Source organism: Trachurus japonicus, chromosome 7, assembly GCF_045865225.1.
Source record: "Trachurus japonicus isolate A0001 chromosome 7, Traja_1.0".
Taxonomy (NCBI): Eukaryota; Metazoa; Chordata; class Actinopteri; order Carangiformes; family Carangidae; genus Trachurus; species Trachurus japonicus.
The window spans coordinates 17,943,763-18,087,941 of NC_140913.1; the positions used below are offsets into that span (position 1 = coordinate 17,943,763).

At 41.0% G+C, this 144,179-nt stretch overlaps 5 protein-coding genes and 1 long non-coding RNA gene across 9 annotated transcripts; 2 read left to right on the forward strand and 4 right to left on the reverse strand.

Annotated features, from left to right (window-relative positions):
• Window positions 1-16,859: 16,859 nt before the first annotated feature.
• ctnnbip1 (catenin, beta interacting protein 1) lies at window positions 16,860-39,558 on the reverse strand. The gene is made up of 4 exons (XM_085781753.1): window positions 39,446-39,558; window positions 31,051-31,165; window positions 29,037-29,127; window positions 16,860-20,156 (listed from the first exon to the last, which is right to left on the reverse strand). Exons 2-4 carry the CDS (start codon window positions 31,144-31,146, stop codon window positions 20,098-20,100), a joined length of 246 nt encoding a protein of 81 aa, XP_085637879.1. The 5' UTR covers window positions 31,147-31,165; window positions 39,446-39,558; the 3' UTR covers window positions 16,860-20,097.
• Window positions 39,559-41,316: 1,758 nt separating this feature from the next.
• Window positions 41,317-60,512, reverse strand: pik3cd (phosphatidylinositol-4,5-bisphosphate 3-kinase, catalytic subunit delta). Of its 2 annotated transcripts, none has more exons than XM_085781754.1 (23): window positions 60,186-60,512; window positions 59,103-59,277; window positions 58,057-58,285; window positions 57,022-57,248; window positions 56,479-56,655; window positions 55,185-55,340; window positions 54,516-54,605; window positions 53,184-53,405; window positions 51,147-51,243; window positions 50,629-50,759; window positions 50,487-50,540; window positions 50,212-50,379; window positions 49,308-49,429; window positions 49,069-49,212; window positions 48,877-48,976; window positions 48,634-48,800; window positions 48,009-48,118; window positions 47,763-47,841; window positions 47,502-47,669; window positions 45,185-45,308; window positions 43,975-44,120; window positions 43,740-43,872; window positions 41,317-43,650 (listed from the first exon to the last, which is right to left on the reverse strand). In XM_085781754.1, exons 2-23 carry the CDS (start codon window positions 59,241-59,243, stop codon window positions 43,513-43,515), a joined length of 3,123 nt encoding a protein of 1,040 aa, XP_085637880.1. In that variant the 5' UTR covers window positions 59,244-59,277; window positions 60,186-60,512; the 3' UTR covers window positions 41,317-43,512. The 2 variants fall into 2 exon arrangements, with proteins under 2 accessions (XP_085637880.1, XP_085637881.1); XM_085781755.1 differs by having other exon boundaries at window positions 60,121-60,342.
• Window positions 60,513-69,213: 8,701 nt separating this feature from the next.
• On the reverse strand, window positions 69,214-80,755 carry tmem201 (transmembrane protein 201). Of its 2 annotated transcripts, none has more exons than XM_085781757.1 (11): window positions 80,521-80,755; window positions 79,270-79,390; window positions 78,965-79,159; window positions 78,485-78,664; window positions 77,487-77,851; window positions 77,186-77,386; window positions 71,962-72,182; window positions 70,951-71,013; window positions 70,554-70,841; window positions 70,222-70,353; window positions 69,214-69,518 (listed from the first exon to the last, which is right to left on the reverse strand). In XM_085781757.1, exons 1-11 carry the CDS (start codon window positions 80,628-80,630, stop codon window positions 69,421-69,423), a joined length of 1,974 nt encoding a protein of 657 aa, XP_085637883.1. In that variant the 5' UTR covers window positions 80,631-80,755; the 3' UTR covers window positions 69,214-69,420. The 2 variants fall into 2 exon arrangements, with proteins under 2 accessions (XP_085637883.1, XP_085637882.1); XM_085781756.1 differs by having other exon boundaries at window positions 70,951-71,022.
• A 1,716-nt stretch (window positions 80,756-82,471) lies between these two features.
• Window positions 82,472-83,823, reverse strand: foxl2l (forkhead box L2-like). Its single transcript, XM_085783110.1, has one exon. It carries the CDS (start codon window positions 83,784-83,786, stop codon window positions 82,965-82,967), a length of 822 nt encoding a protein of 273 aa, XP_085639236.1. The 5' UTR covers window positions 83,787-83,823; the 3' UTR covers window positions 82,472-82,964.
• A 32,625-nt stretch (window positions 83,824-116,448) lies between these two features.
• Window positions 116,449-118,317, forward strand: LOC146984519 (uncharacterized). The gene is made up of 4 exons (XR_015036212.1): window positions 116,449-116,524; window positions 117,179-117,304; window positions 117,545-117,637; window positions 117,837-118,317. It is a non-coding gene; the product is annotated as an uncharacterized LOC146984519 (long non-coding RNA).
• A 3,118-nt stretch (window positions 118,318-121,435) lies between these two features.
• hes4 (hes family bHLH transcription factor 4) lies at window positions 121,436-123,429 on the forward strand. 2 transcript variants are annotated; one of them, XM_085781758.1, is made up of 4 exons: window positions 121,436-121,771; window positions 121,945-122,040; window positions 122,160-122,247; window positions 122,371-123,429. In XM_085781758.1, the coding sequence occupies exons 1-4, from the start codon at window positions 121,664-121,666 to the stop codon at window positions 122,952-122,954; spliced, it is 876 nt and encodes a 291-aa protein (XP_085637884.1). In that variant the 5' UTR covers window positions 121,436-121,663; the 3' UTR covers window positions 122,955-123,429. The 2 variants fall into 2 exon arrangements, with proteins under 2 accessions (XP_085637884.1, XP_085637885.1); XM_085781759.1 differs by having other exon boundaries at window positions 122,374-123,429.
• The last annotated feature ends 20,750 nt before the right edge of the window (window positions 123,430-144,179 follow it).

Genomic DNA, 144,179 nt, shown 5'->3' on the forward strand with positions numbered 1-144,179 from the left:
TGGAACAAATGTTTTCATATCTCACACCTCCTGTATGCACCTTTTATCACAAACTCCTCATCAAAGCTCTCAAGAAGAAAAAAAACAAAAGCTTCATTATTATGTTGTGTTAGTCTCATTCTGTGGTCCTCTTGGTTGTCCATAGCCAGCAATTTCAGCTGCCTCTCAAACCCCATTGTTACCAATGTAAGACACGAAAACACATGGCATGAGTGGGAATCTGACAGATGGAGGCTTGATCACCTCACAGAATACTTGAGTCCTCTCTATAGGACTCAAGAGCCCTGCAGATTAGGCTTTCAGTCAACACCTTCATCCCCATCCATATTCATGACCGTCATATTTTAATTTTATCACCAGTATCTGATGTCAGACATGTTTGATTTCATTCGCATTTGTTATGTACACCTGAAACAGAATATAAAGTCAGAACTGATGAATGAAGACGTCTTTATTTGTCAGACATGTGTGTTGGATTCCTCCAGATGGACATCAGGTTGCTCAAAGAAGTGTGGGTGCCATGTTTTTGATGTTCATGTTTTAAGACTTAGACCCCTGACCCCCACAGAAGGTCACCTCTGACACGCCATTCGGGGGTTCATACTGTGGGTCAAGCTGGTGTCAAACTCTCACCTCCTCAGAGGGCTTATAGGGAGGGGACACTGACACGGCTGTCACTACCAGTCCAATCATTCATCTTTGATAGGCAGGGTCTTTCGGCTCCTTGGACATTTTTAACACTGAAAGTTAGGGCCCTGGGAATGGCAGCTGATTATATAGACATGCTGCATTCAAATCTAAATGAAAAAGTAACACGAAAACAAAACAAACAGTACTGTAGATCTGTGATTCCCAACTATCAGTAGGTATACATTACTCCAGAATAGCTGCACATTTTGATATTGTTGAACTAGCACAAAGTATGAAGGAGTAGTTAGATGCTGGAAAAGGGAAGAAGAAGTAAGAAAAATATATAGGCTAGTATAAAGATTTGAATAACAATAGTGTGAATGCCTTTAGCAGTCTCACTAATAAAAATAAAAAGAAAGAGAGCGTTAGCCCAATGGCACCAATTAAAAGCCATGGATAAATGGTTGAAAGTAGTGTCAATAGATAAATGTTTTGTTGGCAAAAAAAAACACATGAATGTCAGTTTACAGTAAGTAGTGGATAAATGATTCGTCAGAAATGTGCTGGATAAAGCTGGTTATGTAAAAGTGATTCATAAGTGGTTAGTTTGTACAAAGTAATGAATGTTAGTAATGAGTCATGGATAAATGTTGGTTTGCTCAAAATAATGAATAGATGTTTTTGCAAAATAATGGTGTTGGCTAACAGTAATTAATATGGTTAGTTCAATGAGCTGAGTAAATGTTCATTGGCTGAAAGTAACCAGTAGATAATAGTTCCAAATGGCTAAATGGGTGAGGTAATATTATACCATAATAACTATGATATCATATCCAGTTTCTTCCACTACATGTCACACATACAATTTAAACTTTGATAAACTGACCTACTGTGAATTCAGTTGTATGAAGAAAGTTACATGCTAGTTTAAAATCAACATGTGGTGTCACGGCTGCCAGGTCAGGAGCCATTGCCCAAATCTCTCTGATAATCTCTGCCTTGTCATCATTGAACAAACTTGACACATGGGGGAAAAAAAGTGCACCCACACACCGGATGAAGCAAGTAACACAGACATAGACCCGAGACACACTGCCCACCCATAGTACTAACAACCCCCAAGTTGATGTCTGTGATTAAGATCGTGTTTGTGTATGGGAAAACCTGCTGTCCAGACAGGGGAAGTGAGCAGTCTGCTCCCCCATTACCCTTGAAGGAGGCTCATATGGCGAGTGGGTGACGTTAAAGTGAAGGAGGTTAAAAATGGCTTGGAGCCAGTGTGTGGCTTGGTCATCTCTGACTCAGTATGAAGTGCATCTGAGAGTACGCCGACCCAGATGCTGAACTGGTTTAAACAACCAAAATCTGGTAAATTATATGTTAGAAAATCACAGCTGAACAAAATCTAACACAGGTCAAACCATTTCAAAAAGCTCCTCTTATTGTCTTTCAAATGTTTATGTAAGAGTTAAATCCGGTTTTGCACAGATGCCTTATTTGCCCAAATGAACTCACAATCGCAGAGGGGTCTGATGACGGCTATTTGCTCTCTCCCTCCTCTGATCCTGTGATATTAAGATGGGGGTTAGTGCAAACTGACCTCTGGCCTGTTAGAGAACTCAACCTCATAAACACACTTGAATCCGGTGCTGAGACATAAAGAGAGTAAATCATGCAGACATATCAGGGTCTCTGCAGTCAGCTTATTGTGGCCCTGGTCCCATTATAGCATCTGTGCCCTGCTCCCTCGCTGCTCATAATTACGTTGTTAGCCTGCTATTAACCAAGATCGGTGATTATTACCCGACTAGGTCAGTGCTGCAGACGGGGGAACAATTGAAATACCCCTGGTCACACTCAGCGTCTGTTTATGAATCTCCCTCGCCAAAAAAACCTAGAGGAACCGGAAATTATTTTGATCTCTGATAAAACACAGCACATGATCTTCTGGCTTGTCTGGGATTATTTTAGGCCCTTTTTAGTATCAGGCTCAGTTTATCAGAATCAACACAACACAGTACTGTGTGATGCTTAGGAAAGTGAAAAGCTGCTCCTAATGCATCCATTTGAGTAATTATATTCATTCATTACAGATTTTGTTGAGCTGTGTTTTCTTTACAGGAGTCTGACTCTTATCCAATTTAGGTGATGCACTTACTGATTGCACTGGGAGATTCAATGCACTATGGGATATTTGAGTCACTTTATCTGTTGTATCCGATTAAAAATCAATGTACATACAACAAACAATGGGGATTGTAACATTATACAAAGACATAGATCCAAGTTCTTCTTAAAAAGCTCATCTTAAAGATGTGATGTAATCGTCAGAGGGCTGATGAAGACAAAAACTGTTCCAACTCATTATCCACTTGCTCACTTTCAAACCACATCATAAGGTATTCAAGCACAGTAGCTATTTGGATTTCATCCATAGCACCTTTATGACTACTATAGCCTGATATCTATTATTTACATAAAGAAAACATCCACAAATTAGCTTTTTTATATTCTTGTGGAGCTCATATGATTGGACTTTAAAAACAAGCTGGATGTTCTTTTATATTTTTCTCTCTCTGTCAACAACTCTTCTATAAAGGCCAATATATAAACCTTGTTAATGTTCCTGATGCATATTAAGTTGAGTCAGAGAAGAGTATCAACACACTATTTATTCTTGCTGCAGTAATTATTACACAAAACAACAACTAACAAACAAACAAACAAAAACCCAAACACAAATCCCCACTGTATCAGGAAATTACTGAGGTCACAAGTATATATTTGTGACCTGTTTTAAGATTCAATGTTAGTGTTCATCCTTTATCCTGAATACCCTTTTTAATCAGTTCAAAAATAAAATAAAATAAAAGTTTCGGAAATACACTGGTAGACGTGATCAGATTTAACATGGATGAAACATGTTGAATGAAACAAATCCTGTTGTAGGGACACAGGAATAAATGTCTATTGTGTGTTTTTAAATAAAACAAAACAACAACTGACAAGAGGCACACTAGTATGTATTATTCAGCAGTTACAATACATTATTGGTGCATGTCAACTCAATAGACTTCATGGGCAAGGAGAGAAGTTTTACACAAATAAATCCCATGGTGCATTAGTGCCTGCATCTCCCCTGACCTCACGTGATGAGGAAGCAGGAGATTCTGGCTGCTGCATGTTAATGGAGGATTAAGGTATTATTTAGTTGAACCCCCCCCCCTCTCTCTCTCTCTCACTCTCTCTGTATTTCCACATGACCTTTTAATTATTGATTTTCAAATCGCTTAGCCTCGTCTCCCCTCCTATCTCGCTCCTCCTTCCCCTTCGTCACAATTATCTTTTTCCTCTAACACAAAATCCCTCACAACAGCGACAAGCACGCACTCACACACACACACACACACACACACACACACACACACACACACACAAACAAACACATTCATGATCACACACAAACACACACACATGGTCTCATCTTTTCTCTCCCACTTGCTTCTCCCTCCTCTGTTTCTCCCTGAAGTGTCTCCGTATTAAAATGCGTGGTCGCTGGCCGCTGGCTGCAGTGTCAGCAGGAGGGAATGGGGAAGGTAATTCATACCCGGCTGTCACCCAGTCTTGGAGGTGAGTGAGCACACCTCTTCCCCAAGGAGACAGCTAGAAATGAGCCCAGCAGTGGAGCTCAGAGGCATCAATAATCCAGCACCTCTCCCTGCTCTAACGACAGCCTCATGCAGTCTCATTAAACACCGCGTGGTCCTCGTGCTGCTATATTTGTACAGTTGGAGCTCAGATTGAGATGAATGAGATATCTCTCTTCTCCCTAAGAGCACGCCCCTGCAGTTAGAGGTGTGAATTCATTATATAATTTGGTTAAAAACACACATTTCACCTTGGAGACAAAACAACAGCCCTCCTTTATGAGATACAATCCCTGCTCAGGGATGTGAGCATGTGGAAAGCCCTCTGTGTGTTTTCACCAACGACAGGTTTGGGTATATTTTCCATGAAGCACGAGTCCAGCCCTGAGGGACACTGCTATTGTAAATAGGCTGCCACAGCTCTCATCGGGGTTGCAGGACCCACACACACACACACACACACACACACACACACACACACACACACACACACAGAATAATACAGCTGCATACAGCTGCATATGTAACGCAGACAAAAATCCACTGAAAGATATCCTCAGGGACAAAGAAAAACAGACTTTATTTTATGTTGCTGGTTGAGGCTTTTTAAGTTCCTTAAATTGGCTTCAAAAATATGAAAATATGAAAATATAAAAATACTGACAGCAAATCTGTAATTGGTTTTCAGACCCCAGGAGAGCATTTAATTTGACAACTGTAATTAAAAACATCAATATCTGAATAAAAAGTTTTTCATTACAAACTGTACAAATGTTGACACACCAAAGGGAAACATCTAACCCTGCAGTAAATCAACAACATGTCCCAACCTTTCACCTCTGACTTAGATGTAACCCTGATTCTAACCTAAGTCCCTAAAAACAAGTGCTGAGAGGTGAGGTTGAGTACACTGCCCTTAGTGCCCTCACTTTAGTAGATTCATATAGGAAACACAAGCTAACAAGTGTTGATGCCTGCCAGTCCACTGCCAGGATACTAGTTCAAAATAGGCATTTACAAACACCCACCCCCAAAAATGGCTCCCAGCTCCAGTCCCCCTGTCTGTATCACCCTCAGGATAATTCTGTCCTGGGTATTCTAGGAATCTGTCTCAGGATAAGATAATCCAGGGACAGCTGCTCTCTAATTTTAAGTGGAGGGCCCGAGGATACGGTTGTCACAGAGTGAGCGGAGGGCCTGTGGATGTGAAAAAACTGCACGGTGCACAGGACAGGCAGAGCAGAATCTCATTTCACTGACTTCTCTCTCCGACACATTATTCTCAAGGATCTCTCGTGGAGGTCAGGACCCGATCTCTGGGTGGAGTGAGAGTGAGCTGACAGTCAACTCACGAATTCACTTGTTTGGCTCGCAATCCCATCTATCGTTGCCATGGCAACAGCACCTGCAGACAGATGAATGCATGCACAGCGACACCTCAGACCCACCTCTGTGCCGTGCCCGTGAGTGAAGGGTGTGCGTGTCTTCAAATGTGAAAATACATTGTTGATAATAGTAGGCTACCTTGAAGAAACACTGTGTTTCTGTGTGTTTACATTTGCATGTGTGGCTTCATCATGTATATGCCGGCCCTGCAGATAATCGGCCAGTAAAGTATTCATCAGTCACTTATATCTGCATCATCGCCTGATGGTCGCAGGTGCTCCTGGTTGGAGCTGCTGCTGTGTCAGTCATCAATTACTCTCTTGCATAAGATCCAGTTGGTTCATTATAGTGCATCAGCGTCAGCCTATTGATGCACTGAAATGCTTTGGCAGTGTCGGATCTCTTCCATTCATGCCAATAAAGCTTTCGGGAATTAGTATTGGCATATGCATTTGCAAATTGTTACGTGGAGGTCATACAGTCGTTGTGAGCAGATTGAGAGGCCGTCCTGCAACCAGGGGGCTCGTGTGTGCAGGCTTGTGTGTCTGCAGGCAGCCATCGTGCTTCAAGGTCTTCAAATAAAAACTGTAAGGTGCTGCCCTGCACATGACCCTGACCTTGCCTGAGGAGGAGGGCTGGCAGAAAAAATAGGAATAAAGGGATTTGGGAATATCTGGTATCTGAGGCTGTGTTTTTTTTAATGTTTTATCTTGTCATGTTTATTATTGTTTTACATATGTTTCTGTTACTTTTGTCCATCATCAGTATGTGTAGTTGCATGAAAGGAGAGCAGGAGCTACAGTCGGTGTCAGAGTTGGTACTGCTTTTCATTAAAAGCTACTGTCAGTGGAGTGTAAAACAGTGAAATGTGAAAAGCTTGTTTGTGGTTATAAGCAACTGAACAAACAACTGACAACAAAGGTTGGTGATAACCTGAGTATTTGCACATTTACTTGGTTTCAAGAGCTACAAAAGCACAACAGAAATGACCAAAAGGTTTATATTTTCAGTTTTCAGTTTAGATTATGGTGAACAGAGTTGAGAGTCCTTGTCTGAAATACTCTGCTCTTTCTGTTTCCACCCTATTCCCTTGTGAGCACACGAAGAAGAGATTTGGTAGAGAAAGAGCAAGACGTCTGCTTGATTTGTCTAACTGCGTGTGCTGAAGACTCATATTAGCTTTAGCTGAACTTTAGAGGTCATTTGCACAGAGAAAGCTCTGAGGATTTCCACACACATCTCAGGGAGCCTGCATCTCCACAGGCAGGAGAAACAATTACAGTGACCCCTTCAGTGTACATGGGCCTGATGATGGGAAGGATTTGAAAAAACAAAACAAAAAAGCAAATCTCCTTTAATACCCGTTTTATTTTAGGCAGCATTGTGCTTACAGTACATTGTGCATGTTTCTAAATATATCTCAGATACCCTCAATGCTGCAGGGGCAGGGTGGCATTCAAGGACAGGTGAAGTGGTCAGCTATTTTTCAGTGTGAAAGTTGTTGTGGGAGAATTTTTCCAGTTGAAATGTTTAAGGACAGAGGAACATGTGTACAGATTGTGAGTTAACACACAGATGAAAATGTATTGCAGCTCCTTTTTTGTTGTTGGTAGCAGGTGAAGTGAGTCCTGGTCCTGAGGCTGGAAGTGCCACTGATTATCTCTGCCTTCTCACTTCACCTCAGATTGGTTTGACCTGTGGGTAGAAAAGGGTCAGTGATATTCCCTCAGCAGTCAGCAGGGTCTGCTCTGCCTGCACAGCCAGCCAACAGTTAACACCGTGTGAGCAGGCGTCCTATAGGCTACCAACAGACTGTAGTGGTGTGATGGATGTCCGCTGTGCCAGCTCCTGCTGAGAACGCTGAGTCATTCTACGCATTCCCAGCATTCAGCGGGACGCTGCAGCAGCTCCATCGTTCCAATTATTCATCTGGGGTCAAAGTCCACAAATAGCTCAGTCACTCAGTGGGTCATAATATGCTTTATTCTGCTTTATAATGGTTTCATTCCTTTTTATAAGCAGAGTTGCATTCTGGGAAATAAGTCACATAAATGCTTAGATTTATCTGTTACTGAAAATATATTGAAGAGTTGATGTTTTCAGTTTGCAAATGGGAGAATAGTAATAAATAGAGCTCAGAGTCTGTTTCATTAATCATTGACAGAGCTGCTGCTGCTTGCTGTGCATCTTTCCTTTCCCACCCCAACCCCCCTGGGAGGAGGTCTATCACTTTAAGGTTCAGCTTTTTTGAATTCCTCCAGTTTGGGGTGTATGTGGAAGTTTTGAGTTGGCTTTTATTTTTTAATCTCAACTCACCAAGGTGGGGGACTTTCGGGCTGGATTGCACCAAGAAGGTTTGATTTATTCTTAGTTTAGCCCTGATCAGATTAACTAGGTTCAAAATGAGTTAATCCAGGTTCAAAATGAGGCTAAATTTATTACCACCTGTGTGAATGTGTTATGAATAAATTAAGTTTATTTTTTAACTGAATTTAAACTGAGTTACTTCAATGGGGAATTAAGTCGATAAATACATACATTTTGACAAAAATGTATTGTTTTGACCCTAACCTTTGTTGGGACACAACTGTCCACCAATGACCCCAAATAAGAAAAAAAAAAAAGAGTGGACACCAGGGCACAGGACACCAATAACAAACAAACCCAGGCTGAAAAGGTAGCAGCCCCTGTCTTAACAGCCTCTCTCCTCTGGCGCTGGCACCAGGGTTTTAATCACTCCCAGGCCTGGTGAATCTTGTCGACCAGTCAGGACCTGGGTGGAGCAACAGGGAAGAGAGAGGGAATGACAAGGCAGAATACTTTCAACTGTAGTATCATCAGTTTGGGTCATTTAATCTCAAAGACACTGTTATAGTTAGACCTCATCAACTGTTGGTTTTAAATTAACACCGGATCACGTTTTTAATTGGAGTTTAACCTTTTTGTGCAACAGAATAACATTTAATCAATGTTTAGAGCAAAAACTAACTCAACCAATCATGTGTAAACTGAGGTTTAGAATTCAGTCTTTCTTAATTCTACTAGTTTGGGGCAACATAATTAGGGTCCGGGCAGCTAAGCTGCCGGGACACTATTGTATTCCTAGGAATTCTTCTTCTTCTTCTTCTTCTTCTTCTTCTTCTTCTTCTTCTTCTTCTTCTTCTTCTTCTTCTTCTTCTTTCTTTCTTTCTTTCTTTCTTCTTCCAAGGAAGTCATACTTCCCATGGGCGAAAACTCACCAAACTTTGCACAAAGGTTCAGTCCCATGCCAGATTCACTCAACACCAAGGACATGTGCCCCCCCCTCCTAGGGGGGGCACAATAAGCGTTTAAATTTAAAAACTTTAAAAATTCCTACCAAACCAACGGTAGATGCTACAGTGTTGAAACTTCACCACAATGTAGCCTCAATACTGCTGAAACTTTTGTCCACTTAAACTCATTACAAATTATGAAGTCCATCACTCTGTTTTTTTCAATAACTGTAAAACTTTTAAAATGTATCTCCTCCCACAATTTTTGCTCAATTGACACCAAACTTGCTACAGAGCATCTCCAGACCGTCCTCCACAAAACTTGTTTCTCGGATTTTTGATTAAGCAAAAATTGAGCCTACAGTGCATGAAAACGTTTGACTGTAAACGGTACTGTAAACATATACCATCAAATTCTTGATAAATACATTTTCAATCTTCCTGAAAAAAAATGAGAATATTCTGGAGTCATGGTTGATGAAGTTTGGCAAATATCAGAATTTTATCTCAAAAACTGAATTTTTGAGAACATTTTGAATTCTGCTCTCATGGGAACAACTGCAGCCAATGTGAGAGTGGAATTTATAAACATCATATTTTCTCTTATGAAGCAAAACACTTATCATTAAAAACAAATCACCAACATTTCCATGCTGTCAAGATGCAATTTATGTATTATCAGATTTTTGATTAGATGACTGAATTTCTGAAATTTTGACAATTTCATCACAACAGCTGCCCGGGCACTGGCTCACCTGAGTGGATAAATGAAGCTACACAGCAGGTCTCACTACCAGCTAATTAGCTCAGCGAGTTAGGAGCTGGTTCTTGGTGTTAGAGGCTGTGGGTTCGAGACCCAGCAAGGGTGATGATGATGATGATGACAGATCAAAATGTCACATGTCCTCAAGCTGTTTTGCTGTCTAGATGCAATTTATGTATTAACAGATTTTTGTTTAGATAATAGAATTTCTGACTTTTTGACCATTTTTGAAATCTGCGTTCACAACAGCTGCCCGGGCACTGACCCCCTGAGTGGATAAATGAAGCTACACAGCAGGTCTCTCTACCAGCTAATTAGCTCAGCGGGTTAAGAGCTGGTTCTTGGTGTCAGAGGTTGTGAGTTCGAGACCCAGCAAGGGTGATGATGATGATGATGACAGATTGATATGTCAGATATCCTCAACATGAAATACAAGACAATTGTCCTAATTGTCGCGTCACAGAAAGCCTCTAAGTTTAAAAATCCAAATAGCTTGGACTGGACCATGTGCAAAGGCTCCTAACATCTTAGATTCATAGATGTTTGACAAATACATATCATTATTTTACCTCAAAAACTGATTTTTCTTTTTACTGTGGTTTCAAATCTGCCTACACGACAGTGAATGGCTTACTCAATTTGTGAAGCCACTGTTGTATGCCGTCAATTAGCTCAGTGCGAAAGACAACAGTCTTTGGTTCTAGAGGTTGTGGGTTCAATCCTCAACTGATGCAAATTGAACATTATAAGGTCAACTGTCTTGTCTTCCTATTCTCCTGTTTGTTGCTCAGAATTGCCTAAATTTGCCCAAAAGTAGCCCGGACCCGACCCATCGCTGCGCAGCAGCTATAATTTCAATTTAAACTGTGATGTAATCTGGTTAAAAGTTCAATCTTGTTGTCAAAAAGCACAAGACTTTATCACACTTTAGGCATGTATCATGAATTTCTTTGACAATGAACTCCTGCTCCCTGGCAGTTGGCTGCAGCACTGTGTTATGGCTCTGGATCAGTGTCTAACTACAGTATATGCTGTTCTTGCAGCAACAGCAGTCACTCATGCTTATTTCAGTCAATGTGATGCACACTTCAGGCCTGATGGCACAGCCAGAGTCTGTTTATTATGACAGCCAGCAACAGGCCTGGCTTGATATTTTGAGCATAGAGCGGAAATGTGTGCAAATGATTCATGAATGGTAATTACATCTCCAACATTTGGTCTGTTTACATTTGCACACAGCATAGGTTTGTGACATTTCCAGAGTCCCTGGATTTTTTTTTCTCCAGCACCTGTCACATTTTTACTGAACCACAAAAAAATATTACACATGGAAAACATCATGACTATTAATTTTATTCCATTCCAAATAAGTAATTAGTTTTCTGAATGTGTATTATTATCATAGATATTGGACTATTTTTCAAATGTCCCTGTGTGTTAAATTTACTTTGCAGCGTAAGTTAAAAGTTGGACACATACTGTATAATGATACACAGTGGAGTGTACGATATACAGTATGATCTCCTCCAAGAGACTGACTGTTTCTTCCCACAAAATTTCTCAATATGTGTTGTTTGAAAAACCAGAGATGACATCTCCATACAATTTGCCTACACACCGTATAATATAAGAAATAAATCTCCCTCAGTGGGAGCATTGGAGTGGGAATCCTGGAGGTGGAAAGGTATGTTGATCCTGAGAGTGTATTGTGGAAATAAGCTTCTGTCAAAGTGATATTGCAGCTTAGAAGAGCCGGAGCAGATGGCTAGAGTCAGTTCGCCTTCAGAGGAGCAGTGTGTTATAATACTCAGGTGGGAAACAGGGTGGAAGCTGCAGATCTCTCACGGCCTGATTTAAAACGGGATGTGTGTTTTTTTAATCACAAAAATGAGATGAGAGTAACGCAGGTGGTCCGCGGGAACAAACTCACAACCCCACAGCAGCTAAACCAACATATGGCCCCGATTTGGAGCCACCAGGTGCAACAGGAATCTGGTGCAGCATTGGAAAAGTGTTTGTCATAACTAAGAGGGTTTCACCTCACTGCAATGTGGACCAAAACCTGGGTGGTTAAATAAAAATACTCTACTGAGGGCAGAGGCAAAAGGATCCTCAAAATATTCTACCTTGTTGTATCGGTTTAGGTTCTCAGTCATCCAGATTATGATAGTCATGAAGTACCAGTGGACTTCTTTTCAGGTCTTGAAGATGTTTCACCTCTCATCCTAAAAGCTCCTTCAGTCCTAAAATCCAAGTCCCACTTGGGGTTGTCATCTTGGGGTACTCATCTTGACCTACTCATCATGTGGGTTGTTTAGAGTCACATGAACCAAGGTGTGACTCATCATTAGGGAGTCAAGGCAGTTGCTAGTAATTCTGGACACCCTGAAAAAATACTGAAGTGGGCCCCTGCCCCCTGACTTTTCATTGCCACTTTCTTGTATTATACAGGATGATCCAGTATTATTATTGATTCATCGATCAGATTATTGAACAGTTGATCTGGTCTGGCTTGTGTATGCTAGTTAGGGTGTGTGTGTGTGTCTTTCTCTTTTTAACATTTGTTTTGTATTTTTAACATCCTAGCGTTTGTATTTATCTACCGGTATATATTTATCTTGTTAATTTATCCTGTTTAAATATGCAATGATGCTCTTCATGATTGAAGTTCCTAACGGAAAAATAAAGTTCTTTGAAGTTGAAGTTATTATCAGTTTATTCATCATGTGAAATCATGTTTTAAGAAATTCCTGTGTTATGTCTGTGTAATAACAAATGTGCGTGGACGAGCCCAAGGCCACGTGGCCTCAGTTCTCTTCGAGGGAGGCTGGGGCCGGTGTGAGGCCCATGCCCAAGGCCAAAGATGACCTCTTTAAATCCTCACTCAAACAACTTTCTAAGTCCAAATTGTGGCCATCAGCATCTTTAAAAGAGTTTCCCGCCTCCCTCAGATTGCAGATATACAGCTCTTCTTCGGTCTTGTCCTGCTGAGGTGGCTCTTCTGTGTTGTCCCGTGCACTTGATGAGGGGTTGTTTGTTCTCTCCTATGTACAGGACCAAGCAATGCATAGCATACACAGCATATCGTAGGTGTCTTGCCATTGGGATGAACCAGTGTTTGTCTCTGGGTGCTACTGGGTCTGAAATGTGCAGGGATATTAAGTTTGTCTGACAAACCTGCCGCATAGAAGACAAAAGAAGTCCAGTCGCCTCTAACTCTAGTACTTAATGACTTGTCAAAAAAGACAGTCTGTTAGATAAATCCAATTATACCATTAAATAAATAGAAAAAAAAAGAAATCCAACAGGTGAGTGTGTTTAAGGCAAATATAAACATAAGCTACTGTCACTGTTGAGCTGAGTGGTCACCTGCACTCACACCCTCTAAAAATACAGTGGGAATGTTGTGTCTTCTTGTTGACCTCTTACACTTGACCACGACCTCAAACTCAAACACTCTTCACAATCATAGAACCTTATTTTCAACCCCAAAGTCTCTAACGACACATGAGAAAATCAGCATAACAAACAACAGCCTCAGGAACAAAAGGGAATTAATAAAGTCCTATTAGTTAAGTTAAAATCTGATCTAAACCATGAGATACATTATGGAGGCTCCAGAACAAACAGGTTAATGGATCTTGAGTGATGTTGCTGATATGAATAATTTCTCTAGATGCCCAAGCAAGTTGTGAGTTGAACAAAAGTTTGAACTTTCCTGTTTAATAACTGAACAAACGAGACATGTTGTATGTTCAAAAGCCCCAGTGTGTTTTTTGAACAGAATTATTATTTTGCTGAGTTGAAATTCACACTCATTTTGCTGGTGCAAGAAGAAAAGCTTCATCTGCTGGGGAATGTAAAAGTCTACATAATATTTCATTGCAGTTCATTTAATGGTTGTTAAGCTAATTTACTTTGGACCAAATTAGGGGACCAGTGGACTGACTGTCTATCCCTTGGGCCACCCTGTTAGTTTGGCAAAACATGACACAGTTTGGGACTTGTCAGGCTCCACAGCCAAGGCTGACTCTGCAGCTGTACTGTATATTCATGTTTGAAGAGCAAACAGCCAGTCTCCATCCTTAATTTATATTATTTAATTATGAAAACTGCTGCTATGAGGAGGTCTGAGACATTATCACTCATCAGTTAGTTGAGTTTTCTTTATAAAGATATAAAATCCTGTTCATGGGAGTCAGGAGCACTGGAGCAAACACTGATCAAAGTCTTTTCAGTAGACTCCAGATTCTTTCAGTGAAGTGCTGTGTGAGTTGAAGGAACTCAGAGCAAATCTCATCTATTAGTAACAAGGTTTAGGGTGGACCAGAGTGTATCTGCAGAGCTTTGTGTGGGGCTCTGAGTGACTGTGCAACTGCTGCATTACTCCACAGCATGCCCTCTCTCTGCCTGCGTGCCTGTGCCTCTCCCTCCTCTTTCCTGGCTTCCCCGTGGCTTCGCTTACAGTAATAATGTTGAGTTATAAGGTGGGAGGGAGAGACACCTCCCTCTCTCCTGGAGCTGCGCTCGTTTTTTTTTTTTTGTGCTTTGAAGATGAAAGGTGGAGCTGATCACATTCGCTTGGGCTGTAAAGTTACATCCTTCCTCTCAAATGTATAGGGAGGAGTTATTTTAGTGCTGTCTCAGCAGTCATGTGGTTTTGAACTTTTTATATAAAAATATACCGCTATGACACAACAATCAACATACAATAGCTACATAATTTCATCCATGTAGGGTCGTTGGAGCTAATCCCAGCTGACACAGCGCGAGGGGCGGGTACACCTTGGACAGGTCACCAGTCTATCACAAGGCCGACATATAGAGATGAACAACCTCACACTTTCACATTCACCTATTCACCTTGTCACCTAGTGTGCATGTCTTTAGTTTGGACTGTGAGAGGAAGCCAGAGAACCTGGAGGAAACCGTCACAGGCACAGGAAGAACATGCAAACTCCACACAGAAAGACCCCAAGTTGAGAAATTGAACCCAAAACCTTCATGCTGAGTAAAGACAATGTTAACCAACCACTGCGCCTCCCCTCTATAATTTCAAGAGAACACTTTCAATCATTCAATCCAATACAACACAAAGAAACAGATAGATTTCCATTTCATAGAACTCAACACTCATAAACAAGAACAACCTGAACATCTTTTTTTTTTTAATTATTGTGCTATTATCTAATGTGTAATGTAAAAAAATGAGGTTAACGATCTGATAAATACTTATCGTCAGTAATACACAACATGTGTTCATTCCTATGTATTAGAACTGATAGAAGAGAAGCCGAATCTGCTGGAGGAGCAGAGAAGTTTCTTTAGATATCTTGATGCTTTCGCCATGCAAACTTTTTTGTCAGAATCCATTGTCACTGAGATGCATTCAGTCTGACCCCAGGCTCTGTTCTCTGTAAGTTTGGGTGGAGAACCACACACACACACACACACACACACACACACACACACACACACACTTACTAAGGAGATCATATAAGCTTCACCCTCTTGCTCCCTAAACAGCTGTCCTCAGAGTGAGGACAGAGCAGCTACAGTAAGCTGTCCACCACACACACACACACACACGGTTGCATAACGTGATGTGTGATAGTGCTGGTGGCAGTTATCGGGCCGGCTGGTGCTGCTGTGTGTGCAGCTCTGGATCTGATCTGTCTGACATCAGATAAACACGACGTGGACGCTCACGTGTACAGAGAGAGAGGGAGCTCATGTTGTCGGAGGCAGAGACGAGCTGCTGCTCTCACATGCTGCACTTTAGTCTACATTTCAGCCGGCAGCAGACACAGGCTCAGCACCACTGCTCCTCTATTTACCTCTCAGAGCTTGTGTTTAAATAATTATCATAACAGACGTCACCCAACAGCAGGTTGGTTTTAAAAATAGAGTCCTGTATTCTGTATATAAGACATTTCATCTCCAACCCACACAACTGTAGTGTGAATTCATGATCTCTCCTCACCTACTTCTCACACCAGGATCCAACCGTGTTAATAAGCAGAGAGGAAGTTTGAAAACTCAGCAACTGGGATTCTGGTGAGACAGAGAAGTTTTTAATGTCAGTAAATGACGGTTAGAGTCCAAAGAAAAAGAAAAAAACTGTCCAGCAGCTGTTGTATTATTCCCTGGACTCGCTTGCCTCTAAATTGCAGGCTTCTTATGCATCTGTGAACGAAGGCATGGGAACAGTGAACAGATGTTCATCATTAGCACAGGGAAAACACGAAGCCCCTTATCCCCCATTTCGGGTGGCTGGATAGCACCGAATTCAAACATCTGCCTCAATTAACACCAGGTGGAGAAAATGTATGAGGCAGTGGCTGGTTATTGCTGTGTGACAAGGTAAATGCTTGTGTTTCACAGTGGATGTCACCAACCTGCGACAAAGTCAGATGCAGAGTGATGTAACTGATTCAGAAGAAAGTCGCAGAAAAATGACAAACCTCTTTGGCTGCTAAATGTTGATAAAAATTATTTCTCACCAAGGCCCAGTTTATGTTCAGAGAGTTTAGATCAGATTGTGTTGTTTTTATTAGCAGTTGTTTATCGAGCTGAATTCTGTTAGTAGCTAAGTTAAACTCTGCTCCAACCAGTGGGATCCATTATGTCCTGAGGCTCCAGAACAAGCAGAAAAATGGAGCTTGAGTCAAAGTAGTCAAGTCAAGTAAATGTTATGAATACTCAGAAATTATCTAGATGCCTAAACAAGTTGCGGTTTTAACAAAAGTTTTAACTCCATACAATTTGCCTACACACCGTATAATATAAGAAATAAATCTCCCTCAGTGGGAGCAAATGAGACATGTTGTTAAAAAGCCCCAGTGCCCCAGAATTATTATTTTGCTGAGTTTTAATTCATGATTATTTAGTAGGCTACTGTAGTCCAGAGTCCAGAGTCCATAAAACATCTGGATTTATCTTTGTATGTATATAGGCTGCAATTCTCACTTATCAGACTGAACATGAATCACTTTCGTCTGTCTATGGAGACGCCCTTATGTGTTTGCTGAATATTTTTTTCTCCTGGATGCCCAGCAGGAGGCCTTATCTGAACACAAGCAGCCATGTTGGGCTTTGAGAACAAATGTTCTAATCTGCGCATGGTCTGCATGTTTGAAGACACTCAACCGCAGAATGCAGAAATGAAGAAAAAGCCAATTTTCACTGTTTAAAATTTCTTTAATGGTTCAGTTGGTATAGGATTTGGAAGCATTAAGTCAAGACATGGTCAGCAGCCATACGAAACAAAATCAACTAATCAATGTCGACTGAGAGGAAAATAACATACAAAGAAAAAAACTAAAAAAAAAAGAAAGAAAGAAAATTATTTTTTTTTTCTTAAAAAAAAGGACAATTAGGCAATGTCAGGTCATCACAGTAAAAAGATACATCAACCCTAGTCAAACTCAACAGCATGCTGACAATCAAAACTGGTAGCAGTTCAGTGATGATCACACACACACACGCGCACGCACACACACACTCACACATGTGCTTTCACACTGACATTCATTCATAACTTGAATGAAGGCTGCAGAACAACCCTGATAGGTAAAATGTACAGTAAGACACCTTTTAGAAAAAAACAAAAACAAACAAACAATGCATAGACAAATAAAGTATGCTTTAAACTAAAAGTAAACATAAAAAGACAAATTTCTTTGTCATAGGCGGACAGGGTGATAGGTCTGTTGGCCGTTTACATTGCGATGATTGTTGAGGACATTCGAAATAGAAATTATTGCCAACAAGACATAATAGATAACACCCATACAAAAATGATTTTTTTTTTTTTCTGAAACATTTTTAAAAGAGCAAGTAGCTTCCACGAATGTCAAGAATGTACAAACAATGGTCATTGAGGCAAGGGTTCAAAGATCCTCGGCTCCACTTGAATGAACATTATAAACCACGAGGCGGACATGCTTGGCTTTTAAACGTTACAATTATTTTAAGTTATACAAGTTAACAAACTGTATTTAAAACACATTAAATACTGAGCATGTCACTAGAAAAACATGTTGGTTGGTTAACAAAGATTTGCGCTATTCCAGTTGAGTCAATAAACACAGAGATTTTTTTTTTTTAAATCACCAAAAGAATAAAAAGATGGTAGCAAAGTTTTCGTTCAGCCATTGAACCAAACATAGAATCTCTGCGCTAAGTATCAAAATGTATTTTTTGCAAATATCCAATTGATAATAGTGCAAGAGATACAGTACAGTCAGAAATAGCACACAGTTCTTATGTTTGGCTTCAGGTGTTTTAGTTCCAGGTAGATAGAAATTAGAGTTTGTATGATTTTAGTGTGAACAAAGAGCCACCGCTGAGCTGAAGATACTGAAGAGTGACTCACGTTAGGCTTTAACTATCTACTGGTTCTCCATCTTTAATGATGCTCTGGAGGAACAGGGAGTCAATTCAGTAAACAATAAATTACAACTACAACTTGTCTCTTATCAATTTTCTTAATCAATATGTTAATTTTATCTTACAGATAAAAAACAGAAAAAACAAAAATACAATTGGCACAATCAAATCATTATTGTATTTTCCCAACTATCTGTACAATAATAATAATAAAAAAAAAGGTTTTACATGTCACAATAAACCCAAAACAACAGTGGTGTGTGTTTGGGGAGAATGTGTACATTTGTGTTTCATGTGATTATGTCTGCTAGTGTCTTTAACACTTTCCTCATGAGAAAAGCATCGCTGCACTCTCAACAGCCTATGGTTCAAAATAAAGCAGCAGAGGAAACAAACAGGGCCTCATTTGTAAAACTTATGTACACTATAAAAAATAAAAGCCCTAACCTTAATGCAGAGGATCGAGCATGTCACAAGCCTCATTATCCTTCCCTGTTGGCTCCCGTAATTAAACATGAATGATTGATGGCAGGCGTGTTGCGAGCACTACGATACACATCTGTCAATTCTACTATTTGTGCCGAAGATCAAAATTACACACATCGACTGAAGTGTTTTGTTTTGGAGAATCTCAACATGTCACAGCTGCAGTGAGCTCTGTACCAGATGAAAGCCAAATTATTTAGACGGGAAGAACTAACGCTAATAAGAGCCAGAGGTGCGGGGAAGAGTTCACTGGAGCTCACTTGACTGCACTTCATAAGAGAGTCTGGGCTGTGCAGCTACCAACAGGCGATAAGTAGATGTAAGGTGAAATGCACTGAGAGAGTTATTAATGTACCAGATGTTATGTTAATATTTCACTCAGTTTCCCTGTTAAAAGATTTGTAGGTAGAAAACAAACATTTAATTTTTTAAAACACTATAATGGAGTTGCGTGCTGCTTTAGAGACGTTTAAGTGTTTATTCATGTAGGGTACTTGTTAAGAAGTAAAACTCCTCCTATGATGACATATTTTATGTTATTTCAGCTGTGTGTAACTTTATCGTTTTTCATTATCTGTATATAGAGCGGCTACTTTTGTGTGATCAGGAGGAGTTACATTGGTGACAAATACATTAACAAACCTCACAGATGCTTACAATTACATTACAGTGTGTTATAAACCACTTATTAATTGTTTATAAATTCTAAATCATAAAGTAAAGTGTGAATTTATTGTACTAACTCTCCTTGAGCATGCTCTCCAGAAACACCTGTATCTCTACATCCTAACGTCATTGTGGGAGATGCTGAATGCATCTTACACACTTTTTTTTTACGCGGACAAAAGGTTTAGAAATGAGGCCCCTGGTGTGACAGAATACAAAAGCTTTTATAACACGACAGCTAAATCAAAAACAATTTCAGCCCCATTAGGGTAAGCAGAAATAATTAAAATCTCTTCCCTAACACGATCAGTCATCACACTTGCTGCTTGACCAAAACTATATTTCTCTTTGCTTCAATCAGCTGCTGATTGGTCAATTCCTCCAGTGACCACAGCAGATAAAACACGTAACACTGCCTAAAGTCTCAACACAGACAAGATAATACAAAACAAAACCGGCCCTCACCCACCAAAAGACAAAAAACAAACCAAAAAAAAAAAAAAAAAAAAACTACATTTGATATTCATCCACATGATCTGTGAGTGTTTTCACTGACGGCCTTGTTGCCAAGGCTACAACCCACAGTGACCCACTTGAGTGCATCTCAGGTAATGGTGTGCCAGCCTGTGTGAGGAGGAGTCGGGATGGAAGAAGGCTGGGGGAGAGCGAGGTGGCCTCCTCCCCCATGTCTCTTCCCCAACTCTTCTGTCCCATCCTGGTGCCCCCCCCCTCTCTCCTGAGCTCATCAGTGTCGTGTTTGTGGCGTTTGGGATGTTGTGGATCACGTGCAGGGCGACACGGGGGTTGGGGGGTGGGATTGGGGGCGGGTTGGGATGCAGTGGGGCAGGATGGAGGGGGGTCGGGGAGCCCAGGGTCACTGTCGCCGGTCCTCCGTCTCTGACCGTGAGAACGCCATCACCACGTCCTCAGCACCTGCGAAGCAACGGCAGATTGTCAGATGAACTCCCCGAATCAAATACAATTAACAATCTGTGTTAAAAATTCCACCGATGTTTGTACCACAGTAAATAAGACAGAAAGTGTTATATCTGCGTGTTTATTAAAGACGTTGGCAGTTGGAGATCCAGAGAGATGTGGCGCAAATGTCAAGCAGAGAAAAATGATCTTTACTTTTCTGACTAATCTGAAATGTGTCATCTGTTTACTTCACGGTGACACTGGGTGTGAGCTGCTGTGGGCAGTTTTGTGTTACACACTGTAGGAGGAAACACACAAAGACACTATATCCACTGAGATAGCAGTATATTCACGTGTGCATAGTCCCCACCTGTCCTAACATGTACAAATAAATCAACTGTGATCAAACTTTTCTGCTCACACATTTTTTTTTTAAGTATATTTTTTGGGCTTTCTTCTCCATTAATGACAGGAGAGTTGAGAGAGAGACAGGAAATGGGAGGCAAGAGGGAGGGAATGACACGCAGGATAGGGCCGCTCCGCGCAGGATTCGACCCGGGGTCGCCTGCAGTGAGGACTATAGCCTCAACACATGGGGCGGGTGCTCTACCAAATTGTGTGTAGTTCAAGAAAAGGATTTTTCATGCTGATCCAAGACATGTATGAAATCCTAACACTCGTTTTTCTGCCACCAGGCATCGCAGACCTGTTGCTGAAAGTCACTGGATCCTGGCTGGTCTTCATCGGGTTTTCAACCATCATCTACGTGTGATTTTTATCGCCCCAAAACTAATTTTAGCACAAAGTGTGACACGTCTGAAGTTTTCTGCAAGTCCTTGGATCCTGTCAACATCCTGTAAATCCTGTCAGCTGTGACTATAAAGCTGAGGGGGGGGATATATGCAGCCATGAAAATCCTTTTGGTGCATGCAGGTGATTTCATATTCTGCCAGGTTCACCCGCTGCAGAGCCACCGCCTGCCACATCGGGCGACACTACGCCACAATGAGCGGGATCCACTCCGTCGTGACAACACTTAGATCACGGGCTTCAGCTCCACTCAATCTCTTGCGCTGCTGAGGCTTAAGACTGTCTGTGAATAAACAACAGCTAGATTTCAGATTTGTGCACTGACCTCACTACATCGAGGAAAAGAATCAACAGGCACAAAGGAAACGGACTGAAATGATTTACAGCGCCCGGCCTGATTTCTTTCCATTTCTTTTATACCTCTTTCCCTTTTACCAAGTTAACCACGACCATGATAATTACAGCCTTGTCTCAGATGAGTCAACTAAATGATCCTGTCATCTACACAATAGGACTTAGTCAGCTGGCCTTTGTTTAATAAGCAATCATTCATTAGTCTGTTGCCAAGTTGTTTGGGCCTGCCCACACCTGCTGAGACAGTTTTCTCTCATAAATGAAAATATTTAAAATACACATTTCTATTAGAGAAATGGTGAATCAAAATCACACAATGTTCTCTTAGTGTTCTTTCATATAGGACTAATGTTTTTGGCAAGGACTTGTTTAATTAGAAGATTTCAGTCTGAAGAGGGGGCGTGGGGGTGCAGACACTTCTGGCAGATGGAGTAAGAACGTATTAAAACCCCTCTTGCACCGTCATGCTCTGCAGCTGGTGATATACATTTGCTGCTTGGTAATGGAAGCAAATTGACTGTGAAATATATAGAGCACAAAGTATATACAGCAACATTTCTAACCTCCTCAATATCTTGATTAAAAAAGCGTCTCTTAAGACGCTGCCGACGCTGAGCTCGATCGCGTAGTGAGATGAAACCCTCTGATGAAGCTACAATCACATAAGTATTACCAACACCGATTCCCACACCTTTGCAGACGGCCGAGAAGAATTCCTGTCGGCACCTCATGTCTGTCTGCTATAAAAAGACTTTTCTTCAGTGCAGCCCCAAGTGCTTGTTAGATTTAATTATTGTGGAGATATGAAAGTAGGCCAGGGACTGTGAGCTTCCACATGTATTTGGCACAAGGGGCGGACCCTCCTCATCAGACAGCACAGACCCTCGAAACAGAATTTTAGTCTGTGTCTCTCTAGTGTGAAGATAATTAGCATGTTTCTATGCTGCATTCAGGTCATCTTGAGTTTGGTAAAAAAAAAAAAAAAAAAATCAAGGCTTTTTGGGGGAAGGGGCCTTTAAAGATGAACTTTCAAGTTCCCCTCTCCCATGGCAGCTCACAGGCCAACCAAACGAGCTTATGGCAAAGATAAAAGCCAGTAGGCAACTGGAGAGGAAACTACAGACAGTGATAAAAGACAATATTGGTCGAGACATACTGACTTAGACTTAGACTTAAATTAATGACATAAATCTCATCTGCGAGATGGCAGCATGTTGGGATAATGATGCTCGAACAAGGGACAATTATATAATACCACACAATAGGAAACTTGACCTGATTTAAGCTGCTGCTGAAGTGCTGAATCGTACTGTCGTTCAAGAAGAAGACGCTTCGACACAAACCACTTCATAAAAACACAACCATTTGTCTGAATTAATGTCAGTCTGAATGATTTTGTGCTTTGCCCTTGTGGTGTAACAGGCATTTCAGAGGACGGACGTGCCAGACACTGCGCAACTTGAGCCGAATGACCAGAAGAAACTCTCAAAATACACACACACACATACAGACAGAGCCGGGTGAATGGTTGGGCTATATCTGTTTTACTTGAGTGTTTTGCCTGAGAGTCATATTTGGACCTCGCCCTGCCCCACACACACACACACACACGAGCTGTATAGCCAACGTGATGGAATCGTCAGATCCCTCAAAGCTGTTGCCTAGCGACAGATAAAAATCAGACTGCATCAGTGGATGGCAGCCTGCTCCCGCTGCCTATGAGCAAACAGCTTTGGGTTTGTTTCAATGCAGCTCAGCGTCTGGCCGCTCCCTGGCCCCTCCCTCCCTCTCGCCACTGTGCACTGATCCCCCTCCTCACCCTGCACGGTGGGGCTAAACAGAGCAGCTCCGGACGGTGGATTACATAAATAACAGCAACAACAGCTATGTCATCCGATTTGTCCACCATAAATACTTTGCACGAGAGAAAAAGCCCCCTCATTAATAACAGAAATAGTATTTCCTGAAAAAGAACAGAAGAGAAACAGGATATGTGTTTCACCAAAGAGTAAAAGTCAAATAGCTTTTGGTGTCTCAAATAATTACTGCACACGTGTTGTTAAAAGAAATTAAGGAGAAATAAAACAATCTCAGACAATACTATGCTGTGTACAACTATTTGAGAGGCTGAGTGACAGTCGGTCATGGTAAATGAAAAATTTCATTCGTCATGCGTAAAGCAACAAGAAAACAAACAAAAAAATTCCCGTGTCTCAAATTGGTGAAAATTGTGAAAATTTGCTGCTTTAAATATTTGAGAATCATTGGGGTTTGTCTTGTTGATACCTTGGGACCAATTGTGGGTCAATTTTTGTGCTTTTCTGGGGTTTTACAAAAAATAATTAAATGGGGGAAAAAAACATTACTGACTAAATTCTAAGAGACTATTAATCAATATGTGTTTGAAAAAAGGTAACGTAGAAAAACATAAAACCCACACAAGGTTCCAGTGAAAGCTCTCAGAACAATAAAGCTGTAAGATGAACCCGGGGGAAGCTCGTTTGAAGTTAGAGGCTCCTTCATTCACTGACTGACTCAACACACACGCAGACCAACGATGACTCCAGTGGTGGAGTGATGAAGCTCTGAGTTACCAGTCGGAGCAGCAGCAGCATTTGAGGTCACAATCTGTGCAGGGTCAGCTGAGAGGATAAAGACACAGAGCACCCTTCCCCACCCATAACACACACACACACACACACACACACACACACACACACCGACAGCAGGAGCGGGTTAAGAGGCATGATACACAACAGGGGTGTGTGTGGTCCAGCTCAATATGTTGACACCAACAAACACAGCGGGTCTACTTTAACACAGCCAGTAACATTAATGACTGATCGGCCATTTCAAGGCAACATGACTGTACACTATTTTTCCCATGGATTTGTCCTTGTTTTCATTTTCTTCTACTACTTCTTCTTTTCCATCTCTCTCTGTTTATTCTGGGTTCACATAATATAAAATGAAGTTCAGACCTCTGCAACTTCTTCTACTGCTTGATAATTTGTTTTGACGACATTTGAGGACATCCAGATTCATTTAAAGTAAAAAAAAAAAAAAAGTCCGTCTGCCACATTGTGTAACAAAATAACAAATTCAATTTTAATTTCAGATTCCACAGAGAAGATTTTCAACAACATTTTCAAGCAACAGCAAATACTTTACTGAGTCAGTCTAGACGGGTCATACTCAGACAGTAAACTAGGTAATAATACAGCTAATTGTGGATCAGACATAAGTTTGGTTAAACTTTTCTGCAGCCATCGGAGCAATGACCATCGAAGAGATTCAGCAAATCTGAGCTGGCCCCAACTGTCCTGAAACTATCCTATACTGTAACACTCACAACCTGTACAAGCTCACACATATTAGTGACACGTTTGAAGGAGAGATGTGTTTAAAAAAAAAAAAAGGCATCTAGCCTTTGTCTTTCAGCGAGTTGAGTCAGGTAGACGTGGCGGTTCATAAATCTGAGTGTCTGGCTCTGATTCATGCTGCAGTGAAGAGCAGGATAAAGAAGGAATCAATACCACTCTGCCCCGGCTGAGTCGCCAAACAAAGGCGGGTCCTTGTTCTGTGTCACAGTGCTTTCTGTTGAAAGGGAGGTTTAAGGCTTTTGTGTGATACCGGGACTGTATCACAGGCAAGGAACAAGATTGTGTATTGATTGCTGAGGGCTGTGGTAATATCTGAAATGAGCGAGGCCATATTTTTGTAAGCGGGGATGGGAGTGATGGGGAGAGATTGGAATATCACACTCTGTGTAATTAGCACTCCAGCTTGCCTCCCGGCCCCCCGATGACACCTGCTCCAATCTACCGAGGCAGCATGTCGCAACAACACCAAAACCCACAGGGAAGCTTCGCTTTCCTGGGACAACTGGGGTTGCTATGGCAACCCTTCCTCGTCTCTCCTCCTTTGTTGAGGCCCACAGACGTCCTTCTGGGAGGAGTAAACTTTCTCCATCAAATCAGACAGCATAACAAGACCTGAGACGGCTGGCTTTAGGTGCGGCTCTGACAAACGGTATTGTTTTCAGTGACAGGGGGAAGATCTGCGAATCGAAGAGTTAAAGGAAGAAGAATAACAGCCTGCTTGTTAAGACAGAGCTAATATATTCCCCATAGTATGCTGTAACTACTGTGCACAGAAAACTCAATGCACCACAGAGTGAGTGACACAGTTATTATTCAGTATTACCCCAAAAAGCAATTTACACTGAGAAAGCCATCCAGAAAACCCAGGCCTCGCTTAATGTGTTCACACTTCATTTCCAATCATAATAACAGCGTTTAAACATAGCATGTTTAGTCCTGCTCGCCCACAATCCTCTGCTCCTCTGTGCCGCCAAAATTCAGCTACATCAAGGTATTCAGAAAGCTGATTGGGGGAAAAAATAGGAAAGAAAGAGAACAATATTCACAGCTCCAGCGCCTTTGGCAGAGAACTCCATTTCGGTCTGATTAAAATTGCAAAACAAAATTTTGTATTTGCATGTATGGTAATCAGCCAATTAAAATTATCTGAAATGCTAATTCATTGACCCATAGACTTAAAAGAAATATGAGTGGCAGCCCCCGAGTTGGTTTCCACTCATTCCTTCCAACAGAGAAACATCTGACAACTGAGGAGAGTTGGAGGAGGAGAGATTCAGGGTGTGAGCTCAGTCTGATCATGTGATGAAGGACGACACCGTTTCGGGAGAGATTAGACCGCACCGCCGAACAAAATTGTTTTCTTATCAGAATATGTTAAGCTGACAACAGAAATGATGTTATCCATTTGTAACATTCGTTTCTTGCACCTACGCTCTCCCATTTAACATTTCCCGATTACCGCCTGGCCTTGACCGAGAGGGATCAATATCTGAGCGTGTCTCCACTGCGCCCTCAATGCCCTCTAAGTAACCACCATTCGATCGATGACGCCACGTCTGACACACGACACCGGCGCTCCATGCCGAGAGACCCCTCGAGGACGCTGGCATCACGGCGTCCTGCATCAGCATGTTCAGAATATGTTCAGGGTGGCACCGCTGGGGGTGGATACTGTGGCTGAACCGGTTTAGATTCTCACTCATGGGAGATAAATCTCTCTGGTTGGGAATTGTGGTTGGGAATTATGTGACCTCTAATCGGAGCTCCAGCGTTATTACCCTAAGCTCCTTTTTTCTTTCTTCCAAATATAACAATATCGAAAAACAACACATGGTGTCTAGGGGCTGACAAAAATATTTTAGAGGCATCCAATCTTTTTAGACAACCACGGTGTGCTTTTTATTACAGCTATTACCGGTGCAGCAGAGGTGGGGGACAAAAAATGCATTTGTCAAATGGTTGCAAAGAGTAAGGTTGTTAAATTGACCATTTTATCTCAGCAGTGTCTCCTGTAGGTATTGAGCAAATCAGTATGAGGTCTAACCGTATAGCTGCTGAGAGCTGGTTTATCAATGACACAAACAAACCTCTTGGCCTGTAAGACTGCTGGCCGTCCACAGAGGGTGTCCACGTGTGGCTAAAGGGACAGACTATGCTACTACTGCATTGAGCAGGTCTGTTGTTATTATAATGGAGTGAGAAAAGGGTGCAGCACAGAGAGTACAACCTGATCTATCCACACACCCATCTGGCACAAACATGGAAAATTTGTCCAGTACAATTAACACATTGAAACTCATTTTGATTCAGCGAACGGCTCCTCCCGAATATTAATGAATAGATTTCCCACAGTCATCCATATTTCATTTGTTTTTGTTGCTTTTATAACAGAAATCAAACCAACATTATCATGTGATGTGTCACATTGGTAATTTGCCGTTTTGAAGTCTCTAAAAATTACACTTTAAGAGGTGCAATGACGGTGCACGTTGCCAGGCAATAAAACGTTTCCTTTCATCTATTTTTTTTTTTTTTTACCATATTACCAAGTCTAAATGAGATCAAATAGTGGGCTTCCCTCTCCATGTAACTGAACCTCTTCACACCACCTCAAAGGAAGCTGAATGTGCTGATACTTACAAACTGCTGTCCTTCAGCGTTGTGCTAAATACTTTAAAGTGATTAACTCTGTGCTACTCCACAATGCCTAATCACACTACTTTAGACAAAATACAGACCACAAATAATTTATAGCCACACCGAGGAGGTGGCAGCCGGCCAGATGATACTAAATGTGTCTGTTTCTGTGATGTATAATGTATACTTGGAGCACCGTTCTCCAGTCATATTCCTTGCATAATTAATGAGGCTCTTTGTGGCAGTATTGACGCAGCAAAGATGTGGAGTTCTGTATCCACTAAAGGGCATGAAGAAACAGAGCGAGGCCACGCAGCACAGACTGACAACTAGTCTGCAGTTGTTCAGAAAACATCCTTTGTAAATGAATGATTTAAGAAAATCTGCACTGATCTCACATCTGATCGCTGTACTCTTTGAGATGTGACACCATCCGTCCTTTCTGATGCAACGCTTTATATTCTGCTGCTCTCTGAAGAAACAACATTTTAATAATGAAATCTGTCTCTGATGCAACAACCCACATTAAAAAAAATGTGATGCTGCAGAATGGGCCTGAATTAAACAAAATATGACGATGTACTAGTTTAACACCCTGCAGGCTAAAAAAGAAGAGCAGAGGAGGACAAAAAGACAAAGTCACTGCGCCGCACTGTTTCTTGCCTCCTTAATACCTTATATAATCAGAAACCTAATCCTTCTCCATTGCAGAAAATCACATATTTATCTTTCCCCCCCCCCTAAACATCATCACTGTTTTTTTACTTAGCAAAAGGACAGAGACAGGGAGAGCTTAAATTCCCTTGAGAGAAAAATATCATATCAAACAAAGCAAAACCTGAGCCCTCGGCAGGTTTACCACAGCAGGGCTCCTATCTGACTGTCGGGTTTGGGCTGCGCCTGGAAAGCAGCTGCTATTCTATTTACAAAAAAAAAGAAGAAAAATAATTACAATTTGCTGCTGCTCCATCATGCTACTGCAGTGCCTCCACACAAGTACTATTTTCTTTAAATCTAGCACCCTCTTGTGGTTTACACTTGTGAAAACGATTCAGAAGCTGAAGAAAGCTCAACAGCGCTCTCCAGTGCCCTGAACAAGTACGACCAGCATGTACAAGGGACTGGGAGGGCGCAGCATCAAGCAAGCCAAAGTCTCACAAAACCACACAAACAGGTTAGTGATCTGCTTTCACAAACTAACACCACAATATTTGAACGTGGTTCTCTCTCCAGGCCACTTGTGAGAAGCAGTAGTGAAACTAGCCGTGCACTCACTATGAGGATGAGTCACTTGGTTCCAGTCAGCCACACTGTTTACCGTGTGAGTAATCTCACAGAGCTGGTGGGCCGCCGGGTCTGCTCGGGAGCTCGGGGAGGGAATCTGTTAGGCCGGCTGCGGTACGGATACAAGAGGAGCGGTGTGTGCGGGGGGATTTTCCCTTGTTTTCGGTCTCGATACAGTAGCGCTTCTGCAGCATGTGAGCATGGCCTTTATGGGCTAATGTTGTTTTAAATTTGTTTGGTGTAAACTGCGAGTCATGAACGCCCTCAGCTCTTACACTGGTTAAAACCAAAATACAAAAATTAAAGCACAACTATTGATCGGCTTTGGCAATGTGACTTCATCACATTTGACACTGAAACAAAAACAACATTATCCGCTGCACAACTGTGTTTTGAATGATTGTGTATGTGCGTGTCCCAGCCTTACCCTGGTCTATGTTGTGCTGTGGTAGCTGGCTCATCTGACTGTGGACCACACCTGCGTAATTTCGGAGAAAAGCCTCTTCACTCGGCGTAAGCTGGAGAAGAGAGGGAACAAAGTGAAATTCCAAGTTATGATATGAGCTCATCTGGAGGAAGTCGAGCACACTTTTCTTATGACAACACCTCAAATAACAGTTCTCCAAGAAATGGGGATGTGACAATCTTAATATGAATTCATTTGAGGAAATAGTGGATTTCTGTGTCTGCTCTCATTTTGTGTTTTGATACGCATCCTTTTCTAAACCAGTTTAAGGGCACATTAATATTTTATGTTTATGCCTGAAAGTGAAAGAGAAAATAGAAAATGTTCTATGTGTCATATGCCGTGTTAAAAACCCCAAACCTAAATCTGACATTACAGGCCTTGCAATATTGTATTCTTGTTTATAATGTACACACACTGGTTTGACTTGCAAACAGACATTGTATACTGTTGTTCAGTGTGGCTTGTTACATATATTTATATCTATTTTCCATCTGCTGTACACAATGGTCGAATGTTGTCCTATTTTTGTCCAGCTTTGCTGCTGCGGTGGTTTTCAGCTGCATACCGATTCTAATCACAAACTTGGTCTTTTACTCACTGAAAAACATTTTATCTTGTTGTGTGACAAGTGTTTTAATTCTGCTGTCAAAAGCCTCATGAAGGACTTGTTTGTTGCTGATTAGAAACTCAACAAAAACAAATTTACAGTGACAAACACTTGGGGTTATGAGTTAACAGTTGATAATGACGGCAGCTTTCAGCCATGCAATAGGAATTTTTAATCATGGAAGTAATCTTAATTATGACTCGATGTTTCCTAAAATTTATTATACAACATTTGTGCAACATAATCAAACCTAATGCACAGCCTCAAGCTTAGGTCCGCAGAGACCGAGCATTTAGAGAATCAAAGTAAAACGTGTGATCCGTGAACGATGGCCCCATTTCAGAGTTTTCATTTTAGCCAGAAACTGGGGATTTTGCTGCCTGAATCAAGTTTAGCCATAGTTATAAATTATTCACAGATTGAAGCTCTTGTCTGGTTAGTGTGCTGTTATACCATTGGTAGAGTGTGAGGAGGATGTCTCGCTTCTCAGTGTCTCCATTAGACAGATGTTTGATGGATGCAAAGCTTGCATGTATAATAACATTTGCCTTTAAATCTGCTCGATATCTTACGAAAACCTTTGAAGGAGGACAGGTTTGTAGATTGTTTCTACTTGCTTCTGCAGTGTCATAACCACAGCCACAACTGTCAGTTTTTTTGTTCTCCAGAGGCTGCAAATTGCTCGTCTCTGCTGACGTCGTACTCCAGTCTGTCAAAAGTGGCATCTCGACAAGAATTCACCACCTGAGCTCTTGTCACGACTGGAGCTGAACAGAAATACATCTGTGGAGTTGCTGTGAGCTCTTCCTGATGTAGACATATTGAATCTGATGGAGATATTTGCTGAGGGAAGATAGATTTGACAAGTGTGTATCTCTGCTGCAGTGATATAAAGATCATCAGGGGACTTGGTCTGACGGCTGTAAATCGCCTAAAACAAGTTGGATTGTTTGTTTTTTTTTGCAAAGCTTCAGTCTGCCCTCTGTCATCACCACTTCAACAGCAGAAATATGCCACTCTATTACATGGATAGAGACATGGAGCTTCATGTATGGTGAATCTGTTCATGACATTTCCTTGTCAGTTTGCATCTGAGACCCACACTACAGGTTATGACAGGTTGATTAAGTTTATTCCTCTGCTTCTAGATGCAGCAATTTTACAAGTGTCACATTATGGCGTAGTAATTGTGGTTGTTGGTGTTTGTGGTCAATTTGGCAAAGCTTATTAGGGTAGATTTCAGAAGATGTGACTTTGCTCATTAAACAAACCACTGTGTGCAGGATTTGGACAATGGGTGTCTGCTGAACTATAAAATGCCACATTGTGATAGTTTGTGTGAAGAAGACAAGACACTTGACTCACATTTGATCCCATTTTCTTTAGCATGAGCAGGACCCGCACTTTCTGTTGGATGTACATGTCTTCAGGAGACTTCCCCGGGGCCTCCTCGCGGTTCATCCCCCCTGCTCCTGTGGCTCTGGACACATAAACAAACAATGATTACACAAGACCTGTGAAAAATCACAGCTACACAAACACTCACACTGTTATTGGAGGTTAAAAAGACACACGGACGCACAATTTGACCGGACATACCATCACAAAATAAAAACTTTTCATTGTGGGCACTGGGCCTCGAAGAGTGGTAGTGAAGACCGGTCAACCAGGTTGCTAGACGGTAATTTAACTTGTATATTCCTATTTATTTTATGTTAGATTCAACCTCTGCGCTAAATAAAGCTCCAACAGAACCTTTCATATCAGTCTTGGCAGCGCTTTTGAGCAGATATGAGGTTTAGGCTCTTATACTCCGCAGCATTAAGCTAACACCCCCGGGAGTATTACTATTACAATAAAAGACCGACCGCATTTCAATTATCAAATGTTTTCTAATCTGACTTCTCAGACAGAGAGCACCAGGCCGGCTGTTTTACCATTAGTGTAAATAATACAGATGGTCTGTATGTGATAACCACTTCATAATCCAAACAGTGATGATATCAGAAGTCAGTGGCCTTGTCTCAGCGCAGTCACAGTGCAGTTTTGGCACTTCACAGCGTGAATGGCTGTCATTAATATTGCATGGCAGTTTTCACACAGATCTTGCCACTGCCTGCTCCTTCCATCTCTTATTCTCCGTCTAACTAATGACCTATTTTCACTGTCAGTCTGCAGAGATGCGAAATATAGGCAAAGGGGGAGAAAAAGGGGGAGGGAAAAGGAGGCGATAAAAGGAGCTGCCAAAGCTAATGCGGATGACAGAAAAGGGATAGGTTCCGCTGTGATAGCGCACACACATCAAGGTTGGCTGCTGTCGCATTAGATCCCCGTTATAAGACACCAACCAGACGAGGCATACAGCACAGCTTGACATATACCGCCCAAATGTTCTAATTGAAAAAAGCAAAAAACATGCAGAAGGAATAATTCACTGAAAACACCAAAATAAAAACTTAAAAAAGGCTAAATCTAGTGGGAGAGAACAGATTTAATAGAGAGAATATCAGTATGCAAGTCAGGATTTGTTCTCCCCTAAGAATCTTTCATAAAAAGCCTACGGGAGCCGTAGTGACTATGATAGTTCTGGCAATTTATTTTGGCCTCTTATCTATACAAAGGGCCACTAATGCATGTTGACAGGCGGTTTGATGTGGGGTTATATTTAATTGAGAAGCTGGCTCGCTGTTCCCCCCTTCCTAAAGCCCAGGGGTGGAGGATGAATGGGGCACCGTTGGCCATTGGCTGCCGTTCGGGTGCCACTGTGAGCGTGTGGATTCATCCAGATCAGAGCAGCTGGAGAGCATGCTTCTGGCTATAGCCCTTATAATTATACCAACCTTTGGTGGCCGTTTACTGTAAGCAACTAACACTTGACTTCGTCTCCTTGGCTGTTTTCAGTGGCACAAAGTGGTGGCAGCACACTGAATAAAGCACAGACGAATGCATTAGTTATTCACTTCAACCTCCCAAGTGTCAGGCATAGTTTAATTGGAGAGCCACTGAAGACTCAAAGCAAGACTGACATGAAAAGATTGAGAGAGCTGGCCGGTGTCCGTTCGGTAGCTCAGTGCACCTTCGGGGGTAGTGGTGGCGGTGCGTGTGTTTGGGGTTGGAGTGATGGAGAGAGGGTGTTGGAGAAAGCGGGTTAAGGGTGGGTGGGTTGGGCGGGGGTGGGTGCGGTGTGGTGTGCGGTGGCAGCAGCTTCAGAAAAAGCAGCAGTGACACGTTTGATCACGTCTCCCAGCTCCTCGCCTCAGAGAGCTGCGACTCCAGGCACAGAGACCTACCAGCGAGAGAACGCACAATATGAAGGGAGACAGAAACTTGGGCACGCAAATCCGCCAGATGCAAGATGCTCTGAGTAATTCGGTCACTGCGTTCGAGTGGGTAAAGACTAGAGGATGAAACGAGAAGTGAGGAACAGGATTCTCCAATCGCTAAAAGGTGTTGTCTTGTCTTGGGTTCTTAAAGTCACAAGTGATTATAGAACAAACATCTATTAATATGCAGAAATATTTTGAGACCTGACAGCTTAAACACTCTTGTGTCTGCTACTGCCCGTTAATCATCTATATAAATAGGCCTACTGCTTTCATGACTGATGCATTTCTGATCCTCTGATGTTTTCCCTTTTGAAGTTTAAAAACTGGCCATATTTAGTACCATCACTGCTCAGGCTGCCGACTGTTCTGAGGGTTGCAATTGATATTTTTTACCAGCCTGAAAGTTTATTTTTTCTCATTCCACTTCCACAGCGATATCTGCTACAAGAACAACAAATGAAGTACACGAAATCCCATAGGGAGAGACTCTGTGGGAAGAAGAAGAAACAAAGTGGAAATGAGGGTGATCAGGGAGGTTTTTTTTCTTTTGTTGTGACATGTTTGCGAAGCCACTTAAAAAAGGAAAAGGGGAAAGCAGTCAGATTGCATCTTTTTGTGGAGTTCACCTAGTCTTCTTCAGGCTGGAGGGGGCAGAAAGACTCATTTGTAAATGACTATTTTGGGCAGCACATTAACCACAGAACTGGAATCATTACAGCTCTAGTACTCACTGAACTGGATGACAACATGTATACAACAGTGATTAACACGGTGTATGTGATTATGTAATGGGTGGTTTCATCCCTGCTCTCCAACTGAACCAACTAGCTTTCCAGCCATGTTTATAATTCCAGCAATGCTCCAGATGGTACTCTGGTCCTTGCCTCCCTGCCACAGACCTAACCTCTAAATAATGTCTTTCAGGGTATCAGTGCTTCGACATTTTGAACACATTGGCCGAGTCCAGCTGAAGATGAATTTAAAACCGCAAATCACATGTTCTCTTTGCCAGTTTCAGCTTGCATAATGCCAATCATCTTCAGCTGCAAGCCAGTAACAGTGTGTACTGTGCACAGTTTTCAATATCAATTATTTAGTGACAAAATTCTGCGTTTTGCAGGACCTTACCTATTCTGATACTAAAATGTCTTGTTTTATCCTGGAAATAGTTCAAAACCTTGTTTAAAATTGCAGCTAGTTAATTTATACTCAAGTTGAGTCTGAGCAAACTTCACAAAGTCTAAAACTAAAAAATATTACATGTTAAATCATGCATTACATTTGACAAGCTGAAGATCTCTGCTTGGTAAAATGACAAATGATTAATTGAATCAAAGTTAATTTTACTACTCAATAAACTGACAAATTGTTTGAAGATGCAATGATTCGTCTATAAAGCAATTGCACAATTAAACGTCTTCAAACTCTGTTCTTATTTAACCGTAAGACACACAACAAACTCTTCCAATAAGGCCAATTTCTGGTAAATACTTTTGCTACTTCAGCAGTTAGTCAAGTGCATCAAGACAACCGGTAAGACAGACTGCTTTCTGTCCAATGAAATTAAGGCAGAAGTGAACAACTTGTCAAGAAGCAACAACAAAGTACAGTATATAATTACAAATAAAAACAAAATCACTTACAAATATTCACAACAATTAGCATGTTGTGTATGCTATGTGCATTATGCACATGGTCTCCCATGTAACACATCTTAAATCATTTCAAGGACAAGAAGCAAGGACCCCCGTTAAGACTCTTTTGTGTGTGTCTGATGTTTGGTTCTGGAGGTGGGCTGGCTCGACACTAATCCCCCAAGGGATGCTCAGCCTCGACACATGCAGCTAATGTTCCCGACGTAATCAAAGGATTTCTTTAATGCTGATCTAGGACTAATCCCCCCCTCTCTCTGCCTGTGTTGTGCTCTCTTGTCAATGTTGTGATGCTGGGCTGAGCTGAGGGCCTCTAGGCAGCCCAGTGAAATCACAGCATCACTGACACGAAACTGAGAAAACGTAAGGGAACCAACACAACACAGCTGAAAGCTTCAAGTTCCCAGTTTCATTATCAATCAATCTTTTTTTTTTTGGTCAATCATGAAAAATGGCAATTTCTACTTCCCTGAGCCTAATATGGTATCTTCTTTCCTTGTGGATGTACAGCTACAGCATAATACCACAAAGAAGATACATACAAGATAGTGGGAGTGGAGCATGTTTGGGATTTTTTTTTCACAGTTTTTGCTTAAAAAATTGAAATATTTAAACACTTGTCTGTCGATTAACTAATCAATTATTCATATTAATAGCTTTGCTTTCTGCAATGTTAGTTCTTCTGTGTAAGTGTAAAAATCTTGAAAATGTGTTAACACTGTGTGAATACGTATGTACTAGGCTAACACATGTGAACTTAAACTATCTAAGTTCATATGTGAAAGTACATAAAAAGGCAAACTGCTGTCATAATTTTTGTTCCAGTGAAAATAATTTCAAGTCAAGGGACAGGTTTCTCTGTGATAACTTCAATACAATATCACCATTATAATGTGCCCTGTTTCAAAAAGAGCCAACATCTATCATAATATTGTGGTTTAGAAAAACTGTTGTGATTATTTTACATATTTTATCAAAGTACTACAAAATGTTATGCGGCTGCAGTGAATCAGATTAGGCTTCATGACACAGTTGCAGGATTGAAACATTTCTGAAACACATGTGCATGTTGCAACGCAGCTTAAAAACAGACAAAACGAGCCTATTCATTGCCTGGCTCAGCAGTCCAGAGCTCTCACGTCCATTTGTCTCTGTGTGTCCGTTAGTGCCTCTGAGAAACAAAAACACGGCTTCTAAACACTGTTTCAACACTGTGACCTGGCCACGCCGTGCAGTCAGGGTCTGCTGCCAGGGATTACAGTATGCAATGTGATAGGCTCTCACATTTGCTGAGGGTCATGAAGAGCAGCAGGCTGCCACGGTACGCCGACCCAGTCAGTCACACATGGCCCGGTCCACTTGTTAAACTTGTTACTGGATCCAAATGGTCACATGATGCAGATGCACAACGTCTGATTGTTTTACAAATCAAATTCCTCAAGTGAGCAGAAAAAGTGACAAATTGGCCCTTTGAGTTGACTGACGAACCGTATTTCAGTGAGGTTTTAGCTTTACACGAGGGCCACCTCAGAGGTCAACAACCTTCATGCAGAGGAAAAACTGAGGAGGAAAAATAACTTGAATTCAGTCATGAGCTGCTCCAGCATCCCAAGCAAATGTGCGAGAAACTTAAGTAGGCTACAACCCTGGTGCGGCTGCCAGCTGAGCTGCCAACAACCTGGCCTGGTTCTGTGGAGCAGCTGTGTTACTGCAGGTACACACACACACACTCTTCTGCTGATGGATAACCATGTCATGAAACCTATTAAGGCAACTAGAGGCAACACTGAAATTAAAATGTATCACATGAATGTCACTTTGCAATAAAGATGCTGATGCTGTCTGACATAACATAAATTATGAAAATTAGCTGAGACCTAATTTGACAGATTTCGCGTTTTTACAACACACCGAGCACTGCAGATCGGCAAAATAAACAGCAGCTGACCAGTTATTTTTAGAGCTTCGATGATAAGCCAATCAAGAGAAAATTTAATGGCAACGATTTTCAATTCATTGTTATAACCATTTTAGAGGGAAAATGTCAAATTCTCTAGTCCCAGCTTCTCAAATGTCAAGATCTAATTCTTTTCTTTGTCTCATATGATAATGTAAGTTTGGGTTTTGAACTTCATGGATTGTCTAAAAACAGCAAATAAAACACACAGCAGGCTCTCCAAACAGAAAATGAATTGCTAAAATTGCTTGACAATTAGATAACTGATTATCAGAGATGTTGATGATTAGTTTCTGCCTACTGCCTTCAAGTCTTATGACAATTTTGACTGCAATTTCAGAACAGAACTTCTGCAGAGATAGAAAAACTCTTTGACCAGCCGTGACCAAACTGACTCCGTCTCTGGGTCGGGGGCCGGGGCCAGCATGGGGTCCCGAAACAGCAGGAGCCAGACGAGCAGCAGACACTGCAGGGCAGAAAGGCTCTGGCTTGGACTTACTGGATGTCTGCAAGCTGCCTTTGTGTGGAGCCATCTCCTCACATGTACAGTGCCCACAACAATGGCTACAGTATTTGGGGACAATAGTGATGAACTGGATTGTGAAAACATGATTGATAAGTAGGTCATGTCTTGTTGGCACCACGTGAGGCATGAACTCAAACAATCCTGCTCAACTGTACAGGCTTAGTTCATAGCTGGGTTTCTGGGTGTGCTTAACTGTTCTTTGACTATTTCTGGTACTGCATTAAATTGATACTAGAGCCTACAGAGGGTTAGGCTGCTGGACATGATGAAATTTCACAAAATGTATACTTAACAACACTGAGAAGCTTAGTTTTTGCCCCTTATTTAAGCCAACAGGCCCGAAGGAAGTATCGAGTGCATGCGCAATACTGCTGCAGTTCAATTAAGAACTTTTTACATTTTACAATTAAATTTACACAAACTGATTTTGGAAATGGTTTCCACAATGTGTAATTTGATACAGAGTTTTTCACAGACCGTGCTATGTAACATAATTAAATCTGGTCTATGATCTCAGAACATCTTCGCCCGCTCCTCTGGGTCTCTCAATGGAATTGAAACAGAAGCTGCTGCCTTAAGCTGGTCCCTTGGGGGTGCGCCTGCAAGATTTCAAAAGCGCCAACGTCAAGGCAAGGCATAAAATTCTGATTTGTGAAGAGCTATATGATCTCTGCGCTTGGAACATACAATGCAATGCAAATGTGCGGAGTACCATCACGTACAACAGACAAAGAGCTGTGCACGGAAAAGATGGCTACGTTTTCAAGTTTGATTTCTTAAATTGGAGGCCCCTGTCATTTTGGACTAAGCGTGTAGGTGACGAACGGATGCTAGCAGCAGCTCTTGTGTCACAGTGTCGTGATGCCACGAGTGGCTACCGCGTGGTCTGGTTAATGCTGACAAGCTGACAAGTGCTTGTGCCAAGCGCAGAGCAAGAGGTTGTATGATGAACCAGCCCTCTCTCTTCCAAACACCGCTCACAGGCAGCTGATGAGGTCCCCTCGGGGCTCGAAGGGGGTGGAGCGGGAGAACACCTGCCCCCGAATGTGAGGAGGGGAGGGTGGCGAGGGCAGCGGTCTTAATCTCTCTCCAAAACCCAGCCAGCTAGGGGAATGTGCAAACTAAGGCAGGCTTGACATACTGTGGGTCCATGACCAACTCCGTTAGTTGCCAGGAGGATTCAGTGTGCTCGCCTGTGGCCAAGCCCCGACACCCACTGGCTGCAGCACTCATCAATGCCCTGCTGCCGGCAGGGTGCCAGCTTCACCACTCAAAGGGCTGTCAGCTATTTGACATGTGGGGGGAAAGCAGACACTGTAAAAGGCAGGGTGGCACAATGCATCTGGGGGTGGCACGATCCAAAAATAGAGATTCAATCAAGGAGTTATGCGAAAAGCAAATGTGAGCATTTAACACTAATTTGAAAGAAAGTAAACAGATGTACACATTTTTTCCCCCGGATGGAGCAGCAGTGTCTTGGCTGACTAATTGATCTTTAATGTGTGTATGTGTCTGTGGGACACAAGTATTTCAGTATTTTTCATGCAAAATTGTTATCAGATACGTGTTGTCTGTTAAATTGCATGCCAGCTGGGCACAGAAAACTGCTTTGAGGTTGATATTTCAGACCTCAGGTGCAGTTTCATCAGGATGGGGGCTACAACTAAAACAAACTAAGAGGTTAACGCTGGCGAGTCTGCCTCACGTTCACCAACATTAGCGGACTAGCTGCCCCATTTGATTAGTTTTCTTCACAGACAAACTGTGAATGAAAACCAGCAGAGGTAATAAAAACACACCTAGAAGCCTGACAAAGCAGGCTGGGAGTATAAAAACAGATATAACACATGGCTGGCTGTGGACGGTTCTTGTTATCATCATGTTGCGGGAGGCAGACTGTTCAAACTGTAGCAGCGCTCTTGCTAGCTAAGCGGCGAGCCTCCAGCACAACCTCGACACGGATCTTAAATTATTTCCGCCATGGAAAAAAACGCCTGGACACTACTCTTTAGGACTAACAAGTCGTCTTCGTTACAACCCGGACAAACGTTTCATTTAGTCCCCCCACCCCCCGCGCTACTCCTTGGTAAAAGCAGTCTGTGCTAAATAGCCGAGCTAGCTGCTCGCTAGCATGCCCGAGACAAAAGCCTGAATGAAGTTCCTATGGGTGCAAACACCATCCAGGTGCCGCCGCTGTGCCAGAAGTGTTGTAAACGCCGGGATTCAAACACACCTATCGTCTTCTAATAAGCCCTGACAATACGCAGCTCGACGAGAAAACGACACATTATGAGCTTACCCCTCCTGGTCCAGCTTTTCTTTCTTCTGTGCTCTGTTTGAATGGTGTGTTGTTGTAGGAGGGCGTCCTGTTCCGGGGTCACATCCCTCCAGTCGGCACAGCTACGGCGGACTGACTCAACGCAGCGAGGGTCCTGCTGCTTCAGCAGTACCGCTGCCCACCGCCAGGGGCGTCACCGGCACATACTAACAGGGGCAGAGGGGGGGCAGCGACCACAGCCGCTCGACAACCACAGGGCAGGTTTATTGTCAGCATTGGTAGATCATGGCAATGTACGGACAAGGTAAGGTCTGACTTGTTTTGTTGATTAAAGTATTTTAATTAGTTTAAGAATATTTAAGATGTCTTCTTCAACCTGTTTTACTGATAACAAAATGACAGGATGTTTCCTCTCAGGGGCCACCCTTGACCCCCAGTGTATGGCTCTTTCATTATTAGGACGCCAGGGAATACGAAGCCAGTCAAAAAAGACTGACATCCCCGTAAAATGTGAATATCTAGTATCCATCTGATGTAATATACAGTAGTAGCATAAACATGTTGACATGTATGGGTTTTAGATTAGTGGTCAGACAAAAGTTAGTTCATTGTTTTTTAACATCCTATAAGAATAAACAATGCATGCCTCTCTACAATACCAGGCTACAAGATGCAGGATGATCAAAGTACAAATTCCTCATACATATGATTTGAAATAAATCAGTAGACCCAAAATAAGAAATAAACCTGGGGCCTTTGAGGCCCATGGAGGTTTGGGACCCCGGGGTGTGCCTGCATTGCCTGCATTGTTACAGTTGTTTATATTCAGAAAAATGTCCCTTAAACACTTTGTGATGATCCACGAGTCTTGAAATGTAATTAATATGTAATCAGTGTATGATAAACATTGCCACCTTCAATTATGGTTCAGTTTACATTGACAGCAGGAGTCCCAACAACAAACACCACACACACACACACACACACACACACACACACACACACACACACACACACACACACACACACACACACACACACACACACCACCATCACCAGGCAGACATAATTACATTCAATTACTAGGGTATGCTGTGGTCAGTTCCAATGCTGTTAATTAAACAGAATGAAGTCCAGTCCAGAGGGTCCACCGGCTGCCACATCTTAATGAGTCCTGTGACATTGTCGTGTTGCGTTTTCTGTACCTCCCTCTACTGATTGATCGCCAGTGTAGTCGTGTCCTTAGACATCATGAATTTGGAAATAGTCTTTCTTAATATATTAGCATTTTGGCTCTGTCTGAAGTTAAAATTACTGTAACCACTTCTCCTTTCACTTCTCCGAATTCTTTGTAGGCTATCTTTGGAAAAAACATACAGTATGTACCAATATCAGGAATTCCCCCCATATACTGTATGTGGAGACATTAAACCAAGGTTACCTCGCTGTTGGTCTCTGTTAGCTATTTGTAACTGAGATGAAAATCATGTGACACAATTCACATGTGCATTGCATTTTTATTTTTTATCTTTGGTGGACTTGTGTAAATCTATACTAAATAAAATGAAAGGTTAAGCTTCTGTTACAGGACTACCTTAACAATAAGCAATTCATAATTCATATTTTTATGAATAAGAAATTCATAAAAAAGATGCACTGTTGTATAGAGTTTACACAAAAATGGAAAAAGCGTTTTCTTTTGTATCAAGACTATCTCTTCACCCTGTTACAGATTCCATACGAACAGGGGACTGACCCACGTGCTCATGGAATATGTAACTGGAGATCTCAGACTCAGAGAACCACGGTTACGCGTGTAACTGCCCGGTAACTTTGCTGCCTCTGGAATTTATCAGCCATTTCAGGTAGAAAGAGGAGAAAATGAAAGCTACTATGATTTATAGCTTAGAAAGTCTTAGTGAGATCTGCTGTTGCATATGTTTATTGAGTGTATGTTTTCCTCCCATCAGCGAGTGAAGTAAAAGTGAGAACAGGATGCAGACAAGTAAAGGACAGGTCGACATCAGACCTACACTAACAGGAGAATTGGTCTGTTTTAGCTGCACACATGTAAATGAGGCCTGGACCTTAAAGGATTTGTAACATTTGATACAATTCATAAATTACAATCAATTCAAAAGGCAACAGTAGTATATTTTACAATCTGCAAAAGTAGCCCATACTGAGTAGACCCACTTCCTGGCTTTAAAGCAGCAGTGATTAGCTAAGCCCATACTGAGGGACACTGATAACTCCTATCCAAAGTCTATTCCACAGTGAATATTTCAGTAGTTTAAGGTATCTATGCTGTGTAATCTACAGCTACACTTGCTCTTCTGTAAAAGTCCTCATTGTACAGAGACCGATACAAACAGTAGAGATCATTTACGCAAAATAAAAAGGCTGTGAAAAGCACATTATCTTCTTCATTTAGCTGGTCCTTGCAGGATATACAGCGTGTAAAGTGATATGAACACACCATAAAATTAAACCCTCACACAGACAAAACACCATTTTGAAGAGCATTAGATACACCAAAGTATTAAGGTGTTTGACACTGTAAGCATGAAATCTCTTTCATGGCACCTGGCGCATCAGTTCAAAAATGCAATGGAAATCACAAAGCATAACTTAAATACCGAATACAACACACACACAAACACACGCACACACACACTGCATCATGAGATAGTACATAGCTTGGATTTACATTTTTGAAAAGGGTCACACAAACTTTAAAACATATCCAGGCTTACAAGGGTCCAAAGATTGTCTTATTTATGTCCCATTGAAGCATGTATTGAGTATCTTTGGTACTTTTCACTAAAACATCTATTTATATCTTCGCCTAGAGCCTGGTATCTTTTTTTGTCCATCTGTTAATGGTAGTCGTATCATTATTGTTTGATATTTTGGAAATAACTTTCTTGACAACAGCTAAGAGGCCAGGAAACAGTTAGATTAGCTTGGCTCTGTACAAAGGTAAAACCAATCTATCCATCTGCACCCCTAAAGCTTGAAAATGTATCTGAAATATGTCTTTTTTTAGTGGTGCTGTTGGCCCTTTTGTTTCCATTGGACTGAACTGAGTTAGTTGTTTCCATCTCACATATAACAGACAAACATCAGTGGTTTCAAACCTCTCATCTAACTCTCGGCAAGAAAGCTAGTCAGTATATTGACCAAAAATGTCAAACTATTCCTTTATGTGTGTAGTAGCTGTTAAGTGAGGGTCTGCTGGGTATCACAGTCTGGTAAACTGGGACGTTATCAAAATAAAGGTCCCATTCAAAATTATTTTCTCATTTTACAATAAACTGTAAAGGGGACGATTCATCCTTAGTGGCACTCCAAAGGCAACACACTGTACTTCTAGGCAATATAACACATCCTCAAGTGATAAGCCAACATCAGTAAAACACATAATACAACATACCTTAAAAATATCTTTCCATGATTTTGTACAAGCAAGTTACCAGATTAAATATAATAAAATAACATAACAAAAAATAAGACACAATTGCAAGGAGGCAGTCGAAATGAGAGGAAATGATACAGCATCAAACGGTATGAAAGAACTGAAGTGAAACTGCCGCCGTGTTATTTTACCAAGTGATTGAGAGATATCTAAAGTCATGACTGTCTGCCATTTTGCTCCCTGCTGAGTAATGCAGGCAGTGTGATGAACTTTCAGTCTCTGACACTTTTTCAATGATTCATGACACTTTTGCATGAGCAGGTTTTCAAGTAGCAAGTTCAACACATCAAAAACACATTTACATTTTCTGCTGATATGTCTCCAAGGCAAAGGCATCCCATTGTTTAATGGGATAAAGATGAGTGTGGTGGATTTCCCTCATTGTGAAAATATCTGTGTGCTGCAATGATGCTTCATGATAATCTCATCGTCTTTGGATGCTTCCACTTAGTCGTTCTTGGCGGCAGACAGGCCAGTCATATGTAAACATTTGCTGAGTGTCTTTGAATGCCATCAATAAAGTAAAATATTTGATTGTGTTTTCTTCCCTTTTATCTCCATAGGTTAAAATCCATAATCTTTTGTCTAGTCCTCTGCTGCTCAGTGCTCTTCACGCTCTGTTATCTTTGGACAAGGAGTGCATCATCCAGTTAACCTTGGTCTTCCAGCTTTCTCTCAGAGCTTCGTTAAACTTTACTTTGAAATTCTTCAGTGCTTCCTCTTCTGATTTGCCCAAAGCCAGAGAATCCTTTTGGAAACAAGACAACAAAACTTTGTCAACACATTTTCATCCTCATTACCGGCAGTAGCAGCAGTGTACTGCATATTGCTGCATACCTTTAGGTACTGGATGTCTTTGAAGGAGGTGAGCTCTGGCAGCCCTGCTGCCTTCATCATTGCAAAGAGGTTGACGAACAGCATCCCGTTCCGACACAGGATCTTATAGGCCCGCTCACAGTACTCCCTGAACCTGACAGCAAGGATGCACCAGTCAGTCATCAGACATGAAATATGTGAGCAGGATCACTAAAGATCAAATCACTACAGAAACTGATGCCAAAAAAATCTGTACCTTTCAAACTTCTCACTGTTGTTTGTCTTTCCTTGCTGGATCACATGGACAAAGTCATAAGTCAAGATGAAAGGCACACGCTCCCTGTTGATCCCTAGTTTCCGCTTGAAGTTGCCCAGGAAGTGGCCAAAGTCAATGTGGAAGAGCTAAGGGACAAAGGTTGAGATGATGTTAAGTAGGTTCTGACTCATTCCACACAGACATTTCTTAAAGTGATAGTTCACCCAAAATTCAAATTTCACTCATTATCTACTCACCCTCATGTCGACTAAGGGCTGGGAGAAGTTTCAGAGTCCTCCGTGCCTTCTCGGAGTTACAGGGGGGGTCCGTGCAGCACTGCATGTCCATATGACGGTCACAAACGGGGCTCACTTTACTTTGTCCAAACAGACACACCAAGAAACATCCAAATACCTCCATGGTGCTCGTCTGTAATGTCCCTCCTGTATTTAAGCCCCGACATGAGAAATTGTTCAGAAAAAAATTTAAAAAGTCTATATTTTAAGCTTGTTTAAGCTTGGTGTTTTGTATTATTTTGTTTTGTTTTGTTTGTATCCTCTGTGAGGCACTTTGTGTTACAACGTATGAAAAGTGCCATATAAATAAAGTTGATTTGATTTGATTTGTTTGTAGCCGAAGCTCCCAGTGTCTCAGTCTCAAATCTCGCGCAAGATTTGCACAGACACCGGCAGAGCAAGTGAACTGAGACACTGGGAGCTTCCGCTACAAACAATCTTAAAATATAGACTTATTTAATTTTTTTTTCGGAACAATTTCTCATGTTCGGGCTTCGATACAAGAGGGACATTACAGACGAGCACTATGGAGGTATTTGGATGTTTTTTGGTGTGTCTTTTTGGACAAAGTAAAGTAAGCCCCGTTCTCTACCGTCATATGGCAATGCAGTGCTGCACGGAGCCCCGCTGTTACTCAGAGAAGGCACAGAGGACTCTGAAACTTCTCCCAGCCCTTAGTCGACATGAGGGTGAGTAGATAATGAGAAATTTGAATTTTGAGTGAACTATCCCTTTAACTGTTGAGTGACTTTCAGTTTCAGTCAAAAACGACCACTTAATCTGACTAAATAATCATCTGAATTAAAAGTCAATCAAGTGATATTATGGTTGGTGGCAAAGTGGAAACTCTGTTGCAAGCCCTGACACACCAATCAGTATTAGCTTTTTTCAGAGACAGTCTCTATAAAACTCACCTGTCCAGTTTCCTTGATCATGATATTGTCGTTGTGACGATCTCCAATCCCCAAGACATAAGTAGCTACACAGTAGCCAGCACAGGACAGCGTGAACTCTTCTATTGCTTGATCGAGTTTTTCCCTGGTGACAAAAACAAAAACAAGAATAGTCTACATCAATAATTCGCAGACACATATTCATTATTCAGTCATGAGGCAAGTTTCCCTTATTGTAGCCATTATGAAATATTCACAAAGGAGTTCCTGTGGCCAATTAATGATTGACTGTAATGTCCTTTCACGGTCTAGACCTGCATAGTTTTGACTGTGTTAAGCTTTAACTAATTTTCTCCGCTTCATCTCTGGACCTGCAGCATTTAAACCTAATAACCTCAGCTCTGTCGCGTGATCAGCTGGAGCTGTCTCACCGACGTGACATACGCAAGGCTTATTCATTACATCAAATGGTTCTCTTTCTTCAAGGAGCTTTTAGAGTGGACAAGACCTTCAGACTGTCTGGCACCAAATAAAAATCTACTCTCATTTAATGTTGCTAAATCTGCAGTTGCCTATGCACTTTTTTTATTCTGCTGTTTGCCTCTTGTGTGTTTACTTACACACTATTATTCTCTCAACCTGACTGTCCATATAATAAAACTACTCTGTGTTTTATTCTACAAACACAACATCTACTGCTGCAGTTTTTCCCTGTTAAAGGGATAGTTCACCCAAAATTGAAATTTCACTCTATCTACTCACCCTCATGTCGACTAAGGGCTGGGAGAAGTTTCAGAGTCATCCGTGGCTTCTCTGAGTTACAGGGGGTCTCGGCATAGCAGTGCATGTCCATATAACGGTTGCAAATGGATACCAACTGTCTTCGTAACAAAAAGACACACCAAAAAACATCCAAATACCTCCATGCTGCTCGTATGTGATGTCTGTCTTGTATTGAAGCCCCGAAATGCGAAATTGTTCCGAAAAAAATTAAATAAGTCTATTTTTCAAGCTTGTCTGTAGCAGAAGCTCCTCTTCCCGGTTCGTTAAATTTGGACGAACCAGGGTCTGTCCTCTTCCCAGTTCGTCCGAGGAGCTTCGAGAAGCTTCCGCTACAAAACAAGCTTGAAATATAGACTTATTTAATTTTTTTCGGGACAATTTCGCATTTCGGGGCTTCAATACAAGACGGACATTACATACGAGCAGCATGGAGGTATTTGGATGTTTTTTGGTGTGTCTTTTTGTTACGAAGACAGTTGGTATCCATTTGCAACCGTTATATGGACATGCACTGCTATGCCGAGACCCCCTGTAACTCAGAGAAGCCACAGATAACTCTGAAACTTCTCCCAGCCCTTAGTCGACATGAGGGTGAGTAGATAATGAGTGAAATTTCAATTTTGGGTGAACTATCCCTTTAAATACTTTTTATAAACATTCTGACTCTGAGGGTGAAGGATTAAGGACACTGTATGCTGTGTGAGAGAAAAACTGTTTATTCATGCAGTGCATCCTCACATCACATCAACCACCTATCACTTTGAAAATCCCAGCTATAGATAATTTCCATAAAGGAAATGTGTGATTTGTGATATTAGGCTATATAAATAAAAATTGACTTGAGAATGAAGAAGTGTGTTCAACCACAATACCATACCTTCACCAACCATGTTTATAGTAATGAACAAATACATTCATAGCAATTGTAATGTCTTTGTGATTATAGTCTAACAAAGATATACACCCATTCAGCTGTCTATACTGTTATGTCAAACAGTAATGTACTGTATATCTCTATATTGACAAGCTTGTTGAGTCACGGATATCTCAGTTGAGAGGCAGAGCCAGTGCAGCTACAAATTTAACACCTCTACTGTGTTCCTGTTACCTGTTATATCAAAATACTTGACGTGCTGGTGATAGAACACATACTTTCACACTTCTTGCAATGCACTAATCTGTGATATAGTGTGTGCAAGAAACAGATACAATTTACCATAAATGACACTATGACTGTTGATACCAATTTAAAATGAAACCCATTACACATGACAAGAACTTTTGACTATAAAAACGGGTAGAAGGGTTATTTATATATATAAGTTATATCAAAAGTGAGGGACAAGGGATGGCATGAACCAATGACTGGCCCCTTAGGTCCAGTTGATGTCATCCACCTCCTCCAAGTGTCCTTTAGTTAACACTGACTCTGACCCTTAAGCAAACCTGCAGTTCAATATACTCATGACTTCTGCTCATCACTACACAGATCAGTTCAATACCTGACCAGTAGGGTAGTTGAATAGTAACAATTGTGTCAACAAAGTGTACTCACTCGGGGTTCTTAGATTTGAGCCAGTTGAGCAGGACCTCCTTGTTGAAGGCAGCAGTGGCAGCACTGTTACTGTTGTTGAGCTGGATATTGGCGATGGTGTCAGAGTTCTTCACCACCTCGATGAGCCCCATCTTGTTCCCAGTGGACAGGCAGCCATACGGGGTCATCCTGCCAGTGAAATTGACAGCATGAGGTTGGTATATATATTAGAAGATTTCCCTGAGCAAAAGCATCAACAGCAAACAGCTGCTCCCACTGTACCTGAGATCAAGGCCTTCTTTCTTCCACAGAGTCTCCATGAGCTGGATCATCTGCAGGGTCAACATGTCTTGTCGAAGATCTGAAGGGGATGAGTGAAAAAAGGTGAAATAAAAAAGAGAAAAATCTTACATTACATTGTCACAACTCACAACTTCAAACCAGGTTTTTAAACCTTTCATTATGTTAAACAAGAAAAACTATGTCTTCAAACCTGTAGCAGTGAATTCAACTTTTGTTATATCTCACCATCTCCATTCTTGAAGATGATGCCCACCATGTCTCCTTGGGTCCAGGGGTTCCTATACATCAGCCAGAGCGGCCTCATCTTGGAATCCATAAATCTGCATTTCTCTGCACTGCAAGAGGAAACAAACTCAACATGAGCATGTGATCATCTTATAACAGTGTTTCAGGTTTATACAGAAATATCAGGTTTTTTTTGTTTTGTTTTGTTTTGTACAAAATACAGTGCCATTTTTATTTTATTTGACACATTTCAAATGCCAAGAACAGGGCAATTTTGTCCACTGCAAACAAGCTTAAATCCTTTATCATAAAGGAGAATAAATAGAATGACCTGGTTGGGGAAAGAGGAGAAAAAACTAGCACCGTCATCTCTTGTGAAGTTTACAGCAATTACAAATGAGTGTAAAACTGTGTATCCATTGACATAAAATAAAACTTTGTTCCAATTAAATGTCAATTTCCTAATATGGCCAATAAACATATTATATTGTAATTCAGCAAAATAAACCCATAAAGGGATCAGAAATGTCCCATAAAATTGAATTATGGTGGCAATAAATGGAACTGGCAAAAACAATTATCTTGCAGCTTTTGCGTGTGTGTCTACCGTGTGTCTGGCACTAACCAGATCTCATTGAGGATGATGCAGGGGTTGAGTGGTGACAGCAGGTCTGACAGGACCTCCAGGTAAGACTCCTGTCTGATACACAGCTTCAGGTCCTCTGCTGTCATCTTCTGGGAGCCCGACTTGACAATGTCGCTCAGGCTCTTCATTTTACCCAGAGCCTCGTTCTGTGTGGCAGAGGCAGAGATTTAGCACAAAACAAACACACACATGAAATCGCTGTGTATGAATGTGTGTAATTACCTGTTTGGATAAGAGCTTGATGTGGTGGATGTTTCCTCTGCAGTAGGCCTCCAGAATCAGGCCAAAACGCAAACTAACAGAGGCCACATGAATCTCTGACCTGCGTTGAACAAATATTCTCCCATTAAAAAAAACACAGAAGACAGCTGCAAATGCTCATGATCTTGTGTTTTCAGCTGAGCTGTGTCTCACCTGAGATGCCAAAATAGGAAGTGTCCTATCCTCCTGTTGGACAGAGCCCTTTCTAGCAGGAAAGTGGTGAGGTCACAGTCTAGGTAGGATTCATACTTTAAGACCTGGACCAGCTGGATTAAATACTGTAGGAGTTCAGCATCACTGTGGGAAGAAAAACCGTCCAGAAGTGATTATGTTATTAAAACCTAAACAAAATATAAAATGTCTTATGGGCATAAAAAACAACAAATGTCTACCTGAGCTTCTTGAGACATCTGATAGTGAAAGAACGAACTGCTGGGTCAGGAAAACTGTAGTCTAAAAGCTCCAAGGCGTGAATGGCTGGGAGGTCCGGCCAGTTTTTCAAAAGACTCACCATCTGAGGAGCATCAAAGAATCGTTATTTTCATCAGTCAAATCTCTGATGTGTAAGACAAATTAAACCTTATTCTTATTTAGTGCATTTTTTACTTGTAAACATCACTAAGGGCTCCACTGGTTGGCAATGTGGAAAAGATTAATCAGAACTAAAAACCAAAATATCAAAATATGTCAACAACTTTTTTTAATTTAGAAACTAATAAATATAATAATTATTTCTTATACATATGACACTATTAACAAAAAATGTGCTCCATATCAAGTGCCAGTTGAGTATGAAAGTATGAAAAAGGGAGCAAGGAAAGATTTTTAAATGAATGCTGCAGTGCAATGTAATGATGGATCTGATAAATGCTGCACTTCATCTTAATCTTAATTATTCTTCCAGGATCCTCATACAGTAGATATAGTACAATTAGAGCAGTGTAGCTCACAGGCTGCAGCTCAGCCACCACATGACAAGGATGAATCTCCTACTGGCCTGCTGGCAACATGTGGTGTTGGGTGCTGAATATTAGCACACAAATACACACACAAAAAAAAGATAATCAAGACATTAAACATCAAGTTTTATGTCAAAAATTAAGCATTAATTATTGTGATTGTGAAAAATTCGCAAAAAAAATTAGCTTCAAGCGCTAGCATTGCTGTGCATGCTTAGCCTTGTTCTAAAAACAAGCTAATTCAGTGATTTAGCAAAAACTCTTCCGTCTTTTTGAGACATTTTCAGGGTGTGTTGTGTTTTGACCACAGTGGGGAAATGGTCTTCTCCATTTATACCTGAACTACATCCTCTCGTTTATTCCACTTGGTGATGAGGAGCAGCTTGGACAGACTTTCAGGATAATGGTCGCGGATGTCGACACGGAGCTTCCACAGGAGTTCCTTCTCATCCTCGAAAAACTCAGTGTAGTTTTTGTTGTCCATGATTTCTTTTAGCTTCAAGTACTAAGGAGAATGACCAGAAGACAGATTCACACAAAAGCAACAAACTTACAACTTTCTGTTTAGTAACTGTGAGAGAAGTGTAAAATGTGACGTGTAGAAAGTTTTACCTCTTCTTTAGTGCCACTGAAGAAGCCAATGGATGTATCGCCATTTGTCTCTATCTGAAAACAAGAGGATTTTTTTTGACTGACAGAGTTTTATATCATAATGTCAGTATAGACTCAGGATGGCCTTATGCCCAGTAAGTACCTTGTCGAGTGGAGGATAATGAAGAGGATGTGGCCGTATGTTGTGGAAACGAATCATAAGCCCTGCAGCACTGTCCACGTTGGGGTTCTTTTCAACTGTTCCCATCGGATTCAACAAGTCACATTTGTCATCTGTGATAAAAAATGACATATAGGCCTATCAGATGTGAAATCTTTGCCACTGAGCTAATTCACTCTAAGAGTGACTGTGCATGTTAACGTACTGCTTTCAAACCACAGAGGGAGATATGATGATTTCACTCTGCAGAGCGGGTAAACATGGTTCTTTATTTAACAGCCGAGCCTCTCACGCCAACAAGCAACAGCCATGTCCGCATCTTGAAAAGACTATCTTTGCATCAGCAAGAACACGATGTCTTAGAAAGTGAGGTTTTTGATGGCCTCGCATATGATGTGGGCACCTCACTGTGTGTTCTCAGGCACTGTGGAGGAGGCTTGTGAACATGTGAGGTGTTTTTGAAGAGGAGGAAACATAAGAAGAGGCAAGGCTGAGAGTACCAGGGACAGATGGCCATGTGGACAAGAGGAAGTCCCCAGTCTTCAGCTGGTCCTTGTAGTCGAACACCATGGTGTTCACCCAGGCTATGGGACAATCCTGAAAGGAAAGAGATAAAGGGAAGTGGGGGATTAGGTTTGTTGATGCCATTTAGATTAGATTAGTCCACCTACAAGGAGTAAAATCATGGAAATTGCTCTGGTTCCTTAAAGAAGGACAGAGGTGCAGTACTCACGATCACTAAACTAACCTCCACTGTTAGACAAATTACGGTTTGCTCAGTTATAAAAAATTAATTCCTGGATTGGATTGTCTATTGACTACATATAATTGTTATGGATACATTTAAAATCAGATCTCTCTAGCAATCCTCCTTACAGTCTAATTTTGAGGTTTAATTTTGAGGTTAAGCATTTTTAAGAAATATTTTTAATAGTTATGATAGAAAAAATTAAGTGTGTTTGGAACATTTTGTCATTTGTCACACCACATAATAAACTGTACAGCAAAGAGCTTTGCTGTGTCTCGTTTAAAAAAAAAAAAACTGACATATGCGTGATTCTGTATTTAAAACAAAAGGTCTATGCATTGTGGCTTAAGTTGAAACGCAAAGAAGCAAACTTAGACACAAGTTCCTGTTAATGACCAGAAACAAAAATAAGTTGACCATTCAATGTGTTAAAAAAAAGAAAAAAAAAGTGGAGAAAGACATCAACAAGACGGACGGGCTAAAATAGCTCAGCTTCCGCCTCATCTTTCTGCTGTCTGGCTGCAGGACTTCTCTTCCAGGCAGAAGAAGAGAGAAGTGGCACAGAAAGCAGAAGTGGCCTCGATACTCTTAAACACACCTGGGCGCCATGTTTGGGAGGTCTACCCAGACATGGAGCCCACAGCTGCGGCAGCACATCAAAACAAATGATTTAGAGACCACAGCCCCAGGAAAGGGGAATTAGTAGTTGCTAACTGTGCGGTGAGTGGGTGTCATAGTGCGATAAAAAGTATTTACAAAATTAGGATAATGAAACCTTAAACTGTGCTTTTACTGGCTTTGTATTAAAGTTCATTTTAGTGAAGTGAAAGAGCATATCTATTTTAAGAATACTTAATTTTTCATTAATCTGCCATTTATTTTCTTGATTAATTATTCAAAATTTCTCAGAGCCCAAGATGGCCACATCAAAATTGTTTATTTTATCAAACTAACAAACCAAAATCAAAAGACAGCCAATATAAAATTGAACTGAAAAATCAGCAAAATATCATATCTGACAAACTGGAACCATCCCAGGTTGAAAGCTGATAATTAATTCATGTTTGTACATTCATTTTCTGTCAGTAGACTAATCAGTTCTGTGCTAAATATCATATTTGTTCTAAATGTGGGCAACTGTTGTATTGCCGTAATGCATTTCCATCAAAATATGACATGATTAACATTAGTGTGTAGTACAGCTGGCTCTTCATGGCTTTAAATAGTGTTGGAAGTGTAATTTTACAAAAACAATTCACAGTAGGTCTAGTTTCATGCATATCTGTTTTTTTAAATCATATTTACTTTATGTTCTTTGGCTGTGGGCTTGTACTGTCACAGATGAACAGATGATGGATTTGAGGGATCCTTAAAAAAAGATTGAACTTCAGTATTGTTACTGTTGTTACTCTGAAATAACCAGTATTTTTGTTTTGAAGTACATTCAAAGATGAGTGAGTGTTGTAACTACAAATGGTGACTGTGAATATGAATTCATAATTCCTTGAAAATGTTTCCCAATTCCTTCCTTCCTTGGAGTGATGTACAGATAAAAGGACTGTAGCGGATGAAAAGTTAACCGCAGCCTTGCCACTGAACACACTTGCACAACCAGACGCAGCAGCAAAACACACCCACACAGCGCCCAACGTGTACACACACTTTACACTAGAGAGGAAACGGATCTGTTTGTGCTTGCTAACAAGTTCACACTCAGCAGCCTGAACGTTTGCCTGCTGCTCTATTACAAGCTGTGAAAAGACCTGAAAAAAGTTTCCGCTGGACTCACCGCTTTCTTGTTCTTCTTTTTGGTGCCACGGGGTTTCTTGGTTTTCTCAATGACAGCATAGAGCGCAAAGCACAGGCGGCTCATGCGCGGCAGGTCGGCTACGTTTATGTCAAACTCCAGCCTTTGATCCCATTGCGGCTCGGAGCACACCGTCACCTCTGAGCTTGTCACCACCTTACAGAGCAGTTCGCTGCCATGGAACAGACCAGCCTGCACCACAAGCTGGAGAGGAAGCACACAAAAACACACACACACACACACATAGAGCACGATAGCGATTAGATGGAGACATGTGGTTTGGAAGCTGAAGGGTTTAGCACATCTGTAAAGGAGATTGTTTGTGGAAGATGTAGAAACTTCACTAGATGATTCACAGTTTCCTGTGTCACTCGGGCTATGAGTCAAAGGGTCTGCAGGTTCATAACATAAGCAGGTTGTGATGCCTTTCAATGCTATGCACAGTCAAAAGTGATACACAAGCAAGAGAGTCAAACTACAACATTGTGCGACCATTAAGCTCCTGACATTTGCCAATCAAATCAAAATCAAAAATGCAAATTTATATCTATAAAATATATAAGTGGCTATTCTCCCTCAGGGTGTGTTTTCAAATTGGTGCCCACCAACTGCAGAAATTACTGATGATTATGTGACAGGACAAATTTGCCATGAGTCACGATGTGCTCCAAGGCAGCAGACGGAAGTGCACTTACATTTAATAACCCAACTAAACAGTAACGTAGTTAGTTATGAAACTGAATCACAAACACAGAGACACATTAACAGGGTTGTCCTCTCACTGTTTTTCTTTTTTGTCAAATTGGTAAAAAAAAAAAAAAAAAAAGAAAAGGGGAAAAAGAAGAACAATAGAAAACAGGATATTTCATGTGAGTGGATATTTCTGTGTGTGTTTGTGTGTCATTTGCAGGGAAATCTTCTTAATTTTGAACATAGGTCACAGCCAACCTGCAATAGTAAGAAAACGCATGCCTCGTCTTCAAAAAAGTGTGTTGAAAGTGAGAGAGGGAGAGACGACATGAAGCCTCTCTTTTTCTTAGAATCTAGGCCTCAGAATGAGACGTAAAAACCAGATAGGCCCTCCCCACTTCCTGTTTTGAAGTTTTAACCAACCGCCTTGATGAATTATGGGAAACGTGCGGTCTGGACCATGTGACCCCCCCCCCCCCCTCCTCCCTCCCTCCCCCTTCCCCCATCATTTACATGTCAAGCCCGCCGTTCCTACAACTGAAATGAAGATATTGGTAAACAAGTGAATGCCACATTTCATTGAGCAGAGCAAAATGAGAGAAACCCACGCAAAACCACACCAACCTTCATTCCCTCGTCTGCATTGACTCGGTTGGCCTGCAGCAGGTGAATGTAGAAAGGCTCATTGACGGACCACAGGGATGAGGTGTTTTGCTGTAGGAGGGAGTCAGAGGAAAGAAAAATTAATATATTTCCATGTAATTCTTTTTTTTATTTATTTACTTATTTTTTATTAAACTTCCATTAATAGCAGTCACTGAGGTCTAAACTCAATATAATTGTTGCAACAATTTCCTGTCAAAAGATAAAAGCTAGGCAGTGAACACTTTCAAAATAAAGTTTAAAAAAGGGGAACAAGCTTTAAAACTGGAAGAAAAAGTTCTCCAAGGTACACATAAATTTAGTTTTGCGCTGCTTGCATTTCTGATGTGAATCGCTTTTCCATAAAATCTTAAAAACACACAGTTGTTATAATTTTGCCAGTTACTGGGGTCCAAAAGTCTGAGACCACCCAAAATTGAAAAGACTGTATGTATATGTTCAACTACAGTGTATTCAAGCTGAGGTGACGTGTAAATTATCTACATTGTGCTGCACAGCATGTTTCCAGTGTGCCAAAGTCTGTGGAGGACAGACTTTACGTGGTTATGACAGACAGGGAGAGGGAGAGGAAATGATAGAGTGAGCTCTTCTCTGTTAATGAAAGCTGACAGCCGTCCGCTGACCTCTTACCTTCTTCAGGGGCAGCGGAGGAGGTCTGGACAAGGAGCGACTCTTGTATACCTGGCTGAACATCCGACCCTGCTCCTCCTGATACTTTGTAATGGTGGAGTGGTGCACCAGGGTTAGATGAGGGTTTTGTCCATTTCTCAAACATGAGAAAATGCACTGATGAAGAGAAACAACAGGAGGGGACAGAGGAAGATATTTTTTTGTTTACTGGTACAGCCATCAGTCAGTTCACCCACAGATATTTCCCAGTGTTCTGATAGCGCTGGTTAACTCCTGGAGGCTGTTCATTTGCTGTAGGTTAATGCAGTTGAAATCTCATTATGTGTGGATGGATGCAGTTCCTTTCTGCAGGGCTGCTAGACAGATATGAGTCACCCCTGCAGGTAGCTGGAGTTTCAAAATCAGCAGTGGAGTCTCCTGCCACCAAGACCTTGACTCACCCCACCCCTCGAAGAAAAACCCAAAGAAAGACAGCACCAAACAGAAAATCACTGAATCCACTAAGAAAACAGACTGCTCTAGTGCCTGCGGTTCAGTGTTCAGTGTTGCTTTGCGTGCTTTTATCATTTCACAGCACTGGAACACACTCTTGCAGGTCGGTGATTTATCTAAAAAATCCTGAAAATCATCAAGCATCAGCTGATTTATCTGTAGTTAACAAATATGTCTGAAGCAGATGTCGTTCAAAACTGAGCCTTCATATGAGGAGGGCGTACGTGAAGGAGGCCCTGCAGCATCCCTGCTGCAGAGGAAAAAGACAAGGAGGTAAAAAAAAAGATGGGAACCTCTGAAACTAAGTGGGGGGGGGTTACAGCTTTTAGCACAATAAAAACACCACACATCAGCATAAAACACACCCGCACAACCATGAAGCACTGTGGTGGTATCATTGCTGTGGTGGTGGGCAGATGTTTCTATGTGCAGCAGATCCTGGAAGGTTTACGGGGATGGAGGACAAAATGAAAATATAATGGAGGGAAAACTGGCTTCAGTCTGAAAGACAGCTAAGTCTTGGGGGGAAAGACAAACACAAAGCTAACACAGGACTTGAGTCCGAACAATGCCTAAAAGTCCAAAAGTTGCAGTTCCTCAATAAACCTTTCCTTATCAGTTCTCTCGTGGTTCTTGAACATGCTTGAGCAGTTTGGGAAAGACGAATGAGGTAAAATGTGCAAAGATGCTCAAGGTGCCTCTCGATGTAAATACTGATACAACAATGTTAAGTTAGAGTCGTTTGAAAAGACTGGACTGTGAGTTTCTGTTGATAAAAGGGGGTGTTCTTGAGGTCACTCACTTTAAACTGGCACAATGGATGCTTCCCATAGATGAACTCCCATCTCCCATTGACCTGTAAGGTGTAGTCCTCAGCCTCCTGTCGCACGGAGCGAAACACGGTGGCCTTCTTCTTCAGGGCGCTTTTCATCAGAGCCACTGGGTGGTCCTGAGGATCCATCTGCAGCATGAAGCTTTCCTGCAAGTTCAACAGACAGTAAGATTCACAACAAGTTGCCAGCTTCACATGAAACATTGTATATATCTTTTTTTTTTTTTTTTTTTTTTTTGCTTTTATGTCTGTGGATCTTGTTCCTGAGAGATGTTTTGAAGTTGGTGTTTGTGGTGTGGGAGGGGGATTTCCAAAAGGTGCTCACATTTGCTTTACATCATCCTCCACAATTTGTCAACCTAAACTAGAACCACAGTTTTTCCAATCAAAGCTGTTGTGCACTTGGTGGAGTTCTCTCCGCTGCCCCATCATACCACAACATTTGATCTGATTTGTCTTAGTACACTTAACAAATATGACTCATACTCAAACTCCAATAGCAGGTCAACTCACATCACTGGCCTCAAACTTGACATTAACGAAAATCTTCTTGGCGTTTTTTGACTTTGCGCTCCCACTCGGAGAGCAGCAGGGCTCCAGGTCGCATGGGAAGCTGTACTCCATCCACTGCTGCCATGGCAACTGCTGCCGCTGCTGAGCCTTCTCTTCGCAAAATGTACGCATCTTAGTCCGAAACTCGTTCACCTCGTGGTTCTTCTGGGCCTCAAACTCATGCAGACCTGAAAAAAATGATTTAAATGCATTAAAAAAATAGACGTTACTTCACTTGATGTGGAAGATTTTGATTCTAGAGACGTTCCCTCAGAGGTGGACGGCTTTGGCGACTTCATGTCATGAATGAAAGCAAAGGAATAAGGATCAGAACTGTTAATTTGCAAACTTTTACTCAGAAAAAGAGACGTTAGATGATTCATTTTAACTTTGCCAACCTCTGATTCCCTGACACATCAGTGTCATCCATTCATTGATTCATATAGTGCTGCTGTTGTGCTCGTTGCTGTGGCTCTTTTCATGATTGGATAAACAACCAAAGCAAATGCGGTTTCATATGCGGGATTAAAACTGGTGTCGTCACTTTCCAGTGGCAGAGTCTGAAAAACTGCCAAAAAATGGTGATGGTTGTTATAAGTCGACTTACTGGAATCAAAGTTCTTACAACAACCTCCTTCTTCAAACTAAGTGAAGAACGTTAACTGCTCCTAGCCACAGCTACCACAGCTTCCTTGTTAGCTAAAAATGTTGATGGATATGTGAGTAACTACTGACTGGATCACACTCATCAGAAGAAGAGAGGAACTGTCTTTTCATTTCTAAATGAGAAAAAGAAGGGAACGCAGTCTGCAGTCAATACGTTTAATCAATGTCTTTGTTGAATTTGCTGAGAACAATGTACGTGACAAAACTCATCTCAACTCATCTTGTCTTATACTTAGAAACTGCACAGCGATACCGCTGACCGCCAAAACCAGTGTCACTCTAACAGCGGGTCAGCTCAACCAGAGAGGTAATAACCTGTACGCTGCTCACCTTTGCCAATCAGCAGGCTGATCTGGGTGTTGGTGAGTTTCTCCACTCGGTCGCCTTCCCTCGCCACCAACCTCAGGACGCACATAAAAGGCCGCACGTCGTTTATGCGCCTCGATTCCTCCTCCAGTTCCTCCCTCTCTGCCGTCTGGTTGATGCAGGTGAAGACGTACGCGTCGGGATCACCCAGCGCATTGAAAAGGGCCTCACTCCTGGCATTTTTCCAAACCATCTGAAACAGGACACGACAGCCGAGCGTGAGGTTAAGAGCACAGTATAGTTCACTGTGCAGGTAAAATGCATGCCTTAGGATGTTAGGCTTTATAAAAGTGCAATTCTTGTATTGAAAAGAATCACTGAAAACACCTCAACCATTGTTTTCAGTAGAAAGAAAAAAAGGAGGCTTATACATGTGCCATCATGCTGATTTCACTTATCAATTTAATGATAACACAATTACGCATAAAATGACCCTGGCTGCTTTTTTATACATTTAAAGAAAACCTTTGCAAAGTACACAGACTGAAGAGACGTTTAATCTCTTAATCATCTTAACAGCTTCCAAGAGTATCATTACTTAACACAGCTAAATCAAACAGCCTGAAGTGGCAGAACTGTTGGCATAGAAACTGGCACATTCACATTTAACAGCAGATCTGCTACAGCAGAGAGCTGGCCATGTATACCAAGGAGGAAAGCTGTGGCTCCTTGTCTGAACGGAGCATCAAAATTTCAAGATGGATCAAAAGCACTAGCGAGCATTGTCCAGACTGTGCAGTCTTTTAATTAGTTTAATGCCTGAAGGAAATATTAAGTCGCTCAATTTATCTAAAAGCGCATTGAGCAAATATTGTAAATAACAAGTGCATTTTGAAACTGTGGTCATCGGAGCCGCAGTGCTGCGCTGTGCTGCAGTCAATCAATTACAATCTGTTAGAAACACAGCACTGTGTCATAATAAACACACTGTGTCTCAACGGGAAACGAACATTCAACGGATCTTTAAATGCAGTTATTGATTAAATGGATGGGGATGTGAGCGCACATACTCTTTTGATATTTTTGATGGTGTCGTTTGGAGACACAGGGAATTTGAGGAAGATCCCGGTAGGCAGCAGGAAGTCCATCATGATCTCCTGGACACCCTCCTTCTCCCATTCCCCCTGCATCCCATACTTCCCCGGGGGCATGGTGACGGCCTCTCATTTACCGTCAGCTCCTCTGCTGCTCACGGGAACACAGGCCGGCCGTCCACACAAAGGAAACACAGCTGGGGTTAATATATCCTCTATTAACATGTGTTAGCATTGCTGTGTGTGTGTGCAGTGTCGGCTGTTGGATACTCTATCCCCTGCCCTGTTAGTTCCTTAAACCCTGAATTAAATATGTTTACAAGGTTGGTTGTTTGAAATCAGAAAAGGCACATGACTGAATGACATGAGAGGATCCCTGTTACATCTCCTGAATGCTCTACTAGTGGTGACCAAAGCATACAAAAGAATATTTAATAAATAAGACATTGGATTATGAACTGGGACATCTTGTGTTAGTGTAGTGATGCTATCTGTTGATAATGTGCAGTTTAATGCCTTTAGTGCATGTAGCTACTTGATTTATTTCTCCACCTTTAAGAGAATGAATGTTCCTGTCAGAAAGAAGTGCAACCATTTTTCAGAGGTCACATAAGGTGAACACACACTACAAGCAACAATTATAGACTACAAAAAAATACAGATCAAATACAAGTATGATATCCTGCTGTTTAAGTGTAAGTGTAAAAGAGTGTTCGGTTGGAAAACATCAAGTTTCCAATGTTATTCTCAGTATTTGTCTTAAAGTAATTCTAGACTATTGATTTTGGTAAGAGGAAACTTGTGCCATGAGAGCTGCATTGTCTTTAGCTGGTAGTGTAGGCTGACTTACCTCTGTATAAAAATGTATTTCAATGAATTTCAGACTCCATCCATGGATTTTTTTTTTTTAACACATTAAAAAACAGCTTTGAAAATAACACAAGGAAATTGAAACATAATGTAGGCCTACATTTAGAGCAACAGTCCGATTTACACAACGTGGTACTGCTCTGTCTCGGGGTAAACTTGTTCAAATATGATGGCGAGAGCTTTGCCAACCTGTTAGCGCAGACACTTTGCCGTCAGCTCTACAAGACAGTCATCTCCTCATGGTTCTTCTCTCACAGCGACGACGGAGGCTGAAACATCACGGGGGACATGTGAGGCTCCGGCGGCGTGAAGGCTGTAGGATCGAGCCGCGATGTGAGGAGGAGAGAGGTGGAGGTGGAGGTGAGGTGTTGGTGGTGGTAAATCCAGCTCGGACGGACGAAGCGGACGAAGCGTCTCCCTGCGGCGTCGGTCAAGTGCGCTGTCATTCATACGGTGATGTTGTTGCACTGACTGACCCGGACTGAGCGGCTGCGCTCTGCCTCTCCAGCCCCCTGCGGGCCAAGGGACCGTCCGCCAAAAGTTTACTTCGTGGGAAGTGAAAGTAATTTTCTTCACAGTTTAACCCCCGCCCCTTAGGCCCTTCTTTCCATGTGTGCATTACCATTAAGAAAACATCATTATTCTTTTATTACTTATTATCATATTAGGATTCAGTTCATACAGTTGAAAACGCATTTACGTTCACAGTTCTTGTTTTTTTTCTATTTTGTACAAAGTTCAAAAATTTGTTCACATTCATTCATATATATATATATATATATATATATATATATATATATATATATAGTCCTATATATATTCTGTCTTCATTTGTTTGTTCATAAAACTGCTTCAAAAGCTCAAACAAACTGTTCTCAGCACTAGTAGCTGCGTCAGGAGAAAAAAAACAATGTGTTATGCTGACACACAACACTAGATTAGTTTACTATTACTATAACTTAATTCGCTCCCATATTAATTGTTAGTTTTGTGCACTGTGTTTCATCATTTAATCTAAAAAACGTATAGTTGAATGATGTGCGTATTCTTCAACTATTATAGCTTCTCCTATGACACATGTTGCAAATGAACATATCTGTTATCTTTTTTTAAAATACATCTAGTTATCATTCAATCATTCATTATCTGTTTCGCAGCCCACAGCAAGTTGTAGGCGAGTCATTGATAAATACATTAATCAATACTTAAGTCTGATTGCAAGTACTACCGAGAAATGTTTTTTAATTATTTTATCAAATGTTTATATCCTGCCTATATGTTAAAAAAAAAAGAAAGAGAAGAAAGGAAATAAGGCCAATAAAGTCAGTGAAATTAGGTAATTTCAGTACTTTTTCATGCAAAAAATATTGAATATTTGGTTCCAGTAACTCACATATTGGAAATGTCTTTGCTTTGCTTTTCATGTATGTCAGACCAAGTAAACATCTTTGTGTTTTGGATCATGGTGGAAGAAATAATGAGATCCTGTCAACAACAACTTTAACCCTTACTGTCTGGGTCAAATTTGACCCGTTTTGACATTTGACAGCTGCAGTAAAAATACCCTAAACATCTTTCAGGCTGAAATTTGATGACTTTTCCTAAAGTGACCCAAAATACACAAAAATGTGAAAAAATTATACTTTTGAACAGGTGCTACAAATTTTTGTACACGGATGGTGTTTCATATCTGTTTAGATGGATTATAGATCTACCAATGTGGGTCAAATCAAGGAAAATTGTGGTTTTAGGGAATCTTAAAACTGTGGAACTGTACAGGCCATGTTTTTGTGTATAATGTATGGGGCAGTGTTGACAGAAACAAAGTTTAGGGGGACTTTGACACTGTCATGAGAACTGCCTGTTGTTCCCACCACATTTGCCCAGGTTCCCACAGAGACAGACACCTGCTGGTCTTTGAGGGGGCATGGGGGAACCTCGAAACAGTGAAATACTAAAACACCATAGGAGTGATCATATATGGTGCACAAATGGAACAGAGGTCATCTGAGGTCAAGGGCCTTGACACAGACACAAGATCTGCACCTGCAAGTACCTGCACCTGCAACATAATAAAATAGTCTAGAAAGTAACAAATATGAATCAATTTGCGTTGGGAGGGTGGTGGTGGGGGGTCATGACATACAGGTTTCTGAGCTGCCATTTCAGTGACTGGCATCATGGCAGCATGACTTGGTACAACAGGCCCTTTACCTGATCTCCCAAAAGGAGGAGGTTGATAGTGATTTGGTGGAGGATGTGTCAGAGCAGAAGGACAATGCAGAAGAAAACTATATTATATATAAAGCAGGGAGAGTGCATTTTTATAATAGGCATTTTATTATTTAATGTTTTGTGTTCTAAGTGGTAAATGTTGAATTAGTATTGATAATTATGATTTCTTATGATATAGCATTTAGCATGTAACATGTAGCACCTAATGGTTGCAATTGTTAAACATTGTCATATTATGAATTCCAACAGTTCCAGAATGTTTATGCTATTTTCAAATTAAATTAAATATATTGAAATTATTATGGCTGTTGTTTTTTTTAATATCTTATGTAGAACAGGATGTAATGTAATAATTTTTCTCTAAAAACGAGTGTTGTAAAATCTAAAAAAATGCACTCTCCCTGCTCTCCAAAACAATTTTTAAGGCTTAATCATACATTAATTTATGTGTCATAGCATATTTAGACATTCTAAATAGATCTATAGTTTAAAATTTGATATAGATACTAATAACTATGAGGGAATTCTTGGTCCAGGTCAAAATTTATCCAATATGAATAGTATGAAAGGGTTAAAGGTGTACAGAAAAGAGCCCACTCTGGATCATAAAATTAATGTGATAACTCATCTTTCAGACGATGTAGGCCAAACTTTGTGCAAAATTCTATTTTTGAGTAAATCCGGGATGAAAGTGTGTATTTTTTTTTTCGCATTGGATAATGCAGGCGCACGGATTATATGTCAGCCTGCGCACGATTCATCAGCCACTGATATTGGATCCGTAATCCGTAATTCAAACGTCTGAGACACGCACACACACACGGAGCTCGGGCTCGCCCCAAGCTTTGAATATCCCGCCCGCTCGATAACGACCAATCAAATTCGTTTTCCTTACTCGGGTAAACTCGTGTTGCAGCTCGTGACAACTCGGCGCGACAAACAGGACAAACGGCCATTTCTGTACACCTTTAAAGGTATGGTAGTATATGTATATGTGTAGCCTATCCGATCAAAGTACATTTAGAAAAAAAAACAAAAACTTCCATTTGAGTATTTATACATAAATTACATTTTTGACTTATCACATTTGCATTCATGTGTGATGAGCATCTCACAGTTTTTCTATTTTCTTGGTAAAGCTAATTTGTAACTATTTTACATCAAACAGATCTTAAGTAATTATCTGTTTTATCAAAGCTAATATATGTTGGACTGACAAACAAATGTAGTGGAGTCATTATTTCACTCTGGAATGTAACTGAGTAAAAGTGTAGAAGCACCCAATGGGCATTATCATTTGTTTACAGCCACGATGGTCAATGAATTAATCAAGAAAAAAACTAAAAGATATCAAGTGTCTTGGATTAAAAAACATTTATAAGGTTGTCGATGCACAGCAAGAAAAAATCTGAACAAATAATTGATTGATATTTGGTATATGCAGACATTGCAGTACAGTAACTACTTTCTCCTTTTGTTTTCCTTCCACCATTGCAGTTTCACAAGTCTAAAGTGCTGTAACCCAAAATAGACCAGAAGTGTCAACTAGTTAGAGAAATTCTTGTAATTCAGACAGCGGTGGGGTATATTTCCAGGCACTGTAGTGTCACTCAAAAGTCAAGCCCCCTGTAACTTAGCTTTGTATCTTGATGTTAAGAACTTTACAAATGAGGCACTCATTTATTTCTATCTAAGAATATGCACCAGTCATAAAACATATGGAGAAGCATTTGAAGTATTTGCATTTGGAGGATGACGGCTTTGTAAATCCCAATAAATTTAAGTAACTAAACATGTAAAAACAACAACAACAACAACAACAACAACAACAACAACAACAACAACAACAAATAAATAAACTAGATTGTTTCCTAAAAATTTGCCAATAGAAATCTAAAACTGGCAAAATGAGCCTCCAGACAACCCCTAACGCTTGTTAACCAAAGTGAACTTTACATTGATGCCAGTTTTATTTTATTTGACAGATCCCAAGAGGTGGACATCTGTGATCGAACTCTAAAGGGAAAACTTGCCTTCCCTTTTTTATATGTCCATAGAGTAACCAGAAAACAATGGCAACTTTAGTTTTGCAGCAAGTCGCGAACAGTGAAATGTCGCTCATGGTAGTGGAGCGTAAACCGCAGTAGTAGAAAGGGGAAATGATGGGGCCAACATCAACAGCATGACACTACAACTATTCACTCTTAGCTCAACCGTGCATCCCTGCATCAAAATACACACTGTTAGGTAAATAGGAAAATAAGAACTTTAAATATGTTTTCTCGGTCGTTGTCAGTTTGGTTTGCAGGTGTTAATCATTCATGGTGGTCTAGTACCTCTGACAGCTCTGGTTTCCTGTTTGTATATTGTCATAAAGGCTACTGCAGTAAGCGGATCAGGAAGACTCAGTTCTTGTAGCCTGAAAAACACAACATGTGTTTGTTGAGTGCACTCGAGACCAGCTGGTGAAAACAGGAAGTGACTGTGCAGAAGAGAAACTTTTGGCCAAAGCTACAGACTGAAAGTATGAACCTGTTTCCCACCCGTCACCCCTGAGCAGTCGGTTAACTATTTTCAACTGCAAGTCGAAAACCCCCTTCTGTAAATAAGGTATAGATATTGAATAAGTTGTCTCGCCAAAAAGGTCTGCATGTTTTTGGGAAGGAACTTAAACACAAATACATAATGGATACGAGTTAGTTATTGAAACCCCTCTAGTAATTAAGTCATATTAATTAGAAACTTGAAATTAAACTGGAAATTGTTGTTTAAAACAAAACAAACACACAACAGCAAAAAAACAACAACAAAAACACAATTTTTTGTGATCACAGACCACAAAAAATATTATTAGTTTGATATGACCTTTATGATGTTTTTAAGGGTGTGACCTGTTCACTGCATGTGGTTTTAGCCACAGTCCTCTAGAGGCACTGAAGGAGGTCTTATCTATCTTTGTCTATATTTTGCAAAATGTCCACCTCTTCCTTTAAACAGTTTATATTGTTCTTGAGATCATGATATGACAGACTCGGATTTTAGATGGATGGAACAGCGTGAAAACATGAGAGCACACATTACACTAATTTTAAGGTCTCTGCACTGGCTACCTGTCTGCTTCAGGATTGATTTTAAGATCATTTTTAATGTTTTTTAAAGCTCTTAACGGTCTCGGTCCCAGTTACCTATATCTGATTTGCTTTTAACATTATGAGCCCTCTAGAACTCTCAGGTCTTCAGGCAGCAGCCTTTTAATTATTCCAAAAGTTGCTAACAAAACATATGATGAGGCCTCATTTTATCACTACGGTCCACGCCTATGGAACAGACTGCCTGAAGACTTCTGGAGAATCTGGACATTTTTAAAAGCAAACTGAAGACCTATCTTTTTAGCCTGGCTTTTAACTGATTCTTATCATTTTTATCGTTATAAAACATCCAATTCAATTAATTAATTAGTTATTATTATCTTTCTTATTCTATTTTAATTAATTCACTTTTATTCTAATGTATCCTACTACACCTGTCTATTTTACTTCATTTTATCTAGTGTTTTCCCCATTGCAAATGATTGAGTGTAAGATAGTGTTTCCTCGATGTCACTAAAATCCAATGTTCTAAAATGATTGTGTGAATGCGTATGTGAATGTGAATGTGTCTCTCAATATGTGTTCCCTATGTTCCTTATTTTGTATCATGTGAAGCACTTTGAGCTGCAGTCCCAAGTACTGTAATTGAGCAGTGCTGAATATTTAGAAAAAGAGATGGTGTTAAGAGCAGGTGTGCGACCTTCTGTGAATTGGATCCTTGAGGGATGAGAAGTTCTGTCGGTAGGGGAGCAGGTAAACCTGTTAAGAATCCAAACTGGACCAAAGAACGTAAACTCAGGGGAAATCAGTTCAAATGGTTCTTTAACCAGTGACAGAGGAAGATAGAGCAGGTCCAGGTCAAAATTTACCCAAACCATACTGTGAAGGTATCCAATATGAATAGTATGAAAGGGTTAAAGGTATGGTAGTATAAAACAAAAAAAAATGTAGCCTATCCGATCAAAGTAGTAAGTACATTTAGAAAAAAACAAAACTTCCATTTCAGTATTTATACATACGTAAATTACATTTTTGACTTATCACATTTGCATTCATGTGTGATGAGCATCTCACAGTTTTTCTATTTTCTTGGTAAAGCTAATTTGTAACTATTTTACATCAAACAGATCTCAAGTAATTATCTGTTTTTTTCAAAGCTAATATATGTTCGACCGACAAACAAATGTAGTGGAGTCATTATTTCACTCTGGAATGTAACTGAATAAAAGTGTAGAAGCACCCAATGATGGGCATTATCATTTGTTTACAGCCACGATGGTCAATGAATTAATCAAGAAAAAAACTGAAAGATATCAAGTGTCTTGGATTAAAAAACATTTATAAGGTTGTCGATGCACAGCAAGAAAAAATCTGAACAAATAATTGATTGATATTTGGTATATGCAGACATTGCAGTACAGTAACTACTTTCTCCTTTTGTTTTCCTTCCACCATTGCAGTTTCACAAAGAACGTAAACTCAGGGGAAATCAGTTCAAATGGTTCTATAACCAGTGACAGAGGAGGATAGAGCAGGTCATGGGTTAGCTGGTGGGGCGGGATGAGGGTGAATGGCATAGACTGAGGCTAGGGCAAAGGCGTAAACGGAGCAGGGCTTCAGAGCAGACAGACAGTGTTGTTGGTATAGAAAGATACTGATTTAACATGTTAGTTCAATTGTGTTTTTTCCCCCTCACAGCTTTATGGACACAACTGTTGGTAAACAACTACAATGATTATGCCATAAGGATTCATGGTGTAGCTCCCTGAGTCAACATTATAGGAAATTATTTAGTCCTGCATTGTCCCATTAAATATCAAGTTTTATCACAAAACCTGTTTTGTAGAGGCTTGGTGCAGTGTTATTAAAGCAGGGCTGAGCAAGAGGTTTCTCCTTTTAGAGGGACAGTGTGGTTAAGACTGGTGAAACGAGTGGTGGACTAAATACAGAGGAGAGGTGCGAAGAGCAGGGGAGGTCTCATTCGCACAAGCAAAAGAACAACAACGTAAACAAAATGAGTGTGTAAACAACTAAGAGGGTTAAGGAAAGGACAGAAGAAAATCACACAACTGACCTGTGATGATGAAAATCTACTTTATTGAATCAGATTCAAACCATAGCGCAAAGTGAAAAAGGACACTTTTTATATAATATATTATTATTATATTAGTATAATATATTGAGTAAAATTATTCAAACCATACCAATTTTATTCATATTATTTTGTAGGCATCATTTCTATGAGTACATGCCCACAGATTTGTCTTTTCTTTTTAGCCCTTTATTTATAGTCTTTTTTCAGGTTATTTCTTTTCTTTTGAAGAGAAATTTTTATTTATTTATCTTCTTTTCCTTATCCTTGACTGCTTGGTCAGTTATGCACGTAGATGTTCCCACACCAACTGTATAATATTCAGTCTTTCATTTCCATTGCAACATTCTTGATATTCAACTCACTCATGCAATGTGGCGTTAGTGCCAGAAGGGGGCGACCTTAGCAAAGCTTGCAGAGCATCCATCCATTTCACACAAACAGTAGCCTATGTTGGAGTAGCAGATTTTGGACAAGAAGTTGATGCATTACACAAAAATAATTAGAAAAACAAATACTTTATTCAAAAGCATTGATCCAATGAAACAAGCCAGTGTTGTTCCTTACAATCACACAGACCAAACAGCTTTGGCAGACAAACATTAGCATCAAACCACTGATGAAAATAGTGATACAGAATACATATGTACTTCTACCTTGAAGCAACATAATGGTAATGTGGAAAACGCACAAGTCTTTAATTACACTTTAAATACAAATAATTGAAAAATACATTTTATCTTGTACCGAACTAGGGAAAGTTCAGCATGGATGAAAGAGCATTTACATTTCAACATGTACATGATCTTTCAATTAATGAGCCTTCTTCAGAGAAGAAATAAACGTACAATAGGTTACACATCATGTACAAATGCACAATTTGTATCCAGTATGTTGAAAAGGTTTTAATAGCATTCAATAACCATTAGTCATTATCAGGTGGGCTAATGATCTAATGAATTTATTGACAATTGCACCCATTTAAAAGACTTTCAGTAGCAAGTTTTAGTTTTCTCAGAAGTTTTACATGTGTTTCAGTAATTATTATAATATGCTATGGAATCAGGTGCATGTTCATCCAGCAATACAAAATACTTTACATGAAAAAAAAAACAGCCAAAAGCCAACCAGATAATGTTTTACATGAGAGCCGAGCCAACTGTAACCCGTTTACACACATCTTACCGATGTCCTAATACAACTTTTTGTAAATCATAAGTTCAACATTGCCTAAGAAAAATGAAACATCTGTGCTCCAAATTTCTATTGTAACAATTTCAAACATAAATGATTATATATATATATATATCTTCAAAACACAACACAAACAACACAATTAGAAAAACATTTCAGAAAAACAAGTGCAAAAATATTTAATTATAGAGTTTTAAGTCTAATTTTCTTTTTTAAATTGCACTTGTCCTTAAGAGTTTCGCCTCTGAAAACCAGCCTGTGAATTGGATACTGTTAACCAGTGACAGATGAAGATAAATTAAATAGTTTGGTGAAATAACTTACTGTAGTTACTATAACAAGTGACCAGGCTAGTAAACATGTAGAATGAAATGATGGAGTGTAGTGGGACACAGGTTTTTGCACATTTCACAGCATGGTTTTTAAAGAGCCATTAAGCATCAGTGCAAGAATTAAGCTTTTTAAAATCAAAAACACATGCACCTGTTCAGAAAACAGGAGTGATGACAAACCAAAAAGGAAGAAGCAAGACCTGATCAGAGAAGCCAAAAATATTTACCAGTTATAAACCACAAATTCAAAAGGATAATTTGATTTCATCATGTAGTTTTTATTTTTTTTCCAAAACGGGAGGTATTGCTGTTGAAATCCATAATCGTTACTTTTACTAAGCACCAACAAACAATAACTGCCAGATGTTTTCTGGCATTGCTGAATGACCTCAAAGTCTACAGACATGACAGGGTTGTCAAGGGCCAGAGGCGGAGTCTCTTTGTACAGGTCACAAAAAACAGCAGCAGACCCCATCAACAGTTCATCTCCAGTAGATAAACATACAAAGGCAGGCGAAAAACAGGTTGGCAGTCAGGCTCACTATTAGGAGCCCTGGGGAGGTGAGACGCCTTATAAAACCTATCACAAAGAAAACAAATCCTTTTTATTGAAATCATCATCATTAAGCATTGATGTGGCATTAAGGTTTTTCCATTTTCTGCATGTTTTATATTAATCACGATTAATCACCTTTTTTTCTTCAGATAGAAGCAAAGAATTAATGTAGAGTCAACACAAAGGGGGTATACTGTATGTATATTCCTCACTTTAAACACAGATTCTCTCCTGGCAAACTACAGATTTCCACTGAAACCATCAAAAAGACATATTTCTTACATGCAGTACAGTAATAATAACATAATCCAAGCCTGTATGTTAAAGTGCCAGTTGAATTTCAAAACCATTAAAGCCACAAAACTGACCATCTTAGATGGCAATAATTTCTTATGTGCGCTAATATAGATTATACTGATAACAAGAAATTGGTTCCATGTTCAAATGATGGACAAACCCCATCTTTGGCTGTCAGAGGAGTAAGAAGCTTAGGAGGGACAGAAAGCTGATTTCCTTTTTGAAGGTCTTCTGCTGACAGTTGATTAGAGCACATTCTCTAATGGATTCAATTTATGTGATATCAGAGCCCACAGGGACATACATTTGTGCAAGCCGAGGATTACAACTTTCTTCAAGAGAACGGGGACTACATGATATTAAAAATGAATGTGATTCCTGTGTGTGAATACAGATTACATCTTCCTGTAATGTTAAAATCACATCTTACCTTTTGGAGGAGGAGTGGTGCTTTCCAAACCCTGTGTTGTTGTGCCAACCAGGCATGAGGAGGAGCGTGAGGAGCTGCCTGTGTCGCTCCTCTCATCCTTATCAATCACGCTGCCATCTCTGATGCTCAAATCTGCAACCAAGACATGGAATCACATCAGTCATGACAATATAATGTAATTATCCAGTCTTTTTTCCCTCTTTAAAGCCACTTTAAGTAGGATTTGATTATTTTGCCATCTGGTGGTGAATGGCACTCACTGCAGGGAAATAGCATGGCTTTCTCCAACAAAAATGTTCCTTTTATCAGACCTTGACCTCAGGTATACTTACCATTTTGGCTTTGGAAGGGTGATGTATCAGGTGGAAAGTAGCCACTGTAAAGGGGAGAGCTCAGCCCTCTAGTGGAATATAATGGAGACACAGGCGGGGGTGAGAGCTTGGGTTCTGGCTCTGCTGAGAAAAGCGGTTTCTGGCTGGAGATGTTGAGGCGAGCTGGGCTGATGAGCGGGCGACGGTGTCTGACAGAACCTGAACTGGACGCACACGACCCGGCTATCGAAGGGGGCGGAGAGGGGCTCGGCGACGACGGTCGACTCCCCGACTTCAGTGAAAAGTAGTCTATAACAAAAGAGCAGTGAAAAATGTAGATCAAACGTGACGGGTTGAGAATTGTTCTGAATACAGAGTCCAAGTGGAAATCACAAAATTACCAGGAGTTTTAAAATACCTGAGGGTGGGGAGTCTTTGTATAGTGAGGCTGATTTGCTTCCACTGAACAGGAAACCGGATTCTGAAGAATCTGAGAAAACATGAAATATACAATATGCCATTTACCACAGCTGATACCTAGTCAGGGTACTCACATTAGTCTAAACCAATAATACCAATAAAAGGTGTGTATAGTAGTCGTTTATCCATCCAGTTATTTCGATGATTTTCTGCCCCCTAGTGCCAAAAAATGGTTACTATCTAATGTCACAAACTTTACAAGTGATAGCAAATTCTCAAAACTAAGAAGCCGAAACTGAAATGTAAGAACGTCCATCAATCAATCACCTGTCGATTGACAAAAAGCTAATCAGCAAATGTTCTTATAATTATGTCATTGTTTCAGCTGTGAGGGAAGCTTTAAAAAAATGCAATCCAGTAACAGGACACCTGTGATATGTTGTGTGTTTCATGCATACTGTGCAATTTCATCATAAAATATACAAAATTAACCAACTAATTGGCAAATATTAGTTGTATGTGGTCGGTATGCTGACCAAAAGGTGTAGAAATTATACAACAGAAATGCCAAAGATGTCAGCTGTCATGTTAGAAACGGCATCTAAACTACAAAGTTTGTTCTCCAGGTTCCAGCCAAATCCCTCAAGCATAATTTTTTTTTTTTTTTTTTTTTTTTAGAAGCAGAGTCTCTCCCAAATTTACAAACAGTGGCAGAAACTGAAAGTAAAGCTGCTGGATGGACTTCATCAAATATAAATATTGCCTCTATGCATGGCAGTTATGTTATCTAAGCAGCTATGGGAGGAAAATGTAACAAGAATGGCAGACAGAAGTGAGTGGGCTGAGTATTCCCATTTAGCCCTGGTGAAGGTGGAGACCAGCTACTTGAGAAAGAATTTCCACCTCTGATTATCATTCACTGTTTTTCCACCACAATTGAGAGCCTTTAATATTTCAGTATTGAATGATTTCTTTGTCTTTGCACACTCTAACTGAGAGGAATAATTACCTGTCCTTTTGAAAGAGGGGATGGTGCCAAAGGAGAGGGCTCTACTAAGGCGCGTGGACAGAGAGGAGGGGGAATCGTTGCACTTGTTACGACTCCGTTGATAGCTGATGAGCTTGGAGATGTTCGGGGGTGGGGTGGGGATGAAGGTGTCTGCCAGATCGGGAGCGAGCAAACGAGACCGGCTGCCGAAGGGGGGGACTGCAGTGCTGCCTGCAACGTATCTGCAACACAAGAGCAATGCAATGGTCTACTAACAGAATTCAAAAATCACGTGACAACAAAACTGTCAGAAACATGCCTCAAATGCGCTTTAGGTTTCCATGCCAATACACAACATGCTTCACATTTATATTTTGATCTATTTATTCATTAAGCATCTAAGTCACTGTGTAAACTTTGTACCACAGAACCCTATCAATTTACTAAGAGCACTTTTTTGATGGCAACAGTCTAAGCTAAAGCTGCCACTAAAACTTTGCTGCAGCTGTTGAACACACAACAGCTGAAAGAGCCTGGAGCACAAAAGCGACAGGAGAAATGCTGTCCAGCAATACAGCTCAACATACTCAGTTTCACAACACAGTCCGTGCCCAAACATGTAATGTGTCTAAGTTATTTCTTGTCAGTGGCAACTAAGCTTTTATTCATTAGACATTTCTCTCTCAGATTGTGTCACAATTACAGTATGAATTTGTAAATTATAGCCAAACACTAATCACTTCATCCTCCAATCCAAATGAGGGATTGTGCCAAATTCAAAGAAATTCCCTCGAGGCGTTGTTGAAATGTTGCATTCACGTGAATGGGACCGATGGATAGACGGATGTACAACCTGAAAACGTTATGCCTCAGGTCCTGTTGCTAGCATGAAAGCTTAATAATCATTCTTAGGCTGGCATTTCCCTTAAACTCCTGTGCTGTGTAATAAAGCTATCACTTCAAACCAGACAAAACATAAGTGGACAAGACGGAGTATTTGTGTTGACGAAAAACAAACAGCAGTCACATCCTTTCACGAGTTGTTTATTGCATTCCATGTACAGTTATCAATCCTGCAATGCGTTCAATAACATTAAAAAGGCAAGATACTCAACTTCTGCAGTTTCAAACCCATAAGAGGAGATTTCTTTGGGTGTGTTGCAGGAAGCATTTTAGCACTGGTGGAGCGCCATTTCAGAGGCTGCTACAGCTACATCATGTATAAATACAATGATCTGATCAGATTGAGATCTTTCATTAGCTTATTTGTCCTGTAGACTGGAATTGAAAATGATTGGCTTTTTTTTATTTTTTAAAAAGTACCAACATTTGGCACAGTAACCTTTTTTAAGTGTTGAGTCCTTTAGTGTTTCTGCAACACACACCCTAAAACAGTTAGGTACAACATAATACGTTTCAGCTACATACTGGATCCCTAGACTAACACAGTGCAGTAAAAACAGACATTCACGGTTTCATTAGTAAAAAGGTAGTTCTATAGCTATCACTGTTAAAACACCATGGCAATGGTCTAATGTTGGGAGGTGCATATGGCAACTTACACCTGTGACTAACATACAAGGCAGAGTGTAGGGCTGCAACAGCTAAATGCTGCGGACAAATGAAGATGAACAGAAATAGCTATATATTCTGACCATACATCATGAATATATCGTAGCATAACAAGCATGCACACTATAAATTTATAGTAAACATACAGTATGTTAAACATTAGCAAAGGTAATACATTTTATGTTGTATTTTACAAATTCAAACAAAAAGATTATTATATTAAACTACTATTGAAAGCCCTTCCTTTGTCAATGTGTGTCCATCAAAATAAAAACGTGACAACTTTTCTCCACCATGCTATATCAAAACATGCTTGGCTCTCTTGCCTACATCAGTTTGAATATGCATGTCTTCATTTTAAGGACTATCTTTGTCAAAAGTCTGAGATGCACAAGGAAGAAACTCTAGGTCATCACTGATCAGTGCTAATTATAGAGAACATGACGCATTGCAATCTTTGCATTCGAGTCAAATCTAGTGGCAATGGGCGGTGTTTTGCTCAGTTGGTAGAGCACCCGCCCCATGTGTTGAGGCTATAGCCCTCACTGCAGGTGGCCATGGCTCGAATCCCGCGTCGAGCGGCCCTGTCCTGCATGTCACCCCCCCCCCTCTCTGCCTCCCATTTCCTGTCTCTCTATCAACTGTCCTGTCCATTAAAGGCAAAAAAGCCCAAAAAAATATACTAAAGAAAAAAAAAATCTAGTGTCAAACCTTGACAATTACACTGTACGAGTGGTAACAATATGGAGTCAGTACTTTCCTCAAAACCTACAACAACCTCTGTAGTGTCTAAGATTTGGCAGCAATCTTTTTTTGAATTCTCAATTTAAAGCTTTAATATCACTGCACCAAAGGCGCTGGTCTGAGGATAGAAATCCATCAAAAAGACAACACAACATGCAAGTTAAACTACCCTGTCCACCAAATACAAACCTTATGAAGCCTTTACAGCTATCAGTTTGCAATACTGATTGACATTACTATCAAATAAATAGGCCCCTTCACTTAATACATTCCAACAGGTAAAGAGAAAAAGGAGTTAATTGCAAAAGCTGACGAGGTGAAATGTTAATGTATATAACACAGCCAGTTCGATCCATCTGCATTTTAAACACATTAACATGTTAGGATATCGGAAAAGGAAGGACCAGTGTTAGAGTTCAGTTGAAGCAATAAGTAATCAAGAAAAGCAGTAGTTTTGCAGTTAGTGCAGTTGTTTCACTGTTACAATTTTTTATTCAAATAGAATATGAAAAATATGACAGTTTCAACATTTTATTTGGAGACTTGAAACTGTTCATATCTTGGCTACTTATAGTTCATGACAGCTCCAGTCAATCTTGATCACGAGACAAGAGTTGAGCGCTTGATAATATTTGCATTCAAGCACTGATGACGAGTCTGCCCAAAACTACTACTCCGACACCTATCCCCAAGAAAACCTTTACCAAAGCAGGTAGTGATCGAGAGGCACTATTTTAAGCTTTGGGCCTAGCAACAAACTTAATGGCTGATTTAAGTGTCTAAGGACCAAGGGTGTTGCATGTGTTCACATCGTAAAGTCTTGAGGTAAGTTAGCCATTTTGGGCTATATAAATAAATTGACAAAAAAAAACAGAGCCAGAGAACACAGCTATGAACGGAATATTCTGAAAAACATCGATGAACTAGTGATCAATTTCTTCCCAGGGAGCCGATGCTCTGTTCAGACCTGGTATTAACGCCCATCACATGTGATACTATCACAATACACATCTCTAAATACAGGTGTGAAGCACCAAGGACGCATTCAAGATCTGATTTCTCAGACCACATTCGGAGGTGGTCTGCCATTTCTTTGAAAGTTTGAACACAAATGACTGCGTTGAAGGAGGTCCTCTGACACAGCTTTTTGAGTCCGATTTATGAACGTAACATATTTTACTTTTTCAAATGGATAAAACATCTAAGAGCCACGCAAAGTGCACTAATTCACTCAACCCCTCCCACTCACCCTCTCTCTCTCTCACACACAAACGCATAGAAAATTGACCCATCTGTCGATTGGCTAAAAACACCACAAGCCCATTTACCAGTCCTTGCACTCCCATGGTTTTAAAGGGACAACGAGGAGTTTGTATTTGGTTATAAAAAAGTCTCACATTAATGTGGATGAATCTACGCTACCCACACTTGTTGATGGCTCCATTTTCGATAAATATATTGTTTTGTCTCTATCGTTATTTTGTTATTATTAGTGATAATAACTGGGCGAGCCGACCAGCGTTTCCTTACTTTCGGTTTCGCGGACGCTGCCCGGCGGGTCATGGGAATAACGCTGCCGAATCGCCGTTTATGGTCGGAACTACGACGGTATCTGATCGTCTTTGAACCTCTGACTTTCATTCTTGATGAATGAAAACATTCTTGGCAAGATGTCCGTCGTGCGCCGGTCCAAGAATTTCACCGTGCACATGGAGGCTCATGGTAAATGTAGTGTGAAAACACTTCGCTTTCCAAAACTCCTCGTTGTCCCTTTAACACTTTGTTACAAAAAAATAGTGAGTTACAACGAAAGTTGCTTCATCACAAGCAAAGCAGCCAAATATGGAAAAATGTCCCAGCTCTGCTTTGGGTTGCATCAGCAGTGATGTTGTACATCTACAAAAATTCCTTGCAGACATCAGCATGAATGAATTGCAGCTTCAAAGGACTCATGATGAACACAGAAATATCGAAGATCATTCCCTCTTCAGATGTTACAGGGGAGGGGCACGATTTCTCAAAAACCATCTCTCAATTACGGTTCCAATGTTGTAGTGAGCTGTAGGCTTCAATACGACCACACCAATGCATTTGAATTATACATGCATTACTTTTACTATGTTTACACCTGAATATGAGTTTGAGCCACTAAAGTGTTGACTTTTGATGTTTTGTTTGAAAACTCTAAAAACTGAGATATTTTGAAACAAGTTTTCTGTAACTTTTCAAGCTTCTGCAGAGGAAACAATCCTCTTTGTATTCACAACGTTATGTGTCTGGCAATACCATGTCAATGGTCATGAGATTTTCATTTCCAAAATGAACATGGGCGGAGAGGATTTTTGATACTGGGATAAAACACTAATCTGGACGGACAGCATTTTTGTTTCGAATGAAAAACATATTAGTGTGGGTATTAGCATAGTTAATTATCTCTACACATGGCTCTACCAGATGGTTAATAAGTAGGGACATTCAAAATGCATTAAAAAAAAAACATGCTGTGGAGTGTACTTTGAGTATTGAGGCAATTCCAAGATTTTATACAGATGAGGCAACTTTAGTTGCCTCACCAAGTGCATATGTACCTAATGAGGTTTTAATGAAATTAAGGAAGTAGCACTTTCACTCTATTGTTCCTATCATGAGCCACACACACAATCCTATGCTGTAACTTTGTCATTCACATGATAACCTCACAGTCGTTCACACAAAGAGAGGAGATGATTGGTAAGAAGAGAACTGTGAGAAAAAAAAACAGCATGCTCTCTACTCTATTAAAATGAAATAAAATAAAGGGATATTAAAAACACTAAGAATAATGTATCCTAATCTGGTTCTAACGAAAACAGATCTCTTGTGGAGAAAGGAAACATCACAAAATACTGTGATGCAATCACAAATTCAGCATTACTGCTCAGATTCTAACCTTCGATATTTGCCTCTTCGTAGACCCATTGGTTTGTGACTTGTCACAGCAGCAGCAAAGCTGACGAGGCAACAGAGAGAGATGCTGCCATGCTTCGCCGTGTCCATCCACCCCGAGGCAGCTGCCAAGTAGCTCTCAGCCAGGTACAGGCACAGGACGAGGAACCACAAGACAGAGGCCGCAGCATCAATTCTCCTCAGCCTAAAAATGCAGATACACATCAATGTGCATAGTTGTTGTGATGACAAACTTGCCTGTGATTACGTGTACAGAAGCAAATAAAGAGGTACCGTCAGCTTACCTTGCAGGTCCTGCTAAGAAGACGGCAGTGAGGCAAGTCATCAGGCCGACTGAGACTACAGCCAACTGGTTGTCCTTTCCGTGTTGCCACACCAGCTTAGCATTTTCTATGGTCTGGTTTGGGATCAGCTCCAACAGAGCCTGCCAGACAGGATCTCCGTTTCCTCCATTTCCCTCATTTTTCTGAGTGGATTCATTTAAGGGTTTAGGAGGAGTGACACCACCACTTAATATCTGTGGGCCACTAGGGGAAAGAGTCTGGTCTGGCCATTTGCAGAAAGATGTAACAACCAGGAAAGCACAGAGCAGGAAGGCAAGTGCACGTAACAGTGTGACCCAGATGGGAGCGAACAGAGAATAGGAGCTCTGTAAGGGAGAGAACATGTTTTCATTGTTAATCCTCAGAGTTTTGCAACAAATGGAAATCCCTAAACTACAAGACAACACAATGGATGGATGAAAGGATGCATGGATTCAAAATTTACACCATAGGTGAGAAAGCAAATTTGATGAAAACTACTACTAAAAATACTAATGGTTTGAAGTGTCCAACTGTCAAAAGTGAGTATTCAGCACTGTATGACCGCTGTTGTGAGGTAAAAAGTCACTTATGATATCCATACACACCTTCATTCAGAATATTGAATTTAAATCAATTCATTCATTCATTTAGGAAATTCATTTGTCAACATTTACTGCCAAAACTACAATAGCAGGAAGAATGTTTTCCATCTTAATACATTTGCATAATTCAACATCTCACACTCATGACATTCTTTCTAAACTGTAACTATTAAACATTGTTTGGACAGTTTGACACGACACTGCAACAAGTTCCCATGTGTACATCAATTCATTTTGAGGGGGGCACAGGAAGCATCAGCTCAGTCATGTGGTGTTAGGCTAACAAATGGTGGGATTAAGACAGTCAGTGACATTTACAATTACAGAGCTGGCCCCACTGCAGCGGATTTGGTTTTGGATTTAGGGTGCACTCACCTTTACAAAGCCCTTGACCGAGTCTTGGGTCCGGCGAAGTTGATGGCTGAAGAGCACTGTACGTAGCTGGCGGTTTTGATATTTGATGTAGTAATCCACTGCTGTCTGACAAGGCTTGCACAACTTATAGGTTTGCTCCAGATGGTACTTGTAGGCTTCAATTTCCTCATCATAGTGTTCCTACAATAGAAACAAACAGTGACTACGGGTTGAAGGGGGCTGTTATGTTTCCCATGAGTGAGAGACCAAAGACTGAGCATCTCTCTGTATCTCTCTCTATAAACTGAGCACAGCAGCAACACACAAGCAGTACAAGCACTTATACACCTGAAAATGTGGAAGGACAAATTAGATGTAATACTAATTCAATACTGAAAATAAGTAACTTCATTCATGGGAAACAAGTCAAGTGTCATCTTGAAATTTTCAAATGTATAAACAACTAGCAATCACCACAACCCTAAAACAAAATATACATACATCGTCCCTGGGCATAAATGAAGCCAACTTCTTGATCTTTGTAGTCTGGTTTTTATTGCACTTCCTGCACAGCAACATCTGACAGTTGACCCACTGCTGTGTCTTAGGCGTCTCCGATGACGGAGGGTTTCCAGATACCCCATGGTTGAGATGCGCCTTATGCTGCGCTGGGATGCTTTTGTTGTAATCTCCATCCTGAAAACAGACAAATAAACAGAATAAAGGGATATTAAAAACAGGAACATTAGAAATTCCTTGGAGAGGACAAAAAATATATTAACAGGTGTCACACTTTTACAACTCACCTCCTGGAAACCATTGTATTGGTCACAGTGTGGACAGTCCCAGCAGTTCCTGTTCCCATAAGGCACCACTGTATTCTCATTACAGAACCAGCAGTTGACATTTGCATGGGCCGGCTTTTTTCTGGAAAAAACAGGTGGAGGAGTTCTTACACAATGCAACATGACAGACATGACAAACTTTCACGGTGTCGGTCGGATGGATCCCATAGGAGAATCTAGGAACAACATTACTGCTTTAAATGCCTTGCTGCCTGCTACTATGTGTAAATTAAGAGTACAGGCTAAAATCATGCCATTTCGTTTGATGCATTGTGAAAACAATCAAGTTGAATGTGCTCAATGTTGAATGACAATGCACTCAGTAGTTGTGTGCTTAAAATGAATGGCAATGACACATACACATCAAACTGATACCATTTCTGGCCTGACATGATCAAAGCTCATTCAAATAATAACCAATGTATTTGCACTTGATTGTGTGTGTGATGATGATGATGATTGATTCGATGATTGTGACTGTTTTGATTGATCAGTCTTTTAGGGGACTCTCTCTATCACAGCCAGCTCCATTGCCAGACACAACAATACACATACACATTCACAATAAGCACGATCTCTAATGTTACTACTATATATTCACCTTCAAAATAAGAGTCCCGGAAAGGTGGATATGAGAAATTCGCAGGAGAAAAAAAAGCCACACATTGACAGACGCACACAACAACCACCTTGTCTATGTTATTTACGGTTCAAAACAAAAGACTCAACCAAGCAACACTATACAGTTTATACTGCCATAAACACTGAAAGACACACAGACACACACTCTCTGCACGACATGGAAACACTCAACAGAGGAGGCTCCAGTGTAGCGAGAGGATTGACAGTAAAGCTCCACTCATATAGAAATCACCGCCTGTCCTGCGTACAATTCTTTCTACAATAGTCAAGGCAAGTTATGGATGCGTACCATCTAGTTTCTCCGGTAATTTCCTAGTCTTAATGTTAATGTCAGAAACTCCGGTTAGGTTTGTTAGCACCACTGCTAGCAAAGTTAGCACATGGGCTAGCATAGATAAACAAACCTCTTTCGGGAAAACGGAGATGCATTTACACACGATCCGCTGTCTCACTGCATCTTATACATCAGACATTTGAAAGACTAAATGCACATTTTGAGCAAGACTTATTCTGACGTCAACGCGAACTAAAAACAAACGCAGCGGTGCAAGATCTTGAAGTTTAACTAACCTGGTGGCAATTTTGTAAATCAGCGCCCCACTTGCAACAAACGCCGTCACTCCGACTCCTCCATACATCAGTTCAGGGTAGTCCAGTAGGAGCTGGTTAAAGGCCTCCATTTTCGACCGAAATTTGGAGTAAACAGGCTAAGGAAACATATAAATTTTAGTGTTTCAAAGATTTGGCAAAACACGGCGCCGGAGCGCACGCGGCAAACGATCCCCTTTGTACATGCCCCTGTAACGGAAACGGAACGAGCGTCAACGCCGGGACACGTCCGAATATATTTATTAAATTACACTCCGCCTTATCATTCATTGAAACCACCCACGATTACATTTATTTACGCGAAATACGTATTTTCTGGGAAGTAAGTATCTAATAAAAATGCGATCAATCTAATTTAGTTACCTCCAAGCGGTGAGCAGTGTTGCACAGAGGAATGATGACAGTGTTGGGATGTGGCCGTGAGCGCTGTCCTACTTTCCCTCGCCGGGCGTCTGCTACGTTCAGGTGTCATCGAAAAAATGGGGAGAAAACTATTATTATTGTACCAACTTGGTAAGTGTTCAGGCATTATTCAAAGACGTGCTACAAAGTTAGCACTAACAGTTTAAATTAGATGGGCTGTGTAGGCTACCGTTTCAAAAGTTAAACCCTACAGTGAATGGGTTAGCGCAAGCTGAATTAGCATATACACTAGCCTATTAGTAGGCTACTATTGGAATAATAAAAAATTGTTCACGTACATTTGGGTCTTCGCAACAAGTGGATGATATCGAACATCATCTGTCATTTTTGTCGACTCTGAATGAGAAAAGCTGGTGTATTCAGATTTTCCTTCTCCACACAGTATTACGTGAACGCACCAAAAATCAGATAGCTAGGCCTACTGCACTATCAAGACTATTTTAGGATCGTTGATGTGATTTAATGGCTGCTTTTGCAAGCTTGCATTATTCAGTCCTTATGCTGTCAAGAAAAATATGTAAACCACCGGTTAGTGCTACAAGAAATCATTTAAAATATCTAATCCATCAGTAGTTTAATTAGGCTGTAACTATAGCTTCTTCTTTTTTTTATTAGGCTATATGCTGACCCAAAACTAAAATGTAAAATCAAACAAAATCTCCCATTTTATAGCCTTACAATTAATTTGTTTTATCAATGAAGCTTATGGTCATGGATCTTGTGCAGGCCGCAGCCCAGGCTTCATCAAATAAATAGCCTAAATAAAAACTGGTTCAGCACAGAGCATCTGAAAAAATAATAAGCTATCTCTGAAGAGGCAGTTAATCTCTGATGATGAGATTTATGTAACAGTGGTATCACACATTCCCAAATGGATTTGTCATTTAAAAAAAAAAAAACAGACTACAAATAAAAACAAATAGGCTACATAGGCCTATCCCAAAAGAACATGATAGGATATGAGGGTAGCAGGCTGTAGATCACACTGACACTATCATCAGTTTTTCTAATTAATTGTCTTCATTCTTCTGGTTTGGCCAAGGCAAACTGACTAAAATTTGCCCACATCACACTGACAGGATCCTAATATTTTTGTGATATTGACCATAGGTCTACTCATTTTGGTTGTTTACTTATTTGGTTAATTAGGTAGCCTACATTATGAATATGAAAATGCAAAGTAGCCTACATCAAATGAACAATAAATGTGCATGTGATAAGTATAACTGTAGGCTACATCACCTATGTAGCTATACCATATGGTGGAGTAACAGTAGGATAAAATAGAACTTGGCCTAGGCCTCCCTCACTTTGTTGGCTACTTAAGATAAGTTATTTTCACTTTACATTTCATCACTGCACATGTCCTTCATTACCTTCCTTCAAATATTACAATTAGCCTATATTATGGCAATATTGTAAGGCTTAGGCTATATTAGGCCTACTACTAGTCACAAAAAGTAAATCAATGAGACAATAAAATGCAAAAATAACATTTTATTTTAACAAACATCACGCAGTGTTTTACATCAAGTAAACATTCTTCAAACAAGAAAACTGATCAGTGCTTCAGGGTAACCAACTGTTGCATAGCAGCTCTGATAATTGATAACAGCAGAAAAAAAGAAATAAATAACAGTCACGCATGTAGATGCCAATATTCAAAATGATAATAAAAAAAATTATAAAATGTTGCTTGGTACAGGCCTAATTTAGTCACAAAATAAGACAAAGTGAGCATCAGATTTGCATCAGCTGTGCTCTTGCACTTCACACTTGATCTGTTCTGAACTGTGGCAGTGATTCCGTTAAGCGTAAACGCCAACTGAAAATGTTAAAGTTTCATAAAGTCAATAAATTTACACTTCGTCAATCTACCAAACAACGAAGCATATAGGCGACCTTAACCTGACAAACAGCCTAATTGAAATGGTGAAACGGGTGAACATTGTGTCTGTGAACCGACTGAATAACCCGAACCTCTACTGGTCAAATGAATAAACAACCTGCGCCTCAGTCTCCCTGGCATATGAGGGGAACTGCTGATAGTTACAGGCCACAGACACGGTGCCTCCGTCGGGGCTCATCGGCTGGGTCATCCCGCCGTAGGGACATCCGTTGTGGGGGACCAGCACGGGCAGGTGGCGGTGGTACGCGCCGTAGGCAGGGTGGTGGAAGTGGGCGGGGGGGCAGTAGGAGTTCAACGGTCCGGTCGGGGACAAGCTGCGGGTGTGAGGACCGGTGTGGACCGGGGGTGCTGGGTATCCGGTCGGCTGGGACGAGCTGGACTGAGGCTGGTACAGACCCCACGAACCGCTCATGTAGGGCTGCAGGTAAAGCGGTTCGGGATACTCCGCCGGATTCCCGGGCAGGTAAGGCACGCTCGGCGGTCTGTAGGGTCTCCTCACCCTCCTCCGCCGTCGGTAGTTCCCCCTCTCGAACATATCCTCAAAAGCGGGGTCCAGCATCCAGTAGTTGCCTTTCCTGTCCCCTCCGTTCTCCCTGCGTACCTTGACGAAGCACTCGTTGAGAGACAAATTGTGCCTGATGCTGTTTTGCCATCCTTTCTTGTTCCTCTCATAGTAGGGGAACTTGGTGACGATAAAGTCGTAAATTCCACTTAAAGTCTGTCTTTTGTCCTGGCTGTCTTTAATGGCCATGGCGATCAGAGCAACGTATGAATACGGCGGCTTCTCCGACTGGTCGGGCTCCTCACCTTTGGGCGGCTCAGCGGGGGGTAGACTGGAGCTGATGTCCAGCAGATGCGCTCCCTGGTCGGCGGGGGATTTCTCCTCAGCATCCATGGCTCGTGTACCGCTCCAGTGTGTCCAGTTGTGGCCAAAAAAGCTGCAATCGTTATGATTGTGTCCGCAGGTGCACACACTCCACCCACAGGTAGCTCTTATCGCCTTCTTTCATCATGCCGAGTTTCTCACAGTTTATGCCTGCGCTACTGTGCAGCTGCACAGGTTGAAACAAGGGTCAAACCACAGTGTTTTCAAAATAATCAAAAAATGTATACTTTGGGGCGACAACATGAAAGAGTATCTGTCTTTAAGTATACCGGCATGCTGTTTAATGTAGCCGAAGTGCACAGTTTAAAAAAAAAAAAATCATTTCATCATTTGCAACATGGACACATGCACTATATGTGAACAGCTACTCTCTTTTTATGCCCTTGCATTGATTTTCAAGGTGTTTACTGTAACAATTTATTCTAAGAATTTTGAAGCTCTGGTCTCAATAGAGAAAACAAAACCCTTCAATCAAAAATACTGAGATGAACAAACCTCTAACCCTGTAAAAAACATGAATGTGCACAGCACGCAGGCAGGCACACACACATACCGTAATTTGTAACCTAAATTGCACTTTGTGTTGTTGTTTTTTCCACAGCTTCATAAACTATATCAACTCAGAGTCACATGATAGTTGGGTATTTCCTGCACTTGCATGTATCACAGCCCGGCATACCTCCCACGTACAGTAGGGCATGAACAGCAGGCCTGTCTGTCTGCTGAGGATGGCAGATAATGATCACCTCCTCTCAGCAGACAGTCTGTCTCCCCTGAACTGATAGGGGAACACAGATCTCAGTAAGTGTGCAACCAAAGCAAATACATCTTTGGCAACAACTGGAGGGAATTTTATATTGACTGTTATTTAACCCATGGGTATCTTAGTTACACTTAACTTTTTAAAACAATACATAAGCGCAGGTAGTTATTCATAACAATCTTTTTAGTGAATAAAGTTTTATAACCGTGACTCTGTCTCTATGTATTCCATCAACTACCTTTTTGTGAAGAGTACCACTCACGCCGTCGGAAACATTTAAAGTCAATAATCCCATGGTCTCCACTGACATGGAATTTACTGTACCTAATATCCAGGCACACAAATGATTATCCAGGCTCATTTACCTGACTCTGGAGCAAACTGTGTTCTGGGATTGAATGGCTCCTGATAGAAGGGTGATATGTCTCATCTGCTCTAGCAAATGCCCCTCTCTGATTTCCCAGTTTTTAAATAACTAAAAGAAATGACAACAAGAAAGCTGGATTTACCTCCTGGTGTCATATGAGCAGAACAAGGCGCCATGCAGGCTACACAATCTGTGTAGTACAAGCTATCTGAGACTAAAGAAGAATGCAGCAAAACTGCCAGAACCAAAGTGCATGAATGCTGGGGTTATACAGCGGAGGATTAAATGAAGATTGCTGCTCTCATATTCCCTCAAACGGCCCAACATAAAATGTATTTTTCCTATTAATCTGACCATGATTATCCTGCGTTTATTACCACTGGAAAGTTGAGAGGATTGATGCAGAGATGTGTGACAATGTATGGAGGATGTATTACTTTATCTTTATTATCACACAATTAAAGGCAGATTGTTATCACTGTTATGTTTTATCCAGATAATTTGGAATGCATATAGTAAAACATTTATTTTTGTGAAAGATAACACGCTTTGTTGCTCTATATTTGAAGTTTCATTTCCTTCCCCATACACCTCATAAGTCAACACTTTACATTCCCTCTAACTTGACTTGGAAAACAAATAGTAGCCTATGATGAGTTTCAAAATGTTGTGCAGCTAACACCACCACCTTAACCAGCACTGTCATTGTAATATATAGGTTAATGCAGTAATGAAATGATAATGAATGCTTTTGTGTATAATATGTATTAGTTGCCTGCTGACACATCAATACCTCTGTGTGAACTAAATATAATTTTAAGTATTCCTGCCATGGTGGAGTATTTTTCCATGTTGGTAATGCTACTTTCTTCAGAAAACGCCTACCTGCACAGACTCCTGCCAGGAAAAAACAACAACAACCACCTTTCAACTTGCTACAAGGAACTTCCCTGTAGTCATACCATGAATACCTTTTATGCACAGATGGTGGCTACAGAGCTGCACTAGTCCAGAACACCAACTCATTCTTAACAGATCAGGTGACTCAACACCTTTACTTCTCTTCTTCCTGCATGCTGACATAGGTGGAAAGTTTGAAGGGTGCGTGTGAACTACGAGGGAGGCTGCAAATGGTCCGAGCTTGTTGAGGCAACAGGATGAGTGAGTGATGGCAGCTGCAAGCACAGGCTTTAAAACTGTTGCATAGCTTCATAAAAAAAAAATTACAATCACTTGATGCTTGCTTGCTGTCTTCATTATCTAAAAATGACATTGTTTGGTACGCTACAAATCGATTCTGTGTCAACACAACAAATTGCATTTCAGTTTCTTGACAGACTTTGTTTACTTTTGGCTCATGTTACATATTAGTTGCTGTGCAATTATCTTTTTCACAACAGACATTTCAACTCATTGAAGCACAGGTGTTACTACATGGTACACCAACTGCAGTATTCAGTTGTCCCTACAAACCATGACAATATGACGTGGCATTCACAATACCAGGTAACTAAATCAACTGAACTGGATTCAGTCATTTATATACATAATGAAGTTTTTCGATCGTAACATGTCAAAATCTCTACAGTAAAAAAGACCTGTTAGCCCTGGTTCATCATTTCTAAAAAAAAAAAAAAAAAAACACAGATAAACACAATACATACAATTAAAATACAGTTCCGTAAACTATATTCTTCAAAGTTTGAATCTTAATGGTGATGAATGAATTCACTGTGAGCATATGAGATGCGTGGATTATAATTTGATTACAGTAGTGCAGAGTAAAAGTAAAGTACAGAAATGTATGTTGTTGTTTTTCTTCCATTGAATTCAGATTCTCCTGTTGGCTTTTATAATCATCAGCAACTGTTAAGTCTACCAAATACAGTCTAAGTGCAGGAAATAAACATGTAGTCCGACTGCAGTGGGGTAAGCATTTATGAATTTTGAGTCTCCACCGGGGCACCTGCAAAGCTGCAATTTGTGATAAAAGGAAATGACAGCGTGTGTTGTGGCTTCTGTCTGAACACAAGTGCATGTAGCAGATCACAGCCGACTCCCTGACTTACAGTAGTCATTTTAGGCACCACTCCTAGACCTGGCTAATCCTTAGATTACAATAAACCTGACTTCCTTCTGTTGGCGACAGAGCAGGCAACACGCTTTATCTCATGTGATGGGCACTCAGACAAAAAGTCAACATCAGAGTCAAAACAAGAAAGGCTGAGGAAAAGGGTTTACCACATGCCACATGTTATCCAATCACATGACTATGATAAGATGATGCTCAGTTGTTGTTTTTTAATATCAGTGTATAAAAGCACATTTAATCAGATTTATTTTACTTCTCTGACATTACTTGCTGGTTAAATTCCCATGCTAGGTGTGGCTCTCTTTCAGGTTAAGTTATTTGAGTTCCCTGTTCTGTTCACGATGCCATTGACCCGTGCCTCCTCCCACAATGCATCTCTTTGTTGCGTTCTACATGACAGCCTGTCAGCCAACCTTGTGCCAGCCTGGCCATGCAGCCCACATCTACACCACTCCCAATTCCAACCTCCACTTCTCTATTGTTTGTGTAGTCGCCTAAACTGAGGTTATCTGATTCCATACTCATAGAAGATGATAAATGCCATTTTCGCTGAACATGTCGAAATAGCCATTATCAATCATGGACTGAAATTTGCCTTCATGGCGACAGGCTGAAAGTAAAAAATAATATTGTTGCACCCAGTTACAAGTTGCCAAAACAAGTTCTGTGCCAAGAAAAAATCAACAGGGATTCCTCAGTGACAGATTGCATGCCGACAGCTTCTCTGTGACAGGAATCATCATCACCATCCACATGAAGGTTAAAACCTTCTTCGTATCATAGAACACCTTCACAAAGGCACAAACTTCTATAATACAGCAATTATGGGTAAACAATTTTAAGTATGTTGTTCTCATCTGAAGATATACTTTTAAGCATCTTATCTAATAATTTCTGGAGGGATTCAAGCTGCTGAGCTTCCTGTTTGACTGGTTTCCTCACTCCAGATCATGTGCCCTTCGTTTTTTAAAGTTTTGCTACTGTGCGCTCTCATCGATCTTTCCACAGAGCAGTTGGGAATACTGAGGCTGATCTCAGATAACAGTGACGTTTGTGACATCTCATTGACAAAAGATGTATATCTTGCTCAATATAGCCTCTCCCAGTTGGCAAAACAACTGGTTATGTGACCTAGGTCAGATCACATTCGTATGATAAGGACATTGCCAAATAACAAACTCGTTAATGATAGTTTCATGTTCTCACAAGTATAGCAATCTTTTCAGCACCCTCATTGCCATATCAAAAACAAAATGCTTTTGTTCAAAGGAATTAGAAGACAAGTTTTCTGACATGGTCCAATGCACAGTAAGAATATAAAATTTTGAAACGCACTGTACACCAAACGTCAGAAAAAACAATCAAATCTTGAAATCCTTCAAATGTAACAGGCTCTTCCATACAAACCCGACCTCCTTGGTGGAGGTGATAACATAAATTATCCCAAAATCAAAAGCATAAAATCTTAAAGGGAAGAGTATAGCCTGCTTTTCGTGATTGCAATATTGTAATCTGTTTTTTTGTAAATAGCAAAAAATAATGACATACACATCATTGTACAGGCAGTTAGGATCAGATACTGTCCACCTTTTATATTATGTCAGTCACTGTCCATTCATTACTCTGGTATGCCATCTTGTGGGGAAGGGTAGCCTAAAGAAAAGGATTATCATTCAGTTGAGGTTATGGGTAGTTGAGGTGGCTACAATAGACACCTAAACACTATTAGATTTCTATATATTAAATCAGTGATCTTTCAGTTCAGGATTTCTGAATAAAATAAAATGCAGGACAACATAAAATAAGATAAAATAAATGGTTTAATAGATTGATAACCATAACAATTAACACATGTACATTTCATTTCAAAACTATAAAGCAAACAACATATGCACAACACCAACAAAAGTATTGTACTGTATTGTGTAGTGTGACATGTTGACGATGCACAATACACATTAGATATTTTAGAAATATTTAGATATTTTAGAATATTTTCATTCAATTTTTTTTAATGAAACTCAACATTAAACATTTATTTCGACTGACCTTTTGTTAAATTTGAGGAAAACAGTTTTGCTTTGCTGTATTTCGAAATTCTGGCAGCAGAGGGCAGCAAAGTGACACAGTTTCAGGCTGCAGAATGAATGCAGTAAGTTTGGCTTTTTTTTTTTCAACTTGCTGAAATTCAGTGAGGAAATGTTTTGACAGTGCCATGTCAACCATAAAGATATTTATTCTTACCGTAATGCTCCAAGTTTGTTCCTAACCACAGTTACCTCAAAAAATAAATGAATAAATCAACAAGATGATCATAAATGGGAAACAAAAACATCTTGATGCATCTCAGTAATGTTTTCTCAGAATGAATTTGATCTCTACATGTTTGTTTTGTAATGTGGAATCAAATCAGTGAATACAGGGTTGATTTTCTTATGTTTAACAGTTAACATCTATACAGAATGTCAGGTTTACGCTGATGGTAACCCTGTGCTATTACGTACTGCAAACAAGGACTTAAGAAATAAGTAGGATGAACTTTTATGACTTTATACACTGCGGGGTGTAGCCAGCTAATTAAAAGATCATCAAAACAAGGGCCTTATTTTAACTCAAGCAAAAGTAGAGAGAATGTTTTGCACATTACTTGGAGGCCTGAAAGCACCTCAACGCGTGAGAAATGTTTTTTGTATTATACCCCATGACGGCTCTATAGTTTTAATGCTCTTTGACTTGGTGAGAAGGTTTGTAAACAACATCCAGCATTGAACCTGGTGACCCCTCACTTTTCTTCATTCCAACACGTCCCGTTCCAGATAACTTTGAAGTCAAAGACAAAAAAAGGAAAATGTATCCCCAGGGTCTTTGGAATTCATGTGAGGAACCACAAAAACAACACTTCATCAGGGGCACCATTCAGAACGGTGATCAGCAATATATGGAGGAATTCAAATGAGAAGCATTGTGTGAGTGGAAAAGCCAAAGAGATTTGTCTCGTCCGTGGCCCCTTCCTCCTTTTTTACCATCCACTCATGAGTGACTTTGATGTGGACAAGATGATTGAAAAACAAAGCAGCGTGGCCCGATTTAATTCCAGCGGAGAATAGATTAGTGGGATGAGTGGGTGGGAAGGGGAGGAGAGGGGCCGAACGCAGTTTCGTAAGAGAGACTCAAGAAAATCACATTTCAGCCAGTGTATCAATCTGCCATGGAAAGGAAGGGAGGGTGGAGGAGAGAGGAGGGGGGTGACGAGGAGATACGAGTGGGGTAAAGTGAGTGGGGTGTGAGAAAAGGAGCTCCTGTTGATCTCTCTTTAGAAAAGGCCCCCCACTCTCCTGCTGGGTCCTGCTCAGCTCTTGTCCTCCTGGTACAATGCTGGTGGAGCCGCTGACCCCCACCCTCCCCTTCACTACCACCCCAGAACCTACCCCATGTGCCCCCCAACTGCCCTCCATGTGCTGGGGCTACGCTGACAGCCTGGACCCCAGACCCCAGCATATGGAGGCCAGACCAAGGGGCCAGCTCGCCAATGTGATCCACAGCTGGGGATCTGCTGGAGTACGCAGGAGAGCCTCATGCTACCACATGCTCTCCGCTGACTATCACCACTGTTCAGCATTTTAACTGGTGTAGACAAGATGAAAATTAGAGGACTTATAAGGTCAATTCACCCAAATTATGAAAAGGAACATGCATCCTCTCACGTGTAGTGATGTCAGGCCAAGCAGATACTGCTGGTTTCACTTAAATAGGTTTTGAGATATCTTTCTTTCAGATTTCTGCCAACTAAAAAATACAAAAGCCTCATTTATGTAACAGCAACTTATAACCAGGCAGGAATTCAGCCATGATTAATTATACTCTTTAAATGTGTGCTTGGTGTTAAAACACATGAAAAACAACTTTGGGGAAAGAATTTTGGTACTCAAAGCAAGCACTGAAAGATTATATTTTTAAAAATCTGAAACATTTTACGCCCTTCCATGTTACTGTCCACAGAGCAAAAATAAAAGTTTACATTTATTATTTGATTATCCCAATTAAAGAGTAACATAAAGTATTTCACTTTCTGTACAAACATGTGTTGTGTGTATAAAGGCAGATCTAAATATAATCACATGTAGTCACAGGAGGTACAGTTTCATATCTGCTCAGAAGGAAAATAGCTGTCATGTCATCTTCACTGATCCAATCACAGAGAGGCCTCAGGATCTGAGCTCCAGTAACTCTCTGATTTACACTAAACACATTTACAAATCATCTAAACCCTACAAATTAAACTCTGACCAGGTCCACTTGTCAGCTGCAGTAAGAGCGTCGAATCTGACACAAACTAATGTTGACTCACGGCAGGAATATGTGGCCATTCTGATGCTAATGGTAGCTTTAACCACCTACTTAACCACATAGTCCTTGCTCTCTATGCAGCACTCAACCTGATCACAGTGTGTGTGTATGTGTGTGTGTGTGTGTGAGAGAGAGAGAGAGAGAGAGAGAGAGAGAGAGAGAGAGAGAGAGAGAGAGAGAAGAGAGGGGGATAGATAGAGAGAGGAAAGGGCAGAGACAAAATGGGAAAAGTGACAAGATGAGTGTGCCAGGAAGCACTTGTTAACTTATGCTGGGTCACGTTTCAGTATGATCCTGCAGTGATACAGTGACACGCTGAGGAAACGTATTCTCTTTGTATGCATCAGCAGCTTTCTTTCTTTTTTTTGTCACAGAGGATTTGGGACAGGTTGGAGATGAGCAATGATTAGATTGGCTGTGCGTGTTACCTGTCTGGGTGGCTTTGGCCGTCAGACTTGTGTTGGTGGAGACAGGGGTCACCAGTTAGTTCCATGACCCTTTAATACCAGGGGGATGCTTGCTGCTTGGCCTGGCATGGCACAATACAGTGCTGGAGCAAGGACAGGTGGTCATTAAAACTGCTGTAATCCCCTCCATGAATAGCTCGTGGGCAGGAAGACAGAGAGAGAATGGGAATGAAAACAAGATGGGGAGAGAAAGACAAAGAGAAAGAGACAGACAGGGCAACAGGGAAAGAGAGAAAGAGAGAGAGAGAGAGAGAGAGAGAGAGAGAGGTAAGGGTGGAGAGCGTTTGATGCTTGGACCGTGGGGCTCTTTAGCACAGTCTGTGGGCCGTGCTTCAGAGCGGATGTGTTAACAGTTTCAGGCTCAATGGAGGGAGAAATCCCCACAAAGGGAGGTGTACAAATATTGTGGGAAATCCGTCCTCTCTTTAATATTTCATGAAGGCCCACAATCTATTCATGGGACTCCATTCCTTTGGAGGGGCCCACATTCAGGCTCACTCTGCAGGCTCAATGGGCAGCCCTTAATTGAGTGCCCGCTCATTCTTCGTCTCCCTGGCAGATTGTTCCCCATAAAAGGCCCCTGCCTCTTCATCCTCCTCTTCTTCTCCCTGAGAGTGGCCAAAGAAAAGGGGGCATGCCTTGCTGGTGGTGCATGTGGGAGGGTGAAATAAGTAAGGGGGGGGGGGGTTGTGGATCAAATATGATAATAGGGCAAGAGGGGATGGTAGTGTGCAGAGAAGTGGGGGTAGGGGGCTAATCCTCGGGGTGGGTGATGGAGAGGGGTGGGGGTGGGGGGTGTACATTCCCTTGGATGGCAGGAGTGCACGTGGTAGCATGTCTGTGGTGTGTGTCTATAGGAAACGGCTGAATGTGTGTTGGTCAGAGGTCGGTTATTGCTGTTTGGCACGCAAAGGGCACACAGGAACAAAGATGTATGGAATTCACAATTAAGTATTGTAAAACTATTTGCTATTATTAGATTGACAGCACAAAGCCTTCTGTGGTTGTGCCCCGTCCCCTTCAGTATGAGTCACAACATCTTTGTGTATAAGGACAATCCACTGATTTTACACATGAAATTCAGTTTAGTCGTCAGGAGGTGTCAGATGTGTCAGCAGTTGTAAAATATCCACTAAAACTCAAGAGGGTGTGTCTCTGCTTTAAAAAAAAAAAACCCTGGTAATGTCAACAGATTGGGCTGAAGACTCAAAATGTAGAGCAAAAAAAACAGGCGTTATGAATCGTAGGTGTAAGGTAAAGCGTTCATTTAGGACATAGGGAGCTCTGATGGAAGACTTGACTGAGCTTAATTTTGGGTTTAAAAGTCGGGAAAAAGTGACCCTGCTGCTTGACCTTAATTTATGCGTGGACTATTACTTAGATTAGGAGGCTTGCAACAGTATCAGTCAAATAATTTGAATCCCCAGATGATGAATTTTAGTATCTTATGTCTTTCATTTAATATCTTCAATGCATCCAACTATTTTGGCACTGTGATTTCATGAAAACAAAAGAAAAAAAGTCCATCCAAAAAATTTTCACCAAATCATCGACAGAATGTTTGATTTATTGCTTTTGATTTTCCATCTTTCACATACAGAGTGTAAGCTGATATTAAGGAATTGAAAATCTAATAAAATACACATGTGAAAAAGAGCAGTGTGGCTTTAACAGAGAGCATCAGATCTTTTGTAGATCAAAACTCATGTCTGTGGATTATTTTTCACACTGTGTGGATGAAGATTTCACAGATTAATGTTAAGACTTCATCATAAATGTACACCTCATGCCTGCACTGAGTGCTTCATCCAGCCTACGGCTGCCTGAGTGTCCTGGCTCAAGGTGGACGGCCAGCTGGGAGGGTGACCTGGGGCCGCGGGCATAATCAAGGCTCCTGTAGGCCTCCAGCTGCAGCCTGGGCTCCTGATCCCTGATTAAAGGTCATCCTGTTCCTTCTAAGGGCCTGTAAGACCCTGAGAGCCTGGCTCACTCCCAGTGACTCCCCTTCACCGCTCCAGTGTGTGTCCAACAGGCTTATGCTGGCTCATGAGGAACGGAGATGACCTGCAGAGAGGAGTCCCAGAGAGAGGAAAATCCTCTACATCCACAACACAGTCTGACAGTCACACACACTGAAAACACAAGCAAGGATACACACACACACACAAACACTAAATGCATAATTTAACCCTCTGGTACCATGCCTGGTATCCAGCTCATACAACCCCTGGTGGAGTGTGGCAGAGCCATGCTAAATGGATTCTGCAGAGGAAGAGATTTAAAGCTTTCATAGCTCTCAGTGTGTTCCGGGCGGCCGCACCTCGGGGCTTTGATGGATTGTCCTCAGGTTAATTTCTGAGAGATTTTGTAGAGGTGACCCGACTGTGACTGAGTGCTGCTAGGGTGTACTGGGATTTGTGTGATCATGGGATTTTTTTAAGTGAATGCCTTGTATGTATTTGTCAAAAGCTCAAAACTGTACCAACATTAATTTACAGCCCTTCATGACTGCTTTTTTCCTAACAGGAGTTGTAAGGTGACATTGCACCAAAAAGCATTACATTTTTTAATCGAAATGTCAAATATTCATAAAAAGATATTTTTTAAAGATTTTTTTAAACAAATAATTAATCACAACTTTGAGAGTTCAGCTCCAATATGAGTCTCTTGCAATTCCAACCCTGTAAATATTGAGAAAATTGTATTGCTAATGATTCTGAATTGAAAGTATAGTACTATGAATCCATGGCTAAATCTAGAAATTCAATAGAAGGACTTGGTTTGAATCTTGTAATATGAATGTAATTTGCTTGTTAACCTAATAAGTGCAGATAATTAAATTCACAGACTTAATCCCTGGCGGCACATGGGCTCAGGAGGAAGTGGTTCAGGAACAGTCTAATCCAGATCTCCGGATATGAGACACTCTCCATGCCGCTCCACTGGGCCTTTGTATCAGCAGGTATTAACACCACAAGTGCCGCCCGAGACTGAGATGGGCACACGATTAGAGGAACTACTGGCTGACTTGGTTGAAGAAGGGTGGGTTTGACAGTGGGTTTCATAAATGGACGCGTAACTCTGGACAACTTCCGTTTTCCATGACTGCATCTCTAAATACATTAGAACTGATTCAAGTTTAGAAATGTTCCCATACAACCGATTCATTAATTTTGTCTTGCCACTATGAAAGCTCAGCCTTTTCACTAATTGCTCCGGTACCTATCCAAGTGTTGCATTTAAAAGCCTGGCCTGCCACAGCCCTGGTCCATAAATTAATTCTGCTAAGTGGCAGCATAAAACCCCAGAATTATTTATACTTCTACTATTGGTCGGGGTGTCACTTAGATAAACACGGCGGAGGTTCATCTCATCTGGTCAACAAAAAGCCAGAGTGTGCCGTTACCAATGGCTCTGCTGAACTCTGACCCTGATGGGTCACAGAGAGCATTTGTCCCTCGGTAATTGGACAGAAGGGCCCTTTCGCTCTTCATTTAACCTTTGGGGTCCAAATCTTTCTTCCCCGAAAACCATAAAGCCCCTGGTCCTGACCCAGTGTTTTCAGGCCTATCTTTCCACCCCCATCACGGGCCTTTGAAAGCCGGAGAAAAGCTGGAGTGTGCTTGCCCTGTCAGAGACAATGGCAGAGTTAGTGACCCCTGACCTCGCAGGCTGACGCCTTTCTTCCTGGATCAGGCCCTGCCTTTCGCTATGGTAGGTTATTACTCCACAGCTTGGCAACAGAAAGAGGGTAAACACTTGTTAAGATTCTTCTTCTCTCGGCTCTCCCCCAACTCCTTTTCACTCTTGGTCGCTTGGCTTATATTTTTTTCTCTTTTGGGGGGTTTGTGGGTCTGTTTAAGGATGGACTGAAGTTAAGGCCTGTCCTTTGTTTGAAATTCAGGCAGCAGCTTCATAATCCATCATTCTGACAGCTCTTTGTCAGTGGTCCAACAGGGACGGGAGTCAGGGCAGTTCTAAGCATGGAGCAAAATACACTAGGTTAAGTAATGTAAATGGTTTAGACATGCATCTGTTTATGTTTAGAAACATTTGGATGTTACTTGAATAAAATCTGATTTTTGGACAATAGCTTTTATAAAAGTATTTGTGTTGCAGACTTTTTATGTTTGACATGTATGAACTCCATGAAAAGACATGTGGAAAGATGCAAATGAAATAATTAGTTTGGAACTTGTCTGTAATGATCAAACATAACAGGACTCTGTTTTGTACAAATGTTTCAGTTCTTGCTTTCGGCACAAGACTAATTCTGCTCTTGGTTCTTCTTGCTCACAGTTTTTCACTCCTGTGGGGACATTTGTTGTCTGATTTCTGTGACTCTAAATCCAACAAAATTGGGGGTTCATTCCATCCAGAAGTACTTCCTTTTCTTAATCTCTTGAGTGCTACTCCGAATCCTTGTGTGTCACTACACTGTTACCAAGGTGACCCCCCAGCGCCCTCCCCAACACTCCAGTGGTCACCGAGTAGAGACGGTGGACCTCATGTGTCCAGATGCTGAGCATGCGGCCACGGTGAGAGGAGCATCCTGTGAGGCTGCCACAACCATATGGGCTGAAAAGGAGGTCTCCTCTGGAGCTGCTGGCCTTCTCCTCTGGGACAGAAGCCTATTGTCCTGGCCCTGCCCTCCATGCCACTTAATGGTGCAGAACAGCATTGTACAGTATTGTAAACTGCACTCTGCTCCTTTTGCCCTGTCGGCCCTCAAAAGCAGAGCCCTCTCCCTCTTTCCCACTCACTCCCTCTAACTCAGTGGGTGTTTTAGTGCCCTCTTCTTTCATCCCTTTCCTCAGCCGCCTCCTCCCTTTGCTACTTTTCCTGGGTTGCTCAGTGTTCTCTTGAGTGATGGTCTAATTGTCAAGGAACAATTAAGCCATCTGATTTGTCCCCTCTCCTCTTGTCATGTCCGCTTTGTTTTAGAATGGGGCTGCCCGAGTACAGGAAAGGGCTGGAGGTCACTTCAATATCTGTCTGAGCTTTAATGTAAAGACCCCACTTCCTACATAAGACAAAACCTTTAAGATAGAGGATCATTCAGAACACGAGACATTTCTTTATGCTATCAACAATTTCCTATGTATCCACTGTAGTTGTGATACTTTACAACTTTAATTCATATTTCCCTGTCAGGCCAGTGGACAGTCAGACCTCCCAAACCAAGAGGAAAAGTGATTTATTGCTCCTTCACTAATAATCAATCGGCTTTAAGGCCTCCTCCTTGTAGGCCCAATAAACCTGTCTCTCCTGCTGTAGAAATCCAAGAAATATGCTCCCTTTAATAGACAGGTGAACCAAACAGCTGGGACACAGATTTGCCCAAGATGGGATGTCTGCACACTTTTACCCCCGCTGCTCCTATTGTTAGTGTAATGTCACATCTGTGACCCTGTCTGCTCCCTTCTCCTGTTCTGTCTTTCATCCTCTTCTGTGCTCATACCTTCCGCTCCATTTCATACTGTCTGGGTTCCTCCCTACGTGTGGGGGCAAGGCGCGACACTGAAGTACTGCAATAAGATGCGCCGACCCTCTTGTCTAATCCCGTTTTAATTTGACCCTCCTCTGCAGATGTGCAGCTATTTTACACAGTGAAATACAGGGCAGGAGACTCGTCCTCCGACATTTGTTTTGAAGCTGCCATGTGCAGTCTGACATTTTCGTACCACCTTTTGACCCTTCAGTTTCAGTTGCATACACTGTAGATAATGCCATCACTGTCTCAGCTTGATTCAAATTACCCCAGGTTTCTGCTGAAGTGGCCACAAAAAACATTTTCCCCCAGCCATCATGTCTTTAGAGTAAAAGCCACTAAAAAGAAAAACAAATGGGCAATGCAGTTGCTGCCATTCAGGATATAAGGAGTCACTGAATCATTTGATATCATATGTGAGGTCTGAGGTCACAAAAACTCAAGTTAATTCTGGCCATTTATTTATAACAGTTTGGACCAACAACATGTTAAAGAGTGCACTTCACCACCATCATCAAACCCCCTCAGGGAATCATACTTGCTCATTCCTCTGGTAAGGCTCTCACAACTTATCTTACTAAAGGTCTAAAAACTGTAGCATGAGGAGTTTAGACCATGTTATTTCTAAGTGTAATATTGGATGGAAACTGAACATTATCTGTTGTATAATCTCATCTTTCAATTTCTTTAATCTGTTGTTTGTCTTTCCTCATCAAGTTGGGGTCAAACCTGTCAGCAACCAACAGGTCCATGACTTCATGACAAACAAGTGGTGTAGTTTACTAATGTATAAGTGAACCTGTACCTTCTCACTCAGCTTGTTGCCTAAAACATGTTCTCTTCATTATTTTCTTCAGAACTTAATAGTTTATCAGCATATGCAGTATATAAGTCATCAGTGATAAATTGGTATTTAAAGTCCCACTCCTGCGACCCTTTTTGGTCATTTTAAAACCAGCTCATTAGCAATGCACATTAGCAATGCGCCTCTGGAGGGTGGGCGGAGACTGTGCTGCTCTGCACCCGCCCAGCCACCTCCTCACACCTCACCCCCCGCTTGCTGACAGCTGGACATTGTACAATTACAGATTCAGCGCTTTTAGCGTAAAACTCTAGACTGGGATTCAATCCCAGACTGGAACATAGTCCTTGCTCACGGTGCAAGTTGCTCTACCAGGTGAGCTATACTTGTTATACCTTGACAGCTCCACCGAGCTGCCAACCCTTTCACCTCTGAGCCAGATGCAGAGTGGGGCGGGAGCTTGTAGCACTAGTGCCCTCCCCTGGAGCTGTGACACGTCAGCTCCAGTCTCCCTGAAACTGCCAGAATTGCGTCTGCCATTGGTTCACAGCAATTTGAAGGCAGAAAAACTCAGAAATGCAATTTTGCACTTCCTTTTCTGCTGATATGTGCTCTAACACAAGAAAAATGCCACAGGAACATGTGAAAAGCACGAAAAACACGATTTTCATGGGAGTGGGTCTTTAACCATGGTTGAGTCTAATCCAGTGTATGTAAAATACCTACAGTGCTGCAGTTTTGTTGCTGTTAAAGTGAAGGAAATTGTTTGGAACCCAGCCCTTGTAACACTCTTGGAGAGGTTGAAGGGAATTGTGGATTTTAGTGGGAGGTACAGCTGTGAATCATCAGTGAGAAGTGAAAGGAGATGTTGTGCTTTCCATTGATGCTTCCAAGAGGGAACATGTATAGGCTGAATTGAACTGGCCTCAGGATGGAGCCCAAAAGAATCTAATGTCATGATCTGTCCCTTCACAACTCGCTTTGGACTCTTGGCCCGGATTTCCTGTCTTACTTTGAAATTCACCCACTGCCTTTGCCCTTTGCTGTTTTCTTGCACCTTTGTGATCTGTGTCCAATCATTCCTACCTCCTTTGTGTATTTACGTATGTAATTACGTAATCTCTATGCATCTTGATCAGTTGGTCTGCTAAGGCAGTTGAAGTCTGTATTTTCTGTTTTTTATAATATTGTGTCTCAATCTACCTCCTGTTGGGAGGTCAGTGCCTTGCTCAGGGGTAAGGCATGTCTTGGATTCATCATTTACCATTGAGGAATACAAAGGGAATATACCGTATGCATGGTTTGTTATGATTGGGAAAATATGAACCCCAACATAACATCTTGTATGTTGTTACTGAACAGTATACTCTTATCACTCTAAAACTTGATCGTAGTAAAAGTAAGTCAATTTTTCAGACTTCAGGTGTCCGATGATGACAATACCCATTTTTTTCTATTCTTTAGGCTGAGTATTTTTCACATCCCAGCTAGTGGTTAATGATCTGCCTGTGAGGGCTCGCTGTGTGACAGCAGTGCAGGGCACTGTGGTGCTAATGAGAGAAGAGGACAGCCAGGCCTTCCCTCCCACACATACAGCCCTTTGTCTCTCCCTCTGCCCCCCATCATTAGCTTAATGTGGCCCTCTCCCTCAGCTAAAAAGGCCACTGCCAGTTTGGCAATGGTTTCACAGATGCAAATCTCTGCTCCGTGCTAATGGTGGTAAATGAAAATTAATTGATTCTCATTCAAAGGTCTTTTCAGTTGCCTGTTCTCTCTCCGTGTTTTCTTAATATGCAGACCTTGCCTCTTCAACAATACTCGCTCGCCCCTCCACCTTGACAGTTCAAACATATTGCAATGTACTTGCCATTGCTATGCAGAGTGGATGACACAGAAGGGAGCAAGGGAGTACATCGTCCTGATGTAAGAATGTATGCGATATGTACCTTTGCTTTCTGACCCAAACCATTAGCCTAATGGCCAACTTGTTAAACAGTTAAAGGCCATTACTGGCCATTCATGGCACCTGGCACCATAACTCCAAACTAAACATTGTATTTTGCGTGTCAACTGACAGTGAAAAACTCTGGCAAATTATTTTCCGCTACCAGAATAGTATAATACACTGTCTAATTCTACCAATCTCACAATGTAGTAGTGTGGTATAGTACTATTGTAGTACTGTGTGTATTTCAAACTTTGTTGCTCAGACGTTAAGTGTCAGAGTCATGTTTGTAATCCTTTTTAAAATGCATCTAAAGAAGTTAAAGATTTTAAACTTAATTTATCTTTAATTTGTCACAGTCTTCACTACATGATGAAAGTTTAAAGAGCAGAAACAGAGTAAACTCACAGACTCTTAAACAGGTTCAGCAGAGTTTTACATCACAGTTGGCAGTAGTCACGGCATTACTCAGACGACTTGAAGAAGTTGTAGTAGGAGTAGTAGCTACTAACCAGCTGTTCAGCTGCCAAAATAAACCTAAATGTCATGAGACTTATCTCATCTTAGACCTAAGACATAATAACTTAACATAAAGCCTGTATTGCAAAATAACTCTCTATTAAAAGAGGCTATCCAGTTGCATTTATGTGAAATGTAGGATTCAGCATTTTAGAGGCATATTTCATATTAAGGTCAGAATGAATTGGCTTATGCTGCTGCAACTTTCACTTGCCCCCAATTATATAGATGTGCTGCCATAAATCGAGGAACTGCCCCTTTAAATTGTAAAACAAGAAACATGACTCTGAAACCAGCCTCCTCCATTTACTGAAAAACTTGAGATTTGATAGCAGGCAGGTAATCAAGCCCATCAACACCTCTTGATACAGCTAAGATAATGAGGTATGACGGATGGAGATGTCACATGTGGTAGATAAGGGGTCTCAGCTCCTTTGGGTCCCCTCTGCTCTGCAGCCTCCTGTCCGGCCTGTTTGTTTACCAATCAATTGATCCCCCCCTATTTTTCTTTTGTCATTAACCAACCCTCCTCCGTTCCTTTTCTTTCTCCCCCTTCTCTTGCAGACTGAGGAGCAAAAGTAGATGACTAGTGAAACATTAACCAGACAGAGGAGAAGTGACAGTGATTAAATGAGCCTGGAGGGATGATGCTGTTGTTATCTACCAATGGGACGATTGTTCTGGAGCCTGTAAACTGCTACCCAGGGTCAGATAAGGGGTCACAGTAGACTTTCAACCAGGCTTTATCCTCTGGATGAGACAGAGTCTCATTATGCTATTATATGAGACTATTTTAGACAAATATACGACTTAAGAACTAAAAAGGCAATGGAAAATGCATGGATTTTAAGCCTTTTTTGAACAATTGGGGTGTTATTTGCAGCAGAGAAAAAAAATTCTCAAGGAGAATCCGAGGTGACAATAATGGATATATAGCTGTTATCACTGTGTGAAAGTCCCATTGCTGTGTATGTGGCTGAATTTATGGAAAGCTGTGAAAATTGCCCATATGGTGTTTATCTCACCGGGTGAAAAACATCACGACCTCCCAGGAAGTACCATTCACATAAAACTGAATCACATTCACCAGCTTTGGCCAATGACAGATAGCTTTACATCATTCTAGAGACCATACCGTGAGACCACAGTGCCCATCAATTTAACAAGCAAGCAAAAATGTACAAAAATACCCCCCCCCCCCCCCCCCCCTCCCATACACACACCCACACACCTCCTCAACAAACACTACCAATACCCACACACTATCCTGCCCTATTCCAAAGTTCACACATACAAAATCACACAAAAACCAACAGGTTTCAGAATCTCAAACCAATCAAACCCAATAAAACCAACAAAGCTGGGCAAGTTTTTTTTGAGTAGGGTATGAAAGAGAACGAGAGATGGCCCTACAATGAAAGCCAGTGAAAGGAGGGCCATTTGCTAAGCTATCATTCATGAGGTATGGGTCCCATGCCTGTACAAGCTTGCTCCCAGCTCTACACACTTGTTGCCATTGTGACACACTGGCAGAGAGAAGCCTCTGTAGTCCCGGGGATCAATTCAAACCCTGACAACACCACACTAAACCAGGGTGCCATTTGTTCAGAGGAACCCCCCGAAACCCCTCTCCCCATCTGTCAGGGGGCCTCCGAAGCACTTTGTGCCTATGTGTATGTGTGAATGTGAGTGGGTGGGAAAGGGGGTGTGAGAGAGGAGGTTAATCAAGATTTTGGTGTGGACGGGAGTGGGAGGAGGGCCTGTATGGAGAGGGAGTGTGTGTATGTGTGCACGAGAGAGTGAGGTGTGTGGTAGGGGAGCACGTCATTATGCTGATTTTCTTTATTCTTTCAAGACATTAGAAGAATACTTCCTTTTGCATTCCCTTTCCCTTCAGGCAGCCAGTCTTCTGCCACCTATGCTGCCCACTTTTATGCTACGGCAGGGGTGGTCAGAGGAACAGAAATCTGGGAATCAGGTCAATTATGGATGGTGGCTTGCTGATAAAAGTGAAAGAAAGCGAGCAAGAGAAAGAAGGAGTGCCAGGGGAAGGGAGCGAGTCTGCTGTTTTTTTTTATCACTTGGTTGAATACTGCTGGGTCACTGCAGCAAGCCTGGCCTGACCTGACCGCCTTTTTTGTCAGATCTGTTGTGACGCTCCTAACTAGATCTGTTCTCATACAAACCTCCCCCTTGAGTGTCGTATAAACTTTTTCTTTTTCTTTTTCCTTTTTTCATGGTAGTGCTTCCTTCAGTAGCTTCACACGCATCCATGCACACCTGCAAATTCTCAAACCACAGCTTTGTTTTCTATTTGTGTCCATGCCATTGAAGATGCAGAAAAGACGCGACAAAGCAGGACAACTATTTGTTCTTTACTTAATTAAGAAACCTGAAGAGTCCCTTTCAAATGCTTCCGTGCGGCAAGTGGCCTCAAAGCACAACTCCTGTTCGGTTAACACATCCGTGGCCCTAAAAACCAACCGGGTAGTGTTTCCCGCTGACTGCAGTGTTCGATTGGGGTTCATGTTGGTTCTAGCTCACAATGGGACAAGTGCTGACCTCTGGCCTTGGCACTGACCCCCTCTCTTCCAGGGGTTAGGTGCTGAGACAGATGTGGGTAAACTTCCCCATGTGAACAAGAGAATGGGCCCTTGTTAAAGGATTCTGTTTTCTACTCTGTTTTGGAGCAAGTGAGCCTTAAAGTGGAAGGTGGGTCTAATTGGGAAAGGTTTGGATGTGGGGTTCAAATAGCAGCAGACCAACTGAAGCATACAATAGATATCAGTGAGGAAATGGGAGACTCATGAAAAGGTTTTGGTTCATCCATGCCCCTAATTGGCAGTATAAATGTGTGAAGAGGTGTTTACTAATTGGTGAAACTAATTACAGACTTTTCCAATGAGCAGAAAAGAGCAACTGAAAATTGAACTGTATATTCACTGAACGGGAAGTAAAATTGGGGCATTTAAAGTAGTTTTTAAATATTGCACACATAAAACAAAAGGATTAAACTTCAGATCCAAATTAAATTTAGTATATGATCAAAATCCAATGCATCTCTTAGGTGATCCCATATTCCACAATTGTCCCTGCTTTTCTGATGTGACACCAGTAGGTGGCACTCCTGGTCTGAAGGCTGACACATGTGTCTCACCACAGAGCTGTGGGATAAATCACAAATGATCACCCTGAGATTAAAAAAAAAAATTAAAAAAAAGATTCAGCCATTTAACAAACAACATATAGTATATAGTATAGTAGTATTATATATAGATTATTTTGTCCCTTTACATTGTCTAACTCTGTCTGCCATTTTGCAAATGTAATATGTCTACATATATTCAATTTCCACATATAAAATGCATCTAAATATGATATATCCTAATGCTAAATTTGACATAATGACACATATGTCCAGCCCATACATACATATTTATGTATATATGCTTATGTTACATAGACATCCATCCATTCCAAAAAACATAAATGTTACGGTTTGGGTATAAAATGATTTTATGTTAATTGAATATATATATACAGTATATATATACATTCATTGAATTATATATGCATATTGTTTTTGTGTATTTTTATTAAATTGTGGAAATAGATATGCTCTTAATATGTTACAGGCTATGCCATGCATATACACAGACATCACTCTTGACATAGAGACATACATCATCACACATTTCTGTGTAGCTATCTGATGAATGATTCTCAATATATTTCAAATTTTGGGGTTAGGGTTAGGGTTAGGGTTAGTAGAAATATTCAGTGTGGATGATATGCATTAAGTGCATTAAGTGAATGAAGTATCATTGTTTTTTGCAGTTTAAATAATACAAAAATACAATTTATTGAGTTGTTTATATATATAGATAAATAATTTATGTGACTATGACTACATATTTATAAAGTTAAGTTATTGATAAACACACCAAAATATTTATCTTAATTTCTCACTTTGGTTACCTTGGTTATCACAACAATTTTGTACATGCCAGTGAAATACCAAGCCAGAATTTTGCTGGCTCCTGTCTGGTGTGTACTGGTGAAACTACTAATTAAAAGTATCATCAGACTGGGATACCAGTAGAGAGACAATGGCTAAGAAAGGTAATAAGAGGCCATTTAAATCATTCCAAATGGGACAGCCTGGTTGGATTCAGGGGAGACCTTTTCTTCAGCCTTCCAGACACAGCCCAAATATGTGAGGGGTGACAGCCCAGAGCAACATCTCTCCCAGTGTGTCAGTGGGAGTACGAGAGCCCAGAGTGTCCTGAGTGTGAACCTCTCATTTTTTCCATGGCCGCAGAGCCATAAATGTCTTGTTCCTATTGTGTGGGAACTCATCTTGGACATTGTCCCTGTGGCTCTGCCCACCAGTAGCCAATAAGTGGAACATGGTCTCCTATTGAGCAGCAGTCTAGCATTCCTGGCATTTCCAGTCGGCTGTCTGGCATAAGGTCGGAAGAGACACCGTCAAGCCGAGAAACCTTGCTTTGGTCCCTTTTCCTGGTGAGGAGGCTTTGGTTGTCTCCAAACTGGAATGCCATTGTCTTCAACGTGTTTTTCAGAACCAAAACAGACTCGTTTGATCTGATGCAGAGACCAAACCTGTGGTGCAACCAATATCTGCCGAAGTAGCACTGGGCAAACGCTAGTTTGGTTAGTCTGCTGCTTTATGACTTTTATTGATAACAGTCTCCCGAAACAAGTAACAAAACTGTAAGAGTTGAATTTTGTACTGTTTATTTAAATGCTTCTAACTCTTCAAATTCCACAACTGCATTCATAATGACTGTATGTCCCCTGTAGCTGCATATTTTATGCACAGGTATGATGATACCAAGACACCAATAATTAACATCCCCCCAAATGCTCAAAAGTCTCCCAGTTTCCCAATCTGACACTATAGAGAGCGCGATAGACTTTTTCACATGAAATATACAGCCTTTCAAGACATTTCAAATAAAACTTTTTCAGTGGGTCACTCAGTTCAGCACATTTGTAGTTTGACTATTCATTGTTCACAAATATATTAGACCTGGGGCAAGGGACCATACTGTTTGGGAAAAGGTTGAACAGCAGCGCTCTAAGTCAAAATAATGTAAGTTCATTCCAAATATGCAAGGTCTGTTTTCAGAGTGGATTTCCTATTCAAGGCCTCCCCTCGTGGTCTAATATCTTCCATCGCTGGGGTTCCTTCCTGCCTCTGCTGCTTCTCCTCCAAATTAAATGAGCAGAGAGGAGCAAGGGTGCAGCATCCCGGGCCGTGCTGCAGTCGGCCATGAATTACAGTGAATGAATGAACTGAGTCCCTGGAGGGCAGGAGACGGGCCTGATGCTTGCTCCTGTAGCTCAGTGAAGGCATCTGCCTAATCAACACTCCAGTGGGAGTCCTTGCTTCATTATGAACTTAACAGTAATTCCCAAGGAAGGTATCCGGGGGCTTTCCTGTCCGTATGTCAGTATGAGTTAGGGATTGATAACTTGGTGCCAACAATGGTGCCATTCACTTTTTAATGAAAAGTGCTCTCAATTATGTTTATTTTGTTCTTTACATGAACTCATGGGATATAAAAATTTACACAAGTTAAAGGGTTTTTTCTTTTTCTCAATGTTTTATTGATTAAACTAGAGTTTGCCTGTTTCAGTAGGGACACAGTGATACAGGAAAACTATACAGAGATATCTTCTATGTTCTTATTTTTTAAGGGGAGCTGAAGAGGCTAACATTGAGCTATCTGAGGAACTTCTACTCAGTCATGAGCAATGCAATGAAACACTGCAAACTGCACTTTGTACAGTAACTAGCTTTATTTTATTAAATGAAAATTTATAAAGAACGATTACAGTTCATTACAACTTGGGATTTATACACATCAATCCTACAGTAAAAACAAGTCTGTAAGCCTCTACAGAAAACTTGCGTTGGAAAGTAAATCTTGTTTTTTCTCTCAGATGAGGGGAAAGTTGATGAGGGACATTAACTCTTACTTGGAGCCATAAAATAAAGTGTTAAAGTGAAAACAGCATGCGCAGTGTGTAAGTGAACCCTAGGGCCCAATGTTTTACCGCTCTGGGTTTAAAGTCTCGTTACTGGGAGATTATTAGACTTAATCTAGTAAGGAGGAGCATGAAGTTTCGATCACCCTGAAGGCTTCTGAGTGCCTTTTAAAACAGTAGGAGAATTCATCCGAGCTGACCATATGCTACCTCCCTCACGCCTCCTCTCTGGAGGGGGAGAGGTGTGGCTAATGCTGAAATGAAGCCCATTCAAACAATCACCTGAGGCACTTAACTGGCAGGTAGTGCCTCAGCCAGCGGTCAGAGCAGTTGTGACTGTTGTTGATGGAGCATCGGGTCACCCGCGGTGTGGAGGAGGGTGAGCTTTGCCTCAGGGTAGGTGGTGGCTGGATAGCAGTGGAGCAGTGAGGTGCAGATTTTGGCCATCCAGGGAGCCCTTTGAACTGCAGGCTGCAGGTGGAATGTGCTTAGTCAGCAGGTCACTTTTTTCATCCTGCTTAAAGGGTGAGCCTGGAGAGTCAAGCTAATGCTAATTGTCCTTGATGTGGTGGTCCGTGACTGAGATTTACCAGTCATTATGACCAATCCTTTGTCCATATTCACCATCAGCAACCCAGAGTCTTTCGCTTTGATCTGACTCAACCAGAATCTCACTTTTACCCAGCAATCATAAGAAACAGAAAAGAAAATATTTAAAACTCTGCGACCAGGATGGTCTGTCTCTGTACATGTCTAGTGCTAGATATATTGTATAGGTCTCAGTGATGAGCCTCTTGGGTTTCTGTCTGCTGATGCTGTGCAGGCTGAAGACCAAAGGCCTGTCGGAAAAACCTCAGGGCTACAGCTGCTTTTTAGTGGCTGAATAAAACCATGATGTGATTTTCTCCCTACTGTTTCATTCAACACAAAATTTGCGTTCCTCAGATTCTACGAAGCACATGGATGATGAATAAGTGAACAAACTATATCCAACCATATATCATACAGTATGATTAGAAAAGGCTTCTTGCGGTAGGTGTTAAGATATTCTCAAGAAGCAGTGTTGCAAGTTTTTTGTGATCTTTGTTCAGGACTAAACTCATTGCCAAACATATCTGCTTTTGGAAAAAAAGATCATAAAAAATCAAAGGATACAACTTTGTTTGGTTGTTCAAAATAAGTGGTTTAATTTTTGATGCAGAAATGTATCTTTTGGCCATGGTTAGAAAGAGTATATGTATATTCATAAGAAAATGTCCTTAATTATAGGTCAATTCTTAAGAATTATCTTTAATTTAATTATTTTTCCAGATTAATACGGCTTGAAAAATAACATCTTAATCTTTGTAAGAAAATTAAATGAGTGCTAAGAAAGTACGATGCATATCTTCCAAAGTCAAATTCCATTATAAAGATTTCTGTTTAGCTGCTGTGATGTCAAAGCAGCAGCTGAAACTCTGGATGCCGTCTGCATAACTGGAGCCACATGACTCATAGAGAACGTGTGCTATTCCTTCAGTGAGATCCCTTTGTGTCAACCAAGACCCAGGGCATCTGACCACAGGGGCTCCAGACCATCAGAGCATACTGCACACATTCAAATCAGCACATCTCAGCATCAGCCCCATGCCAACAACTGAGTAAAGAATAAATACTGATTCACGGCAAACGACTCACTTGTCCGCCCCAAAACAAGGGTGAGATTTGTTAGTCAAAATAAGGATCAGCATCTGATCATACTCTGGATTTGCATAAGGCGGCTAGACTTCAAAGAAAGCTAAACAGTATGCTGTTTACTCATTTCCATAATTGTTTTAGAGACTCATGGTGATACCATCAACACAACAAGTTATAAACTCTCTGTCTGACTTTTATTAGGGGGAATTGGTGAGACGGTTCCTGGTGGGTTAAGAGAGGGAGGAGTGCCTCTCGTAAGGGAAAAATCAAACAGATTAAGCTTGATCGCCTCTGTGCTGCTGGAGCATACACTGTATATCTGTTGGCGCTCTGTACTGTATATTATGCTGCAGCAGTCCTGTCCCCGCTGTGTGTCACGCTGCTGCTGTAGATAAAGGCCTCAGTCCCAGTGGTCCCCTGTTAGACCCCAGCCAGCCTCCAGGTGGGCACTGCTAATGAGCCCCGGTCGTAGCTCCGGCGTGGGCCTCTTCTTCCCAGGGTTGAAGGGGGCCACGGAGGGGGCAGAGGGGGTCTGCTGGCTAGGTCAGCACCAGGCAGGGGGCTGGGGATGGGACAAGAAAAAGAAACACAAGAGGGAGAACTGAAAATCACACTTTTCAGACCTTATTAATGGTGAGTTTGTATATGAGTGTGGGAAGATCGAGTGTGAGGGCCTTGTAAGGAAAAAGGTTGTGCCACATGGTGCATCGAGAAACAGAGGTCCATTTTGTGCTCTTTGATCTATGTTTATTGTAATTGACTGCACAGTAGTCCACTTGTTTCTGTGCGTGTTGAATGGACCAGGCGGTAGGTTCTCTTTGCCTTTACAGTGTTAGATATTCCAGAGTAAACAGCCCCTCCTTCAACCGCAATGTGATAGACGTGAAAAGAGAGCGCAGTGACTAATGGGAGCTTTTGTTTCCTGGGCTTTTGATGTGATTGATACATGGTGTTTTCAAAGACACAAATCGTCTCCTCTGCAATGTTTGGCCCAAAATAAAAGTTAAAGGGAGGGTACGTGCTGTGAAGTGTGTGAATCTCCACATCAGAGGGAAAAGGAAGGGCGGCAGTGTTTGGGGTTTAGAGATGACTTTGATGATGGGATGATGTTGAAGGTGACCACAGACATGGAAACACTGTAAGCCCTCAGTTCGGTCATTGTGTATACTGGTCATGGCTCTAATCAGACAATTTCAGCCATGACCAGTATTAACAGTGGTTTTCTTTTGCTATTTTACTCTGGATATAAAAGAATCCCGGCAACTTGTCCTCCTGGTCCGTGTCCTTTGTTTTACCTCTGGCCTTGTGCAGGAATGTGCTGAGCTCAGCCTCAGCAAGAAAACTGTGACATAAAGGATCGAGTCAAGTATCGGTACTCCAGCAGCGTCTTGCTAAGTCAGCACTACTCTCTCTCAGAGTGGTGGAAAGTGATTTGTGTAATAGTCAGGGTGCTGTCTTTTTCATGGTAAAGTCTGTCTTTAACTTATTCAGTAAAATTGCGGATGAGTGGTTGAGAAAGCTGGAAAACTCCAGAGATTTAAAATGACCAGATGCTGCGTGGACGGCTGTTCCAGACCGCATGAGTCAAAGCTCCATCCCCCTTTAACAAGCAGAGGCTTCAGAGGACATAGTGGTTTCAGAGTTTCAATCATTCAAATACGCAGCAATTACAGCCATGGCGGTCACTACTGACCTCTTCCTCCTCTGTCTGTCACCTCGTCCCTGAGAATATGCGCTCAAGAAAGAGGACAGATTACGGCTTTTTTTCTTCGGGTTCTCTAACCTCCTTTATTTGGCTAAAAGGAGTTGGTTTTTACTGGGGCACCATTTCTGTGCATGTTGGATCTCCTGTGGTGCTGGTCAGTCAGAGTGAAATACCCCTGCTTCATGGGTTCACATCAACGCCATAAAGGAGTCTTTGTCGCCCATAAGCAGGGTCATCTCTCTCTTCTACTGGCCAATAAATGTTCATATTCTCCACCTTTCTTATGATTTTGTTGAGCTCACAGGCTCCAAACAAAAGTGCAAAGACTGAGCGCATGAATAAAAGATTAATTTGCATTGATTTTACTCCTCCACAAAAGGAGTCATTTTTTGTCCAGAGGGACTAGAAAGCAAAGCATTTTTTTCAACCAACAAAATTGAACAAAAAGATCAGCAGCTTTTAATATGGTTATCAAGGGGGGGAAATCTTAAAATTGGTGCTTTTTGTTATATTAGTTTGAGCGATTTTCCACTTGGTCTGCAGGCACAGACTGACTATGACTTTTGTGTGGAATGTAGGCTTTTGGGCACAAATTGAGAAAAACATCAGTCTGAATTTGAATAATTTGGCCTGGGAGGGTTTGGAGAGGTTCTTTACAAATCAAAACTGATTGAGGAGCCGGTATGTTAATTCGGCGACAAATGTGCCTTTTTTTCTGCTCTGTGTTTGCCTGTTTGACTTATTCAGTAGCATTCACAACAGCCTGTGAAAGATTCTGTTCTGCTTTTACATGTGTTTGGTTTGGCTGGAATGGATTAGACACAAGCACGGTTTAAACCAAGGGAAGAAAAGAAGCTGATTTTCTGCCTGATTTTTCAGCGTGTATATTGGTTATTTGCAACCACACTGACATTTGGTATAAAGGAAAAACTTGAATAAAGCAAGAAACTTTAATTTTTAGAACCACAAGATGATTTGGACACTACATTATGGACACATCACAAATAATACACATTAGCAAATGTCTGTGTGAGCATGACATATAAAGAAATTTAAATCACCAAAAAATCTCTTTTTGTCATGTTGGCTGACATTGGTCCTCATTAAGACTGCATTATAACATAAACTGTAAAATCTGTTGTAACCCTAACCCCTGACCCTTAACAGGAAAATATGTATATTGTCGCTCAAGCAGTAATTCTTTGACACTAAGTCGATTCTTAGATTTTCTCTACCGTCCACGTTTGATCCTTTGTCTTTGCAGTGCCCACCCTCTGTTTTAAATCCAAAACTTCTATGCAGAGGGATGAGGGGGCTGCCAGTCCCATGGAGCGCAACCTTGTTCAAGAGTGCCCATGAGGGCCATATCTGTCATAGCACATTCCACTGTGGAGCTATGATATGAATGAAGTGCTGTGGTGTGCCCAAGCTGCAAGTGTGGAGCTCAAAGGGCTGCTGAAATGCTGTAATGTAATTATGTGGACAGTCTCTCAGATCCATTAGCTTGAAATGGTTCTGCATCCCCCATTCAATCAGTGTGCTGCCATGTCTTTTCTCTGGGAGGGGGGCTCTGAAGTCATTTGAAAAGACCTCCTCTGTATTCATTGTGCTCATTGTCTTTGTAAGCCTGTTATTAGCGGGGGAATCAAGTTACGACACACCACTGATGAGAACTTCAGAGATTTTACAGTTACAGGTGGGGGGTATACTCATAACTGGGCATCTGTACCTATTAATCAAATCAAATTTGAAGAAAAAGAATTGATTTCACAGTGGGATCAAGAACCTTACAAACGTTTTCCTCCTTTAATGACTCACTCCAATTATTTTTACATTTTAAATTTAAGTACAAAGTTATAATTAATTGTGTAGTTACACATTTATGTCACTGGGGTTATCACATTATTTTTGATGAAGTGAATTATCTCCAAATGATTACCTATTTCAATGATGTAGGAATACTTATTACTGCATGGAGTCTCAGATATGAAATGCACTTACATCAATATTTTTTAAATACTGTGGACAGTGGACAAAAAGTCATTTGTATTTAAATGGTTTCAGAAACTCTTACCAATTTTTTATTTATTTTTTTTTGAGGAGAGAATCCGCCATAATACGTCTTCTCTATGTGTAGATATTTAAGATAACAACATTAATGGATGATGTGAATGGGTATTTATCGTTTTGTGTGTGTGTGTGTGTGTGTGTGCGCGTTTTTCTTTTTAAACCTCTTTGTAAAACAGCCAGTTATTGCTAAATCTAAACAATGAAATCGTATTTATTTCACTTAAAAACTATTTAACAAGTTGGCCGTGAAAACACTTCTCTCGTCCAAGTGTCTAGATGAGAGTAAAGATTGCATTAGACTTGTAGTTTACAAAACATCCCTTAAACATTTATTTAGGAATCAAATTAAAGGTTCCAGCAATTTCCAAAATTTGATTTAGTGCTTTGTGTTTACCTAATCTCTGGCATTCACACAGACACCAGTGGAAATGTCCAAATGCGTCACTGCACAACTTTAAAGGCCTTTCCCATGTATTGCAGTCTAGTGACCCATTCTAAATAACCTATATCATTGGGGAACTGTGGTTTATAAAGGAGTCCATTGGGACCTCTGCTGAAAGGGTTTTTTTGGGTGGAAGCCTGGATGAAAAGTGCAAAGAGGAGGATAAAGAAAAAGTATAGAAGATGTCAGGACGCCTTTGGAAGGAAAACAAACTGCAGAGACCAATGTGAGTTGACTTAATCTGATTAGACTAACCTCATCAACAGCCCACTTAAAAGGGAGAAGAAAGCCCTGAATTGGGGCGAGAAGCAAGAGAAAAGGGTCTCTCTCTGTTCAGAAAGCCAAAGGGGCTCTGTGAATACACCACATTGTACTGGACATGCTGGTCTGCAGATGGCAAAATGACAACAAGCCGCTTGAAAAGTGAGGCAAATATAATTGATCTCAGGGTTTTTTTTGCAGGTATGAAAACAGCCAAGGGAGTAATGAGATTAAGCAAGAATAATGTGAAAGTCCATGAAAAATACCACTTTTCCTCACGTTTGTGGTGCAAACATGCAGCTTTGAAGCTTTTGACTCAATGCACCCACCCCTGTAATGCCATGAGAAATATGTCCAAATTCATATTAATTTATTTAAATTCTGACCTCTTATAAAGCACCCTGGAGTCACCGTAATACATCAAACACAGAACAGTTGAACAGGAAAATAGCTGTTTTAATACCAGCACAATTGATGGGCGTTAAAAAAAAGAAAGAAAAATTTAATACATCTGGCCACTCCCAAATTTAAGAAATCCCTGACAACAATGCAGATGAAATCCTTTCAGATCCTTTGCCAGTGTGTGTGAGAAAAAAAAGCACATATTTTTACACAAATATTTGCTAACCTTAATTCTTCAATATTTACTTTAATTAGATTTTGCAATCAACCATCAACCCTGTGTTTTTGGTACTCTGCAAATCCCTCTACTTAAAGTGGGAGGTGAATGCAGCAGCCACAGGTGGCCTTTCACTCACGAGCTTAGGTCTGCTGGTGTTGGGATTCTGGCTTCACTTGTTTCCAGCACTAACTGGCACTAACAGGAACTTTGAAGTCCTGCTGTCATCTCTGGTGTGGAAACGCAGCATCAGGTGATTGTTGTGATTGTTGTGATCATCATCATCATGTATCTGGTTTCACCCCGCCACCAGTGGTAAAGGAAGTATTCACATCCTTTACTTAAGTAAAAGTTGTAATACACGGTGGTGGTAATACGGTAGGAATAACATTTTATGAAAATAGTCAGTTTATTTCTGTGTCATGCTCGACCCATCATGAGATTAGACACCATCACAATATATGTGTCAGCTTCCTCTTTTACAAAATCAAAATATCAACAAAAATAAATGCATACATTAAAATACAGAATAATGCATGACCAATGTTTTTCCAACAAGAAAATTAAAGAAAACATACTGTATTTCAAATGGATTGTACAGTCTAAGGATATTTTGATGAAGAGTTTGTTTCTCATCTCACCTACCTTCTCCAGCAAATGGGCAAGTCCACTTGTTTCATGAAAAAATAGTCAAATTAATGTTTGTGCATCTGATAAATCTATTTTGTTTTTACTTTTCTATAGTTCACATACCTAACTTGGTATAATTCCACATACTGTCTGTAAAAGGGGCAATGGAAAACAAAATGAAACTCTTTTTTTCTTCTTTTCTTCTTCTAAATTCTCATAAAATCCAGGACACATGGGGGTCTTTGTTTTTTGTCTATAGAACATAATGTTTAGTATGTTCAAATTGTATCAGCCTAAATGATTGCGATATCGGTTTAGTCCATATTTCACCAACCCATATATTGAGTGAGCAGAGAATTTAAAATAAATAAATAAAAAGATTAGTGTTTTGCTACAACAGTTTCAGGCTTTGAAACTGGATATAGATTTTAATCAAACTTTACAAGTAAAAATGCAAAAAAGGAGAAATAAATAAGAGAAGTAAGGAAAAGCGTTGTGGAGCTGATTGAATGGTATTGTAGCTACAATCTTAATCTTTCCAGTGAGAAATAAAGCTGCAGTTGACTGGAAAGTAGAACATTTCCCTCTGTATACAGCCAAGGAAAATAGAACAACGCCAGTAAAGTTAAAGTACAGGAATCATTTGTACTAAATGCGCTTGTTACAGAAAAAGAACAAATTGAAAACTTTGCAGACATGCAGGTTTTACAGCTTTTCAATGAGACTCCTGCACCTGTTTTGCAACTTTTCTCTTCACAGCATCTGAAATGAAGCAAAAACCACCCAAACAGGCACTGTGACTGCTCAGTGTTGGGGATTCATTGTGGTAAACACATGTACTAGCACTTGATTAGGGAGTGTGTATAAAGGGATTGCCCAGCCGACACCATCTAATACAGATATAATTGACTCTCCTTCTGCATTCTGCACATGGATTTGAAGAAGTGCACAGGCTCATTGTACAACAACAAATTAAGCAGCCCGCAGTCAAAAGGAGCTGCTGAGCATTCACTGGATCTTGGACAACAGACTACTGAACTCTGCTAAATCTGCAAACACAGCTTCTCCCTCCTCTCCGGGTCCTTTCATCTCTCCCGACATCTCCTCCTGCAGACCCCTAGCTCATAAAGCTAAGTCAAAAAGCAAGTACTTTTGGCTCTTGTCTGCTGAATGTTGATCATCTCTTAAAAACAGGCAGTGATTTCTGTTCTCTGCATTCCTCAGGTCAGCCATGTCGGCAGCAGCTTTAATGATGCTTTAATGATGGAGTCACTCAAAAAGTTTCTTTCAGTTGAAGGGGAATTCTTGTTCTCTTTGTTGTCTGAGCCCAGATCTTTGAAATGCAGGAATGACGAGGGGGATAGAATTTGAAATACCAAGAGTTGTCAGACTTTGTTGTTCTGACTTTAGATCAGGTTCAACAGGTGCTGCTCCACCTACATGGAATTATTAAACCAAAATCCCATTAACTCCACGCCTGCCGGGAGCAGTTGTGTTATCTGCACGGAGCTCTGTAGAATTAGATCTGCATCATTTGGGCCAATCCGAGAGCAAATAAAAGCGATGTGAGCCCGAGCACACACAGCTGGCACTTGAGACTCCGGATCCTGGGTAAACAAGTGTCCAGCATGCCTCGGCACAGCTCACCCATGGGGGGACATGAGCCACTGAACAATGACTGATACCCCACGAGACACTGGACTGAAGCAGGGCTTAGCAAAATTTTATTACATTTGGTCTGTTTCTATAGACTGTCGGCCAAAAGAGGATCACAGACTTTGTCATCAGTTTTACGATTACTATGGCATCTACGCCACTTTAGACTTTGTAATGCTCCTATTGTTGCAGTACACCCACTGATTTAACATGGAAATCTGCAGTTCACTCACATAAAGTTTTAATTTGTGTCTCGGGGGCAGATTTGTAAAGACACGACCAGCAACTGTTTCACTGGCTGTGGTTTCAAACTAACACTTTGTATTCATGTTTTAGTATTTATGTTAGTGAATATATATGAACATGTGCATGTCTCATTTCAGATCACTGATAACCATCTATCAAAGCACGCCCTTGTGTTTTAAAGTTGGGATTGTGTTTCTTTTGTGTTGTTTTTCTGCTCTATGTGAATGTATCTATTTTGAAGGCTTTATTTTGGGGTTATCTTGCAGAGACTTCACTGAAAAAAGTGACTTTTTGGTGTAGTAAACTCTATTAGAGTAACTGTCATAATTTCTACCTTGTATTTTTAAGATTCAGTGAGAACTAGAGTTTTTTAAGTAAATTTAAACATTTCATTAACGTAAAACATGAATTATGGGGGAAGAGTAAGTTTTACTTTTGTTTTCCTTATACTATTTAAATGTTTAATAGTTGTATGACATAAACCTAAAAATATTACATAAACTTTACTCTGAAAGTCCAGTGTTTTGAAACGGATGCACGACGCATGCGCACAGTAACACAACAGGACTGGCTCTGCTCGGACGTTACAGGATCACAGAGCAAGGTGTAGCACGCACGACAGTCATTTCGCAGGTAAGTTATACCGTTCTGTTATAAATTTGTGATAATAGGTCTGCATGTATTTTGATAGTTTGACGCAAGATATGTTACTGTTCATAATCATAAGTTAATTTAAAGTTAGCATAACGCTACATTGGTCCATGCTGGCCTGTAAGTGGTAGGGCTGCAGTTTTTCCCCGATAAAAATACCTAACTAAAGTTAGGATATTAAAAAAGCACCAACATAACGGTAGGACATTTATCAACTGACGTCAACATAGGACATTCTTTTCTTTTCTTTTTTTGACAATAAGCTAGTTAGCACAGCTAGTAGCATGGCTGTGCCATGCGTGTGAAGCCCACAGCAACTTCGTGATGTGCGGACCGATCTGTTGACTGTTAGGCTACATGTACTATAACAGCAAAGCAGATAATAGTAATAATTAAAATAAGTTATCTCCCAATATATGAGTGGAATGTACTGTTCTTGCAACAGTATTTACAGAACAGAATTTATAATCTTTTTTTATAACTGCCATGTGATCTGCTGTCAACTGTACCTTTTTATAAAGGTTCAATCACATGCACACAGCACAGCTTACTGCAGGGATACTGTGTGGGGGGGGGGTTATTATTTACATTTATATAAAAAATATTGATGTACTTGTGAATCTTTTGTCCATTCAGATCAAGGAGGAGTTCAGGAGAATACCATTCCCCTGGAGCAAACCTTCATGCACAAACTTGACGAAAATTAGGTGTCGTGGTGTCGTGGGGATCAAGATGAGGCCGCTCCTGGACAGACTGAGTCAGGTGTGCTTGTTTTGCTTGTTCATATGTTTTACAGGGTGATGGGCCTACTTTTTTTTTTCTCACACACACATATACACATACAGCACAAGCCTCACACTTGGTACTGTAGATTCCATGCCCTTGCACGCTCTGGGTCCATGCACTTAAAACACAAAAGCAAACATATGCACTTGTGTTTTCACTTGACAGTTCATTGTGTATGTACTAATGGTTTTGTTCATGTTCTTAATCTGTTCACAGAAACCGACCATTGAGATGAGACGTGAAACCGTTATCCGCAGCCTTATACTGTACCTTGGCGAGAAGGAAGAGGAACTTTTTGAAGACTGCTTGGTATAGCATGATTTTTATCATTTAAAAATAATGTTTAATGACACGGGTTAATTTAATGTTTAAGTTAAAAACAGACAAAGGAACAAAGATATTCTTGTGTTCATTCTTCCCTGATAATGAAGTCACTTTGAATGATTCATGCAATTCTATTATTTGTTTCTCAATAAGATTCTTCTTTTTTGTTGTACACTGTATGCAGGAGGACAGCCGGAGTGATGTCAGTAACCACATCGTCAAAATACTCGTCGTCCGTGGTGCTGATGAGGATCCAGTCGATACCAGGGTGCAACAGTACTGCGAAAGCTTGCTCACTGCTCATGGGACTAATTTATGCCCTGAACTTGGTATACCCTCCCACTTTGCGCTACACTTTTGAAGTCTTCCAAAAACTCTTGCTGGAGCTGGATGGATTTAAACTGTCCCCAAAAGTAAACACCTTGAAGTTGAAGTTGCTTTCCTAAAATGCATGTCATGACTTTGTCATCCTAGAGGAGGAAAATGCGGCATCATACATGGACCCTTGTAAAGAAATGCCAAGAACTAGCACTGAGTTCCAGTTCATCCTGGTTTACTAGTGAGAAGTTGCCTGTCATAAATGTTTTTCATTTTTTGTCAAATAAGGCTGTTGATTTTATTTCATTAATGTTTTAATTGAATTCTTAAAAGTGCACTAGTCTAGAGTTAAATGTATGGCTGCCCCATAAAAGATTGGGCAATTCAGTCCACAGTAGTAGTGGATTTACTTTGACGGTACTTTGTTGTTTGTTGAACTGTTTAAAATGAAAATAAACAGTTTAATTGCATTGTAATTTAGTTGTGTGATATGTGATGAATATTAGAGTGTTGGTTAAATTCAAGCACAAGAAAATAATTAAAATTTACTAAATGACTTCATAACAGCAAATACTACAGATATATAAAATTTACTTGAAATTTTGAGTAAAATGATGTTCCTACCTATGAAAAACAAGTACACTTTACTTAATTTGTTTAAATAAATATAACTTAAAACTTGGATGTAATTAAGTAAATGTTACTTAATATCTTCACAACTGTTATGTTTTATGGTAAGTAGAATTTACTTGATACTGGCAAGTGAATGTTACTTGATATTGCAGCATTAAATTTTACTTAAATCATTTGCGTGCAAATACTTACAATAATTTTTTTAAGTAAATCTTATGAGTTATTTTTTTCAGTGTTGACACTTAAGTTATGTAATAAATCACAGTAAACAATGTGTCTGCTTTTATTTTTGTCACAGTTACATTTTTAGTGTAGTAATGCAGTTACAACAGACTGGAAAATATTTGCTGCATTACAAATAACATTAGAATAAATACACACATATGCATGGGAAATGTTATTCCATATAGTTATATGCCATATCTTTAGATAGTTCAACATAGATTTAGCTTCCACACATTTTGTAAGATACACACAGCTATGTGTCTTCATAAATTGCACATGTCGAGAAAGTTGACATGCATGCAAATCACTGTATTTACATAGTGTATGCACGTTTATATTTGTGTTTAGTGTATAAACATTTGCTTTGGGCTACATTACTGACCTAATATGACCTGTTTGATTTCCTTTCATTTTCTATTTTCCCATGTTGACTTTGTGTTGAGGTGGCCTAATGTAAGAGAAGTTATATGCATTTGATTGGTGTCTGGCTAAAATACCATTAGTATTAAATGTTTTTTACTCCTAATGTTTTAGTACTTTATTAAAATAGAAACGCTTTTGCAATTTGGTTCATTTTATTATTGTTTGTTTACTTGTTTTCTCCATTAATTTGAACACGGATATGCCACCTTGTGGTCGTTTAATTGCATAAGCGTTTAAAAAAGAGAGAGAGAGAGAGAGAGAGAAAGAAAAAAAGAAAAACACTTCTGTTTCTTTCCAAGGGACCTATGCAGCAGGCTGTATCCGAGAAAAAAAATAGTGTAGTCTCGGGAAATGCAACATGGGAAATCTTCAGGAAGAAAATTGAATCTAACAGGGAAACGGGGCTGCAGAGCACATATGGACACAGGACAATCACCTATCTCACCCCCTAAAGTAGGAGATTAAAATGGCTCAAAAGGTAATACTGTATTTCATTGTGCATGTCGACTTCAATATCATGCATAGAACCGTAGACTCAATGTTAGTCATGCAGTGATCTGATCCGGTAATTTACTTTTTCTGATCTATCGTGATTAGTAGGTAAACTCATAGAAATGAGTCGCTAGATGGCGCCCTTCTCCTTCAAACACTATCGCGCCTCGTTTCAAACATCACACACAGATGTGATGAAAAGGACGTGTCGACTATCAAATGTGAGAGGACATATCAGTGTGTGTTGATTGTCCCACGTGCATCCTGCCCCCTATCTATTCTCAAAAATAGATCGCACGAGACGCGCTGACACTAAAGCCTTAAGTGTGATATTTGCCATTGACATTTTATTTACAACTAAAATAATAGGCTACTATGATTTTAAAAACGTTGACAGTTGTTGTTTGAGACTGAGTTATTGGATCTATTGGACTATAGCACTATTCTGTCCGTTTCTTAAGAAGATAAGACACTGCGCTTTAACTTTATTTTAACTCTTGCCTAAAACCATTCATGATCTATTCTATTCTATTCTATTCTATTCTATTCTATTCTATTGTGGTTAAATATAATGTTTCCAGATTCTGCAGCCTTGACATTATACGCTCCTTGGTCTCCAGGCTGTAATCTCCAAGTTTTGGCACGTGCTCCGCGTAGACCGGAGAAGACTGTGCGCGAACGGCACGCGGACAGATGTGCCTGCCTCCCTCCTCCTCCCCCTCCTCCTTTGAGCGGCTCCCGCGCCGGGATGATTGACACGGAGCAGTTCACAGAGCCAATCAGAGAGCGCTCCGCTTATTTGCATAAAGTGGCCGCATGCCATTGGCCTGGTGTGTGCTGCTGCTGCTGCTGCAAACCGCCTCGCGTGCCATTACAGATGTCCTCTCCTTGGAGGCGCGAGAGGAGTCTCAAAAATAGATAAAAATGTGTGGGCTGTTTGTTTTCATGTCGAGCCAAGAGAAGGGTTTATGCTTAAAACAAATAAACATTGTTGTTATTAGTCACAGCGGGCCATTTACAACTCTGAGAGGTGGGCACACGTTTGAAGAGAAAAATACATAAACGTTGTGGGTTTATTTTGGGATGCACACAGCAGCGACCTCCCACTTTATTCCTATATTACTGCAATGACTATATGCATATTTATACACAGCCATAAATAAGCCTAATTAATCATCACTTGTTTTAATTAAAACACAGATTTGTAGTTCGTCCTCAGTCAGAAACGGGATAGGCCACTGGCTGCACCGTGAAGAAAAATAAAAAATAAAAAAACTTTATCAGTGCACACTCCACATTCTTCCCGTATAGCTACACACAAACACACCAGCAGTGTAGCACTTTTAACGAGCAAGAAGCAAAGTTGGAGGCAAACATCGAGCCCCCCCCCCCTCCTCCTCCTCCTCCTGCCGCCTTATCACTTCACAGCCCGGCCGCCGCTGCTGCTGCTGCTGCTGCTGCTGCTGCTGCTGCTCTCGCTCCGCTTTGTTGTTTGTCCCTGCAGGGCTGATTGAGCAGCGCGTGACTGACGGCCCGCGGGGGTGTTGTCCAATCAGCGCTCTGCCCCGCGTCCAATGGGTGAGTCCTCTCTGCGATTGGCTGAGGCGAGTGTGGGAAAGAATGCAGAGAGGGTTTCACACGAACTGGGAGCACGCGAGCCGTCTATAAATACCGCCGCTGGCTCGTGGCGGAGAGCAGAAGCGGAGGTTCGCTCGCGCGGTGTAACACACGCTCCTGCGCTCAGGTGACAGATCTGTGATAACAAACGCAAACCGATCGGTGGACTCAACTGCCAGGCAGTGCAGCGGCTCCCAGTGAATTTCTGAAACTTTTTTTTCCCTTCAAAACATTAAATCTCCCAGCGGGTTTCCACAAAAAGGATTTACTTTGTTTACGCCTTTTTCTCCGGTTTGATCAACAATGCCAGCTGACACTATGGAAAAGCAGACGGCATCCCCGATTGCCGGTGCCCCTGCAAACGGATCACACACACCGGACAAACCGAAAAATGCCAGCGAGCATAGAAAAGTAAGGATTGTTTTTGTTTTTTTGGTTTTTACATTTTCATCTCTATTGGGCCTTCTTAAAATTGCATGAGTTTGTAATTAGTGCACATGTTTGTTTTTTTTTATAAAGTGACATTACATCTGATCTGTGCCTGCTGAACAGGAACTTATGGTAGAATTGTTTATTCTTTGCAGTCATCCAAACCCATTATGGAAAAACGCCGGAGAGCAAGAATTAACGAAAGCCTTGGACAGCTCAAGACACTCATCCTGGACGCACTAAAAAAAGATGTAAGTCAAGATGAATGTTGATGCTTTCACACATCATCTCCACTGAGATTTATGTCGTTTTAATGGGTACTACCTTGAATGCAAACTCAACTTTTTCTTTTCTTGTTGCCTCCCCACAGAGCTCCAGACACTCCAAGTTGGAAAAAGCAGACATCCTAGAGATGACAGTGAAGCACCTGAGGAACCTGCAGCGCGTACAGATGAGCGGTAAGTTTTCTATAGAAGTGTGTCATGTGAGACATTATGAGGTCAATGCGTAGCTGCTGAAAGTCACGAAGCTCCAAACGCGTCTCTAATATGCTGTTTTTTCTCTCTCTCTCCTCCCCTCAGCAGCGCTCTCAGCAGATGCCACCGTCCTGAGTAAATACAGAGCCGGATTCAACGAGTGCATGAACGAGGTCACCCGCTTCCTGTCCACCTCCGAGGGGGTGAACACGGAGGTGAGATCCAGGCTCCTGAACCACCTGTCCAGCTGCATGGGCCAGATGATGTCCATGAACTACCCACAGCAGGCCCCGTCCCAGCAGGCGCACCTGGCCCAGCCTCTCCATGTGCAGCTCCCCTCCACTCTGCCCATCAGCGGCGCCGCCATGAGCTCCAAACTCAGCCCCGCCGAGGCCGTCTCCCCCAAGGTCTTCGGTGGGTTTCAGCTGGTGCCCGCCACCGATGGACAGTTCGCCTTTTTGATCCCTAACCCGGCCTTTGCCTCCGCCACAGCCCCCGTCATCCCCCTTTACACGAACGCAGGAGTGCCCGTAGCGGTGAACGCCAGCCCGGTGCACGGCAGCTCAGCGCCCACAGCGGCATCTCCAGTCCACGGGATGACGTCCTTTTCCGGGGGCTCTCAGGCGGTCAGTCCGGTGGGGGTCAGCACCGGCTCGGAGAGCAGCGAGCCCGTGTGGCGACCCTGGTAGCTGGTCGGTGGACAAGAGACTCATTTGAACCCAGTTTGCATCACTTTTTCCAGTTCTGACATTAAACTGACTGCACACACAACTGTTGCTGGGGTTGAAGCTGTGACTTTTCCCGCTGTGGAATGGCAACTAACCACTTATACCCCCTCCTCAGTAGTTCTCATTGTTTCGTTTTATGGAACAGGGGTTGTCGTTATGTGGCACATGTTTTGAAAAAAATATATATATATAGTTTATTGTCTGATTCCAATATTTGGATGTCGGTCATAAACACGCTGTACATGCAGAAGAATTAGAGGAAACTTTTGTTATAAAGTACTTTTTATGAAAAGGTTTTTAGTTTTGTACAGAGTTGTTATGGATTGTTATACCAAAGCTGTGTTTTATATTCTTTGTTGTTTTGTGTTGAAAAGAAAAAAAAACCTGAAGTTGGGTGATGGCCCATTGTTTTAATAAATTACTTTTCAGAAATGAATGCCTTGTTCACAGCCTGTTTCTATTGTTGCACTTAGGGGGTGGAAAAGATTATATGCAACAAAATGCCTTGCATACAATCTTTGTGGCCGTGCGTAAAAGACATATATAGGCTATAGGTGCAGCAGGAGAATGTGACTTATGAACATACTCACAACTGTAGCCAAAATGAAGCTGCAAACCATGTTTATGTTCCTAATATAAACTCCAAATATCAATGAATCTACTAAATTTTAAGTGGCCACCTTGTCACCAGTTTGGCGGGAGCTTCTTACATCTGGCTCACTGCAGAATGGTTCAGGGGGACAATGGGGGTGTATTTTTCTATTGCTATAAAGGTAATTAAAAGTTTGAAAAGAGTCTCATCCTGTATGCAGCGGGAGCTTTAAGAAGTCTTAAACCCTATTCATGAGCCTGGGAAATGCGCTCAGGGGTTAATGTCACTAACAGATTGCCTCAGTGAAAGGAGAATATGGAAGGATCCTCGCTTCCTTTTGTGCGTCAATTGTTCAGTTCTACTCCCAGAGGGCCTACACCTCTATAAAGGAGAAAACGAGGGAACTTTGATGGCAGGGGAGACCTGATGGAGGTCGGGCAGATGAAGGTTATAGAAGAGAGAAGCTCGACATGATCATCTGCACTGCAGCTTGCTTTATGTGGTTATATGTAATCAATGTTGCACATCTGGCCAGGTGCCTTCTCTGTCACAGCGTTCACACTCTGCGAATTAAAGCTCTGCCTCTCTTTCTCTTCCTCCTGCCCCTGTTTATCTCTGAGTGTAAACTTATCTTCCTCCTGTGTGTGGGGCGCGGAACTGAGGGCACAGTCTCTGTGTCGGGCGGCGTGGCGCTAGCCATGTGTCAGCCACTTGCAGTCAGTGGGCCCCTTTACTTTGGATTAGGTTACAGCCTGGTGACCGCCGGTCAAAACCCCTCAACATTTAATACTCCACCGGCGCGTCGTGGGTGCGCACGGCTGGCGCAGGCCAAAAGTAATCTCACTCCAGCACAAAGTATAGGATAAACAATCTCAGCGTTTTCTTCTGTTCAAAATATTTCGTTCGCATCTCCTGCGCAAATCCACAGAAAACTGTTTGTTTAGGATCCATATTTTGATTTAATATCGACTTAATATGTTTTTAACAGTGTAAAATTCATTATTTATACTTTTATGTTATTGTTACAGTGTGTGCCAAGCAAGAAATCAGTGAGCCTATTGCAATAACATTAAACACGTGTCAATTGGGAATTTCTCTCTTTGAACAAAATTAAAAAGTAAAAAAGTTGTTTTTTTTGTTTCTTTTCTATTTCTTTCTTTCTTTCTTTCTTTCTTTCTTGGCCTACGTGACTTGTGACGGGTGTTTTTGCACTGATAACTCGCGCAACTCCTGATATTCATCTTTCTTTTACAGTTGAATTCATTTACTAATTCTTGTAGTTGCGTTCTCACTTTCAACCTGGTGAGAGCCGTGTGCCCTGCAGATGACACCTTCGCTAAATGGCACACTGAAAAACCCACTCCCGCTGACGCGCAGACTGCTTCCTTTTGCAAGGAGGCATAACTGAAACACCGGTTGGCACCTCGTGTGGGTTCTGCGGTTCTTCCTACTGCCTTAGTGTCTGAGTTAATAGTTCAGAGGTGCCTTTGTGGAGCTGAGGTCGTGAGAACCAAGCGAACTAGACTGCCTGTGGCCGGGCACAGCGCCAGTCAGTAAATCCCCACTGGCTTGCCAGGTCGTGCAGCCGCTCTGCGGAGGTGAGGAGGCAAACACACAAACGCGTGGCCGCCGAGACGCACAGCCCGGCCTGGGATCGCGGTGGTGTGGGACTCGGATGATCCAGCAGTATGCACTTGAAGAAGAAGTTGACTGAGTCCCATCCTATTTTTACATGGCAACAGTAAGGCTGTTAGAGTTCCTTCATCTGTAGAAATGTATGTAAATCTCATCTCCACACTGTTTGCACATGCAGAAGAAGCTCAGCGTCACCGGTGAAGCATAATAACAGGGACCTTGATCAATCTGTCGATCAGTGTCGTAGGCTATATACTATATCCAGGTGTGTTAAATCCACTTTTGCGCATTACTATTACTGTGCTCCAGTTAATACAGGGGTCAGAATGCACAGGCTGCATTAGTGGGGAAATTTGGATCATCACAGAATAAAACGAAACAGGCGGGAATTCCTCTGGTGATGAAAAGGATTCCTGCAGAGGGCTGAATGTCCCTCGGGGATCTGCGCCATCATGTCCCTCGGGAGAAGTCACCATTGAAGGGGGGAGTAGGGGTCATCAGAGGAGCCACAAATTATCATTCTCATTAGCGACTGAATGGAGGAACGCGCGCACAACTTTGCCGCCAAACTTTTAACATCAGTTCTCCCTCCAAATTCACAATTGCTTTAAGCTGTGTTTGGCCAGTGCTTCTTTTCATATGCATTTTATTTATTTATTTATTTATTTTATTTCTCTTTTTATCAGTGAATGTCACATCCTCTATGCAGGGTGGCAGCAATAGGTACACAAAGGGGGCATCTTTTTCTCTTACACATTTTAATCCACAAAGTAAGGACACCAGACACCCTTAATTAATACATAAACACTTTCCCTTTGTCAGTTTTTAACTTAACTGAAACAAGGAAGTCAGGCAGGAGTAAACCAAATTATTTGTCTGTGTCACTATAGATGTTCTGTTTTTTTTTTTAAAGGCTTCACTTTGTGGTTTAGGTTGATCAGTTAACTAAAGATGTAGAAATAGCCCAGTTTGACACCACAATGACTCAGAAGGATGATTTAATTTTTAGAGTTGTCCTTACTGCCTCTGAAACCAACACAGCCTGTGCCACAGAGAATGTTTTCATTGCAACCAAGGACAATCAGGTGATTTCCTCCTCAGTTAATTTTACCCGCTGTCCATTTTACAAAGATTCCCTCTGTCAGGACTCAGGAGATGTAGGCTATAGAGAGGCTACGTGAAGTTATGATTACAATTCACCCCAAGCAGTTGATCACCTCAAGGACAAATGGTTGGTTTTGCACAGAGCTCTGACAGTTGTTTTCTGAATGAATAGGCCAGCCTGTTTACCCTGCTAGGGGATTGTTTGAGAGCTCCTCCGCTCTGACTTTCTCATGGATGACATGCTATATTTGCTCCTCAAACTGAAGACGCTGCAAGCTATGAGGACAGAAGGAAATGTTCTGCATGCTTTGGCTGCAGGTTCTGGTAAAGGGAAAGGCGGGGCTGGAGAAGGCATGAGGTATGAAGTGTGTCTATGTGCCAGTCTGTGTGTGTACTGGACACTCCTTGCACCTGTTTTCTTGAGAATCAGACAGGGGTGATAGGGAGAGGAGGAGAAGGACGAGGAGGCAGACAGATGGGCCAAGAGGGGTGGGAACACGACAAAAAGTAGGTGTTGAAACTCAGGAAAGTATGAAATGGTTCCCTCAAGTGTGTGATCCAACAGTGACACCTCCGTAGCTGTTTGTCTTGAGGGGCGTTGGGGCAAATGATATAAGCAGCAACACGAGAGATTAAGTTGTCAGATTCTGAATTTATTCTTTAGCGTCACCTCACATTTGACTCCTTGACACCTTATTAACAGGTGTTCACTTTTTATATTCTAGCCGTACTCGCCTTCCTCCTCCCACTGCCTGATCTTTTTTGGCTCCCTCCAAGCGTCCATCCTGTCTCTGTATTTATAGCAAGGGACCACTTATCCCTGGGACTGGGTGTGAAGTGCTGGGTGTGTACAGATGGAGGAGGTGAGGCGGGGCGGGCAGACGCAACGGGATGCGTCAAGCCTGATCAAATATCACAAGATCCGGGTGCCGCGTTGATCCTCGCCGCTTGTCTGCAGAACGTATTTCTGAGGCCAGGTTTGGCTTTTCAGCAGCTTCTACGGTTTCAAGACATGAGGCCTGTGCATTATAGTCTTTGCAACTGGTGCAGATTCCACCAGAGAAAGTAAAAGGTCCTCTTGACAGGGCTAGAGGTCAACATGCACAGTGCTAGGTGGCCTTGAAGGAACCTTTCCCTTACATATGAAGACATTTTTTATTTATGTTTTATCCACTGAGGGGAGGGGGTTCCCCTGCAGCTTCGGCAGCTGTTGCTCTATTTTAGCTCCGGCTGAGGATTCAGTAGCCATAGTCTCAGAGGTAAATACTATCTAACAGTGAACAATTAAATGTTCTGTTTATTCTCGGACCAAACAAATCATTTAGTGTTAATTGAAATACCATGAGAGATGTTACATCATGAATGTAGACATACTCTGCAGAGCGTGTACGTGTGCATGTGTGTGTGTGTGTGTGTGTGTGTGTGACTCATCCTGTGTCACCACATGCCCAGACTTGTCCCCAATTTGACACTTGAGAACCCTATGCACTGATCTGTCTCATATTTCTAAGATGCCACCGTCTGTTGTTTGTATGATGTATTTCTTCTTCCGTGTGTGTGTGTGTGTGTGTGTGTGTGTGTGTGTGTGTGTGTGTGGCGTGTGTTTGTGGCGGGGGGTTGGAAACAGTGTAAATAAGTGTACACATTTGCATTGTGTGGTTGGGTGGCAGTGTGAGAAAGAACGTTTGACCTGTTTTACTGAATCGTGTAAGATAATACAATATCTTTCGCTGCCACACTGACCAGCATTGTTAACTCATAGCTCTGATCTGTTTTTAGAGAAGGGGGTTTTTCGTGTTAGTAATTTATTTTCAGTCCTGGCTGTATGCACCTTCTCTGGATTTGACATTTGTACAAGTCACAACGTCACTAGTGTAATTAATAACATTAGCAAAGACAACCCTCCCTTTGACCACTTCAATGAGCCACACCAGTCAGCAGTTGTACAGGAACTGATCAGTCATTATTAATGATATTAGTTACATCTGTGTGCTTCATTATTGAGTCTGCTGTGGAAAGGTTCACTATCTTCTTTATTTGCAAACTATAAAATTTTTTGTAAGTTGTCATCCAACAAACACACGCTGAACATGGCTAAATATACAACTTCTCTTTCTATGCATATCATTTGTGACCAGCAGCTTTGGTGTGTGTGTGTGTGTGTGTGTGTGTGTGTGTGTGTGTGTGTGTGTGTAAATATTAATTTTTAATTTTAATTTTTAACTTCCATCTCTGCTTGTCACTGCTGCTAGCAACAATCTTTGAAGAGCCATTGTTTGATAAATACTATGTTTTTCATATGGAAAGAAAAAAACATTCAGAGGAAAAAATTTATTATTCGTGACCTTATTAGCGTTCTCACCCACTACTGTTATGCAAATCTTGAGTTCACTATGATAAACATTTGCTGGTATTGACTTTCCAGCCAGGTACTATCAAACCCCTGCAGAGGAAGAGGACGCTTCAGAGTGATGTCATTAAAGCAGTGCCAGTCAAACCTGAAACAGTGCAAAGCAATGTAGAAAGCATGATTGGGATATGTTTAGCTTTGAACAACATGTTCATTTGAAGTCGGCAACAGTTTCATCATCACTAATCACAGATCAGATTTGGTGGCCTGCGGTTATTCAAGCAGTTTTATGATCTTCAGGCTATTGCTGGCTTCTCCCTTGAACACGGCATCCACCCATGCAACCCTATAATGTCATGTTTTAAATGTTTTAGATATCATTTTTCTTTGTCCCTCCATGTTTTGTTGTTGTTCGACAATGTCTGGCTGAAATTCATCAGTCCTCTCAAGAAGGTGTGTTCCAGTGAATTATTCATCTCAGAACCCACAGGTTTCAGTTGAGTCACTTGGTCTCTGCCTCTTCAGGTGCAAAGTTAGCTTCTTCAGCATTTTCCTACCACAGTGGAAGAAGCACTGGGAAACTCATATTCCCTGCAACAAATGAAATACATACAAACAAGTTTGAAAGAAGGATATTCTACTCTGGGAGGTGATGAAAAGTTTTCTTTCCTGTGTGCTGAGACCTGTGGTCCTCTCCAGACCCTGGCTAAACAAGGTGGTGACAGCCACACAGTTGCAAGAGCATTATCACTTTAGCACTGTAGAGAGGGGGGCATTGTCCCCTAAACAGGATGTCCTGGTGTCTGGTCTCATCTCATATGTGCTGTCCTTTGTGTGGGTCTCTGTGTGTGAACACTGGGGCAAATCCTTAAAGCAGGTGTGACCAGCATTTGAATCAGTGCCATCACCTTTTTTAAAATGTTGAACTCTTGCTTCCCTTACCCTGTCAGTAGATTAACTTGTTTTTTCCGTTCCTTACCACAATTTCTACCCACTTATAGAAAGTGATGGAAAATGTAGTGTAGGGTATGAGTGTGTGTGTGTGTGTGTGTGTGTGTGTGTGTGTGTGTGTGTGTGTGTGTGTGTGTGTGTGTGTGTGTGTGTGTGTGTGTGTGTGTGTGTGTGTGTGTGTGTGTCAGTGTATTTGCACTGCTTGTGGTGGGGAGCTGGAGTTATGAGATGAGCCCTTATCCTTTTTTTCTCCTTTTCTTTATTCTTCCCTCTCCGTCTCTTTTCATGCCCTGGGAAGGTAAACACTCATCCTCTTTGCCCTTGTTTTCTTATGGTAACTGTTGAACAGTGTGTGCTCCACTCGTAGTTTTATTGCTTGGATTGTCATGCAAGAGGCAGGGGAGACAAGTGTCAATAAGTGGATGGGCTCATTCCAAACAAATGCGCCCAGAGAATGGGCAGAGAGAGTCGAGAATGCAGCTGGGTACATACACACACCCGCACACGCACTCACACGCACACACACACACACACACACACACACACACAAATGGTCTCTTGATACCAATCACCCCAAAGGAGGAGATGTTAGTCAGACATTATTCAAACATGATAACTCAATACATCTCAGTAATTTCCTTTGAGACAAAAATGCTCTAGTAAAATGATTTAAATTATAGTGTAATTGTTTTTTTGTTTTGTTTTTTACATATATAAAAGCTTAAATTCTTGAAAACTAGAATCACAATTATATAAATTGTTTATTTGCTTTTTTTTTTTTTTTTTTAATTAGCTATAGTTTTCAAGACACCACTGCAAGACTGACATTTATAAGTTAAGTGTATTCCCTCTAATGCAAAAACATTAAAGGCAATTCCTATGTTTAATTGTTTAATTGTTTATTAAGGATCCCCATTAGCTGGTACCCCGCTAGTCTTCATGGGGTCCACAAGGAACAACACAAAATACACACAGGAAATCACATCATCTTCAATATGTCATACATTGACAAATACAATTATAATAAAAAAGTTAAAACAAATATTTAATAATTTCCATAAATCTAAAAAATTATTTCCTCAAAGAAAACAAAACAGAACCACTCATATAGCCAAGTCAACATTGATAATCTAAAATAAAATTTAAGTTTCTTATACCTGTTACAACAGAGATAGTGAGGCAGATTATCCCACAGAGTTATTACTCTATAGATAAAAGATCGTAATAAGGCATTTGTTCTCGGATGAGGCACTTCCAGCTGACCGTTGCTGGACCCTCTAGTGCTATAGTTGTGCACAGTGTTTCTAATAAAAATTTGAGTAAATAAAAAATAATAATAATAATGACTGTGTTATTCATGTATAATAACAAATCACATGGGCTGAGCCCAAGGCCACACTATCCTCTGCACTCTCGGGGGGACTGGGTGGTGCAATAAATACAATCTTCTTCTTCCTCTCAGAACAAGGTCAGTCATATAAGTGAAATGTTGTGCTTACAGTAAATATTTTTTCATATCTATTCATCATAACAAAGCAAGCAGGTTTATTCAAAGTCCATGTCGTTATTATACACATTTTTACTTATTTTGAACCTGCTTTATCAGGGTCTCCCCCTGCTGGCAGGTAGAGTAATTACATAAACACACAGAAGGGACACATCCTACAAGAAAAAAGCAACACCAATGCTAATTCATGGTTTTCTCCCAATCAGTTGCTCTCTTTTTTATACTTCATATTCAAGTATGACTTTGTTGTATGGAGCATCAGAATTTTCCTTGCATCCTGCATCTCACCCCTTCGCCTTCACTGTTGCTCCATTCTTCGCCTCTAGCAAACCAGACTTGGGTGACATAAAACACATCACTATGAGATAAAACTCAAATATGTTTTGATTTGCTTTAATAAATCAGAATTATGTGCCTTGGTTTAGAAGAGCTTGAATGTAGCTGACATGTCTCTAACAAAGCATTTAAAACGTGTCATTGTACCCCATAGCTGGTAATCAGATGTCAGATTATATTTTGACCAACTTTACAGCAACAACAAAGGAAATGGACCCTGTTTACTACTTCAAAGTTAAAATGCATCAGCTGTTTCCATTATGCTCTATTTCTATTCACCAGTTAATAATTCGGTATTGGCAGTACCAAGATCTAGTCCAGCTTTTGATCAGATGGTGCTTTTTATCCACTATTACATCCAAATCAAAGAGAAAATACTGCTGACAAATGACGTCTTAGCTTAAATGACACAATATTTTGAAACACAATCCATCTGCACTTTCAAACTCCCCCTCACTCCACTGTCTCACTCTTATCTCTGCTGATATAACAAACAGCTTTTTAGTGATACTTAACAATGGGGTGACAGAAGGTAAACAGTGGCTCTGCAGCCGTCTTGTGGCTCGGCTTGTGTCTTTCTGTCTGCTGATGTTGATCGCTCCGGGATGGATTACCCATCCAGTGCAACCACTCATCTCCAGCCGCACTCTGCTCTCATGCTGAAGAGACTGGGCCTCATGATGAATATATGGACCCATGATAAGATTAGCACGGAGCAAACACACACATGGGGCACTGTCTAGTATGTTATTCTCAGTCTTAACCCATTCATGAAGAATCCCTCCCTCTGTGAATGTCTGGCTCTCACCAACACTGTCCCTTCATGAATCATTGTCTCCTTCTTTATTTGGGAAGTTTATATGGTTCTTCTAGTTCTTACGCAACTGACCACTGAAGATGGTACACACAAATAAGAAAAAAAAAAAAACATTTTCCCACCACTTATGTGTAATCTTGTCATGTAAACAGTTTTAGTTGCCCGTAACATATTTATTTGTGACTTTTCTTGTTTTTTGTATTGATGCTAGTGTCAATAGGATGGACACCACAAAAAACGGATCCATCTCACTTTAGACAATGTTCTGGCCACATGCACACTGACTTTGTGAATGCTATCGTTGCTTCTGTACAGCTAATTGTTGTGTGTGTGCAATTGTCACAAGTGATTGAGTGCAAGTTTTAAAACAGTTATAAGAGAATATTCCAAAAGTGCCAACTATTAAAAATCCGCGGTCATTTAGTGGCAACAAAAAATATGTATTCCCCTAATCAAGCAGTACATTGTACAACTATTAGACAGTTAATTGTCTACATGTAAAATTAAATTTGCTGTGGCAAGTGTTTTAGAGACAAACATCTGGGTAAATAAACTGTATGAACTAATCTGCATGGATCTCATTGTGTTTTCTTTCTGACAATATTGGATGAAATGACTTTTGAAAGTAGTTCTTGAAGTCACAGAATGTATCTTAGGTCTACTCAGAAGAAGTGATGAATCATTGTCTATTCATCAGTCATTTTCTAAGAGCTTCTAACCACTCTAAGGTCTGGGAATTGTCTGAGGTTGATGTGAGTGTTTTTGCATTAACGTCTGTGTGCATGTGTTTGTGTGAGAGATGCCCGGCCACCCCCTGCAGTGTCGCCCTGCGCTGACTGACAGCACCAGTGCGCCTGTACAATGGGTGATCTTTGCTCTGTGTCTGACTGTATAAACACAGAGTGGGATGGCTCCCTCATGCAGAACTCCTGTATTGATCACTTTGGTGAGATCCCACAGCCACATTCATTGTCCTCTGCCCCTTTCTCTCCTGCCAATCAATAGCTCTTTGTGTTGATTTTTACCCATTGACAAATCACTCTGCCCCATCGCCTTTGTTAAGCTGTCAATCAAGCGGGAGGTATTGCCTTATTTGATCCTCATTCACTCGTGAGTGTCACATTCCAAGTGGGAAGAGTGCTATCAGTGCTAAGGATCCATCTGATACCAATGACTAATACTGAATGTTGTAAATCCCACAGGGTGGATGGATTAAAAAAAACAATGTATAAAAAAAAACTACACAAATTTAAGTAATGTTTGTTAAGCAATGTTTCTGATACAATTTTACAAATAATATATATTGCTGTTTATAGTTTAAAACTGGCATTCCTGATGTACTGGCCTACAAGAGCCAAAATTCCTTCAACAAAGCTAACTGCAAATTAACAGCTTGTATTATTAACTTCATTCTTAAGGTTTGACAATGCCAGAGCCCATCAAGCTGTCAGCTGATAAAAGTCTTGCAAGTCATTAAACCCCATTGTCAACATGAGGAATCTCTGAAACTGAGAATATTATAGGTTCGATTTTATTGTCCTTTCCAGGATAACTGTTCCCACAGTGATGATGATGATGAAGTTGACCAGACACAAGGAGATAGATCTTCGGCTTCTGTGAACTGATATTATAGCACAAAGGTGTATATTGATATGTCAGCATGATTAACCTGTTATCATGCTGTTGGGAAACATTTGTACCAGGACAATTAACCTGTTTTTTTTTTCTCCCTCTCAAAGTGAAGTGCTACATTGATATTCTCTTTAAATGTTGCAACAATAACTAAATGTTTTAGCTTGATGATGTCAGGATGTGTCAGTGTGACTCCCCTGTCAGTCATGTTTTCCAGGCTGTGACTTCATGCTGACTCCTGCCTGTGCCCCTGACACCTGCATCCAATCTGGTTAATCACCTCACCTGATCACTGCACCATTTAACCCCCGGCTCTTCGTCCTATCTCGGATGTCTGTTTACCCTGTATGGTAGCTGAACTCGATGTCTTGTCTCAGTGAACTTTACCTGGTCATTGTCTGAGTAGATTCTGTTCCCATTCTGCATTGCCTGCCTGATTGCTGTGCTGTCCGTCCGTCCTGGAACCTGGTCTTGACACCTGCCCCCTGGTTTAATATCAACCACTGTGCCTGGTTGATCCCTGTATAATCACAGATAAACCCCCCTGTGTCTGTGTTTGAATCCTGCACTTTGAGTCCAGTTGAGTCAAGGTGTTAAACCCAATGTTTTAGTTTGAGATGGTTAATAATATGTTTTTTTTAATATATATATATATATATTTAACCACATTATATTTCAATATATGATAGAAGTCAAATCAAGGCACTAAACATGTTACCATTTGATTTTAATCCTAACCTTAACCCCCTAACCCTGCATTCATATTTCAATTCAAAAATCATTCTCGTAAATGTGTAAAGTGGAGATATGCAACTGAATCAGCACTGTGCTGACATGCTCTCTGCCATAGGTGCAAAACTGCTTCATTAAAATTGAAGTGAGAGTTTTCATTTGCTTGTGACTGAGTTTGCCTGATAAATGAACATGGGGAAGGTGACTTGTGAATGAACCACCTGCTGAATATCTAAGTCTTTGCTGTCATGAGCTGGTGTTTGTTTATTACTGTAGCAACAAGAACCCACCCCACCCCCCACTGCCATTGACTTTCTAATGCCTTTACCATCCAGATGTGTCGATGGATACATCTGTGCAATTGTGAATGCAGGTTGGCTTCCCCATATATACTCATCCCACGGTGCAGCCCATTCTTTCACAAATGGCCAGTTGCCATGAGTCAGCGGCGGCGGTCAGAGGTTTCCACTCCTAGACACAACACTCCGTCCGGGAAAAACAACTCTCTGATGCCTCAGTCTTCCTATATTGTCTGGGATGAATCCGAGTCGGGAGAGGCTTATTGTTTGGATGTCTTTGTAGTGCAGGTCCATTGCTGCGGAATGTGGGGATTTCCTCCCTCGCGGGTATTTTTAGATCTCTGTGTGAATTCAAGGGAGCTCTGCATAATGCTGTGCAGTGTGAGGTCTGAGGGTGGGGTCTGTGCACTCGTGCACATGTGTGGGAATCTGTGTCTCTGCTCATATGATCACAGAAAGGATGTTTGTGTTGGGAACTGTGCAGTGTATTTTTGTCCATATAATCAATTCTCTCTCAAAAAAAAGAAAAAGAAAATGTACGTAGATCCAGGATAATCAAGACAAATGCTCTGCCGTAACAAGACTAGAGCGTAATGCTTACAGCTCGGTTGATTGAGACGGGTGCTCAGTCTCCATTTCACCCCTAAAATTTCATGGTGTATTTACCCACTGTTTCCGGTTTGACAGCTCCTTATTGGACTACAGACTGTCAGTTGAAGACAAGTCTGCTCTGGACACTGCTTGTTCGCTGAAGTGTTTCAGAGGGGCTTCACCGGGTCACCTGGGGGTCTCTGACCTCCCAGGATAATGTTCTCCTCTAGGTCCCTCTCTTTGACAGTAGTCAATGGAGGCGTCCATGCAGGGGACAGCCAGGCGGATGGCTGGGGTGAAATCAGGGAATAGACAGGTCATATCCAGAAGGACCTGTCACCTCCAAATCAAACCAAGTGAGATCCTCCTTCCGGGTCTCCCTCACACTCTGTCACCTTTGCTGACATCGAGTGACACTTTGGCTTGACCTGTCTTCTGCAGTACACATTTGGTTGAAGGAAGCTGTGTGTGTGCGTGCGTGTGTGTGTGTCTGTGCGTGTGCGTGTGTGTGTGTGTGTGAGTGCGAGCACAACATCACATTTTATGCTGATTCGCCGAAGCCAGTAGAGTAAGACTGAAGGTTGGGTTAAACACAGTTGCATTAGAAATCAGAGCTGTTCAAATGATCAAACCTCAAATGTTCAAATGGAGGACATTCATGCAGGAGCAGTGACAGAGAGAGCTAGTTTCATTGTTGACCTTCATCCTACCTCAGGTAAAGCTGAAGTGGGTGGAACATGAATGGTTGGTGAACAAAGTGGTAATTCATCTAATAGTTATTGCTGACTTTCACAAAACATTAATGTGCAGCAGATCACAGGAGTGATCATCCCAGGACTTTGAATGTTGTACGAAATCACGTGGCCCTGCTACTTGTAGATTTTGATAGTTCTCATTGTGGCTGCCCCCAGCCTCCCTCAGAGAGCCACAGACACACAACCTTGGACTGGGCCATACGCAAATACATTACATTCATTTTTAAGTATTTTTCAGTTTTCACATTTTCAGACTTGCAGTAAGGTCATCCTGGTGTTTGACAGTAAAGTAGGTGATGAACATAGAATTCCTGATGTTAATAATTAAATCATGTAAAACACCTGTGCCCTCAAAGGTTATCCTGTTGATTTCACCTGCTTAGGTTTTACTGAGTGAGATTTAGTTGAAATATACCTCTCAAATTTAGGCTTACAACTTGAATTTATCACATAAAGTTACCTGTATATGTGTGTGTGTGTGTGTGTGTGTGTGTGTGTGTGTGTGTGTGTGTGTGTGTGTGTGTGTGTGTGTGTGTGTGTGTGTGTGTGTGTGTGTGTGTGTGTGTGTGTGTGTGTGTGTGTGTGTGTGTCTTCGCCCACAGGTCAGTGCCGCTGAGAGTTAGCCCTGTGGCACTATAAGCAATACATAAAACATAAATATCAAGGTGTAAAGCTGGCAGAGAAGACAAAAAATTCTCCTCCTTCCTTCCCATTGTTCGACTGTAACATCCATTTCACTTCGTCGGAACCAGCATCATCAAAGATTTGTCAGGTTTCCAAAAACAGCAAGGAGGGACAGACAAATAGAGTGACTTCAACTGTATGCGCTGATTGATTGACATGATGGCGTCGCTGGCACACCTCGTTAACAAAAGCTTTTTGTCTTTCTTGACAGCCGTTAAAGTGACATTATATAAAATCATCAGTCTTGCAGTGGTGTCTTGAAAACTAGAATGAATTAAAAAAAGAGCAAACAAACAACAGTGTGCATGTGAACAAAAACACTTGAAATGATATAGAAGTGTGAAACTCATATCATTTTATTACTTTTAAGAGGGACAGTTCACCAATTTTGGCATCACTATTAGGAACAATAATGTGTTTACATTGTTGGTCAAAAGATACTTTTAATTTTCAGTATTGCAAATGTTAAATCTAAAATCTCCGATTGAGCAGATGTTCAAATGTCTTGTGTGGGTGAATCAGTCTGGCAGCAACAGAAATAGAAAGTGCCACAACATATGAAGTGTTTTGGGTCAGTAGATGTTGAAACTACCAACATATGCTTCCTTCTATTATGTCCTTAAGTTAATGCTTTTTGCCTCCATCTCTTCCCTTTCTCCTTAAACAAAAAGAGAGGCCTTTAATGCCCGTATTAATGTAGAAGCAGGTGGTAAAGAAGCCTTTGTTAATCACTTAATGATGAATTCCCCCCACTTTACATGGTGGCTTTTTCACCAGCCGTTTACTCCTTGTGCATGGGCTGTGGAAACTTTATAAAAAGTTTATCTTACCATGAAATGAGTAGGCACAGATAAATGGCTAACGTGGGGTTTTGTCCGTCAATGCAGTCAGCCTATTGGGGGTCCACCGACTGGGCAGGTTTGGACCATATGTCATCATTCCAACCCTTTGTGTGGGTGTGTCTCTGTGGCAACCGCATCAGCTGTGGCCATTGTGTGTCGGGATTCAATGGCCCATATATTCATTGCAGGGCTAGTGTGGGCACCGCAACAGAAACAAATTGATACATACAAGACCCAGCCCCATTTGGCTCGCATGACACATTTCAAATGAACAAAAAAAGGACATTTTAGTCTGTTGAAAATCTTGAGAAAAGCTTGGTCGCCATAGTGATTGCGCAGTAAAAGCAGCCATGGGCCATTAAACTCCAATCAGATGTAAATTTGGGCTGCCCCCAGGCCCACGAATGGAAAGCCCCCTTCATGCAGCAGACACAAATTAAACAGTTTGTTTGCCAATTCACATGTCATCTTAATGGGGTTTTATTCGTTTGCCCTTTGTTTAAATGAAGAGAATTACAAATCATCATTGATTTATAATACTGGACCACTTCAACTGTCTGCACATAGTGTATTCATTACTCCCTGCAACTCAGATGGTTGAAGGAGACAAACAGCATTTTAAAAAAACCCTTGATATTTTCAAGAGGAGATAACAGGAAATCTTATCTGTAGTGATTTAAATAACAACATTTGATTTTATAAAAAACATTTTCACAAAACATAATCAAATTACAGTAAAAGTACCATCATGAGCGATGTTTTCCGATTTGTTTTGCTTTCTTAAAATTTAGCGATTAAATATTACATGCCAACATTTTTATTTAACAGATGAGTTGTATAATGTGGTGAGGTAGTAATGATTAACCAGCAGTAAAATAATTTCATCTACATTTTTCTGCCTTGGACACAGATGACACAACAGATGTCAGTTAGAAGGTTGTCGTTCACATTTCCTGTTCAAGTTACATGATCTGCTCAGTTCAGTCACACTGAAACAGTTTCTTTTTCAACTACTGTAAACATGGCACAAGTGAGAGCTTCATGTGAGACTGTACTGTTTTGTTTTTTTTCGCTCCATAAAAATGCCCTGTAACACAGGAAACAAGGTTTATGGAAAACGAGGAGCCAATGGGTGACACTGTCTCCAGGACAGGAAGCAATGTGCCCTTGTGATTGGGTAGAGAAAATATTTTGCTTGACTTGATGGCTGGAGATTTGTCCGAGCCCATCGTGCCATTCAGTTTGGTTCGCAGTCACGTGCAGTGTCTGATGTTATTGTAATAATCAGGATTATTATGTTTCACAGTGCCTGGCGTCTCTCAAAATAAAGGCAACAAACAGGGAAAATGGCTGGAGGATAAGTCTCCAGAATGAACACAGCTACTGATGTCTATATGCAGCTCATTGACAGCGAAACGTCAGACCACACTTACTTTTTTAGACGAGCAATCAATCCTGTAATTATAATAAAATGTACAGTATAATCATAAGACACAACACAAAATCTATAAAATCAACCATTTATTGCAGTTAGTGATGTATAAAAACAGGTGTTGCAGTGTTGCAGAGAAAGGACAAAACGCCTGCTGCTGATGTTAATGAGAGATGAGTGTGTCCTCCTGTTGTTGGGTTTGTCCTCGGGAGGCTGCAGCCGGTCTTGTCTCCCCTCTGGCTTCGTACAGTAAACGTGCCCTGTTGTGACAACAGTGGACAGGCAGTGCGCAGCGTGGGCTTCCACTGGCTCTGGACCAAGCTGACCTGGGACCTGACATTACCAGTATAGCTGCAGCCTCCCCATTGCTTGCCCTTTGTTGCACAGCACAGCTAACGATGCCCTGTCTATGTGCCGTGGTGTCTTCCATGCAGGGCAGGGGGAATGCTAATTTGACAGAGGGATGATTAACTACAGCAGCCACAGTAGCAAACCTCATTTTCCCACCTCCCAGAGAGATTTGACTGCTCTATTAGCAAGTTATCGTGTGTCTCACGGGGATGTTTACATGGCACTACAACTCTACACTTTGTCATAAACTCCTTTAGGACCACCTTGTGTGAAGACAATTTTGTCTGCTTTTTTAAAATGTTTTTTCAAATGCATATTTTCTTCTGGATAAAAAAAAAGTTCCCTCGTGGTTTTCCTTTCAAAATTAAAGCCAAATTACAGTCAAATCCCATGGAAATCAACTGAACTGGTGAGACTTCACCAGAATGAGAGAGGCCATGAGGCCGTGAGAGAGGAAAAAAGAGGGACTGAAAAGGAGGCTGGATGGTGTACTGTCTGCTTGTCTGGTGTCCACACAGAGCTGCGTCTTGTCCACTGGTGGCTGTGGAGGATTCATTAAGCTCCACATTCATTTTCCCTGCACGAGTGACAGGTCCCTACAGCCAGTGTCATCCCTCTCTCTAAAGCACCGCAGATCGCTCCACTCCTCTCTCGCCCATCTGGCTGCCTGAATCTAACAAGGGGTGTCCTCCAGTTATAAGAGGGTATAGAGAGAGGGAGAAAAAGTTAAAGACTCAGAGATCCCATCAGATTCTCCGTGGTCTGTGGGCTCCAATTATTCAGAGCTTATCTTTTCAGCTTGGCTGATCTCCAAATGAATAAAGTGCGGGCCGTATTACTGCCGGCCGGGTGCACTTCTAAAGAGGCTGAGGGAGGATCAGGTCTGTGGGTTATGGTGTCAATCTGGCCCTGACCCCTGGGGTTAGGGAGGTGACGTTATGTAGTGACAGCGCCTAGGCATCCCCTTGTAGCACCTCCGTTTTCAACCCATCTGGGTAAATGGAAAAGGGCAATCACATTAGAGGAGGTTTCTTTCCATTTTAAAGCCTAAAAAGAGAGCGAGCGAGAAAAAAAAATCTCAAAATCACAAAGTGTCTGACTCTTGACTTTAAAGTCAGCCCCAATACTGTGGCTAGAAAAGGTTGAAGTCAGAGGGTTAAGCTGACACCAGGAGTTCTGCCATTGGTGTTGAAGAGCTGCTTCAAATGGTTTTATTGAGCAACGTAACAGATGGTTGGTGCACACTATTTTACCATAAATACACAGTACATAAAATGATCAAGTAAATTATAATGGGGAAACTTTACCTATTTACAAACTTAAATATTCATACTAATACTAATCAGTTAATCTACTTTTTTTTAAATTCATCCTGGTTTGTTTTATTCATGACAAATAATAATGGAGAAACATCAACAACTCATACAGAGAGAGTTACAGAAATCATCTTTTAATTACTCCTGTTTTGATTGAAATAAAATATGAACTTAAATCAGGACAATGCATTAGATGCTGTGTCTAAATATAAAGCACACAGGAATTTTTTTCCAGATATTGACTAACAATCACCATTAGTTTTCCACTGTCCCCAGAAATGCACACCCAACATAAAACAGTTTCACACCAACGGTTTCACCACCTTGCCCCTCGGGGTTAAGTGAAGTGCCATCTGTAGACAAGTCCCACTCTGCACTTGGCACTGAGCAGGGGCACAATGGGAGACTGGTGGTATTTCGTTTATGCATCAGCCCTTCCATCTCTGAGAATCTCCAACTCTCAGATCCACCGACAAGTGTTGCCGATGCCTCTCTTTTCTTCTGCCTTCATAGAGATAGCGGGGAAATTCTCATGCCACAGCACAATGCCTAAACAAGCGGGTATGTCTAATTCAATTAAGTCCACAAGGCTGTGCCAAGTGGGCCCTGGTCCAGTGTGACAGGGATAATGAGCAGGCAGAGATGGAGAGGAAGGGGGGCTGAAGAGGGAGACTTGCGCTCATTCAGATGTTCATACTTCATTCTTTTATGTCCTACTCTGGGATGAGCTTGATTAGGGATATTGAGAGATTGAAAATTGTAAGTAGCATGACCTCTGAATTCCTAAAATTCATTGTTTAGAAATGTTTCCAGATCTTTCCCCACTGCTGAGTACAATTTTAAACAAAAGGTTTGTGGGAGAAGAAAACGTGTAAATCAAAGTAGATAAACAAATTAGTCGCCCTATCCCTACTAATTTAATTACAACTCTTGTTCAAGGATAAAATATATCAATGTTCTTCCTTGTGTATGTTTTGCTGCAACACAGCACCTCAAGAGAAAACATAGCTTCAATCTTTTCAGAAAATTCCAAAAACCTCAAATGTTTATTTTCAATCAACAAAATCTTCTTGTGGGTGTAAGAATTATGACTCCACAAGCAAAGGAGGAAGTCTGCATGGTGGCATGATTAGACTGTGACAACAACACAATCTTGGACTAATCAACACTGAAGACCGAGAGTAACCATGATTATTATTATTATTTAAGAAAGTGGTTATTACTGTTATCACAATGACCACACTTTTCCAACCTTAACAAAGTGCAGTAATTCTTCTCAAACCATGTTCTCACTCTAAATAGATTTTGTGCCTAAAGCTAAAATCAGAAAATGCCTTTGCTTGTGATCCCAAGATATACGGTAATATGAAGTAGTGGTAATATATTACTGTACTGCAATAATACATTTTATGGAATTTCTTTCAAATGGAAATTATCTATAAAACTAACTGTCTGTGAAAAGTGAAATCTTTGTGACATCCACTTATCCAGTGTCGGAAAGGAAAGTTGCTAAATAGCGTAGCAGTCATGGTTGACAAGGAGTTAGACATTGTTTAAAAAAAAGAAAAAGAAAAACCTGCTTTTCTGCATTTTCAACACTTATGACTTCAGCTGGGAAGTATCTCAGACCTGAGAGGCCTTTGGTTTCACTGAAGTTTCCAAAGGACTCCTGCTGCTTCCGCGGGACCCTTGTCCCACTCGGGCACAAAAAAGCCCCTTAAACGTTTGACTTTCTCACAGAAACAGCTTGCTAAATGGTATTTCTGTAATGGACTCCTGCTAGGGTTCATATGCGTTGTATAGCCACGTTGCACAAAGTTGAGTCAACATGATTACCATGAGAATACTCCCAAAGAAAGGCCCAAAAAAGGTTTTTTTGAATAAAAATCTGAAACTATAGAATTCTTTGTTTTCCCAGGGGAAAAAAAAAGATGAAAATCAAAGACATCGATGGTCATTTTTTTCTATCGGAAAAGTGCTGCCGAATGAATGTCTTATTTACATGCCAAAGGGAATGGCCCTGGTTTTAAAAAGGACGGGAAAGCAGGGGCCTCTATTATGGTGGTGCTGGTCGCAGAGGCAGTGGCTACTCTGGCAGCCTCCCTGCCAGGCAGCGGTTAACAAGGCCTTGGCTGAATTAAAGAATGGCAACGAGTTTTTAATTGGTGACACATTATATTTATCAAGCTGACAGCAGAGTGACTGCACTGCAGCCTTTCTTGTTTTGTCCTTGTGTGTGCATTACTTCCCCCTAGGTGCCCCTGCATGATACCCCCTGTCTGTCAGGGTCCCTCACGTGTGAAGAAAGAAGAAAAACATAATAATCGAGCATCAAGTTGAATGATAACACTGAATTATTCATTAGGGTCCCTTAAAGTGCTGGATAAATCAACCGCCCCTCTTCCCCCTCCTCTTCTTTTTTTTAACAAAGCTTCTCTTTGTCACTCAGTCCAATCTCACCAGTTTAAGGCTCAGCATAAAGACAAATGCTTTTCAGCCCTTTTTATCCATCTTGACAGAAGTTCTTCTGCCGGGCCGGAAAAGTTATTAACAAGTGTTTAATATTTGGATGGGAGTGTTTGGTCACTTCTTCTATACATGGCGTTTATGTGAGGCCTCCCATACACCGAGAAGCTTGTGACTTAACACTTAATAATGGCACTCAATGTTGCTAATGTGACCATATGCCATGAATATATTTGAATTTCAATGAAGTTTCATTATTTGACTTTTATTGTCAGGTTCAATGTACTCAGAAACTGTTCATCACTTCACTAACTACTGGTGATTCAACATTTAAACGAGTGCACGTAAAGTCCTAATTTTGAGGGCTATAGGCTTAATTAGCCTCTGTATTGTTATACCGAATTACAAATACATATTTAAGCAACAGTCTGTTAGGTTAAATGTCTCATTGACAGATTTAGGTTAGAACAAACTGTCACACGTGCAACAGGAGCACCTGTGGAATTCAAGTTGTCAAAGTAAGTGTCATTTGATTTGTTAGGGTTAGTCTTTTAGGAAATTACACTTGACATAAAATGACATTTCTTCAGGAACACCATGTAAAAAGACAACACAGAGTCACAGCACACACAGGCATCAAACATGTAAAGTATATGGGAAACATATGGATATCAAGCATATATGGGTACAAAGTTAAGCCAAGTTCTAAATATACTTATGCAATAAAGACTTTTGTGTGAAATGACAATGATTTGATAGTCTGGCAGTTTGTCTTTATTTCAGTTTCAGGGGCC

Excerpts from the sequence above, each read along its gene's own strand:
- pik3cd (XM_085781754.1), bottom strand. The coding sequence starts at position 59,243 with ATGCCCCCGGGGAAGTATGGGATGCAGGGGGAATGGGAGAAGGAGGGT. Across the intron at positions 44,121-45,184 it reads TGATCAAGGAAACTGGACAG|CTCTTCCACATTGACTTTGG; the intron begins GTGAGTTTTATA and ends TTTGTCCCTTAG. Across the intron at positions 43,873-43,974 it reads AACAGTGAGAAGTTTGAAAG|GTTCAGGGAGTACTGTGAGC; the intron begins GTACAGATTTTT and ends CCTTGCTGTCAG.
- hes4 (XM_085781758.1), top strand. The coding sequence starts at position 121,664 with ATGCCAGCTGACACTATGGAAAAGCAGACGGCATCCCCGATTGCCGGT. Across the intron at positions 121,772-121,944 it reads ATGCCAGCGAGCATAGAAAA|TCATCCAAACCCATTATGGA; the intron begins GTAAGGATTGTT and ends TATTCTTTGCAG. Across the intron at positions 122,248-122,370 it reads GCAGCGCGTACAGATGAGCG|CAGCGCTCTCAGCAGATGCC; the intron begins GTAAGTTTTCTA and ends TCCTCCCCTCAG.
- ctnnbip1 (XM_085781753.1), bottom strand. The coding sequence starts at position 31,146 with ATGAACCGCGAGGAGGCCCCGGGGAAGTCTCCTGAAGACATGTACATC. Across the intron at positions 29,128-31,050 it reads TAAAGAAAATGGGATCAAAT|CTTACGCCGAGTGAAGAGGC; the intron begins GTGAGTCAAGTG and ends TCTCTTCTCCAG. Across the intron at positions 20,157-29,036 it reads ACAGCACAACATAGACCAGG|GTGCTGAGGACGTGGTGATG; the intron begins GTAAGGCTGGGA and ends GTTGCTTCGCAG.
- tmem201 (XM_085781756.1), bottom strand. The coding sequence starts at position 80,630 with ATGGAGGCCTTTAACCAGCTCCTACTGGACTACCCTGAACTGATGTAT. Across the intron at positions 72,183-77,185 it reads CGAAGAGGCAAATATCGAAG|ATACGTTGCAGGCAGCACTG; the intron begins GTTAGAATCTGA and ends CTTGTGTTGCAG. Across the intron at positions 69,519-70,221 it reads CACCACTCCTCCTCCAAAAG|GTTTTATAAGGCGTCTCACC; the intron begins GTAAGATGTGAT and ends TCTTTGTGATAG.
- foxl2l (XM_085783110.1), bottom strand. The coding sequence starts at position 83,786 with ATGGATGCTGAGGAGAAATCCCCCGCCGACCAGGGAGCGCATCTGCTG.